General features: G+C 40.7%; 1 protein-coding gene across 6 annotated transcripts; it reads left to right on the top strand.

The window, feature by feature from the left end:
* Window positions 1–7,161: 7,161 nt before the first annotated feature.
* TMEM150C (transmembrane protein 150C) lies at window positions 7,162–98,551 on the top strand. Of its 6 annotated transcripts, XM_082463939.1 has the most exons (10): window positions 15,895–17,762; window positions 25,172–25,249; window positions 81,496–81,585; window positions 82,845–82,898; window positions 83,029–83,061; window positions 83,527–83,594; window positions 90,178–90,305; window positions 93,485–93,662; window positions 96,243–96,477; window positions 96,812–98,551. In XM_082463939.1, exons 2-9 carry the CDS (start codon window positions 25,236–25,238, stop codon window positions 96,449–96,451), a joined length of 774 nt encoding a protein of 257 aa, XP_082320065.1. In that variant the 5' UTR covers window positions 15,895–17,762; window positions 25,172–25,235; the 3' UTR covers window positions 96,452–96,477; window positions 96,812–98,551. The 6 variants fall into 6 exon arrangements, with proteins under 6 accessions (XP_082320067.1, XP_082320069.1, XP_082320066.1 ...); XM_082463943.1 differs by lacking the exons at window positions 25,172–25,249; window positions 96,812–98,551 and adding an exon at window positions 7,637–7,762 and having other exon boundaries at window positions 17,639–17,762; window positions 96,243–96,572; XM_082463944.1 differs by lacking the exons at window positions 25,172–25,249; window positions 96,812–98,551 and adding an exon at window positions 7,958–8,022 and having other exon boundaries at window positions 17,639–17,762; window positions 96,243–96,572.
* The last annotated feature ends 12,956 nt before the right edge of the window (window positions 98,552–111,507 follow it).

The following is a 111,507-nucleotide window of genomic DNA, read 5'->3' on the forward strand; positions in this document are numbered from 1 at the left end:
AAGGTTGCCCACTCTCACCACTATTATTCAACACAGTTTTGGAAGTTTTTGCCACAGCAATCAGAGAAGAAAAAGAAATAAAGGGAATCCAAATTGGAAAAGAAGAAGTAAAACTGTCACTGTTTGCAGATGACATGATACTATACATAGAGAATCCTAAAGATGCCACCAGAAAACTACTAGAGCTAATCAATGAATTTGGTAGAGTTGCAGGATAAAAAATTAATGTACAGAAATCTCTTGCATTCCTATACACTAATGATGAAAAATCTGAAAGAGAAATTAAGGAAACACTCCGATTTACCACTGCAACAAAAAGAATAAAATACATAGGAATACACCTAGCTAAGGAAACAAAAGACCTGTGTGCAGAAAACTATAAGACACTGATGAAAGAAATTAAAGATGATACCAACAGATGGAGAGATATACCATGTTCTTGGATTGGAAGAATCAACATTGTGAAAATGACTATACTACCCAAAGCAATGTATAGATTCAACGCAATCCCTATCAAACTACCAATGGCATTTTTCACAGAACTAGAACAAAAAATTTCACAATTTTGTATGGAAACACAAAAGACCCCGAATAGCCAAAGCAATCTTGAGAAAGAAAAATGGAGCTGGAGGAATCAGACTGCCTGACTTCAGACTATATTACAAAGCTACAGTAATCAAGACAGTATGGTACTAGCACAAAAACAGAAATATAGATCAATGGAACAAGATAGTAAGCCCAGAGATAAACCCACGCACCTATGGTCACCTTATTTTTGACAAAGGAGGCAAGAATATACAATGGAGAAAAGACAGCCTCTTCAATGAGTGATGCTGGGAAAACTGGACAGCTACATGTAAAAGGATGAAATTAGAACACTCCCTAACACCATACACAAAAATAAACTCAGAATGGATTAAAAACCTAAATGTAAGGCCAGACATATAAAACTCTTAGAGGAAAACATAAGCAGAACACTTTATGACATAAATCACAGCAAGATCCTTTTTGACCTACCTCCTAGAGAAATGGAAATAAAAACAAAAATAAACAATGAAAGTTAAAAGCTTTTGCACAGCAAAGGAAACCATAAACAAGATGAAAAGACAGCCCTCAGAATGGGAGAAAATATTTGCAAATGAAGCAACTGACAAAGGATTAATCTCCAAAGTATACAAGCAGCTCATGCAGCTCAATATCAGAAAAACAAACAACTCAATCCAAAAATGGGCAGAAGATCTAAATAGACATTTCTCCAAAGAAGATATACAGATAGCCAACAAACACATGAAAGAATGCGCAACATCACTAATCATTAGAGAAATGCAAATCAAAACAACAATGAGGTATCACCTCACACCAGTCAGAACGGCCATCACCAAAAAATCTACAAACAATAAATGCTGGAGAGGGTGTGGAGAAAAGGGAACCCTCTTGCACTCTTGGTGGGAATGCAAATTGATACAGCCACTATGGAGAACAGTATGGAGGTTCCTTAAAAAACTAAAAATAGAACTACCATATGACCCAGCAATCCCACTACTGGACATATACCCTGAGAAAACCATAATTCAAAAAGAGTCATGTACCACAATGTTCATTGCAGCTCTATTTACAATAACCAGGACATGGAAGCAACCTAAGTGTCCATCGACCGATGAATGGATAAAGAAGATGTGGCACATATATACAATGGAATATTACTAAGCCATAAAAAGATATGAAGTTGAACTATCTGTAGTGAGGTGGATGGACCTAGAGTCTGTCATACAGAGTGAAGTAAGTCACAAAGAAAAAAAGAAATACCATATGCTAACACATATATATGGAATCTAAAAAAAAAATGGTTATGAAGAACGTAGGGGCAGGACAGGAATAAAGACGCAGACATAGAGAATGGACTTGAGGACACGGGGAGGGGGAAAGGTAAGCTGGGAGGAAGTGAGAGTGGCATGGACTTATATATACTACCAAATGTAAAATAGATAGCTAGTGGGAAGCAGCCGCATAGCACAGGGAGATCAGCTCAGTGCTTTGTGACCACCTAGAGGGGTGGGATAGGGAGTGTGGGAGAGAGTCCCAAGAGGGAGGAGATATGGGGATATATGTATATGTATAGCTGATTCACTTTGTTATAAAGCAGAAATTAACACACTTTTGTGAAGCAATTATACTCCAATGAAGATGTTAAAAAAAAAAGTTAGCCTAGGTACCCAACTAACACACACACACACACACACACACACACACACACACACAAAAGAGAGTCTTGGGAGTGGACAGAATAAAGAATAACAACTGGTAGAGTTAGGCTTGGAAATAAAGTGAGGAACTTCATCTTTGAAGTGGGGGGAAAATTATAGAAGATAAAAAGATATTTTTTGGTGGAGAGAAGTTGAGTCTCCATCCAAGGGTGAAATATAAAATATTTAACAACCAGGGCTTGGTGGGCACCTACTGTCCAGACACCGCTATGGAGGCCTTCTCCATCCATGTTAACTCTTTAGTTGCTAGTCAAGGCGAAGTCTCAGGGTAGAGGCTGGGGCAGACAGCAGAGTGAGACAACAAAAACTCTAGGGCTGAAGCAACATCTCCTAGCAAGAGCTTTAAAAGACTGAATACAAATGATCTAAATTCCTCTAAAACAGTCACCCGTGACAAAAAGAATATCATACCATAAAATGATTAATCTTTAGCTCTCTGATTTAGGAGGGCTTTTTCTTTCTGTTTTTTTATCAAATAAATAATGGATGCCTTTCATAAACACAGTGCATATTGGCAAAAGGTCCAAAGAGGTGATTAATTGAAATAAAAATTGTTCACACTCTTTTGGCTTGTTCTCTTGTAGTAAAGGACAGTGTTGTAATTCAAAGGGGGATAATGGGGTTACAGTGAATTTCAGAACACTGAATCTGGTATTTATTTGAGGTTCTTCCTCTGAGCACCAGCCACAGATCTCTTTCAGACTCTGCTTTCTCACTGGAGGAGGAGAGCGAGATGATAATACCTAGCACTCAGGAGAACACAGTGAAGGGCTCGGGGTTTCCCAGACCACAACTGCCAAGTGCATAATACGGAAACTGTCAGCAAGGAAATCATATCAACCTCAACCACACGTTGGTCTCCAAAGGAAGGCACCCCTATACTTGAACGTCTGCATTTCAGAAATATTTCTCCCTTATCACTGCAAAGCACTGCAGTCCTCTAGGACCAGATATGCTGGTCTGAGTGCTGCTGGCCCGGTGGAGCAGACCCTGAAGAATTCATTGGTCCCTGATCTAGGGCAGGCTGTATATGCTGTAGCCTCTAGAAAATTCTAGAAAACCTAGAATTTTCTGACTAAAAGAGACCTTTTATCTAATCCCAGTCCCCTAGATGAGGAAACCACAGCAAAGATTAAACCAACATATAGATCCATTTGGATCTTTTAATCCAGTATTCTTACTTCTTTCTTGTTGGGAAGCTTAAGTTATAATTTATTACACATGAAGGGAGTTTCTTGACACATTTCACTTATTGGCAATTCAGGTAAGATGCCAGCTTGACACATCCCCAGAGGTTTTAAGGTATAATAGGGAATGCATTATATTTGAATATATAGCTGATATGTTGACCCGGCGGGACTCATGGTACAATCAGAAAACAGCTCTATACTCCTCTGTCATGCCTGTTCAAACCTGCTCTGCGGGGCTAGTTGTTTTCCCACCCCTTGAATAAATTAATGTGACTTTTGGGGTCACTCTGAAATAATAAAAAAGCCTCTGAGCAAGACAAATATCATATGATATCACTTATATGTGGAATCTAAAAAAATGATACGATGAACTTATTTACAAAACAGAAAGAGACTCACAGACATAGAAGACAAACTTATGGTTACCAAAGGGGAAAGGGGGAGAGGAGGGATAAATTAGGGGTTTGGGATTAACATCTGCACACTACTATATATAAAATTGTATTACTGTATAACACAGGAAACTGTATTCAATATCTTGTAATGACCTATACTGGAAAAGAATCTGAAAAAGATTCATGTATATGTGTAACTGAAACTTTACTGTACACCTGAAGCATTTTGAATCAACTATGCTTCAATTTCAAAAAGAAACACAAAACAAAACGAAAGGCCTCTGGTTATTGGTAGTCAAAAATAGTCTTATATCAGTAATTAATACGTCTAGTCTAGTGTAATAATAAAAAGCCCACACTTCAGTGGCAAAGGCGCGTAATGGTAGGCTCTCGCTGTATTTCTGCAGCCTGGCTTCTCTCCTCCTTGCACGTCAGGAGGCTGTCTAACTCCTCCAGGACTGAAGTGGGAAAGAGAGAGAGCTAAGGAGGCAGAAAGCTGGCTCTAGGTGGGCCTGGCTTCCTGCGGCCATGGAGCTGACACTTCCTCTCACTGGTGCTCTCGTGGCTTTGCTGGAGCCACCAGCAACCTGCTGGGCAATCTCTCACCACCCGTCGCCTTGGCCCACACAAGTTCATTTTGCCTCTGATGGTTGCCTTAGAGTCTTCCGCCCCCGGGGCATCCGGAGGCAAACCTCTGGCTTCTATCTGCTGAGGTCTCTTTGCCCTTCCAAGCAGTCCTCTTGGGTAGATCAAAGTCAAGCCCACACTGTCTGTCTCACTACCTTAGACTTGTCTTCCGTGGGAGTAAATTACTTCCCCTCCTAGAGTCCTTACCCCGCTGTGTTCAGGCCACTTTTGCCAACTCTGGCCCTTTAGATTTCTCAGGCATGAGCCAGACCCTGGTCCATGGCATTTCCCAAACTACAGGGGACACATCTCAAGCTCTCCGAGAGACCGGCCTGAAGTCCCTCTCATCAGACTCAAGGTGAGAGAAGAACACCCTTCGCCCTGGCCCTGGGGGCTGCATAGGAGGGGTCTCTTAGAACACCTACAACTCCTTCCACAGAAACCCTTCTTCATCCACAGCACTTCCGGCAGCCTCCACTTCAACCCTTTTATACCTTCAAAGCAAGTGAAAGGTCAGGCAACACTCCTTTGCAAGCCCTACTTGGTGGTCCTGCAACTTGTTTGGAACGTGAGAGTGTTTGGCAACCATTATCTGGGGCCCCTGTCAAAATGGAAATAAAATAATAGCTCCCATTTAACATCCTGTTTAATGTCCACTTTCCAATTACCCCGTGAGGTTTTCTTTAATAGGTAGATGTTGGTAGAGATCAAATGCCATTTCAATGAACTTTGTATGGTTTTGCTGCTCACCAGAGATGAATCATCAGTTGGGTTGGATAATTCAACCGATAAGGCTTGGTAATGATTGGATAAGGCTGGGAATGATTTTGTTATACAAAGATTATTATTACAACGAGATGCACTGCAATTGGACCAGCAGCAGGGATTCCCAGAATCCCAGGAGTGTTATTTATGAGTCGTGCTTCTCAAGTCTGTTTTGCCAGCTGAACAAAGGAACTGACTTGAATCTTAAACAACAATAAAGTGGCCGCAGGGAGAAAGAAAATGAGAGAATATAGAATTTCTTTGTGATTCTAAATGTTCTGTAGTGGTTTCAGTTGGGTAACAAGTTCACCTATATCAGAAAAGCCACCACCCCTACTCACATGGAGGGATACCTGTGCTGTGAGTTAGGTCAGTGGACTTGGTAGAGCACCATGGTGTCAGAATCATGGCGCCTCATCGTGGTCCTGTGGAATGATTCTATCCCTGCGTACTGATCACCATCCTACCCACCAAGTTTGTGGCTGGCCTCTCTTTCCAGGTCTTAAACCCTGTTTGATCTGTACTTGGCCCTTTCCTCAAAGCCTGAAGCATTTTGGAACATTGTCAACAGATCATTTTAGAATACAGGATAGATCTTTATATACATTTTTAAAGAAGAGAACCAGCTCCAGGATAGTCTTTTGCTCTTACATCCATACATGATTTAATATATCTAAGATTGTACTGAGTACATCGTGGATGAATTTTAACGGATGGGATACCAAGACCAATAAAAGAAAAATCAAAGCATGGATAAACTTATATTTAGTTTGTCTTCAGTTCTCTTGAAGCTTCACTAGAAGTCTCATGACATTAATGGAATCCGTTTATAACAACCAACTCTCCTTCATGGCTGGGATTTTAACATAATCTTTCAGCTGTCAATATCACTGTCAGGAATGTAATTTATTCCACTCTTTGAGTTTATTTGGATGGACGTTTTAGAGATGAAGGTGGTGATGATTTAGCGCTGCTGACAGATGGCACCGAGCCTGCCACCTTCACAAATTCAAGTTTGTTTCTTAAGCACAAGTGGGCCTGGCTCTGAGTGAAAATGAAAATGTTCAAATAAATTTAACATAGTGCAAGGGTTCTCAATCCTTCCATAAAGACAAGGAAAAGTAAGGACATTTTACAAATAGGGAACCCTTCTCCCAAGAAAGGCAGTGATTTAGTCATGGGCATGTCAGAATCACCTGTGACTCTTTGTAAAAATATCCTTGTTTGGATCGCTCCTCTCTGCTCAACACTCCCTGCCCTTGGGTTCTGACTCAGGGGGTCTGAGGTAGATCCAGGCATTTGTATTTTTTAAAGCTCCCACTGGTGATTCAGATACGCAGACAGAGTTAAGAAGGACTACTAATTGTATGAATCCAGAAGTTTTAAAAGAATGAACTGGAAGCAGGTGTAGCTAGAGGGTGCCTTCAGTCATCACAGAGAGAAATGAATGGTATAGAAGGGATGGAATGGGGGAGGGGGCGGTCCTCGCCTCAGAGCTGAGGTTCATTCACCGACTGGCCTCAAGCAATTCTTAACTCTGGGGAGTCACAGATCACTGAAGATCTGATGAAAGCAGTCGTCACTCTCCTCAGAAAAAAATGGGCATAGGCTATCCTCCACAAAATTCAGCAGGGGATCTAGATTAAAGTTTTTGTTTTTGCTGTTTTAACCAGATGTTTGAACCTGAAGGGAAGGTAAACAGAAGAGGCCAGGTCCCTGGCCTCAAGAAGCTCGCAGTCTAGTAGCCAGGAGAAAGCAGTAAAAACATATCAATACACACATAATAGTGTATTATGGGGGAATAGTACATCGTGGGGGAAGGAAGGGTTCTGGAATGTTGAATTGGAGAATTTGAACCGTGTGCTTTGAGAGGCAGCAGATGAGAAGAGGCAGGTGTGGTACGGGGGGGCCCTCCTAAAAGAATGGAGGTCAGCCTAAGGCAGGTGGATAAAGGAGGTCCTCCCGTGGGAGCCCCGGAAGGCTGCGTTTGGAAGAGAAGTTAACGGTGAGCGTGAGATAAAAATAGCCTTGATCCACGCTGCTGCCAGAGGTCACTGACATGGTGCCACTGATAGGCTGCGGTCTGCGGTGGGGAAAGCTACTCAGATGCCGATGAATACAGTTTTATAACAGACTCAGACGAGACACTGGCAGGAAGAGAGCAACCTGGCGCTGCGAGGGCGGCCTTGGAGTCTCCGCTCATTGCCAGGGTCAGAAGTTGGCCCTGTGTATGCTCTTCACGATGAAAGAAAACCGCGGGAGAGCGCTGAGCGGCGGAGAACTGCATTCAGCCAGTGGGCACGAAAATGAGTTTTAGCTGCTCTGTGCAAAAATCCTAGGTGTGTGGACAGAAGGGAGCCGACCAGAAGGTTACAACAGGTCAGGAATAAATAACCACCAGGCGGAGGATCCCAGATTCAGTCCTTCCTTTTGTTGAGTGAGGAGCGAGCGCCAGGCAATCGCGTTCACAAAGGCTTTGGAAAGAAGCGGTTCCACCGTCCCCGCTCGGCTCCAGCCCCGGGTAACTATGCGGGGCCCCGAGGGGTGGTGGAAGCCGGAGACCCGGGGTGGGGGCGGTGTGGAAGGGTCACTCTCCCTGGGAGGCCTGGAAGCCGGGACCCCAGAATAAGTCGGGGGCGGGCCGCGGCGCGGCGGGCGGGCAGATCCCACCCCTTCCTGAAGGAAGCGCCCTCCTCGCCGCGACTGCCGCCGCCGCCGCCGCTGCCGCCGCCGCAGGTCACGGCCCCGCCAGGCGACCGCGGCCCCGCCGCACCGGAGCAGGTAGGCGCGGCGCCCCCTCCTCCGCGCGGGGCCGCCGGGCAGCCAGGGGGCATGGGGTTCGGCTCCGCGCCCAGCCCGGAGGCGGGGAACAGGGGACGGCGGGAGCCGCAGCGGGGCTCGGGCGGCGGGGTCCTCCCGGCCGCGGAGCCCTGCTCGGCGGCAGCCCCCGCCCCGGAGCGCCCCGGGCGCGGCGCCGCCTCCCGAGCCCCCGCGGGTGCACTCCCGGAGCGAGGCGCGGGGGCTGGCGGCGTTCCGGAGTCCCCGCCGCCGCCGCAGTGCCGTCAGCCGAACCCCTGCGCCTCCCGCCCGCTGCGGTTCGGATCCCGTCCTTTGACAGGTGTCACCCTACCCCCTCGCCGCCCCATCCGATACCCAGGCCTTTTGTTGTCGGGGGACTCGGAAACAACCCCAAGTTTGGCCTCCCGGTCTCCCTGCCGTTCGCCGTTCACCGTTCACTTTCCCGTTAGCCGAGACAGGCTGGCGGGGGCAGCAGGGGAGCCGGGAGGGAGGCACTAACTTGCCTTGCCCTGTGCGCAGCCCTCCGCTCTAAATGAACAATCTCGCTTTCCTCTCCTGGGTGCACACTTGGGAAGAAATGGGATTTTCGGTTTCTCCGGCGAGATGCCGGTGAGTGGGCGACCGACCGAGGCTGTTTGACCACCCATTGCAATAAAAGAGTGATTAGCTTTGGGTTCTGGAGAGAGCCCTTGTCGAGTGATTTTCTCCTCCTTAAACGAATCAAATGGAGAACGAGAGGGTTTTTCCCATTCTAGATTCATATTCCTTTTCTCTCTACTCACCCCTCTCCTCCGTCCACCCCTACCTCCACAGCACTTTATTATATCCCAAACACTTCCCTGATTTTTTTGGTCAGGTTTATTCCGGTCAGATCGTCTTTCACGTTTGAGCCAAGGACTGTTGACTACAAATGTGAGAACACAGCCCAGTTGGGATGGAAACCCCTCTCCTGGAGTGAACCTGGTCCCACTTCCTGTGGGAGACCAGGAGAGGTCCTGTTAGGCAACCAGATATACTAATAACATGGGTTTTTTTTTTAAAAGTTCTTGGATCTATTACAATAACACAGCCTAAACGGTAATATTAGTTTCTGCTTCTTCATTTCTCTGCTTGAATCAAAGACAGATTTTTAATAATTCAGGGTTGTAACTCCATTCCGGGCTGCAGTTCATCAAAAAGATAGGCAAATGTGGATGTGTAAACTCCATGGTAACAGTTAATAAGTTGATCTACTTAAAGTTTTCAAGGAAAAATTGTTAGGTTCATATGTGTGGTATTTGCAGATCATAGAATTTTACATTCTCAGCTCTCGTGCATTAAATAATCCCAAACTTTTTCTTCTGTGCGTCCCAGACGCACCTTGTTTCTACGATTAACTATAGCTACCATCTCTTAATGAGCTAGAAATGTGAGTTTAATCTTCAAGGCATAAGCATAAGAATTTTAATGGTGTCTTTTATTTATACAGTATTTAATAAATATTTTGCAAGCTCTCAAAGTTGGAAGTTCAAAAACTGGACATGGTAAATAAAAGGATAAAGAAGTTTTGCTAACAATAATGACAGTTGGTAGATGTTACAACATTGAACAAACACATTAAAGTGTTTGGGAAATGCATGTTTATTATAATCTGCCATTAGCTGAAGGAAATTTGTTTGTATTATTTAAATTGACCTTAAAGTGTCCTTATAGCAATTACTTAACTCATGTATTTCTCATCAAATGCCTTTTACAGGTTGCTTGCTTTTGGGGAGATAGTTTACTCTGTGGAGTAATTTTTTCTTTTTTTTTGTATGAACATAGTAATGCCTTATGTTTAGGCTTTGTTCTAGAGATACCACAGTCATGCTTACTATGACCTTGCAGGGTTTTCTTGTACTCACTTTATCTGCTTTGTGGTCATCAAGAGTGACAACACTTGACTTTGCACTCCTGTGTGTCCTCCTGCTTTGTTTCCCCTGTGACCTAGACACACCTCTGCAGTACAGTGGCCAGATTAGCAGGGCAGCCTGGAGTCATGAAGAACGAAAAGCTAGCTGGCCCCTGCAATCCTAGCCATTTGGTTTCAACGTAATCCGGCCACTTGGGATCAGTTCAGTAAACAATTAAGCAAGACAGACACTGACAAGATAATGTATTACCTCTCAATCTTCCCCTTCACAAGAAGAATCTACAGCATTCAGAATCCACACTATAACAGTGATTAGGTGCTGTGAGGCTCAAATTATATATATGCGAAATTTCTCAAAATGTGATACAAAGACCAAACGTTACAGAATCTGAGTCTAAGTTCATGAAAAAGCTAGGAAAAGACCCAGGTGTGTAATATATATTTTCTTTATCCTAAGGGCAACAACAGATGTGCATCCCTACTTATTTTAACTATAAACTTTTATTCCCAGAGCCGATGATGCCATATATCTTTATGTTGTTTTTTTCATAATTTGCTCTAAGCACTAGCTCATAAATTAGTGGAACTTAAACAAGTTATTATTATCACCAAATATCATTTCCTAGCATGTTTGGATTTTGAAAGATAACTTGTGGCAATGGAAAGACTTAATGTAAAGATATTTTACACTGGCCAACTGCAATGATATTTTGAAATAATAATGAAATCTTTGGCAGTAGCCTTCAAATTCAACCCAGTGGTATTCTAAGTCAAACCAGCTCTGCTAGGTAGCACTTGGAACTCTTAGATGAAGGGAGAAATGAACAATTTTCTTTTTAGCATCTGTGAATGGCCTTTCTCTAGATCAGCGCTGTCCAATGAAACTTCGCACAGTGATGGAAATGTTCTATAATCTGCACAACATGGTAGCCATGAGCCACATGTGGCTCTTGAATCCTTGAAATATGTCTAGCATAATTGAAGAACTGAATTTGAAATTTTATTTAATTTTAATTAATTTAAATAGCCACATGGGGCTAGTGGCTACCATACTGGACTGTGCAGCTTTAAATTCTCTCCACCCATTTCCTGCAGAGATAGCACTTAATGGCAATTATCCTTAATTAGAAGAAAGTGGAGATTGGCATTGATAGAACTAGGAATTAAGATTTCACTTTGTAACCCTGTTGTTATGAAAAAATAGTTGCAATTACTGTGAAGAAGGTGTGTTATGCTGAAGTTCAACTCTATTCTAAAAATAGTTTCCCTTTTTAATTTCCATATGTCTGCTAGCCACAAAAATAAGCATCACCCAGAGTTGTTTAAATGTTTGGCCCCATGTGTCTGTGTTCTTGAACTTGTTTTATTATTTGCTCTTTTGCACATTATAGAATCATTCATTCTTAGAGTCAGTTTCTGCACTTTTCAGTATTTCAAAGGGAGGGAGATTTAGAGGGGCAGGAAGTTGATGATGAGGTACAAGCAGCCCCCCTACCTCTCCTGCACTCACAGAGACCCTATGAAAAGTCTGACAAGTGAGTGCCCCTCAAGGAGTGGCTGAAGCCTCTGCCTTCCTTGGGCCCTTCTTGTCTGGTTTCTTTCCCTTAACCTTCAACCCAGACCCTCCCACCTAGCCCAGCCCCTATGGATGAACAAATCCACTTAAAAAATAACCTACCTTTATTTTAGTAAAACCATTAGAATGGGATTTTATTTAACATCTACTATGTTGTTTCAATTTTTTAATTAAGTTGGCTTTCATTAAAGCCATCATTTTAACCATTGAGAGGGACACTTTTTTTTTAACATCTTTATTGGCGTATACTTGCTTTACAATGGTGTGTTAGTTTCTGCTTTATAACAAAGTGAATCAGCTATATATATACATATATCCCCATATCTACTCCCTCTTGGGTCTCTTTCCCACCCTCCCTATCCCATCCCTCTAGGTGGTCACAAAGCACTGAGCTGATCTCCCTGTGCTATGCGGCTGCTTCCCACTAGCTATCTATTTTACATCTGGTAGTATATGTAAGTCCATGCCACTCTCTCACTTCGTCCCAGCTTACCCTTCCCCCTCCCCGTGTCCTCAGGTCCATTCTCTACGTCTGCGTCTTTATTCCTGTCCTGCCCCTAGGTTCTTCATAACCATTTTTTTTTTGAGATTCCATATATATGTGTTAACATATGGTATTTGTTTTTCTCTTTCTGACTTACTTCACTCTGTATGACAGACTCTAACTCCATCCACCTCACTACAAATAACTCAATTTCGTTTCTTTTTATGGCTGGGTAATATTCCATTGTCTATATGTGCCACATCTTCTTTATCCATTCATCTGTCGATGGACACTTAGGTTGCTTCCATGTCCTGGCTATTGTAAATAGAGCTGCGATGAACGTTGTGGTACATGACTCTTTTTGAATTATGGTTTTCTCAGGGTATATGTCCAGTAGTGGGATTGCTGGGTGGTATGGTAGCTCTATAGTTTTTTAAGGAACCTCCATACTGTTCTCCATAGTGGCTGTATCGATTTGCATTCCCACCAACAGTGCAAGAGGGTTCCCTTTTCTCCACACCCTCTCCAGCGTTTATTGTTTGTAGATTTTTTGATGATGGCCATTTTGACTGGTGTGAGGTGATACCTCATTGTAGTTTTGATTTGCATTTCTCTAATGATTAGTGATGTTGAGCATTCTTTCATGTGTTTGTTGGCTATCTGTATATCTTCTTTGGAGAAATGTCTATTTAGGTCTTCTGCCCATTTTTGGATTGGGTTGTTTGTTTTTTTGATATTGAGCTGCATGAGCTGCTTGTAAGAGGGACACATTTTTAATTAGACTTTTTCTCAAGACACTGTCTCTCATATTTCTTGGGCGAGTGACCCTCCTTCACCTACGTATCCCAGCCTAGGTACCTGGGATACCTCTCCCCAAGCCAGAGCTCACGGTCCTGGGCGTTCACCTTCTCCAGGAAGGAGTCTCCCTAAATCAGTTATTTGGAAATTTGTCAAAGGTGTTTGTGCATACTAAAATATAAATTAAATTAACCCCCAAATTGTCTCTGCCCTTAAGGTGTTAACACTATAGGATAACATTTCCCAAATTAGTGTCCATTCCACGAGGGGATGGAGATGCTTGAGTAAATTTAGGAACTATTCCGTTTAGCCACCCACCCCCCCCGCCTTCTTTTTTGAGATTTATGATGCACTATAGCATAGTAAAGTCTCTAAGATGAGATACATATACTTATTTTGCTTTTTTATTGTTGACGTTTTTCAAAAAATTTTTCATACAACACTTATCATAATATTTTTCAAACCATGTGTCCTGAGTTATGAAATCAATTTAACAGGTTAGCATCAGCATTTTTTTTTAATGAGATGGGATATATAATAGAATAGGAATTATCACTGTGAATCCCTCTTAGTGAGGGTTACTAGTGTTTGATGAAACGTTTGGTTCCCCCACGCATGCAAGTGCAAGGCCACGAGGCAGTGGCGAGTGGTGGTCAAGAGCACTGCAGAAACAGGACCCCTGGGTTCCAATTCTAACTCTCCATATACAATAAGCACTATATAAACTTGGTCATTATTCGTTTTTTGTTTTTTTGCTTTTTTGTTTTTTTTTATGGCTGCGCTGGGTCTTCGTTTCTGTGCGAGGGCTTTCTCCAGCTGCGGCAAGTGGGGGCCACTCTTCATCGCAGTGCGCGGGCCTCTCACTATCGCGGCCCCTCTTGTTGCGGAGCACAGGCTCCAGACGCGCAGGCTCAGTAGTTGTGGCTCACGGGCCTAGTTGCTCCGCGGCATGTGGAATCTTCCCAGACCAGGGCTCGAACCCGCGTCCCCTGCATTGGCAGGCAGACTCTCAACCACTGCACCACCAGGGAAGCCCCCGTTTTTTTATTATATAAATGTGTGTGTATACTGGAGCATGATGTAAAATACTACCTCTGCAACTAGGCTTGAGAATCACTTTGGGAAACACCGATCTAAGACAGGACTCCATGCTAAATGCTGAACCTGGGCAATCTGCTGACCGAGCCCACAAGTTCAACAATTTCAGCTCCCGTATTGCAATGCAATAGTGATACATAGATGGACATCTGCAGACCCGTGAGACTCAAACATTGTACAGCATTGCAGAAGTGTGGAAATGAGCTGATGACAGTTGTTTTCTGTGTAAGATGAGGCCTGATGAGTGAGAGGGGAGTCATTGCACATTTAGGCTGGAAGAGACCTCACTGCTGCCAGCCTGTGGCCTCTGAAGGTTAATGCCCTTGGACAGGCAGCCTGGGGCCCAAAGAAACCCAAATGTCCCAGAGGCTAAGAGCTCAGTCTTCTTCCCTCCTGACCACTTCCTAACTTCTGCATACTGGTTTGTAGCAAATAGTCACAAAAGTCTAAATAGATATGCCCGTCCCATAAATCCCCCACTTTTTACTTCATTCTAAATTATTTGTTTTTCAAAATCACTTTCTGCCTGTTAGTGCTTCATGATCTATTTTCAATATGATAAGTGGAAAACAATGTTGCTTCGAGAATTTCATATAAAAGGAGATGTCTTAAAATTGAGGCTGGGAGTCTCCCTGCCCCGACCCAGTGCAATCTGGAAAGTAAAACTAATTTCATTTTGGAAGTAGAGTTCAGTTTTTCTTAAAGGTCAAACTAAATGTGAGCAACCACTTGTCCATAGACTTTGTCAGTTAGAATAAAAAAGGCAACAGCTTGGCTTCCCTGGTGGCGCAGTGGTTGAGAATCTGCCTGCCAATGCAGGGCACACGGGTTCGAGCCCTGGTCTGGGAAGATCCCACACGCCGCGGAGCAACTGGGCCCGTGAGCCACGATTGCTGAGCCTGTGCTCCGCAACAAGAGAGGCCGCGACGGTGAGAGGCCCGCGCACCGCGATGAAGAGTGGTCCCCGCTTGCCTCAACTAGAGAAAGCCCTCGCACAGAAACGAAGACCCAACACAGCCAAAAATAAATAAATAAATAAAATTAAAAAACAAAAACAAAAACCCGGCATTCGCTTTAAAAAAAAAAAAAACAGGCAATAGCTTGTCATCATGGTTACAGAGGCTGTGTCTAACATACTAAAAATTCGTACGATATGCAGATTTTGTTCAAGGCTTCAGAATCATCCATATCCGAGGGCAGTGATACAGACTCTATCTGTGGAATGCAAAGGAGTGAGATGAAGTGTCTTTGACAAAACATTGAAAGTCATGTAATACTTTTAGGCTAATGTAGACAAAGCTTAAAAAGTAAAAAAAAAGAAGAAGAAGAAGTAATTGTGATTAACTATGGCAGTAGAGGAAATTAGCCTGTAGTTTAAATGGTGTTATTTAACAATGAAGTAATTATAATGAATTATAATGGTTTGCAACTGAATGTAAACATAAATGTCTCCAAAAATAGCATAGCCTTATTATTCATCAAATATTTCATTTATTAACAAAGTAGATATCTTCCTGGGTTTTTTTACACTTATGATGACTTAGCTGCCCAAGAAATATTTTAAATGGTAATAATTGGAAGTTTTAAAGCATAAATTAAAACTGACTCTACATAGCTAAAATAGGTGATGTATTTTTTTAACTGGGCTGGTTAATAAAATAGTCTTCAAATTATTTTTTATTCTATTGATTTGTGAGTGAAAAGGTGTTAATTAAGAGATATTGATACCATTGTAAAGCAATCCAAATAGAAATATAATTTTTTACTTAACTTGGAGTGTTTGTGAATTATAATTAGAATTCTGTAATTTAACTGTCCTGGAGTTTCAATGGGAATATATCTCCTGGAATTTCTAAGTTCTACTTTTCACTAAAACTTAAAGTGTATTTACATAGAAACACTAGTAACTAAAATATATCTCCATGCAGTAGCAGGAATATTAACTTACGGGTGACAGTTTTTCTTCCTTGTGGTATTATGTTCCCATGTAGCCTAGACTTCAAAAGTATGTCGTTTTGAAAAATTTGCCAGTCTTGTCAATGACAGCACAGTGTTTACAAGAACCATATTTATCTCCCTGTAATTTTAGCAGCTAATAGAATTGTTCTTGAGAAAGCTATCTTTTCTATGACATTTTGATTGGCATTTTTCCATTTTAATTTGAGCTTATATGTGACATAAAAATTGATTATATGAAAAAGAGTGGGTTGCCATTTGTATACCAAAATTTTGATTGTATAAATAAGAAAAATCTTAAGTAAACAACCTAACGTACCACCTAAAAGAATTAGAAAAAGAAGAATAAACAAAATTTTGATTGTATATGTATGCATGTAAAAATAAAGACAAAAATTTTCCAGTGACTGATTTGGGGGAAGGATACCGTTGTGGTCAGATAGTGGCACATCGTGTTTTTTTTTAAGATCAGGCCACTGACCCAAGTGAGTGTTCACTTACAGAGCCATAAATTTGGCAATTCAGAAATGGTATTCTTTATTAGCTATTGGGCAATATTTGTGAAATCCCTAGAATGGTCCCTGGCCCAGGGTAACATTTTTTTCACTGTTACGTCCCCCTTATTCATAACATAGGTTTTAACTCATGTCATCACATGGAAAATTAAAGAGGATTGTTTTGGATAACTGGTCCCCTACTGAGCATCTACGAGCTAGAAAAAGCCTTTGGAAGTCACATTATTTCTTAGAGTCTTGGCATGACCCCAGTCATCACAGAAAGGTGATGAGTGGACTCCATTCTACTTTTAGTCCATGAATATTTTACATTAGTTCTTGACATACTGTTTATCCAGGCTGACTTAACAGGACTCCGACATAGAACCTAGGCTCGCTTCAGTTTCATATAGCTCCTGGTTTGCTTGCTTGTTGCCTATTTACCTTGTTTTTCCAATTAAATCATTGGGTTTTCTGTGTGTAGAAATTACTATGCCATTTTTTTTTTTTGGTATCCCACTGGGCTATCTGAGAACAGGAGTTAGCAAACTATTTTGAAAATAAAGTTTTATTGGAACACAGCCATGCCCACTGGTTATGAATTACCTGTGACTGTTTCTGCACTCCCACCACAGAGCTGAGCAGCAATTAAAACAGAATCCATGTGGCCCATAAAGCTGAAAATCTCTACTCTTTGGCCCTTTATAGAAAAAGCTTGTCAACCCCTGTTCATTTGATACTCTTCCTATGGAATTCTTGAAGAAAATGTGAAAAAAAATGGTCTATTACAAATTATATATGGCTAATTGCTTTCTGTAGGGACAAATTTCATACCTGAATGACTAAATGAATGACAGCTCTCTTCTCTCTTCCTATTTCACTGTCCATTGGCTATGAAAGAAGGTGGTATCAGCCTAGGCTTAGGTGTCATGTAGACCTGGGTCACTAGCTGTGTAACCTTAAATAAGTTACTTAATCCTCTTTAAGTCATTGTTTCCTCGTGTACAAAATGGGGATAAGTATGGCACCTACTGTTGGGGGACAGTTCTCCATGCGCCCCATGCATTTCAACAGGTTTTTCAAAGAGGCACTGACTACCCTTTCAGTCTAAACTGTCTTTTTAAGGATGTTTGTGTAGTAAATGGTCTTGGATGATAGATATAGTGTCGCCCTCAGAAGCCCAGAGCAGGCATGCTTATATCCAATATAATAGATTTAAGTTCTTGCAGCTGAGTTCCTCTCCAGTAATGCTACTCACTGCATGTGCAGGTGTTACATGGCCCTCTTTTGATGCCCTACAGGACTTGGAGTTGGGGAACTAGTGCAAGGAAATGCTGATACTCTGGCTACTGCTGTTGCTGTGATAAAATCCTTTGTCTCCGACCCAGAAGTCTTGCGTCTTCTGCCAGCAGCCAGGAAACTGTGGTAGGCTAACTTGTGCAAGTAAAATCTCAGCCCTTTCATAGTTCTTGGACAACTATTTTATGGAGTTACTATGAGAACTGAATAAGGCAGTGAATATAAAACATTTAACACAATGCCTGGCATATAGTAAGTGCCCAATAAATGTTAGCTATTAATTATTATCTAGCTGGCTATTAACTTTACAGTGTGAAATTGAGTCTCAGTTTTGTGTGGGCAACTTCTATCTTAAGGTAGTGGTTTTTTCAGGCTATAGGCCACCAGAGCTATGAGAACAGTTAAGTAGGTTTATTTTTCTTTAATGAAACAGAAAATAGAATATAATAGAATTATAAAATATCCAAGTGCAAAACATGTAGTAAGGATAAATATTGATGTGTAAAACTTGTAATTTCTGTATATACATGTATATCTGTATACAAGGTTGTGATAGAAAATATATTTTTTACTGTCACACACAGTCAAAAAAGTCGGGAAGCCACTGCTGCCCTAATACATAGATGGGACTTTTCAGAAAAACTTTTGTTCATGATAACATAGAATTCCTTTCTTTGTTCTTTTTCCCAAAAAGGGGTAAAGAGTCACCATCAGTCATCTGAGAAAAAATGACCAGAGATTCAGTGTGTTCGCCCTCTGCATACCATGTGGCTCATTTTGCCCATGATTAGCAGAAAATGAATATAAGCACCCAGATTATTTTCAGAAGAAAAGGATATTTTTATATTAGCAGTGTCCAACGGAACTTTCTATGGTGATGGAAATGTTCTATGTCTGAACTGTTCAGTTCAGCAGCAACTAGCTACTGAGCACTTGAATGTGCAGCTGGGGAAGTGGACTTCTAATTAAAACAATTTCAAATTTGGATTAGTTTAAGTTTAAATAGCCACGTGTGGTTATTGGACAGCGTGGCTTTTGCTTGAACACCCAGCTATGGTTTTCTCACAGCTAACTACATGATTTGCCTTTCATTAAGTCCTAAGGGATAGCACCCTCCCCTTGGGGTGTTCAAACAACCGCTGACCTTTGCCCATGGAGGGCTTGGGCAGACATTGGGGTGAAGAAGTGCTTAATGAGCTGCTACCTTGGACAGCGCCACAAGTCAGGGGAAAATGGCAAAGAGCCAGAGGGCAGAGGTTCTCAACCCTAGCTGTGCAATAGAATCATCTGAAAATCTGTAAAAATCCAGGCTGCACCCCAGATCAGTTAAATCAGACATTTTCACAAAGCTCACCGGGTATTCTATCATATTCTGGCAGCTGGGCAGCACCATAGGTGGGCAAGGCAACCCATGCACTTTGATGATGCACTACCAGAGTATCACAGGCATGCCCAGGATCAGATGGACAGGGGAATGGGCACGTGAAAGACAGTGGACCCCTCTTATTTAAACAGAAAGACTCCAATTTACCTTTGGTTTTGGAAGCTGAGCTTTTTTCCCACCTGATTGCCGTGGCAACAGCGGCCCCCTTGTTCAGTGGTGCCAAAGTACAAATTTGTGTATGGCAGGGTTGAGCTTCAGAGAAGGAAAAGTACAGGCTTTTATTGACCAACTCACACGTCCAGTGTTTTCCATTTGTATATTCGGCACACGTGTATGGAGTCCCTACTGGGTGTTGGAGATACGCTGTTCTTGCTCAGTCCAATTGGGGAGACCAACATGTAAACAGTCATCATACAGTAGGGTGTAAGCATAGTAATAGAAGAATCATAGGGTGCCTTGAGACCACCGCAGAGGAGACATTGGGGGGGCTTCCCAGAGGTGGTGACACCCAAGCTGAGTCTTGGAGAATCGGAAGGAGTAGTCACGGGAAGAGGGGGAAATGAAAAAAAAGAGCAGATACAGCTTGGGAGGAGGCCCTGACCGACATTTTCCATCCCTTCAGGACTGACCACTGTAAGATATTTGCCTCCTGGCGAAGACCCTCCCTGCCGTTTTAGCAAACCTCATGGGATATCCTTATCCTAACAGGCCTTTATCATTTATTCATTCACTCATTCATGCATTCATTCAACAAGTGTGATTTATTGAGCCATTGCTATGTGCAGACATGATGTAGGTGCTGGTGATAGAGCAGTGAACAAACAGACAACATTCCTGCCCTCAGGGAGCTTTATATTCTAGTGGAGAAGACCGACCAAAAATATACAAGGAAATAGTATAGTGTATGGCTAATGTGCTAGGGAGGAAAATAAGTTACGGTAAGGAATTTGGAGATACTGGAAAATGTACTCTGTGAACCAGAAGTCTCACTGTGTCCCTCTGCAAACTTAGTAGCAGTTCCTGACACTTTTCTAAGACTGGACTTGGGTTCCGCAGTCATTTTCCCTCCTTTGTTCAAGCCTGGCCATCCACCTATGTCCATAACCCCATGTCCTTCTGCCTCCTGTAGGACCATAACTTGTGCCGACACGACTTCCCATACCCACCTCCCCACCCACGTGTGTCATATCTTGTATTTTCACTCCCTCTTAGCGTTTTCACTTCCAGTCCTCTGTTGATTTTCCCCCACTCTTTTCCTCTTCACCCCAGGGGATCCATGGTTAATAAAGTTCTCGACCTTTTGGCTGATTGCTCTGTCACCCTCCTCTATGGGTGACTGCACGAAAAGGCTTGTCATCCTCAACTTTGAGGCTAAATGTGGTAAACCACCTCTCACCCTTTCTCATCACTACTCTCCATCGAGCTCCCAGTCACTTTCATTTGTTTCTTGAAGAACTGAAGACCTGGTCTTCCCGTACCTCCCTTTCCTGACTCTTGTCATCATAACCCTTAGTCAGATCATCTAGGTGGCATCCTAGATGATCTGACCATGAATCTGGCCTCAAAATCATTAGATACCTTCTCAGTGAGTTCTCTGGCACTAAACCACAGCTACTCACTCTCAACCCTCCACCCAGACCCTCGTCCAGCTGGTACTTTTTCACCTCAGAAATTTTAACCTCAGTGTCTTATTCTCTGAACATAGCTATGTATCCTTCCAACTCTTTCATACCCTACTTCTCTACCACTTTATCTTCATTAAGATGTCATCTCTTGACTTCTTCAATTTCCCAAAGTCTTCTTTACACATGCAAATCTATTCATACCCATCTTCATTTCCTTTCCTCAGAGGATGTGGTATCCATTTTTCCCCGTGTTTCAGGTTAGCCCATTACTTGAACCCCGAATGCCATCTCCTCATGCCTTCTTTGGAACCTTTGCTCTATTAATTTCCCTCTCTCTTCTGTGGTCTTGCATCTCTCTCTGCTCTTTGCTGGCTCCATGCCATCAGCCAAGTGTCACTGGGTCCTTCCTATCAGCCAAGTGTTTGCAGGTTTCTTCCATCCTAAAAAGTAATTCTCCTTGGTTAAATAAATTAAGGTAGATCTCTGCAATAGAATACTATGCAGTTATCTGAAATATTGATGGCCGAGTATGTATCTCGCATGGAAAGGTGATCACAAAAATAAGTGGAAAAGGTATTAAAATAGCTTTATCAAGTGAATTTCTTTTTAATATTTTATTTACTTATATATTTTATTTTAAGTGTGGTAAAAAAAAACACATAACATAAAATTTACCATCTTAGCTATTTTTTTTTAAAACATCTTTATTGGAGTATAATTGCTTTACAATGGTGTGTTAGTTTCTGCTTTATAACAAAGTGAATCAGTTATACATATACATATGTTCCCATATCTCTTCCCTCTTGCATCTCCCTCCCTCCCACCCTCCCTACCCCACCCCTCTAGGTGGTCACAAAGCACTGAGCTGATCTCCCTGTGCTATGCGGCTGCTTCCGACTAGCTATCTATTTTACATTTGGTAGTGTATATATGTCCATGCCACTCTCTCACCCTGTCACATCTTACCCCTCCCCCTCCCCATATCCTCAAGTCCATTCTCTAGTAGGTCTGTGTCTTTATTCCCGTCTTGCCACTAGGTTCTTCATTACCTTTTTTTTTTTCCTTAGATTCCATATATATGTGTTAGCATACTGTATTTGTTTTTCTCTTTCTGACTTACTTCATTCTGTATGACAGACTCTAACTCCATCCACCTCATTACAAATACCTCCATTTCATTTCTTTTTATGGCTGAGTAATATTCCATTGTATATATGTGCCACATCTTCTTTATCCATTCATCCGATGATGGACACTTAGGTTGCTTCCATGTCCTGGCTATTGTAAATAGAGCTGCGATGAACGTTGTGGTACATGACTCTTTTTGAATTATGGTTTTCTCAGGGTATATGCCCAGTAGTGGGATTGCTGGGTCGTATGGTAGTTCTATTTTTAGTTTTTTAAGGAACCTCCATACTGTTCTCCATAGTGGCTGTATCAATTTACATTCCCACCAACAGTGCAAGAGTGTTCCCTTTTCTCCACACCCTCTCCAGCATTTATTGTTTCTAGATTTTTTTGATGATGGCCATTCTGACCGGTGTGAGATGATATCTCATTGTAGTTTTGATTTGCATTTCTCTAATGATTAATGATGTTGAGCATTCTTTCATGTGTCTGTTGGCCATCTGTATATCTTCTTTGGAGAAATATCTATTTAGGTCTTCTGCCCATTTTTGGATTGGGTTGTTTGTTTTTTTGTTATTGAGCTGCATGAGCTGCTTGTAAATCTTGGAGATTAATCCTTTGTCAGTTGCTTCATTTGCAAATATTTTCTCCCATTCTGAGGGTTGTCTTTTGGTCTTGTTTATGGTTTCCTTTGCTGTGCAAAAGCTTTTAAGTTTCATTAGGTCCCATTTGTTTATTTGTGTTTTTATTTCCATTTCTCTAGGAGCTGGGTCAAAAAGCTTAGCTATTTTTAAGCATACAGTTCAGGGGTGTTAAGTATATTCACATTGTTGTACAGCCAATCTCCAAAATCTCATCATCTTACAAAACTGAAACTCTGTACCCATTAAACAATAGCTCCCTGTTTCCCCCTCCTCCCCCAGCCCTTGGCCACTGCCATTGACATATGTCTCTATGAATTTGGCTACTCTAGGTACCTCATATAAGTGGACTCATACAGTATTTGTCTTTTTATGATTGGCTGATTTCACTTAGCACAATGTCCTGATGGTTTATCCATGTTGTAGCATGTCAGAATTTTCTCTTTAAGGCTAAATAATATTCCATTGTGGGTATACATCACATTTTAAATGATTTCATTTTTGAAGAAAAATATATTTGTTAGCATAGGTACGTATACATAATATATAAACACACATACATATATATAAAAGATTGTACATGAAAATGTTAACAGTGGTTATCTCTAAACTGTGGGACTTTGCATACTTTTCATCTTCTTTTTCCTGACGTGTACCTTCTACGGTATTTGCAATGAGCACACTTCCCTGGTGTAAATGCCAAACAAGGAACCAGACATTCAGCGGCGCTGCATCAGCTACGGTGCAGCCATCCCTGTGCCAGGCACCTGCCCTCCCCCTCAGCCCATCACTCACCACTCACTGCCTTACCCATTGTGCTCTGAGCACCACAAAACTCTGGTTCCTGCACGCACAGGGGCTGGGTGCCTTGCTTGCTTGCCCCGCGCATGCCACCACAGCCGCATGGGAAACCTCCACGTCCCTGAAGACTCAGCCCAGGGTCATTTCCTCCTCGCTTGCCCTCCCCCTGCCCTCCGTGCTGGGTTACCTTCCTCCCTTCAAAGCTCCCTAATCCCTGTACCAATCTGGTGCTGCGCTTGTTTCCTGATTGTCTGTGAGCTGCCTGGGGGCAGGGGACTGTGTAGTCATCCTTGTATTTGCAGCCCTTAGCGCAGAGCCTGGGTAACAGAGCTGGGCAGCTTGGGGAGCCACTGGTTGTTCAGAGGGGCTGGCTCACTGGATGCTCAGAAATGAGGCTGGAAGAGGATGTGGAAGACCTCCCCCAAGGCCCTTCATTCCACTACACCCTGCTGCCCCTTGAGTGAGCAGTGTGAAGATGTGAAAATACTTTACATTTTACTAAAAATAAATTAGATATTAAAATTATTTAAAGCACTGCGTTTCTATCTTAATGATACTGGTGAACTCTGGCCCCTATCCTTGGTCACATGGGCCATGCCTGGTCTCCTGTTGTGTTGGGCTCATAACACACATTTGGTAAATACCTGTTAACCTCCTTAATGACGCTAGTAGCTCCCTGTGATCAAACCTCTCTTCCGTAAATTTAGCTACTTTGACAGGCTGGGATAGGGGTTATTTAGGGGCATGGGAGGCCTTTATTGTCACCCTCCAAGTCGTGTGATAGTGACTAGCTACCTACACTACATGTATGGTTGATCCCAATCAGGACCCTTTTGAGAAATAAAAAAGAAGCAAAAAGATCTACTACTGGCATGGCTTGAGTGCTGTGTTTAAGCATCCTGTGGGTAAAAGCAACTAACGAATCCTTGCTGCACTTGATGTTGCCAGTTGAGCCTGGACCAAGAGGGGCTTAAAGTCATACGATGAGTGATAGTAGTTCACTCTGAAAGCTGTAATGGGCCAAGTGTGGTAAAACAAGTTTTGCAGGCCAGTACAGTTAGGTAGTTTGGGACAATTCTCTTACATATAAAAAAAGGATTCTAGGCCTCCTTTAGGGAGCATTAAAAGAGCAGAAGGAAAAATGAAAAATAGTTTTAATTACTGTGGAACTGAATCATTTGGGGTCATCTTCAACATCTCAGACCACAAGGATTTATCTTGGTTTTCCTTGAGAAGAGTGGACCAATGTAAGTGATTCACCCAAAGTATCTGAAATATTTTTAGCAAAAATTATTGATGACAGGACATTTAATGTTTGAAATGATAGGTTTTTCAGCTGTTGAAACGATATGTAGTTTATTGGCATAGGTGGTCTGTGCTGTTTGCATCAGAATCACAATAGCTTAGTTTAATGTTTCCCACTTACCGAGATCAGACTCTTTTTGTAGAAGTTTGGTTAGACTAGATAGTCCTGGTTATGATACTGTTGTTTTGTTTTCTTTCTTTTTTTTTTTAAATATTCATTTATTTATTTGGTTGCCCTGAGTCTTAGTTGCAGCAGGCAGGCTCCCTAGTTGCGGCTCACAGACTCCTTAGTTGTGGCTCTCGGGCTCCTTAGTTGTGGCATGCTAACTCTTAGTTGCAGCATGAGGGATCTAGTTCCCTGACCAGGGATCGAAACTGGGCCCCCTGCATTGGGAGTGCGGAGTCTTAACCACTGCGCCACCAGGGAAGTCCCTGTTTTGTTTTCTTTTGTTTTTCCCAGTAGGCCAGAAAAGGAAGTAGCAACATTACTCAGAATAAGTATTAGACTTGGAGATGTAAATGTCAGCATTTAAGCCCTGGCCTGACCACCCTCTAGCTGGCTGTGTGCTTGAATAAGTTATTTAATTTATGGACGCCTAGAGTTTCTGTTGTTCATCAGTAAAATGTGGGTTTGTCTGTCTTGCTCACTAGACTGTCAGCTTCTTCAGAGTAGGGGTGGTGTGGCTCATCCATCATTGGAAACTCGATACGTGGGATGCGGCCTGGCAGGTTAAGAACTCTATAAATATTTGTCAGGTAAAGCAGATTCATCTTACTTACTTTATAGGTTGTTTGAAAGAGCAGGTAGGATGAACAGCAGTAGAGTATAGTGCTCAGAGCTCAGCCCCTGGGTCCCAATCCCGGCTCCAGCAAGTGACGGTGGGTGAGTAATTATTCTCTGGGCATCTGTGAAAGTGGATGGTGGTACCTACCTCCTAGGGTTGTATTAGATGCGCCTGTGCACAGTAATTGCTATACACATAACAGATTTTTTTTTTTTTTAATTCTGCTGCCTTCAGTAACATAATCGTCTGTTTACTTTTTACTTTATTTTTTATTGATTTTTTTTAAATTAATTAATTAATTAATTTATTTTTGGCTCTGTTGGGTCTTCGTTTCTGTGCGAGGGCTTTCTCTAGTTGTGGCAAGAGGGGGCCACTCTTCATCGCAGTGCGCGGGCCTCTCACTATCGCGGCCTCTCTTGTTGCGGAGCACAGGCTCCAGACGCGCAGGCTCAGTAATTGTGGCTTACGGGCCTAGTTGCTCCGCGGCATGTGGGATCTTCCCAGACCAGGGCTCGAACCCGTGTCCCCTGCATTAGCAGGCAGATTCTCAACCACTGCGCCACCAGGGAAGCCCCATACCAGCTATTGATGTAACGTGTGAATGGGTTTTAAAAAGTGCTATTCACATCAAGGTAGTACTTTTCAATGATGTCTTACCAAGTGTTGGACGCACTGTGAAATACTTCCAGTACTGGGTCTTTTCTTATCTTAACTAATGGTAATTCAGTTCCGTTTCACATTTTCTAAAGCCCTCTTACAGTGTCTTTCACCTGGGCCCTTTTAGTGACACCCATGACCACCTGAATGCAAAGTATAAGTTCAGAGAAGGCCTGACCTTGGCTGCCCTGGTCTGGCACTGCTGCCTGCTCTCTTTTTCCACTGTTTGCTATGTAGAAATAACTCTGGTCAATTCCCAGGCAGTAAAGATTGTTAAGATTATGCTAAATAATTCTGACTTCATATGTGCAGACACTGTAGTAGTTTCCACTCTGGTGTCCCTGCCTCCTGCCTCTTGGCCACTAGAGCCTCATGTGCGCAGTGCTGTCTGCCTCATCTTGCCGTTATTTCACTCTTGTAAGGTCTCCCCAGCCCAGGAACCCTCTTGAGATAGTATCTTATTATAGGACCAAATCCAAGCTACCGGTGTTGCCTTTCAAGGCCATGCATAATCTGAGCCCTTTTAAAAAAATTTTTCTTTATTTTCTTTATTTATTTTTGGCTGTGTTGGGTCTTCGTTGCTGTGCCTGGGCTTCCTCTAGTTGAGGCGAGCGGGGGCTACTCTTTGCTGTGGTGCACGGGATTATTGCTGTGGCTTCTCTTGTTGTGGAGCATGGGCCCTAGGCGCGTGGGCTCAGTAGTTGTGGCTCGTGGGCTCTAGAGCGCAGGCTCAGTAGTTGTGGCGCACGGGCTTAGTTGCTCCGCGGCATGTGGGATCTTCCCGGACCAGGGCTCAAACCCGTGTCCCTTGCTTTGGCAGGCGGATTCTTAACCACTGCACCACCAGGGAGGTCCCCTCTGAGCCCATTTTATCTTTCCATGTTTTACTTCCAATTCCTCTCTAATGTAGACTTTTACTGCCCACTTACTGGGGTGTAGTCTTGTCTTTCTTTCATTTTCATGATTCCCCACACTGAAATGACCTCCCTGCCCATTCTATTTATTTACATTTGCCCATGGATTTAAGGCCCCCCTTTTTCATAAACCCTATCTCTTCCTGAACATTAATTGGGTTCTCCTGTATTTTTACATTTGGTTATATTTAATATAGAGCTTTCTTAGGTGCCATTTTGAAAATTAGTATCTTCTCATTAATGACTCAGATGTTAACTTGATAGTATTAAAATTATTATAAGCTTACCAGTTACACATTCAGGAAAATTGTACTAGTTTCTTAGTAGTGTAAGTTTTAAAAAATTTAACTTTTTCCTCTTGGCAGCTGTAATTACACCGCACTGCCTATAAATAAAGCCCTGGAGTCCAGACCATATGCAGTAAAACAAAATAATATAATTGAGCAAGGCAGGGCTACTATTCCTAGTATGGGACTCATAAGTCTCTATTTCTTGACTTTTATAATACATGAGACTTTGGTTGTTTCCATATATCAACACTTCTTCACTATTAAACCATGGATAGGCGATAGAATTAAGAGCCAGAACCCTGATATCATTTAAGTACATAGTAAGAATTCAATAACTGTTGTAGACAGATTAGTTTGTGGTTTATTTTTGGCTCCTCAATGATTTAGTCTGATTTGTACACGTCAATTCACTTTTCTGTACTAATTTAGTAGATCCTCTAAAATATTACAATTTTATTAAACTTAAGATATAATGGACTTCCCTGGTGGTGCAGTGGTTAAGAATCCACGTGCCAATGCAGGGGACATGGATTCGAGCCCTGGTCTGGGAAGACCCCACATGCCGTGGAGCAAGTAAGCCCGTACGCCACAGCTACTGAGCCTGCGCTCTAGAGCCCGCGAGCCAGAGCTACTGAAGCCCGCGTGCCTACAGCCCGTGCTCCACAACAAGAGAAGCCACCGCAATGAGAAGCCTGCGCACCGCAACAAAGAGTAGCCCCCACGTCGTTGCAACTAGCGAAAGCCTGCGTGCAGCAACGAAGACCCAACGCAGCCAAAAATAAATAAATAAATAATAAAATAAAAGATATAATGAAATAAAATTTTATTGCTAGAGTACAAACATACTACATATGTCATGAGAATCAGCTTCATCTTCCTTCCTTTCTTCCTCCCTCTCTTCCTTCTTTTTCTTCTTTTCTTTCACATCAATGGGCATCTGAAATGCAGAGAGCATTGGGCTACAAGGAGCTGTGTGAACAAGTGGACGAGTAAAACATTGCCTTCTCCCACTAAGAAGTCACAGCCTAACACTGGAGACACATGTGAATAACTATGGTCTAACGATAACATGAGATTGAATTAAATAAGCATAAATAACTGCATACTCATACTGGGTAAATACAGAGAAAGAAGGCGAAGCTTAGAAAGTACAATGTATAAACACAGTAAATCACGCTTACTAAGTTTCCAGTATGAGCTAAGCTCTGTGCTAGGTCATAATGATGTTACTGTATCCTCACAACAAATATTTGAGGTAGGTATTTTAATCTACTTTTCGGAAATAAATAAATGGGAGCACACTGTGCGAGAGACAGAGCTGTGGTTCAAATCTAGCGCACTATTTTCCTATACCAGCCTGTCTTCATGCCAGTATAAAAATAAAGTTTACTGTGTAAATAAGAAGGTTTTGATGGGTACTTCAAAATAACCACAAAGCTTTGCAGAGGTTGGCATTTCCCCAGAGGAAATTAGCCAGGACAAAAGGGAATAAAGTACATAACATATGATGCACAAGGGAAAAAAAAAAACCCTTTAAAGAAAATACCCTTCAGTTTTGAAGCCTCCCAAGTAATGAATGGTAATCTCTTCTTTATTAGTTTGACCACTAAAAGAACAGGTAGAGATACTGAATGATTATTTTGTGAATCTTCAAATAAAACTAACTTTCTTTAGGGTTATTACGTAGATTGCAAAGGGGTCTTAGGCGCAATTTTTATATGTAGTTATGTATTACAGCAGTTATTCCAGATGAACGTTAAAAACACTGTCAAATTCCAAATTAATCCCCTTGAGTTTTTTCTGTTGAATTCTTTGATATCTCTAAATTAATTTGGCAAGAGTGGCTTTCTTCACAGCATTCTAATTAACCCTCCAGGAGCATTTATTCAAGTTTTTTTGTGTCTCTCAGAGTTTTGTGGGTTTTTTCATGTACATTTTTCATTACAGATAGTCCTAGATATTTCATGGGTTTTGTTGCTATTGTAAATCTATTATGTTTCTATTTTTTTCCTGTATAATTAAAAGCTGTTTGAATTTTCATCTTTTATCCAACCCTTTATATGAACACTCATTAATTCCAATAATATTTTAATCATCTCTGGTCTTACTGTTGCAGATAATAATTCCATTTCTGTATTTCTTATAACTAGACCCCTAATTTCTGTTTCTTTTTTATTGAATTGGTAAAACCTGCCCGAACAGTGCTAATGGTTGTTAAAAAAAAAAAATTCAACTGAGTAAAATTTAAAGATCTTACTGGCTTTATTTAACAACTCGTGAATCGGGCAGCATCCCATCTAGCAGATAGAAAGGAGTTCCGAGAAGCTGTAGAAAATGGAAGATTTTATAGGCAGAAGGAGACGGGGCAAGGAATTTATTCTAGCAAAGAGTGGATTTTTTTCAGGCAGTATCCCCTTCCTTTAGGGGAAGACAGGGGTCTCTCAAGCAGATTACCTCATTAGTGCTGACCAAGTAATTTCAGACCAACTGGTTACATCCTGGGAGAGGCTAAAACAGCAGTTAGGTTAGGTATTAACTCTTGGTTTGGTGATATGGGCTTAGTACAAGTGACTCCATTTGGGGACTGTTGTCTCATTTAACATCATCATGGTAATCTATTCATTCATCTTAGTTTCGTTTAATCAGAAAGCTCTCTTTTTACACCAAAAAAATGATATTGGCTGATGGTAATAATGAGAGATACTTATTATAAAACCCTTCTATTCCTAGTTTCCCAGGTATTTTGCAAGGAATGAGTACTGAATTTGGTCAAATGCCTTTTCAACATCCTCGTAGGGTTTCTTTTATTTGACTTATTATTGCGTTATCTTCATAATAATAATTATATATTTCCTGTGATAAACTCTCCTATGCCATGGTTTATTTTTCTTTTAGTATACTGATGACTTTATGTGCTGTTTTCTATTTAGGACTTTTTACTCATGTTATTCGTCAGCATTATTCATACTCATAAGTATGCATATTATATACAGTTGCATTTGGGGATCACATTGTACATATGCTTTTGTATCCTGAATTTTATACTTATATACCATAGCATTTTCCTATGGCATTAGAAATTCTTCAAAACATATTTCAATGGCTGTACAATATATTATGGGTTATCTTAACTTCCTTAATCTTCCTGTTTTTTTATTTGCTTTAAGTTTTTCTAATTTTTTACTGCTATAAATAATGCAGGGATGAACATCTTTATATATAAAAGTTTGTTCATATTGCTGATTGTTTCTGTAGTGTATTAGTTTCCAAGGGCTACCACAACAGATTACACAAACTTAGTAGCTTAACACAGCAGAAGTTTATTCTCTCATAGTTCTGGAGACCAGAAGTTCAAAATCAAGATGTTGGCAGGGCCATTCTCCCTTTGAAGGCTCTATAGGGAGAGGGAGAATGATTCCTTGCTTCTTCCATCTTCTGGTGGCTCCTGGCATTCCTTGGATTGTGGCAACATCACTCCAATCTCTGCCTGTCTTCACATGGCCTTCTTCTCTATGTGTGGTCTCTCTGTGTCCTCTCCTTTTCTTATAAGGACACCAGTCCTTGAATTTAGGGCCTACCTTAAACCCATGATTATTTGTTTTGAGATACTTTGTTAATTATATCTGCATAGGCCCTGTTTTCAAATATGGTTACGTTCACAGGTAACGAGGGGTCGGACTTGGACATATCTTACTTGAGAGGGACAATATTTAACCCACTACACTTTCTGTGAGTAGAAATACAAAGGGAAAGGATAGGAACCTTCTTAGCCTCTTGATACTTATTACCAGATTGTTTTCCGAAATGTGTAAAAGGCCCTGGTTCATCAGCCGTGTAAAGAGCACTCGTTTATCTACATTTTCACCTGTATTAAGTATTTTTTTTAAACAAATGTTTATTGAGTTCTCACTTTGTGCCCACACTGTTTATCTAAAAATCTCCACGTGCGTCTTCTTTTTTTTTTGGCCACTCCACGGCATGTGGGACCTAGTTCCCCAACCAGGGATTGAACCCGCACCCCCTGCATTGGAAGTGCAGAGTCTTAACCACTGGACCGCCAGAGAAGTCCCTAAGTATTACCATTAAAAAAAAAAAACCTTTGTCTTTTGGATAGAGTAAAAATGGAAACTGATTTTTAAAATTTCATTTCATCAATTGCTCGTAAAGTTGACAAAATTCTGTGTACTTAATATGAACATTTGTTTTTCTGTAAAATCTTTATTCCTGTCTTTTGCCCATTTTTCTTCTGATGCATTTGTTGTTTTCTTATTGATACAGTCATTATAGATGAAGAATATTATCCCTTTGTTGTATTGCTTATAAATGTTTTCCCAGTTTGTCATTTACCTTTTAATTTTACAGAAGTTTAGCCTTATGTGGTCAAGGATATCAATATTTTCTTTGTGGTTTCTTCCTTTGTTTCTAAACTTCAGAAAATGCTTCCCTATCCAGACATTAGCTGAATATTAGCTAATGTTTAATTAATATTAGCTAAGATTTCTAGCCATGTTATAGTTTCAAGTTTTATATTTTACTCTTTATTTCACCTGGATTACGAGTACGATATGAGATAAGGATCTAAATAGATGGAGTTTTTTCCCCCATTTTAAAGTTGATTTTCCCAGCACAAGTATTAAATAATTTGTGTATTCCCTGTTAATTCCTTAAAAGCTGTGGTTCTCAGCCAGAGGTGATTTTTGCCTCCCAGGGACATTTGACAATGTTGGGAAACCTTTTTGGTTGTCATAGCAGGAATGAGAGTGCTACAGCCATCTAATGGGTGGAGGTAGGGATCATGCTAAACCTCTTAGGATGCATAGGGCAGCCCCCTCACAACGAAGATTTATCCAGCTCAAAATGTCAGTGGTGCCACTGTTGAAAAGCTTTAACGTTTATCTTAGACTAGTAGACCTTCCCCATATTAGATATTCGATGTTGTTAAATATACAACTATGCTGCTACTCACTCCAGAACCTACTACACAGAGTTGCCCATGTGAGAAATAGCTCAGTCTCAGGTTGGTACCTACATTTCCTGGGGCTTTACCTTTTTTTTTTCCAACTCAGAGGCCCTTTCTGATTTTTTTACATGTTTTTACATATGGAACGCATCACCTGACTGGGAATTACATAGCCTCTCCCTGTTCTGGTTTCCTGGCACCTCTGAGGTGTACTGTATTTTAAATTTTTAAAACTTCCTATTTTCCTGATGCCTCAACATCCCCACAAACAGGCTGTGGACACCCTGCCCAGATGACCCTGTCAGTGTGATAGGCTGGTCCTGCCACAAGTTCCCCTCTGGACCTCCCCTGATTGTGATCTCATGACGTTCAAACATGCCAGTGAAATCCCCTGGCACATTTTGCATGTGCACCTTCCCCTGACCCCCGATAAAGGCACTGCCCCGGGCCCCTCACTTTCTCTGCTCCCACCTGCTTGGTTGAGCCGCTCCCAGGCGCTCCTCCCACGTGGTCCCCTGCGCGTCCCGCAGCGCCTCCCTCTTCTAGGGCCCGTGCATATAATCAAGCTCTTTCACTTTCATACCCCTCTCCCCGGCGTTATTTCCGTGTCTGCTTCAGACCGATCATCCATAAACAAAAACCACCCCGAACAACATTTTAAGTAACATAATTACTCCTTGCAACACAACTGGCGAGGAGGATGGGATGATCTAAGTCACGGACTGCGCGTGGCTGGTGAGTGGGCTGTGGCGCCTGGGCTTCAGCATTTGGGAGGCTCTGTGTCTTGGCGTTCAAGCGCGCTGCCTTGTGTCGCCCCTCCGAGTGCCGCCAAGACTCCCCACCCTAAAGGGCGGACCTTGCCTCAAGCCCAGTAGAACTTCCCAGGACCCCATTTCCCAGCCGTGAGCCTCGCAGGAGGGGTCAGGTCGTCCCGGGGCTGCCCGGACACAGAGCCGCTGGGCAGCTTGCCTGTCACTTCGTCTGCGGTCCCGGAGCTTGGACTAACTAGGGAAGAACCCCTGTCTGTGTCTTGGTTAGGGCACCGCAGAGTGGCGCCAAGCGCTGCGTGTTAGCGCCCAAAACGGAGGGGTCCACACCGCCCTTGTGACTTTGAGTGACACTCAAAGGTGTGACCCGGTCCACACCGCCCTTGTGACTTTGAGTGACACCGTGGAGGAGGAGTACTGATCCCTTCCCATTCAGTGTCGGGAGATCCCCGCCTCGGAGTGTCGGCCGTGGGGTCCTGTAAGGGTCAGTGCTGCTGGGGTTGGCGACCCCTTGTCTGCTACGTCCCTCTTGCGAATCCCAAGCCCCTGGGTTATCAGGGATCCCATCTATGCAGATGGGTGGCTCAATTAAAAAAAAAAAAAGATGGGGGGGGTGGTGAAGGGGCGGAGCACATTAATCCTGCTCCCGCAAAACACCTCCCCCAAAACACCTGAGGCAGTTTCTCGGTTTGCATGAGGTGACAAATCTCCTGGTCAATTTTAGCGCTACTGACACGCTAATAGTCTCCTTAGAATTAAATTGTCACAAAACAAAGAATTTAGAAGACAAAGTTGAGGCCCTGTTGATCTCCTACTTGGAGACCCCAGCCCCTCTAGAGGGAGGTTGAAGGGGACCCTCTAGAGAGGGAGTCTCCTGCCCCCTCCCTCACAGCAGCCGTCACTGGGGACCACCAGGAATTTGTCCAAAGAAAGGAAAAAAATTTAGCTGCCTAGAGATACCAAACACTCAAACAGATTTTTAACAAAACAGAGAAAAGGAAGGGTTGGTGGGGGGCTGTCCCAGAGAGAGGCGTCTGCCTAGAGTTATGGTGGTCCTTCCTCTTTGCCCTTCCCTTTTCTTAAAACTAAAGACCACTGCTTTCAGGTGGCTAAATGAATAAAGCCGTTGGGTAGAGAAACTGCCACTTTTGGTGGCTACAAGCCCAAGGATAAAGAAAGGAAGGAAGGGAGGGAGGGAGGAAGGAAGGAAGGAACTGTAAACCTTATGAACCCAGCAAAGACCAGGTGTAGCAAACATAATCCTAGTCCTGGATTACTTGCTGATTAAACCAACAATGACAACAAAAAAAACCCTAAATAGAGGACAAATAATAAATAACAGGTAATTAAATAAATTATATATGTATATGTGTATATATAACTAAGTTAAAACAAGGGTCCATATTTGATCCAATTGGAAATCCAAAATTTATGTACAATTTTTGTATACTGAAGAATATCTGTAACAAAAAGATGAAAAGGGTGCTGATTGGCATTTGTGCCTCGGCAACCTAGAGGTTTAACATTTGCTAAAATGCACCAGCTGACAAAACTTCCTGAACCTAATGATAATACTGGGGCTCAAATTAGAGTTATACCTGGGCATCCCAGTAAATTTAAACATTGTGCCACCTATAACCTTAAAAAGGTAACTAAATATCAATATAAAAGAGAGGAAAATATAGGTATATGCCACACTTTAACTGTAGCCTTTAACTGTAACCCATTGCACTTTAACTCAATTTAACTGTAATCCCTTGCCCTAAAATATTCCATATTAGCCATAGATGCTCTAATATCATGAATAATACATTAAAATCAATGTAAGTTTTGGGCACTTACAAATTGGCTTGATAAATAGAACCCTACGTATCCCAGTTAAAACAGTTAATATGGCCCAAAATAAATTAAGACCTTCAAAGATGAAAACTTATTGTATAGAACCCAGTAAATAAAGGAATGATTATCCCCCCTGCTTCTCTATTTGACAGCCCAATTTTGTCTGTTCTTAAATCTGAAGAATAAATAAGCGAAGGTGCCTTGTGATAGAGTACTACAACCTTGATGCTGTGGTCCCATCCATCAAGGCCCCGATACCCAGTACCCAATGTTATTGAAATGACCGATTCTATTCAATTAATAACAAGTAAAAACTTTGCTCTTATAGATTGGCTGTCATGTCCCACTCAGTGCCTATTTCAGCAGCCTCTCAGCTGCAGTTTGCCCCCACCTCCAAAGGGACACGATACACCTGTACCGTGGGGTACCTCAGCTGTGCCATCACACACAGTCTTTGCAGATCTTGATTACCTTTGCCTTTCTCCAGGAGCACAGGTATGACAGTACATTGATAACCACCTCCTCCAAGGACATTCATAGGACACACATTAGTGTGTGTTAATAACTAAACATCATTTAGTCCTTTTTGGATTCTGGTGACAGCATGTTTCTCATTTATGAATTTTACTTACAAATTGAAATCTACAGGCACTCCTGTTAGTGTCTTCAAAAACTTCACTATAGAGGCTTTGGCAACCTCTTCTCATGCCTCCTGGAGTCTCTGGACCACTTATAATAGCCACTGTTTGCCCCAGGGCTTCTGATGCAAGAAACTGCCCCTTGGTCTCGTGCTATACACCATTAAAACAAGTGACTGGCTACTTACTGAGCTTTCCTGGAAATAGAGGTTCTCACACACCCTGAGCCTGTGACCCTCCACACCCAGCTGTCCCTTATGCTTTGGATCATGAAAATGACACCTCACAAGCTCAGCATGGCTCTACCAAGTCCTCCTTAAGACAAGATGGAGCCAAACCTGGACCCTCTGGTGTATTCCACCTGCAGGAAGGGGTGGCTTCCCTTGCCCTCAGTCCCTTGCAAGTTGCCAAGGTGCTGGAGGAGGTCACCTGTCCCCCAGAACACTTGGCTACCTGGGTAGCATCTTTGGATTAACTGAGTGAAGAGCAGTGGGAGTTCCTGTACTGTGCAGACAGCACTGCTAACCATCATGCGTGATGGAGCTCCGTGGAATGTCGCTACTTTCCATCCCTGAGCCACATTGTCCCTGGTAAAGGATGGGATCCCAGAAACAACATACTCAGCCAAATTCCAGGCAGTCATCTCAGTGTCTGGAAGCCCTGGCCAACAGTGACCCCATTTCATATTGATTATAAACTGTTGGGCCATTGCCTAAAAGTGATCCCCTTCAGGGTAAAATATTTTAGAACTCTCTTGCCTCACAGGTACCCAAAATATAAATCACAATTGCACGTGCCTCTGCATATACTAAGGCCAGGTCACTCCTTATTCCCTTCAGACATTACTGGCAGTAACTAAGACACACATTTTCACTTTTCAAAATACACAAGTCTGGACTCTAGGAAGCGGTAGCAAACAGAACTTTTATGTCCCTGATAGGTCCCAAATAACCAACTGAATTGAGAGACGTATGGTCTCTCAAACAACCCCTTTTCAAATTCTAGTACAACAAATAGTAAAGTCTAAAGTTCTCTATCTTGCCCCAAGCCTTAACTTATTTTTATAAATTTTCAATCTTACCTCTCATCCCTTAGGGCTGGGGATCAGGTCAAGGGCACATACTTTCCTAGGACTCATTAACCACAGATTGTTCCACAGGCCGGGCAGCTGCTCATCTGATACAGGACCCATCTGAACCAAAACTTCCACCAAAACTAAAACAAAAGCCTGTCAGGTACAGCTGTACACCATTCTGTTGACTGTTGGTCTTATTACTACTGGTCTGGGTGTTTTCATTGGTTTACAATCTGGAAGCCCACAACAACTCGAGTGGGTACCAGTTTGGAAAGGATCCCCCAATCCCGCATCCCAGACCACATTGCCCTGGCCCAGAATCTCACGGCTAGAGATGACATCGCTCCAACCCCAAGACCTTGCCATTGGAGATGGCTTCACCCCCTGTGCCTGAGGTGTCTTCACCTCTCACACTAAAACCTCCACCCAGGGACACTCATGGCCCACCTCTCCTATGGCACAAAGTGGGCACGGGACATTCTTGCTTTTCTTCCTGAGCCTGTAGTCCGCTTAGCCCACAATTCTAGTATACTCCTTGCTCTCTGCCAAAACATACACCCTATGCTTCCTTGCCTAAAGGGAAATCAGATAGAGGTTGCTAAAATTAATGGAGATTATTGCTTTCTCCAGGAGGCACCCGTCTTATGTCAGCCAACCCTTTGACTTCCTGGGGAGAGGACCACCCACTCCCTGATGCCTTTTCCTGTACTGCCCACCACCCTCACCCAGTTTGCCACCACAGTCTCTTGCCTTTTGTCTCTGACCATGACCATCATAACCACTCTTCCCCCTTGGTTAAACACAACACCACATTCTCACCAGTACATTGTGCTCTCAATAATGGCACCTTCAGGTACTATTGTGGCCCGGACTCATAGGCACAGCACCTTATATATTTTTTCTTGTTGGCTCCCCCATCTTTTCCCTAATGAAACCATACCCCAGGGTGCAACGGTTACACTAGGGTTTCCCAGTTCTTTATCTGCCAGGTGCTTCCCGCTTCCGTCAACCCAAGGACAATATTTATTCCTGTCCCAATAAGACTTGCCATAGACCTCAGGAGCAGCCAGCATTGGCACCAGTATAGCCTTTCTCAAACAAAATCAAATCATAACTGCCAACCAGCGCCTCTCCGTGGCCCTTTCAGATCAATCAGAGGCTGGACAAAATATTGTCCCTTACGCAACAAGCCCATGAGTCTCTAACCCACATGGTGATGTATAACAGGCTGGCTCTTGACTACTTACTAGCCAGGGAGGGAGGGGTTTGTGCCATTCAGGGTGTGTTCCCCCAAACCCTGGAGCTGGTGCATTACATTAAGAATATGCAGATCATGACCAGCTGAAAGAGGAGGCAGAGCCATCCACACTGGGTCGGCAGGTGGTTCCCTCAGCATCCGAGCTCCCACTTTGGGGAAGTGAAAACCTAGGTCCTTTTGTTTGAAGGCACAGTTTTAATACAATCACACAAAGAAAGTTAAGTTACAAGATTTATCACTTACAGATCCCAGAAATGGGGGTGCGCAGTGAGCCGGGGGAAGGGCAGCCCTCCATCAGGGGGGAGCAGAAGATAGAGAGCAGGGTAGCAAGCACCTATGACCTATAAGGCAGTTGGGTCTGAGGTCACTAACTTTTCTGGGGCTCAACTCTAAATGGTTATTTTTAAAGGTGCCCCAGGAAAATCAAAGCAGGCACTTGAGGCAGGAATCCTAAGTTCAGGTCCTTGTCTGAATGTCCAGACTCTGGGTGTGAGCAGGGTTATACTGTAAAATGCCTAGTATATAAAATATACTATAAAATGCCTAGGCAGCAACTCAGAATAGCTGTTTTCTCATCACACAGGGTACTTCCTGCTGTACAACATTATTAACTCTGCACAGGTACAGGCCAAACTACAAGGAATGGGCCAAGAGGTAAAGATCTCTCATACCAGCCAACATCTTCCAACAGATTCACTTAAAATCAGAGATGCTTGGCCTGTTCTCTTCTTGCCTATTGCCCACAAAGTGGGGTGCCTAGCTGTGCGACTGGGTTCCAAACTCTTGTCAGATGCTTAATAGGACTCTTCCTAATTGTCACCTGTATCAAAGTTTCCCTTCCGTGGCTAAATAAGTCAAGCGGTCCCACTCACCTTTAACATCTCCACAGCCCAGGGAGCAAGTGTCATCCAACCCACTTGGTATTGTCAGTGATGTGGAGGCATCACAGGGCCAATTGTATTATAAATTTTTAAAACTTCATATTTTCCTATTGCCTCAACATCCCCACAAACAGGCTGTGTGCACCCTGCCCAGGTGATCCAGTTAGTGTGATAAGCTAGTTCCTACCACAAGTTTCCCTTCTTGACCTCCCCTGATTGTGACCTAGTGACATTCAAAAGCACCAATGAAATCCCCTCCTGTCTTTTGCTTGTGTGCACACCCGACCCCCGTGAAGGCACCTGACTGTGGATTCTTTCTCTCTTTCCCTCTCTCTGCTCCCCATGCTGCTTGATTGAACCCACTCACTGACTGCTGGTCCCTCCTTCCATGTGGTCCCCTGCCATGCCTCTCCCTTCTAGGACCTGTGAGTCTAATCCATCTCTTTCCCTTTCATACACCTCCCCATGGTGTTAAACCAGGTCTGCACCAGACTGATCATCAACAAAAACCCATTTTAAGTGACATAATTATTCCTTACAACACACGTACCTGTGGCGTCCCCAGCCAAATTACTTCTGGTGCACGTAGCCTCAGATCATTCCAAACAAAGCCTCCAAAGTGGGTGAAAAAAGATGCAGCAGTTTTCTGGTGATGTAATAATTAACACAGAGAAACAATTATACTTCTGTAACTTAATGTAGGAATTTCTCTTGGGACTACTGTTCAGTTGATTTGTTTGCTGTTATTTTGCAAAAGACCACATTATGTTTATTACTGAAGTTTTTGATGTTCCTTATGTGTATACTTTAAGTTTATAATATACTTTAACATATGTTAGGGCAGCCCCCTTCTTGGTTCTCATTCCAGATGAAGTTGGAATCTTATTGAAGTTGTATGAAACCTACATAAAACTGTGGTTGGTAAACTGTAATGTGTATTAGAATCACTTGGGGAACTTGGTAAGAAGACAATTTCCTTCAAAACCTACCTTCCCCCTCTTGTGGTTCTGTGAAGTCTGGGCTCAGCCCAGGAATATGGATTTTAATAAGCATCTGAGGGGTTTTTAAGGCAGTAATCCCTAGACCCTATTTAGAGATACGTTGCTGTGAGTAATTTGCACAGAACTGACAACTTCTTACTGTCTCTCCATTTATTTAGGTCTTCTTTTTATCTTTTAGCAAAGTTTTCCCTCCACATATTACATCTTGCTCATTGTGAATGGAGTTTTTTTTCCTGTTATATCTTGTAATTGCTATTGCTAGTACACAGGAAAGCTATTGATTTTTAGATGTTTGTTTTGTATCCAGCCACTTTGCTGAGTTCTCTTGTTAAGTCTAATAGTTTTTCAGTTAAACCTTTTATGAGGATGAGGGGAAGGCAAGATTGGTAAACCAGCCCGGCACCTGGGCACACTTGATTTTTACTTCCTCCCTTACAACAGTATATTTATTATAGCCCATTATATCTAGTTTATGTGTCACTGCATTGTCCAGAGCTTCCAGAACACTGCTAAATAAACACTCATAGGAGTCACCCTGAATTTATTCCTATTTTAAGGGGAATGCCTCTATTATGGTGTCATGGTTTAGGATAGTCATGGTTCTGACTATTGCTTTTCCATAAACCTTTTACAAATTATGTTAAGGAAATAGCGTTCTATTCCTACTCTTCTTTTTTTAGAAATTCACGTTCTTTTATTTATTTATTTATTTATTTTTGGCTGTGTTGGGTCTTCGTTTCTGTGCGAGGGCTTTCTCTAGTTGTGGCAAGTGGGGGCCACTCTTCATCGCGGTGCGCGGGCCTCTCACCATCGCGGCCTCTCTTGTTGCGGAGCACAGGCTCCAGACACGCAGGCTCAGCAGTTGTGGCTCACGGGCCCAGTCGCTCCGTGGCATGTGGGATCTTCCCAGACCAGGGCTCGAACCTGTGTCCCCTGCATTGGCAGGCAGACTCTCAACCACTGCGCCACCAGGGAAGCCCCTACTCTTCTTAAAGCTGCCTTAAAAAAGAAAATAAGGAATGGGTGTAGAATATGTAGGAAGGAAAAATTCTTTTTCCTTCTACCCTCCTAGGCCTCCAGCTGGGGCCTTATAAATTGGACTGACAAAAGACAGATGAACAAGAGAAAACAAACAAGTTTATTAGCATGTGCATCCCGCTTACACCTGGGAGCCCCCAGAGATGAGTAACTCAAAAGGGTGGTTAGGGACTTCCCTGGTGGTGCAGTGGTTGAGAATCCATCTGCCAATGCAGGGGACACGGGTTCGAGTCCTGGTCCGGGATGATCCCACATGCCGCGGAGCAACTAAGCTCCTGAGCCACAACTACTGAGCCTGCACTCTAGAGCCTGCGAGCCACAACTACTGAAGCCCGCACGCCTAGAGACCGTGCTCCGCAACAAGAGAAGCCGCCGCAATGAGAAGCCTGCACACCGCAACGAAGACCCAACACAGCCAAAAATAAATAAATAAAATAAAATAAATATTTTTTAAAAAAGGTGGTTAGGATTTGGGGCCTAATATATTGTTGTATGTCAATTATACCTCAAATAATAAAAAGAATTTGGGATATATACATAACTTCCTAGGGGAGGGGGAGAAGGGGAACTTAGGGAAAAGCAAATGATTTTTCCTAAGGAAAAATCCTTAGGGAATGGGGCCTTCCTTGGGAGAACAGACGGTGTGACAATATCTGACTTTTCTTCTGTGCAAAGAGATTAGAGTTGCTCCTGAAGGGATTTAGAACAACTGAGTTCCTTTGGAGAAGCTCTTCTTTTAGGCAGATGAGGGATTTCAGGAACTACAACACCTTTACTTCAAAATAGTTCCGTATCAAAGGGGCATGTTTTGGGGTAGCATATCCTGATCCCCTCAGATCTCACACAGTGCCTTTTCAGTGTCTATTTAAGTGATAATTTTTTTCCTTTTTTTAAAAATGTATGTTAATAAAATTCCCAACCCATCTTCACGCTTCTGAAATAATTCATATACCTAGTTGTAGCTTATTCTTTTCGTGCACTCTGAATTTTATTCCTTACAAAAACAATCTCTCCAATTGTGAGAATTTTAGTTCTAAAAAGTAGCTTTGCCTGGCAAAACTACAGTTGTCAAAACCAAGGTTTTAAAGGAGACTGAGGTAAGGAACCAACTTCAGTTTTGAATATGGAACTGAATTCAGTAAAGGGAAAGTTCTAGGTGGTGACCTCTTCCAACACAAACCAAATTTGTTGATACTAAAACCTGTGTTGATAGGTAACTTTTTTCCTGATTCACATTCTTTAGTTGATCAGAAAACATTTCTGTGGTTTTCTGATTCATTGAGAGACTGAATATGCTTTGGACTTGAAGTCTCCCTTTTTTGTTTTTACAAATTTGGCTAAATACTCCTTAAACTATGGTCATTTGAGGGGATTATTAGAGTACTTACTGGAATGTTCAGGGAGGTTCCCTAATGGTCAATCCATCAGGGAGTCAAAGAGATCTTTCTGATCCACTCAGGAGACTCACCCACAAGATCCAGGGACAGAAATGATTGCTGTCCTTTTTTTTTTTTTTTTTGTATAAGGACATAAACTGTGGATATGTGAAAAAAAATTCAAAATTTATAATTTTTGATAAAGAATTATAAAATTTCATCACATCAAAACTGAGAGTTGATGTCTTTTGTTTCTAATCAGAAATGAAATTGGTCTATAGTTTTTTTTTGGAGATAATGCTTTTCAGTTTTTGGTATCAGAAATATCCTATTTTCAAAAAACTTTGGGTAGCTTCCCATCTTTTTCATGTTCTAATATATTTAGCTTTAAAATTAGCTTTTCCTTAAAATTTTGAAACTGTTAAAAAATAACATTCAGAAAAAGGAATATTCATGACTCTCACACAGATATAAAAATGAACATGTGTTATAGACTTTATGGTACTCAGTAGTCAGTGAGGGAACCAGGCAGATGTTATAACAAGTTCAAAGAGAATTTTTTTAAATGGACACACTTACAGATCAACAATACTGAATTATAGATAAGCAATATTGAAATGAATGAATAAATGTGCAAATGAAAGCAAAAGCTTTCACAGGGAAGAGGAGAATCAGTTGAACTTCTACCAGACAGAACAGAATTTGCATGTCTATTGATAAGAATTATTTTGCACTACTCTCAGTTACCTATAATTTACAATTGTAAAATAGCTTTCATAGAATCAGATAACCTGGAAAGTCGTCCTCTAGATGATACAGTTTTCCACTGCACACAACTTTTTTCCTACAAAAAATGACACATTAGTAAAGCTAAAGAAATCATACATTTATTCAACAAAAGTTTGAATTTCTATCCAGTGTCAATTTCTTCCTGAATTTGATCCATTTGGATTGCCTACGTTTAGATTCAGTTTTGGAAATTCAAATATTTCCAGAATATAGTCTATTTCATTGCGATTTTCAAATGTATTAGCATTCAATTGCTTATAATATTCTCTTATGATTAAAAAAATCTGTATTTTCTAGAACTTTCTTTTAAATTATTTTTGAATTCCTATGATTCAAATATCAAAAATTATTAAGTTATATGGTGAAGTATATCTTTCCTATCTTTTCCCCTATCTGCCTAATTCCCACTCCTCCCAACAAGTAACTACTATTTGTTTTATATGTGTGTGTGTATATAAAACCGTACACATATGTGCATATATATATATTTAAAAAACCCCACACAACATGAGAGCTGTGAGTTCAGTTTTACTGGGGGCTGACTGAGGACTGTGCCCGGGATACAGCCCCCTTAATAGCTCCAAGCAACTGCTCTGAAGAGGTGCAGGTGGGGGGAGATCAGTATGCATGTGATTTTGGTGAAGGGGGCACGTGCGTCAAGCACACGTTTTGGCAGAGGCTTGCTGCTAGTCACGAGGAACAGATGTCTCCGTTAATGATTTTAGTGCTTTTCTACGTGTGAGAAGGTGAAAGAATTTGTGTTCATAAAATTTCCTCCTGAAAATATCTAACTATCAGAAGGCCCATTCTGCCACTTTTTCCCAGAACACAGAGTGCCTCATTCCTCATCTCTGCCCTGAATTCCTTTCAGGGTGTGTTGGAGGTCAGAGCCTGCAGTGGTAAATGACCTAATCCTTGTAGAGCCAGATGGGAAGCACCGCTCTTTAGCTGGCAGCACCAATCAATGTAAATACACGTTGTAGATATTTTCTAACAGTATTTTTGCATATTTTAATTTTTAAGATATTTGATTTATGAAATTTTCTGTGGTGGAGGTAGCTGGTTTAAGAACCAGCTCTTGGATTTTTCTTTATGTTAATTTGCTCTTTTTTATAATTCGTCGAGTGTTGCTCTTAACTTTATTATATTCTCCCTCTTAGTTTCCTTACATTTGTCGTTTTTTTCCCCTAAATTCATGAAGAGAATTCTTCTTTTATTCTTCCTTCCTTTTTTTATTAGAATGAAAATATTTAAGGTCACCCATTTATTCGTGAGTATAACCTGGGCTGCATCTTCCTACATACAATATTTGACAAATTCAGAAAGATTATGCCGATATGCGTTATCACCAGCACTAATTCTTGTCATTTTTATTAAAATTTTGCTGACTTCATAAGCAAACATGTTATCTCATTGTCTTATTCATACTCTTTTATAGGTTCTCCACTGGCTTCTTATTCTCAGCCTATATAAACCATTGTGCTCAGTCTTGCCATATTTCCCATCCCCAAAGATCTTTGATCCTGGCTCTTCTTTGAACTGTTGCTCCATCTGTCTGTTTATAGCGAAAGCCCTTGAAAGAGTAGCCGCTGCCTCACCGCTTTCTCAGCCCAGTTGTACTCTAGCTTCTGAGCCATACTCTATGAATACCATTCATGCCAGTGTCACCAACGGTTTCTGAATTGTCAGATCCAATGATTCCATGTTGTTTCTGGTCTTTGCTGAGCTCTCAAAACATTTGATGTTGTTGACCATCTCTTTTCTAACAATATATTCTCTCCTCCTTTTGCTCAACCTCCATGACCACTTTTTCAGCCTCCCTTCCTCCATTGCCCTCTAAACATGAGTGTTCTGCATCCTTTCTTCTGTAAAATAAAATTCATATTTTATGGCAAGACAAGAAAAAAATTTTTTTTATATAAATTTATTTATTTATTTATTTTTGGCTGCGTTGGGTCTTTGTTGCACGCAGGCTTTCTCTAGTTGGGGTGAGCGGGGGCTGCTCTTCTTTGCGGTACACAGGCTTCTCATTGGGTGGCTTCTCTTGTTGCAGAGCATGGGCTCTAGGCGCGCGAGCTTCAGTAGTTGTGGCTTGCGGGCTCTGGAACGCAGGCTCAGTAGTTGTTGCGCATGGGCTTAGTTGCTCGGCAGCATGTGGGATCTTCCCGGACCAGGGCTCAAACCCCTGTCCCCTGCATTGACAGGCAGATTCTTAACCACTGCACCACCAGGGAAATCCCCAAGACAAGAAAAATAAAAAATTTTCTCTGCTGTTTGGCCTCCTCTCTTTCCTCTACCATGCATTGTGTATCTGCATTATGCATGCACCAAACCTCCCACATCAGCAGAAATACCTGCCCAACCATAAACAGCAACATTCTCCCAGCATCAACAAGACAACTCCTTAAAAGATAACATTCCTCCTTGATCTTGTAAGGGACCACAATGACGGTTAGGTCTGGATTGTGTAAAATATCAATAATATGTCATCTAATGTACAGCCCTTGGTCTCAGAAAACTTATATAATTGTGTGTTGACTTCCAAGGGGCAGAACAGTTCTTGGAGCTTTCTGAGATGCTGTCCCCGGGTTATAATCCTCAAATAAAAATTTTCATTTCTTTCTTAGATTTCTTTCTTAATTTTCCGTCAACTCTTCTCATCCTACACAGTATGTCTGAGTTATTGCAATGGCTTCCTTGGCTTGAATTTTGAATCTTGGCTTGACCCTCTATGCAGCTGACTCCCAAACCTCTGTCTTTAACTTCACCCTCACTTCTGAGATATGTACTTCTTTTCTGAATATCCCAAAGGCATCTCAAATGCAGCTTGTCCAGACTATCAAATTTGTTTGCTTCCTTGAGCATCTTGATTCTCCCTTTGCTACTCCTATCTTAGTTAATAAAACCTTACTTGTCACTAAGTCTTTGCCTTTGCTCCCTTGGGTTCTGCTGCAGCTGCCCTGCCTTGGATCCATCAGCTAGCCGGCTTTTATGCTTTTATATATTGGCTGTTGATCACTGATGAAGAAAACTCTAAGGCAGCTGTCTCCAACCTTTTTGGAACCAGGGACCGCTTTCGTGGAAGACTGGACGGGGGTAGGGGATGGTTCAGGCAGTAATGCGAGCGACTGTGCAGGCGGTAATGCACGCGAGCGATGGGGAGTGGCAGGTGAAGCTTCATTAGCTCACCCACCGCTTACCTCCTGCTGTGCAGCGAGACAAATTCAGGATCTCCAGCCTAATTTAGGCCTTCAGGTGTGGAGCTGGATGGTTTTCATAAGTCTGCTCACTCTCCCCAAACCTCAAAGTGATTACCCTCTCCAGGCCCCTTATATCCCACTGCCTTTTATTTTTTTTAAGTCTTTATTGAATTTGTTACAATATTGCTTCTGTTTTATGTTTTGGGTTTTTGTGGGGGTTTTTTGGCCGTGAGGCATGTGGGTTCTTAGTTCCCCAACCAGGGATCGAACTGCACCCCCTGCGCTGGAAGGTGAAGTCTTAACCACTGGACCGCCAGGGAAGTCCCGCCCACTGCCTTCTCTTTCTGTCTCTCTCAACAGAGGTACTTTGCTTTGGCTTTTTACTTTCACAGGAAAAATAGTGGAAATTATCAGGCGTGAACTAACGGAGATGTTCACGCTCCTGTATTTCACCGCCTCCCTCCTGTGGCAGATCATCCTCACCGCACTCTTGAGCCAATCCCGCCCCTGCAGGATCTGGAGCGACTGTGTACTGCGCCTCTACCTCCGAGCGTTTTCAACCTTCTGCTTTTATTCCCCATTGGCCATAAAATATGCTTGAATCTCTGTTTTTTGAAAAACAAGCTTCTCTCTTGACCTTTATCTCCATCTCCTTTACTTATGGTCGCATACCTTTCCTTTCCTAGCCAAGCTTCTCTGGAAGGTAGTCCACATCACTTTATCTACTTCTACACTTTCCTTTCATTCTACACTGTTGCAATGAGACTTCTCCCTCCACAATTCTGCTGAAACTGCTCAGATAAAGACCATCACTGATCTACTAATTGGCAAATCCCTCGGCCTTTCTTCATCCCGCGACTTGACCTCCTTGCCTTTGAGAGAGTTGACCATTCCCTTCATTCTCAAAACCTTTCCCTGGCTTCCATAACAAAACTCACTCTTGTTCTTCTGTCTGGCTGATTATTCCCACTCACTCTCCTTTGTCCTCCCACTCGTGGTGTGCCTGGGCCCTCCGTCCTTGGCCCTGCTGAGCTCTGCTCTGCTCTCTTCCCCTTCCCTCCCCACTTGCTCATCTCCTGCCCTTTGCACACTCTCCTTGAGTGATATCTCCCCTGCACTTCATGGCTCCCCCCATCACCAGGACGTTTAACTTCCGAATCAATATGTCCAGCCTGACTGCTTTCCTGAACTCCAGCCCTGGATCATCTCTTGCCGTCATGCCTCAAAGACACCGTAAAACTTGACTCATCCAGAATAGTGGGCCAAGAGGACAAAGAAAGTATTATAGAAATAGTAAGAGAGAAGGGAGAACAAGAAGGAGGGTCATGGGAAGGGGAAATAAATTGTCAATGAATTTTTATGTTTCTCCCGCTGTGTCAAGGATGCTCGCCACCCCATCCCTGCTTTTCCACACTAGAGCCGTAGTTTTCAGAGTGTGGTCCCCAGGCCAGTAGTGGCAGCATCACTTGGAAACTTGTTAGAAATAGATTCTCAGGCCCCTCCCCAGGCCTACTGAATCAGACACTCAGAGGTGAGGCCCAGAAATCTGTGTTTTAATGAGCTCTCCAGGTGATTCTTATGCCTGCACTAGTGAATTCCCTATTCATTCTTCATGGCCCAGCGTCAGTGTTACCTCATCTGCAGAGCCCTCACCAATCCTCTCAGACAAAATTAATGATTTCCTCCTCTGTTTTCCATTGTACTTTATCCATGCCAATTATATAGCACTTATTCTATTGTAGTTAGCTCTTTAAGAGTCCTTCCTCCCCAACAAATTATAAGGTCCAGGCTTATTATTGATCTTTATATTTCTAGCACCAGGCATGGTGCCTGGTATGAAGTAGACATGTTACATTATCACAAATTACTTTTATTTGTTCTGCTCCCATGACCCCTTGTCACTCCCTTCTTACCTGTTCTTTTTCTTCCTTTCCTTGGACCTGGCTTCTGGGTATGAATAAATCATCACAGTGAGATCTTACCATTTAAAGGCAATGTTTCCATTGGATTCAAGCACTCAACCCTTTCATATCTATCAGGCAGGGTTCAAAGAGAGAAGCAGAACCACAAGTAGAGATATTTAGGGGTGTGTGTGTATGTGATTGGATGATTGGTTACAGGGATTTGAACTTACACGATTATATGCTAGTTAAACTGTTTGTGCTTCTAAGTTGGAGCTTGAGTCCACTTGGTTAGACATTTGGGAAGGGAAAGATAGATGAAAAAGGGGCGTGCGGGGAGAGCAAAGGAAAACTGGATCCCACAGCACCTAGTGGAGCTCATGAGCATGAACTAGAACCCAAGGACAGACTGGAACCAGTCAGTTCTGTCTCCAACCTTGGTGACATGGGTGTCCCACCAGTGTAGCGAGTGCCTGTGTCACGGAGCTAAACACGCTCCCCACCCAGCAGTTGGAGGTGCTGACGGAGAATCTGGGAAAGGGGAGCGGCTGCAGGCCCAGCGGCTGCCCCTCACTGCAGAGGGAGCCAGCAGATAAACAACTGCGTGTGGGAGCCACAAAAGCGCCTGCCCCAACCTTCTGAGTGTGAAAACAAATGCTTCCATGCACCTAAAAGTACTCCAAAATAGACTTTTTAAATAAATGGCTGCTGCTTCACTTTCACCTCCAAATCTCATGTGAAAATATCCCTGTGCCCCATTCTCACCAGGAACATATCGGGAAGGAAATTCTGGAAAACTTAGTTCAGGCTAGCAAGTTGACACCTTACATAGCCACCACAATATCCATGAGTCTGATTCTGAAATACCTGAGATTTACTCTCTGAACTGAAAAATCTGAGATATGGGCAATATTTTGCAAGAAAACCCAACCATGGGCTGGGTGGTGGAGGAAAACTCTTCTTAGATTGGCTGGCAGTGGAATAGGTTCCAGAAAGATCGATAAGAATTACATGGGGGAAGACTAGGACATCCCAGGGAAGACAAATCATGATTCTCAACAGAAGACCCTCAGTCACCACTGAAAGGCATAATTATGCTGAGGACATTATCTTTACTGAGGTAAGATAGATTTTAGAAAGATTATCAGTAAGAATTAAAAGCAAAGCCATCTAAATTTAATTAATTAGAATATCCTTCATGCATTATAGTTTATTGAGGTCTTTTGTATTAGTGAGTGTAATAAAGGATAATAGAGTTTAGTAGAATGTAGTGGGCGAGAGCCTGGACTCCCCACTTACTAGCTCTGTGACCCAGAGCAATATATTATACAATACTTCTGCAAGCCTTTGTATTCTCATTTGTAAATGGGCACTAATAATAGTCTCTACCTCATAAGTTACTGTGAGGACTTAATGAGAGAATCCATGTAAAGTACTTGGCAGAATACTAGGGACACAGTATGTTAACTGCTGCCAGTGTCTCATCATCAGTGCTGTTGATGTTCTTACTGATGATGCTATTATTTCTCTAGGAAATACTTCCCAGGCAGGTTGGTTCCAAAGGTTCAGTCATACCTTTACCACTCTAACTATGAAGCCCATTTAGCAGACAGGATCCAGCATTGTTATCAGAAGAAATTTGCTCTCCTTCTATTTATCTTTTCTTTGGATTCAAATATAGTTGCCCTTATCTCCTCAGCCTCAACTTCAAAATGTATCCCTCCACTTTCCTGTAAAAGTTCTCTTTCCTTTGCCTAAGTAATGGGCTTTGCAGCTTTTCTCCACTACCTGTGCTACCAGGCCTTGGGCAAGGATGGTTTGAGAACTCAGGGTACAATGGCTGGAGTCCCAGCCTGCCTGCCTGTTCACGAGGGGTGTGGCTGTGTGCACACCACCCATGGTTGGTCACCTGACCCACCCTCAGGTGCTAGCAGGAAAGAATGGGATGTGGTTAAAGCAATTTTATGGTCTTCCTGTAGCAGAGTACAGAGACTTGTTTTGTGGGGACAGGGAGAAACAGACTGAGTCCGCCCACAGCCATGGGTATCAATTTATAACCATAATCAGAAGCTGTTAAGCCTCTTTCTGCCTAAGGGAAAGTCCTGCATATCTCTTTATCTTTGTTAAACAATAAAAAACAATGAATGGAATGTTATCCTTTAATTAAAGAGCTATCCTAACCTCTTTTTTTATCTTGATCATTTTTGGGTTTTCATAAATCTCTATCTCTATCTGTAAATCTTCAATCTCATCCTCTCCCCCCACCCCTCCCCATCTTTAATTAGATTTTCTGGTTTTTGGCCACTTTAACTGGAGAAAAATCATTGAAGTACAATTTGAAAATAATACAGTCCCTTCTGGTTTTATTACTCATTTTCAGTATTGGTTGGATCCCCAGAATGTACTTTCATTTACATACTTCTCTTTTAAAACAAAATCTATGGATCCTATCAAAGCAATACTTTTTTTCTTCTTTACTAAGCCCAAACTGACTTTACTCCAATTACAAAAATTCCCTCAGTAGAATAAATTAAAGGGTTCCTAGTCATTGAAATGTGTATTTTGCAGGCCCTGTCTCAGCTATGTTTCCAAGAATGAAATGCCTCAAGCATTCTTTCTGCTCTCACATCCCACCTTCAAAGTATTTCTTGAATTCATCTCTTTCATGATGTCTCAACTGCTACTGCTTTGGTTCAGGATATCAGTGTCTCTGCAGGACAGTGCAAGAACTCCCCCAGTACCTTAGCCATACTGAAATCCTCTTCATTGGTAAAACAGGTTCATAATCAAATCGTGTTTCCATGGCTTTGTTCAAGCTGTCCCTCTGCCCACCATGCCCTTTTAGCTTTGTCTGCCTGGTGAATTCCTTCAAGACCATCTGAAATGTCACCTCCTCTATTCATCTCTCCCCAGCTTCCTCAGTCGGATTATGCATGCCTTACTTTGGGCTTGGTAGAGCTTCTTTGTATTACGAAAGTCATTACATTTGCGTTTGTAATTATTTGTGTCCATCTCCTCCTCTAGACACCTTGAGGGCAGAATCCTTGCCTTCTTCATAATTGAAACTTCCCCACTACCTAATATAATAAATACCTGATCCAGGGAAGGCACTTGGTAAATAGTTGCTGAGAGAATGAAAATGCAGTCTCCTTTTTTAAGGTTGGTATATAAAGAAGAAGAAAAAACATAATAAAGAAGACAATTATTTAGATATTTTTCTGAAGAAACTAGAGAAATCCACAAGTAATTTGTTTGTAGTTTAAAAGAAATGGGCTATTCCTTCACAGCCAGAGGATAAAAGGCAGGGTTCCCAAGATACTCTTCTCTCTTTTTAGAAATGTATAGTATCTACCTAAATGTACAATGAATGTCTGTAGAAAGAAAAAAACAGATTTTTTAAAAAATTTTTTAATTAATTAATTAATTTATTTATTTATGGCTGTGTTGGGTCTTCATTTCTGTGCTAGGGCTTTCTCTAGTTGCGGCAAGCGGGGGCCACTCTTCATCGCGGTGCGCGGGCCTCTCACTATCGCAGCCTCTCTTGTTGCGGAGCACAGGCTCCAGACGCGCAGGCTCAGCAGTTGTGGCTCACGGGCCCAGTTGCTCCGCAGCATGTGGGATCCTCCCAGACCAGGGCTCGAACCCGTGTCCGCTGCATTGGCAGGCAGACTCTCAACCACTGCGCCACCAGGGAAGCCCAAAACAGATTTTTTTATTCAAAAAAGATCAAAGAATAAAATGGTACATCTGAGATAATTTAGTCTCTGCAACCCAATTTTGTTTTTGTTTTTTTAATTAATTTATTTTTATTTTCGGCTGCATTGGGTCTTCGTTGCTGCATGCAGGTTTTCTCTAGTTGCGGCGAGCAGGGGCTGCTCTTCGTTGCAGTGCACAGGCTTCTCATTGTGGTGGCCTCTCTTGTTGCAGAGCAGGGGCTCTAGGCTCACAGGCTTCAGTAGTTGTGGCTCACGGACTTCAGTAGTTGTGGCTCGCGGGCTCTAGAGCGCAGGTTCAGTAGTTGTGGCGCACTGGCTTAGTTGCTCCGCAGCATGTGGGATCTTCCCGGACCAGGGCTCAAACCCGTGTCCCCTGCATTGGCAGGCAGATTCTTAACCACTGTGCCACCAGGGAGGTCCCCCAGTTTTGAAGTATGGTAATGTTTTTAGTTGTTGTGTTTTAATGAAGTAGGTTATTTTGACCCTACCTCATCTTTCTTCTCACTTTTTTATTATCATATAGAGTGCTTCAGGACCCTACAGTTGGCTATCTGATGCCTCTCAGAGCAGTACACTTTTTGATTTCATGCATTAAGGTGCCAAATTTTCTTTGCACCCCAAATAAACCTAGAAGCATCTCTTTATCTTTGTAAATCCACCATTTAACTCAACAGGAAATAAAATTTTGCATGCTACTGACCCCTAACTGATTTTCAGATTATGTTCTGTGATGTTTTGTTGGAGCTTACTTCCATCATGTCAAAACCATTTCAAGAATAGTCAATGTTTTGGTTTCTCCACATTGTTTCATTTGGTCAGTTGTGGATTTTGGTAACAAGGACGGGGCATGCCCAGGCTAGCTCACCATTCTTAACCAGAGAACTCCCAAGGCAGAGACGTGTGATTAGAACATGGAAATGGCAGGCAAAAAAAAAAAAAAAATCCATATCCTCATGGAGCTTACATGTAGCCAAAGAAGAAAGACTGCTAATAAAATGGATAAAATACAGTGCTGGGTACTGTGGAGGAAAATAGAGCAAGGTGGTTCAGGGAATTCTGGAGGTGAGGAGTGAGGGTGATTTAAATTGGGTTTTTAGGGAGGGCCTCCCGAGGGAGGTCCCATTTGGGTGAAGATTTGCAGGGGTGAGGGGGCAGTCATGTGCATTTCTGGGGGGCAGCGCAGGGAGGTGCTGGGGGTATCCAAGGTCCGCCTGGAGGCCAGAGTGGCCGGAGCCAGGGGAAAGACATGGACAAAGTCAGAGAGGAGTTAGCCTTCGGAGGTAGGGATTGGTGTTTACCCTTAGCAGGAGTTGAGCTAAAGAGTGATCTGATCTGACCTGTGTTTTAAAATGATCAGACCACTGTGGTGAGAAGTGGCTAGGCTTAGGATCTCTTTTGGAACGGGATTTCCTGGCACACTGAATGTAGGGTGTGTGAGAAATTGAGCCATTTAAGGCGACCCTAAGGATTTCAGCTTGAGAAACAGGAAGGATGGATCCACCATTAATGAGGAGTGGAGACTCCAGGTTTGGGGCAACAAGGTCAAGAGGACATCTGTGTCTAGTGATGTATAAAGCTGCCCATGGTGTGTTAAGTAAAAAATTTCACACTTATACGTATGGTGGGGAAAGCCTGGGAAGATGTATGTTTAAGTGCTAGCAGTTAACTGTTTAGGGCATGGCATTACTGGAGACTTCACCTTCTATTTTTCATGTGTATACAATGCACAAGTCCAGGTGATATGAGGGGTACAAAAATGCATAAGACATGGGCCTGACTGCAGTGCATGTGAGAAGGCAAAGAGCAGAACTGGATAAGGTAGGGCGATCAGACCCGGTGAGTCTACCCAGGTCCAAGCTCTAAGCTCTCAGCTTTGCAGGTTTCCTTCATCATTCTCCAGAAGGTGCTCAAACTCTGAAGGCCAACTCACACCAACAAATTCATAAGACATTTCTAAATCAGAATAGAAATGTATTCACAATGGGTTTAAAGTAATATTAATTGTTTGCTTAGGAAAATCCTTTCTTGTGAGTAACTCCATTCAGAAAACCATATTATAAGCCAAAATGTGACTTGGTAAATATAGATTTAGAACAATAGAAGTGAGGATATTTCTGCCAAGCAAGACTACTTTGGCAAATTGCTATTCTTTTCTGTCGAGTTGTTTCTTTCCAGAAAACTAATCATCCTCAGAATCAAAGAAACTTTTCCGCAATCCAACACTATTCAGACACACTAAAAATTCTAATGGATCAACTTGCTCAGTTCACGAATCTGCCCTTAATTCACACCAGGCAAGGTACAATTCAAGATATTAAGGGGAGTGTAGCTGATTTGAGAATCTGAATAATATGCTAGAAATTAGTTATCTACAGAGAGAGAACAGGTTATCTATATGCTGATGAGCTTTTTCTAAAAGAAAACTATCTTCTCAATCTGTTTTTTGTAAGGGGACCAATTACTGCAGAGCCATTAAAGGAGAATTTTGCAGATACCATAGCTGGAAGGAAAAGTAACACGGGCAGGTGGCAAGTCTTGAAAAGTAGAACAGTACTAGTCCAGAAACTGGGCAGCCAAATCACAGTCAGAAAGAGACTTGGTCTAGGTATGGTAGAGGGAACTGTCAAAAGTTTAGGAAAAAACAACAGAAGTAAAACCAGTGAATCACTGAAGTAATCATACTAGTTTAAGTTTATTGTGAACACACCAAAAAGATAATTTGCAAGACAGGAACACTCAAACCAAAACATGGTATGAGGCTCAGAGGTATATTGCTCTAAAGCAGCTGATATAGTACGGAGGCATTGGTTGTTTATTCTTCACAGTGATTGGTTACAATATTAGAATTTTCTTAAATGAAAGGAATTGGTTCGTGATGACCTCATATCAATTTGAGAGAACAATTTTAGTTTTGCTTATGATTTTCAGAGGCATAAGCAAGAAGTGACCCAGGTCACGTTAGCATCGTTTGGCTTGCAAAATAAGCTAAATTAAGCTTTGCTTTTATAACTAAACTGGTTTTGTCTGCTCAAGGAATTTTCAAGTCTAGTCTCCATTTGTGTTTGATTTTAACAGTCCCCCCCTTTGGTCATTCTCTTAGCAAGCTCAGAGTGTGAACAACTTGTATAGCATTACTCTTGGTTACCGTTGTTGCTGTAGCCAGGCTGAAGAATCACATATTCGCTGTATCCAATATTTGTCAGGACAGAGGGTCATGCAATTGCTGTTGCCAACAGTTGCATCATCATCATAGACCTGGGAGGTCAGATCATTGAGTTCCTCAGGTTGTCTAATCCTGATGGATATCACTGATGTGTGTGTGGCTGCCGAAAGGTATTTAAAACCTTTAAGAGGAAACAGCACGCTGAAAAGGTTAATATGATGACTATAAGGAAACTAATAGCCAAGGACTGAAAAATTCCCCCAAGCAGAGATTTCTTTTTTTTTTTTTTTTTTTTTTCCGAGCAGAGATTTCCAGAGGCCAAGATTTAACCAACCAAACAACTCAAATGGATTATAATCAGATTCAGACTTTACCTTTCTAAGTCAATCTACATTTCTATTTTGAGTGATTTATGTAGCACAACATGATGTATTAACAATCACATATTCTCATGATTACTTAGGACAGGATGAATGTGAGGACGTTTTATTTCAGGAGGTGGTGCTGCAGGTGAGTTTTCACCTAAGTTAGGCCTCTATATGATGTGGGCAATCGGGTTATTTAATAAGAGACATTTCTATGGAAAGAAGAGGAAAACAAAGGGTAATAGTTTCAGCAGATTATACATTCAGTTTCTGAATTTGGAGAACAGCTAGTTGAGAAAATTTCTAGTTTTGAGTTCGGAGCATCTCTAGCAGATGGAATGAGGACGGCAGCCTCAGTCTGATGGATTTCCCTGGTTTGCAGTTTGACTGTCTTTGATGAAGTCATCAGGTGTTCTATTGAACTTTCTTGAGTGGCCCATATAGCAACAGGCATGAAGTTTCCATATGTGATTTACTGTAGTAATTTCTCTGAAGTTTAAAGTAGATAACAAAACCTCAAAGATAATGAACTGGACCAGAATCTGAGAATAGGTATGCTACAGTTTTGTATTGAGATACAATTTTTATAGTAACCCATTTTTATCAAAAATATTTACGGTGAAACTAATTTGTTTGTAAAACAAAATAATAAGTCTAGTCTTATTATTTACATAAATGTAGTAACAATAGTAATTCTATGCATATTCTCAAATATGACATTTCAGCCAAAGCTTTGGTAATATTCAAGGGGCTTTATTGATAAAGTCAACCTTAGGTCTTTAATGTTGTCTGGTAATAAGCAATCTCAGATTAGACCTTTAAAGTCTATTTAAGATAAGAAGCCAAGCTAAGGACTTGTCTAGTTGTGTCCTGTTACAAGGAGAACAGATTCTTATTGAGCTTCTACAAATACATATATTGTCATGAAAAATAAAAATATTTAATAAGGGTTTCTGAATTCTGGGGGGATTGAATAGGGAGAAAAAGAGAAATGTTTCAACTTTTGTTTACAAAAGTATACTTTATCAAATTGCTGTAGCTTTTTTAAAAGAGAGGAGGAAAGAGGCTCTTTAAATCTGGAAAACAAAACATTAAAGAAGCAGCAGTGTTTTCAATGAAGTCATAAAAATTGTAGTCATCTTCATCAGTTCATTCAGTCTCCTGTAATTAATTTTTGTTTTGCTTCATCTTGGGTTTGAAGCTTTATGAATCTATCAGTTTTCCATTAGCATTTAGAAATTCTTACTCAGTTCAGTAGTATGATGTTAAAGTTATCAGAAACCTGTACTTGTCAGCGTCTTGGCCTTGAATCTCTCTGAAGATGAAGAGATTTTTTCCTGTAGTTGATTGTAAATGCTTTCAGAGAAGAATGGAGAGTAAAACAATAACTAACTGAGAGTGACAGAAGACTTAAATAGCCATCGTTAAAGACCTGGTGAGAGAAAGTTCACCTAAAATGATGCAATTGAAAAGCAAATTATTTTTGTGATACACAGGATTGTAAAATAATAACTGGAATTATGACTGATAGCATTATACCAGGACACATCAGATTTTTAGGAATTTTGTATAATTTCTGGAGCACTTATATAACCATGTAAATATAATCTAAGAAGGTTAAACATTACTTTTTATTTGACCTTGTTTCCCATGTAATTTAACATATCAAATAAGCCTAAATAAATTAACATTTTTCTTTTATAAGGAGAGAGAGCAAATCTTTTGAGATCTTCCCTCGGCCCTCTGGAAAATCCCAAATTTAGTTTGAGGTCAAAAAGACTTCATTCAGAATTTGATTTGGGGAAGTTTGTCCAAAATGTCAAACAGTTTAAAACACTTGATCAAACAGGATCACAGGTCACTGTGAAACAATACCTAGTTATCCATTCAACCAAAGTGACAAAAGATTTCAAAGGCTAATAGAGAAAGTTATATAGTTGTAAAAATCCTTAGCTCTTTTAATACGGAAAACTCAGTTTTCTTAATCAAAGACATGATGAAGACAACGTGAAGCCCCAGAAATTATTTTGATAAAACACAGAGTCTTTGTTTTCTAGGCAGCTTACTTTAAGGGTAAAGAAAAAGCTTGCAGAAGCTTATCAAGAGCAGACCAATGGGGCTTCCCTGGTGGCGCAGTGGTTGAGAATCTGCCTGCCAATGCAGGGGACACGGGTTCGAGCCCTGGTCTGGGAAGATCCCACATGCTGCGGAGCAACTAGGCCCGTGAGCCACAACTACTGAGCCTGTGCATCTGGAGCCTGTGCTGCGCAACGAGAGAGGCCACGATAGTGAGAGGCCCACGCACTGCAATGAAGAATGGCCCCCGCTCGCCGCAACTAGAGAAAGCCCTCTCACAGAAACGAAGACCCAGCACAGCCAAAATAAATAAATAAATAATTTTTTAAAAAAAAAAGAGCAGACCAATGGTCCAATAAGTTTTAGTTTTACATAAGGACACTACTTATTAAAGCTTATTTTTTTTAAATCCTTATCACAAAACCATTCAATTTTAGCCAGCTTTGACTTCACAACATAAAATTTCTTTTCCACAAACATGTAACTTTCTATATCCATTTAGGTTTTGTCTTATTCTTTTCCTTTCTTAATCTAGAACAACTAGTTATTTTATTTTAGACAGCATTACTCTCTTTTTCCCTGACAAACTCATTCTATATTCCTTGCATACTCTGCATATAAAAATACATCCCATTTTCTTCCCATATTTTGTATGCAAAGTTGTTTCCCTTCACTCGTATTGTTTCTTATAGTTTTGTTTTTATGTATTGATTATAAACTTTAACCATTAGTAAATTTTACCTTCCAGTGAAAACTGGGAAGCAGGCAATTGTGAACTGTCTATCACATATTAGCATCCAGTAGTAGATTAGCAAATTTATAAATATATAATTATGAAAACATTCTTTTTAGAGACATGTTTTTCATAGTATAATTTTTAATGTGGTAAAAGATATTTATCAATAAACCTAAATATATTTTGTCTCTCTGTAAAAATTAAAAAACCAAAAGTAGATAAACTTATGTTTAGCAATCAGTCTCAGTATATTATCTTATTTGAATATCTAGATATCAGTGAATATCCATTATTTAGTTTAACTTAGTATAAACTTTTATCTCGTTTGTTTATTTAAATTACTTTTTAAATTTACCTTTAACAATCATGCTTAGATTATACATCAAGCAGCTAAACATTATCTTAAGTTATTTTTCTTGTTGACGAATTTTGTAACATAGAGATAGCATGAGCTTATGTGACAAGCAAACCCAGGTAGGAAAAGTTGTGTTTGTATTACATTTAATGTTGACAATTCTGAAGACATGTCTGTTTTTATTAAACCAACAAACTTAAACTAGTTTTTTTTCCAAATTAGTTGTTCTTTTATTTAAAATTTTTTTTAAGTTTTTATACAATTTTTCAAAGTTACTTTCCATTTACAGTTATTACAAAATATTGACTATAGTCCTCAAGTTGTACAATACATCCTTGAATCCATCTTACACCTAATAGTTTGTACCTCCCACTTCCCCACCCCTGTGTTGCTCCTCCCCTGCCCACTGGTAACCACTAGTTTGTTCTCTCTAACTGCGTCTCCTTTTTTTTTGTTATATTCACTAGTTTGTTGTGTTTTTTAGATTCCACATATAAGTGATATCATACAGTATTTGTCTTATTCTGTCTGACTTATTTCACTTAGCATAATGCCCTCCAAGTCCAGCCATGTTGCTGCAGATGGTAATATTTCATTTTTTTATAGGTGAGTAGTATTACATTGTATATGTATACCACATCTTTTTTATCCATTCGTCTGTTGACGGACACTTAGTTTGCTTCCATATCTTGGCAACTGTAAATCATGCTGCTATGAACATTGGGGTGCATGTATCTTTTCAAGTTAGTGTTTATGGATTTTTTTGGATATATACCCAGGAGTGGAAATGCTGGGTCATATGGTAGCTCTATTTTTAGTTTTTTGAGAAACCTCCATACTGTTTTCCACAGTTGCTGCAATAATTTACATTCCCACCCACAAATGTACGAGGGTTCCCTTTTTTCCACATCCTCGCCAGCATTTGTTATTTGCGTCCTTTTTGATGATAGTCATTCTGACAGGTGTGAGGTGATATCTCATTGTGGTTTTGATTTGAATTTCCCTAATAATTAGTGATGTTGAGCATCTTTTCATGTGTCTGCATTTCCTCTTTGGAAAGATGTCTATTCAGTTCTTATGCCCATTTTTTTAATCTGGTTGTTTCTTTTTTTGTTGTAGAGTTGTGTGAGCTGTTTATACATGTTGGATATTAATCCCCTATCAGTCATATCATTTGCAAATATTTTTTCCCATTCAGTAGATTGTTTTTTTTGTTTCATCAATGGCTTCCTTTGCTATGCAAAAGCTTTTAAGTTTTATTAAGTCCCATTTATTTATTTTTTCTTTTATTTCCTTTAAGAAATGGATCCAAAAACATACTGCTGTGATTTATATCAGAGTCTTCTCCCAATGTTTACCTCTAGGAGTTAAACTAGTTTTTATTTATCAAATATTATCCCAGATCATGTGAACTTGAAAAACATTTGGATTAGATTTTACATTTCTGAGAGATTTAGGAATCAATTTATATGAGCATTTATTTTTCTTTAAGTCAATTAATAGAACTCTTAAAAATATCACACATACATAATATACATACATACATACATACATACATACTCATAAACATATAGACAGACACGAAGAGAGATCTTGTAGCCTTCATTTAAAAATTTTAGCCACGTTGGGAATTCCCTGGCAGTCCAGTGTTTAGGACTCCAAGTTTTCACTGCCGAGGGCCCAGGTGCAATCCCTGGTCGGGGAACTAAGATCCCGCAAGCCACATGGAGCGGCCAAAAATAAATAAATAAAAATTTTAGCCATGTCTTAGGTACAAGACAAAGAAATAACTGGATCCAAATTGTGTTTTTGGCAGGTGGACTAAGTTAAGATAAACTGCTCAGTTGGACAAAGTTATTTACAAAAGTTTTTTTTTGCATTCTGTAAGGATTCTTTTAGAGAAAATATTTTTGGAGTCATTTTGTCTTTTAGAAGCTCCTGCACGCCAGTCAAAGGATGCATTCCATTATCTCTGAGAGGTTTGGGGATCCTCTCTTTTCCAGGGTGTCCCTTACGGTGGACTTACCTAAGTTAAAATTTCCCCGAAGTGGCCACTGCAATTCCAAATTATTCAAAAGTTCACCCATTTTTCCGTAAAGGCACAAGATCCTGGTCCATAGTGGGTATACATATAAGAAGCAGGAGTCTTTTAAGGGAGAAGGAGGAGCTTTAGATCAAGTAGACCCCCCTCTCTGCCTTTAGATTCCCCGAAACAAATAATCTATGGGGAGCCCAGTAATCCTACGGCTGCCTAAACCCCAGGGAATCACGGGTTTCTCCCCTCACAGACAGAAGGGTGACTTAGCGAGAAGCTTCAGCAAACAGAAACAGAGAGCAAGTGTGCACAATAAGGTTGGAGAACTCAGAATGCAAAGAGAGGAAAGCTCAGACCCAAGAGAGACTTAACCCCCAAACTCCAGGGTCTGCGAGAACGCAGTGAGTGCAGTGGGCTGTGGGTCCTGACTCCTGATTGCTCACCAGCCTTGGAGTCACTGGGGGAGTCTTCTTTGGATCCCACTTCTGATGCTATGAACATGCTATGAACATGCTTTTCATGCTATGAAACATGCTATGAACATGCTTTTCATGCTATGAAAAGTTCGGAAAAAAGCAAAAGTAAAACCAATGAATCACTGAAGTAATCACACTAGTTTAAGTTTATTGTGCACACACCAAAAAAGACAGTTTGCAAGACAGGAGCACTCAAACGAAAACATGGAATGAGGCTCCGAGGTGTATTGCTGTCTTGCTCTAAAGCAGCTGATATAGTACGGAGGCATTGGTTGTTTATTCTTCACAGCGATTGGTTACATTAGAATTTTCTTTGAAAGGGAATTGGTTAGTGATGGCCTCATTATCAATTTGGGGGAACGATTAAGTTTCACTTTTGACTTTCCCAGAGGCAGAAGCAAGAAGTGACCCAGGTTGGCCTTGCTTGTCTTGCAAAATAAGCCGAATTAAGTTTTGCTTGTATAACAAAACTGATTTTGCTCAGGGAATTTTCAAGTCTGGTCTCCATTTGTGTTTGATTGTAATGAAACAAAAAAAGAGACACTCGGGAGAGACGGCATGTGTGTCCTAGGGAATGATTCCTCCGCCTCCACCCTGCCCCTCCCTTCCACTCTCGGGAACTGGGTATCATGTATGATCACGTATGATCCATCTTCACAGGGAAGCAGAGATGGGCCGCAGAAGGGAGCTGGCATCTGAGCTGTGAAAGGGGCAATTGGGAGAACACTGACCTAAAGAAGTAACCCAGGACCAAGGCCAAAGCATCCTGGGTCTGGTGAAGGACACTCGAGCCTTTGGAGAACCACCGAGGGGCACAACGGCTGGGCCCAGCACACTGAGTGGTTCAGAGTTCCAGTTTCACGCCAGTCGCTACTTTCTGAGAGTTGGGAAGCATGCCAGTCTCTTAGCAAGATGCTTGTAAGTCGTTGTTCAGATGTGTTACTGCTCAAAGTGCTTAATTTCATTGCTTCACTATGGAGCCACCTTTGTTGGTGATTTTGCTGATTTTGCTCTTAATTCTGCAGGCACACCCTTATGTATACCCTGTAGCCTTCTAAGTGCTTAAAATTAACGGGCAGTGACATCATCTGTGGGAATGAGGATATGAGGAAGACAGAAGAGGTTGATGATTTATGAGGTCTATTCCAGGTTGTTTTTTGTACGAGGGAACTGTATGAAATGAGAAACTGCATTAGGTCACCTTTCACAAGGCGTGTGGAACGCCAGCTGGGTGTGGAAGACCCAGCTGTGCATCAGGCAGTAAACTACATTTTATTAATCCCTGCTTTCACTGGTTTGTATTCTGGTGATGTAGTGGTTCTGAGTGTTCGGGGGAGTTCAGGTTCTGAGTTGCTGATTAGTTCCTCTGGCCTTGAGAAAGATGCAGGATGATGTACAACCTTCTTCAGTGCACATCTGAGCTCCACAAAGCAACCTCTGGTCTCATATATTTCATGTGGTTTTTTGGTTCTTCCAAAGAAGTCATCAGCATAATTTCTAGGAGACAGTTTGAAGGATTTTTGTACAAGGTCATACCCTGCTTCACCAAGAGAACATTAAAAGCCTACCTTACTTTCTCTTTCAGGTTCCTCACTGAATTCCTAAACTAAGCAGTCACTGTTAAGCTAGAATAAATCTGCACATTTCTACTTTCTTTTTCTGGACCACAGATGGATGGGCACTAGTGATATTAAGACAGCAATTTATAATAATAGGCTTCCAATTATTGAGCTCTTGCCATATACTTATCAAAGAGCCTTACATGTTTTAACTTCCTTAATCCTCATGGCAGCCCTAGGAAGTAGGTATTATTATGATCCCATTCTATAGATGAGAAAATTGAGGCTTAGAGAGGTTAAGCGATTTGCACAGCATCAGCCAGCAACTCTGTGGCAGAGCCTGGATTTAAAACCAGAGACTCTGGATCCAGGACACATGCTCAGGGATCCAGCTCTATTCTGTGTTCCCACCCTAATGGAGAGTGGAAGAATTATCATTTTGACTCTCAGTTTTGGTATATCACATCCACTGAGCAGCTGCCAGTTTGTTGGATGAGGAGATACAAGTTCAGTGCTTGGGGCTTGATGGTCATGTGCAGTAGTAGCCTAGCATTTTTCAGCCACATAAGGTTCTACCTGAATTTCCTTCTCAGATCCCCATGTCTTGAACTTACCGAACTTACCTATCCTTTGGGGATTTCTTTTTTGCTCTTGTTTGCTTCACGTTTGTTTCAGGCCTGTGGAGTTGGTGTCAGAGCCCAGCAAGAGAGCGCCAGCATCATGAGGAGCTGTCGTTTGTTTTGGCACTTGGGGCTGTGACTGTGGGTCAGAAGGGGTTGTTGTGATGCTGTTTCAAAGCTCTGGATCAGGGACTCCCGGGCACAAGGATTTCATTTCCAGTTAGCCTGTGGTCAGATGGCTTTATAGTCTTTTTTCGTGTTTGTTTTTTGCCTTAGGGATAGGAAGGCACATGAAATAATTGCATGTGGCAAAGAGTCTAGAAAAGATTCTTTAGAACTGGTGAATCGGGAAAGTTAAAAGCAATGACTTCATTGTCATCTATAAAATAAAATTAATAATATTACCCAACTTTTTTATACCTCCCAGGATGCCCTGAGGAGTCATTTGATTCCAGATCTATAAAATACAGCTAGCTCTTTAGGAAAAACATATGTTTGTGTATTTGTAAAGTCTTTTTGAAAGTTATATGTAAAATATTGGTCACTGCTAAGTGAGGAAGATGTCCCCTGGCCTTAATTATTCCATGTACTTAGAGAAAACACCTAGTCACTTGGAATGCTTGGGTATCATCTGATTCATCAGGGCAGGATTCTCTTAAATTGTTGTCACCTAAGAATCCATGTACTTCTCCAATAGCTCGTGGACAGAGTGACTTCATCATTTTTATGGGAAATGATGGCAGGTATCAGATAAGATATTTGGCCTGCGGTGAACAGAGTATCGGAATGTATTCGCTGTGGTAAAAGGTTCAGCTGCTGTAAAAAGAAACCCTACAATAGTGTGGCTTAAAAATGAAGTTTGTTTTCTCAAGTATCAGTCCCAGGTGGGTGTCCCATATCAGTGGGAGAGGAGAGATTCATGACAGGCTGTGCTCAACGTAACTTCTTTCTTCTGGTCACCACCGTCTCAGCCCATAGGAAATGAGTGTTTGAGAGACGCGTGCGCCGGGACAGGAAGTGGCACCCCTCTCTTCTACTCACATTTCATTGGCAGGAATTCAGTCCCAGTGCTACTTCACATGCAGAGGGGGCTGGGCAGCCAAATGATGCCTAGTTATTCTTTTAACACAGTGGAAGAAGGGGAAAGTGGATTTTCATAGACAGCTAGCTAGCAATCTTTTTAAATTTTTATTGAAATATAGTTGATTTACAATGTTGTGTTAGTTTCAGGTGTACAGCAAAGTGACTCAGATATATATATAGATTCTTTTCCACTATTGGTTATTATAACATATTGAATATAGTTCCCTGAGCTATACAATAGGTTATTTATTTTATATACAGTAGTGGGTACATGTTAATCCCAAACTCCTAATTTATGCCTCCCCCACTTCCCCTTTGGTAACCATAAGTTTGTTTTCTATGTCTGTGAGTCTCTTTCTGTTTTGTAAATAAGTTCATTTGTATCATTTATTTAGATTCCACATATAAGTGATATCATATGGTATTTGTCTTCCTCTGTCTTACTTCACTTAGTATAATAATCTCTAGGTCCATTCATGTTGCTGCAAATGGCATAGTTTCATTCTTTTTTATGGATGAATTAATATTCCGTTGTATATATATACCACATCTTCTCTATCCATTCATCTGTTGATGGACACTTAGGTTGACAGCTAACAGTCATATGATATTTGTCTCTGTCTGGCTTACTTCACTTAGTATGATAATCTCTAGGTCCCTCCATGTTGCTGCAATGGCATTATTTCATTCTTTTTTATGGCTGAGTAATATTTCATTGTATATATATATACCACATCTTCTTTATCCATTCCTCTGTTGATGGACATTTAGGTTGCTTCGTGTCTTGACTATTGTAAATATTGCTGCAATGAACATTGGGGTGCATGTATCTTTTTGAATTATGGTTTTCTCTGAATATATGCCCAGGAGTGGGATTGCAAGATCATGTGGTAACTCTATTTTTAGTTTTTTAAGGAACCTCCATACTGTTTTCCATAGTGGCTGCACCAGTGTACACTCCCACCAACAGTGTAAGAGGGTTCACTTTTCTCCACACCCTCTCCAGCAGTTATTATTTGTAGACTTTTTAATGATGGCCATTTTGACAAAAGTGAGGTGATACCTCACTGTACTTTTGATTTGTATTTCTCTAATAATTAGCAATGTTAAGTATCTTTTCTTGTGTGTGCTTTTTAAAAATTTTTTTTATTTTTAATAGATCTTTATTGGAGTATAATTGCTTCACAATACTGTGTTAGTTTCTGTTGCACAACAAAGCAAATCAGCCATATGCATACACATGTCCCCATATACCCTCCCTCTTGAGCCTCCCTCCCATCCTCCCTACCCCACCCCTCTAGGTCACTGCAAAGCACTGAGCCGATCTCCCTGTGCTATGCTGCTGCTTCCCACCAGCCAACTATTTTATATTCGGTAGTACATGTCGATGCTACTCTCACTTCGCCCCAGCTTCCCCCTCCCACCCCATGTCCTCAAGTCCATTTTCTATGTCTACCTCTTTATTCCTGCCCTGCAACTAGTTCATCAGTACCTTTTTTTTTTAAGATTCCATATATATGTGTTAGCATATGGTATTTGTTTTTATTTTTTTATAACATCTTTATTGGAGTATAATTGCTTTACAATGGTGTGTTAGTTTCTGCTTTATAACAAAGTGAATCAGCTATACGTATACATATATCCCCATATCCCCTCCCTCTTGCATCTCCCTCCCACCTTCCCTATCCTACCCCTCTAGGTGGACACAAAGCACCGAGCTGATCTCCCTGTGCTATGTGGCTGCTTCCCACTAGCTATCTGTTTTACATTTGGTAGTGTATATATGTCCATGCCACTCTCTCACTTTGCCCCAGCTTACCCTTTCCCCTCCCCGTGTCCTCAAGTCCATTCTCTACATCTGTGTCTTTATTCCTGTCCTGCCCCTAGGTTCTTCAGAACCGTTTTTTTTCTTTAGGTTCCATATTTATGTATGAGCATACGGTATTTGTTTTTCTCTTTCTGACTTACTTCATTCTGTATCACAGTCTCTAGGTCGAACCACCTCACTACAAATAACTCAATTTCATTTCTTTTTATGGTTGAGTAATATTCCATTGTATATATGTACCACATCTTTTTTGTCCATTCATCGGTTGATAGACATTTAGGTTGCTTCTGTGTCCTGGCTATTGTAAATAGTGCTGCAATGAACATTGTGGTACATGTCTCTTTTTCAATTATGGTTTTCTCAGGGTATATGCCCAGTAGTGGGATTGCTGGGTCATATGGTAGTTCTATTTTTAGTTTTTTAAGGAACCTCCATACTGTTTTCCATAGTGGTTGTATCAATTTACATTCCCACCAACAATGCAGGAGGGTTCCCTTTTCACCACACCCTTTCCAGCATTTATTGTTTCTAGGCATTTTGATAATGGCCATTCTGACCGGCATGAGGTGATACCTCATTGTAGTTTTGGTTTGCATTTCTCTAATGATTAATGATGTTGAGCATCTTTTCATATGCCTCTTGGCCATCTGTATGTCTTCCTTGGTGAAATGTCTATTTAGGTCATCTGCCCATTTTTTAACTGGATTGTTTGTTTTTTTGATATTGAGCTCCATGAGCTGTTTGTATATTTTGGAGATTAATCCTTTGTCTGTTGTTTCATTTGCAAATATTTTCTCCCATTCTGAGGGTTGTCTTTTTGTCTTGTTTATGGTTTCCTTTGCTGTGCAAAAGCTTTTAAGTTTAATTAAGTCCCATTTGTTTATTTTTGTTTTTATGTCCATTACTCTAGGAGGTGGGTCAAAAAAGATCTTGCTGTGGTTTATGTCAAAGGTTTTTCCTATGTTTTCCTCTAAGAGTTTTATAGGTTCTCGTCTTACATTTAAGTCTTTAATCCGTTTGGGGTTTATTTTTGTGTATAGTGTTAGGTAGTGTTCTAATTTCATTCTTTTACATGTAGCTGTCCAGTTTTCCCAGCACCACTTATTGAAGAGGCTGTCTTTTCTCCATTGTATGTTCTTGCCTCCTTTGTCATAAATTAGGTGCCTATATGTGCATGGGTTTATCTCTGGGCATTCTATCTTGTACCATTGACTATATTTCTGTTTTTGTGCCAGTACCATACTGTCTTGATTACTGTAGCTTTGTGGTATAGTTTGAAGTTGGGGAGCCTGATTTCTCCAACTCTGTTTTTCTTTCTCAAGATTGCTTTTGCTATTCGGGGTCTTTTGTGTTTCCATACGAATTGTAAAAATTTTTGTTCTAATTCTGTGAAGAATGCCATTGGTAGTTTGATAGGGATTGCACTGAATCTGTAGATTGCTTTGGACAGTATAGTCATTTTCACAATATTGATTCTTCCAATCCAAGAACATGGTATATTTCTCCATCTGTATATGTCATCTTTGATTTCTTTCATCAGTGTTTTATAGTTTTCTGAGTACAAGTCTTTTGCCTCCTTAAGCAGGTTTATTCCAAGGTATTTTATTCTTTTTGTTGCAGTGGTAAATGGGAGTGTTTCCTTAATTTCTCTTTCTGATTTTTCGTTGTTGGTGTATAGGAATGCCAGAGATTTCTGTGCATTAATTTTGTATCCTGAAACCTTACCAAATTCATTGATTAGTTCTAGTAGTTTTCTGGTGACATCTTTAGTATTTTCTATACTATGTATAGTATCATGTCATCGGCAAACAGTGACAGTTTTACTTCTTCTTTTCCACTTTGTATTCCTTTTATTTCTTTTTCTTCTCTGATTGCTGTGGCTAGGACTTCCAAAACTATGTTGAATAAGAGTGGTGAGAATGGACATTCTTGTCTTGTTCCTGATCTTAGTGGAAATGCTTTCAGTTTTTCACCATTGAGTATGATGCGTGCTGTGGGTTTGTCATATATGGACTTTATTATGTTGAGGTAGGTTCCCTCTATGCCCATTTTCTGGAGAGTTTTTATCATAAATGGTGTTGCATTTTATCAAAAGCTTTTTCTGCATCTGTCGAGATTATCATATGGTTTTTATTACTTAATTTGTTAATGTGGTGTATCACATTGATTGATTTGCATATATTGAAGAATCCTTGCATCCCTCGGATAAATCCCACTTGATCATGGTGTACGATCCTTTTAATGTGCTGTTGGATTCTGTTTGCTCGTATTTTGTTCAGGATTTTTGCATCTATGTTCATCAGTGGTATTGGTCTATGATTTTCTTTTTTTGTGATATCTTTTTCTCGTTTTGGTATCAGGGTGATGGTGGCTTCACAGAATGAATTTGGGGGTGTTTTCCCCTCTGCAATTCTTTGGAAGAGTTTGAGAAGGATTGGTGTTAGCTCTTCTCTAAATGTCTGATAGAGTTTGCCTGTGAAGCCATCTTGTCCTGGGCTTTTGTTTGTTGGGAGATTTTTAATCATGGTTTCAATTTCATTATTTGTGATAAGTTTGTTTATATTTTCTAATTCTTCCTGGTTCAGTCTTGGAAAATTGTACCTTTCCAAGAATTTATCCATTTCTTCGTGGTTGTCCATTTTATTGGCATATAGTTATTTGTAGTAGTCTCTTACAATCCTTTGTATTTCTGCTGTGTCAGTTGTTATTTCTCCTTTTTCATTTCTAATTTTATTGATTTGTGTCCTCTCCCTTTTTTTCTTGATGAGTCTGGCTAAGGGTTTATCAATTTTGTTTATCTTCTCAAAGAACCAGCTTTTAGTTTTATTGATCTTTGCTACTGTTTTCTTTGTTTCTATTTCATTTACTTCTGCTCTGATCTTTGATTTCTTTCCTTCTACTGACTTTGGTTTTCTTTGTTCTTCTTTCTCTAGTTGTTTTAAGTGTAGGGTTAGATTGTTTATTTGAGATTTTTCTTGTTTCTTGAGGTGAGATTGTATTGCTATAAACTTTCCTCTTAGAACTGCTTTTGCTGTGTCCCATAGGTTTTGCATCGTCGTGTTTTCATTGTCATTTGTTTCTATGTATTTTTTTATTTCTTCCTTGATTTCTTCAGTGATCTCTTGGTTATTTAGTAACGCACTGTTTAGCATCCATGTATTTGTGTTTTTTACAGTTTTTTTTTTTCCTGTAATTGATTTCCAGTCTCATAGTGTTGTGGTCAGAAAAGATGCTTGATACAATTTCAATTTTCTTAATTTTTCTGAGGCTTGATTTGTGACCCAAGATGTGATCTATCCTGGAGAATGTTCCATGTGCACTTGAGAAGAAAGTGTATTCTGCCACTTTTGGGTGGAATGTTCTATAAATATCAGTTAGATCTATCTGGTCTATTGTGTCATTTAAAGCTTGTGTTTCCTTATTTACTTTCATTTTGGATGATCTGTCCATTGGGGTAAGTGGGGTGTTAAAGTCCCCTACTATTATTGTGTTACTGTTGATTTCTCCTTTCATGGTTGTTAGCATTTGCCTTATGTATTAAGTGCTCCTATGTTGGGTGCATAAACATTTATAATTGTTATATCTTCTTCTTGGATTGATCCTTTGATCATTATGTAGTGTCCTTCTTTGTCTCTTGTAACAGTCTTTATTTTAAAATCTGTTTTATCTGATACAAGTCTTGCTATTCCAGCTTTCTTTTGATTTCCATTTGCATGGAATATCTTTTTACATCCCTTCACTTTCAGTCTGTAAGTGTCCCTAGGTCTGAAGTGGATCTCTTGTAGGTAGCATATATATGGGTCTTGTTTTTGTATCCATTCAGCCAGTCTGTGTCTTTTGGTTGGGGCATTTAATCCATTTACATTCAAGGTTATTATCGTATATATGTTCCTATTACCATTTTCTTAATTATTTTGGGTTTGTTTTTGTGGGTCTTTTTCTTCTCTTGTGTTTCCCACCTAGAGAACTTTCTTTAGCATTTGTTGTAAAGCTGGTTTGGTGGTGCTGAATTTCTCTTAGCTTTTGTTTGTCTGAAAAGCTTTTGACTTCTCCATCAGATCTGAATGAGATCCTTGCTGGGTAGAGTAATCTTGGCTGTAGATTTTTTCTTTCATCACTTTAAGTATATCCTGCCACTCCCTTCTGGCCTGCAGAGTTTCTGCTGAAAAATCAGCTGATAACCTTATGGGGATTCCTTTGTATGTTCTTTTTGGTTTTTCCCTTGCTGCTTTTAATATTTTTTCTTTGAATTTAATTTTTGTTAGTTTGATTAATATGTGTTTTTTTTCCTAGGGTTTATCCTGTATGGGACTCTCTGTGCTTCCTGGACTTGGGTGACTATTTCCTTTCGCATGTTAGGAAAGTTTTCAACTATAATCTCTTCAAATGTTTTCTCAGACCCTTTCTTTTTCTCTTCTTCTTCTGGGACCCCTATAATTTGAATGTTGGTGCATTTAGTGTTATCCCAGAGGTCTCTGAGATTTTCTTAAATTCTTTTCATTCTTTTTTCTTTATCCGGTTCCTTGGCAGTTATTTCCACCATTTTGTCTTCGAGCTCACTTATTCATTCTTCTGCTTCAGTTATTCTGTTATTGATCCCTTCTAGTGTATTTTTCATTTCAGTTATTGTGTTGTTCATCTCTGTTTGTTTGTTCTTTAGTTCTTCTAGATTTTTAAGTATCTTTTCATGTGCCTTTTGGCCTGTATGTCTTATTTGTCTATTCTGTATGTCTAAACAGAAATGTCTGTTTAGATCTTCTGTGACATTTTTCTTGTGTCTGTTCTTTTTGTTTTTAATTGTGGTAAAATATCATATAAAAGTTACCATTTTAAGTGTATAATTTAGTGGCATTAAGTACATTCACATTGTTTTGCAACCATCACCTTCATCCACCTCCAGAACTCTTCTCATCTTGCAAACTCTGTAGCCATTAAACACTAACTCCCTATCCCCTTTTCCCCCCAGCCCCTAACAACCACCATTCTACTTTCCAACTCAGTAAAGTTGATTACTCTAGGTACCTCATATAAGTGGAATCACACAGTATTTGTCCTTCTGTGACTGGCTTATTTCACCTAGCATTATGTCCTCAAAATGTCCATGTTGTATAATATGTCAGAATTTCCTTCCTCCTTAGGCTGAATAATACTCCATTGTATGTTTACACCACATTTTGTTTATCCATCCATTGATGGACACTGGTTGCTTCCACCTTTTAGCTACCTTGAAAAATGGTGCTGTGAACATGGGTGTGCAAATATCTCTTGAGTCTCTGCTTTCAGTCCTTATGTGTGTGTATCCCGAAATGTGTTACTGGCCCATATGGTAATTCTATGTTTAATTTTTTGAGGAACTACCACACTGTTTTCCATAGCAGCTGCCCTATTTTACATTCCTGCCAATACTACACAAGGGTTCCAGTTTCTCTCCATCCTCACCAACATTTGTTATTTTCTGGGGTTTTTTGGTTTTGGTTTTGATTTTGATAATAGACATCCTAATCAGTGTGATGTGGTGCACCTTTTTTTGATGATGTAAGTTTTTTAAATTATTTTTCTATTATGGTAAAATATATATAACGTAAAATGTACCATTTTAACCATTTTAAGTATACAATTCAGTGGCATTGATTAGATTGACAATGTTTTATAACCGTCACCACTCTATTTCTAAAATTCTTTCATCACCCCATGGATGAAGTTTTTAAAAGTGAATTTTAGACACTGACAATTAATCCCCAAATACTTCAGTGTGCATCTCTAGAAAATAGATACCTTTTCCTATATAATACAATATTTTTATTGTAAGAGCCTTCACTCACATTCCATTGGACAGAACTTACACACAGGGCCACACTCACTTGAAAGGGAGGCTGCTAATTATAGTGTAGTTGAGCAGCCACTTGCCCAGTTATAATGGAAGAAGGGAGAGTGGATTTTGATGCTATACCAACCTACAGTAATAAAGCAATGAAGACTTAATTGGTTCACATTACAAGAAGTTTGGGAGCTGGTGATATCGGGAATTAAATACAGTGTCTAATGATATTATCAAGGAGTCAGTTCTTTCCATCTGCTACTCTGCCATCCTTAGTATTTTGGCTTTGGGTCCTTGTGTTTGTTGTCTCATGGTTACATGATGGCTGCCATAGCACTAGGTATCATACTTTCACAACAGCATCCCAAGTGGGAAAGGAGAAGAGTGGGCAGAAAAGAGGCTTTCCATTGTATCTCATTGGCCAGGTGCAAGGGAATCTGGAAAGATATTTGTCTAAGGAAAATGAGATAGCTATGATTGGCTTATACTGGCCATGACTTATACTCTTGGGCTGAACACATTGCTGTCCTGGGTAAAACTAGATTCTGTTAGCTAAGAAAAAGAGGAGAAATGATTGTTGAGTTGGCAATTATATCTGCCATATGTGGGAAATATTTTTATTATTGAAGATATAAATGGACTCTGAGGAGGATCTCAGCATAGAAATTCTAAGAGGTTATTATTGAATTGAAATACTGGAAGAAGGGACTTCCTTCTGGGATTATTCCGTGAATGGTGTGAGGACAGTATGTTCCATCTATTTCTGAGAAAAAGAATCATTTGGGCCACTAGCGTGAATGGATCCCTATAAGTCATTTGTCAACTGAATGAAAGTGATTGATTTTAGAAATCAAGAGCCCATTGAAGAAAAACCAGTCACCATTCCTTCTACATAGAAACTATCATATTCTTTTGGAGATGGCAATATTTTAAAGAATTCCGTTATTAATTAATATATTGTTTCTTTCCAGTGCTCGTGGAAATTATTTTGGCTCAAAATTGACCTCATAGCTTGAATAGTATTGTTTATATCTGTATGATTAAAGGAAGTCATATATTTTTATATGACACCAAGTCACTCAAGCTATCATGCTTTCCCAAACTTAGGATTTTGAAAGCAAAATTTTAACCATCAGCATATTGAGTTTGCTGTATTGCAGATCTCTATGCTGACTTACATCTGGGACCTTGTAAACATTTTAGGGATGAAACAAAACAAAACAAATAGTCCTTGTCATTACCATCTATAATTGTAATTGAATTACAAAATAACACACGCTCTCCACATTTGTCTATGATACACATGGAAAATAACTCGAGATTCCCAGAAGGTTAAAAAAAAATCAAGGATGCTCTTGGTCCATAGACAGTGCAACAATCCTGGTCATTAGTGGGTGACTCGTTAATCTTTCCTGCTCCATACCAGCTGGCTCTGGGAGCAGAATGAAAAATTGCTTCGGCAGAGAGCTTATTTCCTGATAAATTACAAAATTTTAAGAAAGATAACTGAAGACCCCGAAGATCACTTGCAGTGGCATATAGTTAAGACTTATTGAAAAGCCATCAAATGTTAGGCACTGTTATCAGAGCCTTAAATGTATTTTCAACCCTCATAAAAACCCGATGAGTAGGTACTATTATTGTTCCCACTTTACTGATGAAGAAACTGAGGCACAGAGAGGACTGAACAACCGAGATCACACAACCACTATAGTAAGTGGCAGAGCTGGGATTCCAAGCCCTGGTAAGCTGGCTCCTGAGCCCATGAACTCTAGCTGCCTCTCACCACTACCCTAGGTTATACAAAATCCTTCCAATTCATAACAAGCAAATCGTTTCCAGCCCCAAAAGATATTATCTTAACTTTTGAGACATTTCACTGTCATAAGTAGTTTCTTATTAATAAAGTTTTAAAATCTGTAAATCAAGATGATCCAATGGGCTTTCCTTTTCCATTTGTGGCTTGGAGGAGTTTTACCACCACCTGAAAGAACGGAAAGTTTTTCTTCAAGGATTATCATTGGTAACAGTATGCTATATTCTTTGACTTGAGTAGCTTCATTAGATTATACTATAAGAATCATCTGCTTGGAATTTGGTGATTAAAATTATGAATATGTGACCTCAACTTTATCAAGACCCGTTCATGTAGTTGGAGTCAAATCACGTTTTTCAAATCACGTTCATGTAGTTGGAGTCTTGGGTGCTGAGCAAATGTGGGCTTAAATAACACTTTGTTTCTTTCCATGAGATTGTAAATTTTCAAATGACCAAGAGTTCTCTTGAGCATTAAAGCTAGAAGACTTACAGAAGAACAAAAGTGTTGACAGCAGAGCCACTGCAAAGGTTTGACAGTTCATTTTTCTCTCTGAGGAAGAAGGAGCGCTCAGGGAAGCAGGGAGCAAGCAGATCGAGATTTTCAGCCTTTGACTCTGAGAGCTCAGCAGTCCCCACTGTGCAGTCCCACTCCTACCATAGATTCCGTGAAAGAGACTGAAGATCGCTCAAATTTTGAGAATGCTATTTACTGGAAGAAAAGAACATGCAAGAGAAATGTACAGGGGATTAGCAGTACTGGCATTCGAGGGGGATTTGACCATCTGGATAACAGCTTTGCAAATCATTTGGGTACATGACACCATTTGGAGGGGAGTCTTCCAAACTGAGTCTAAATGCCAGAACCCTTTCGAGAAGGTTTATGCAATTCTGGCTCTTTTCCTCCTTTTGTCAGAAACGCATTGGGTGACATTGTTCCAGATATAGTTTACCATTTGGGACATGGAAGCAATTATCTTAAGTTTTTTCCTATGAGGTATTATTGGAAGATTAATATCAATGGAGTAAATATTACACAAAAATTTTAAAAAGTATAATTCAGAATGCACAGATAAAACTATCTTAGGAGTATGGAGTAGTCCTTCCTTCTTCCCCTCTTTCTTTAAAAAGGCAAGGAAAAATGTATCCTCATAGCTGGTAGGTACCATGTTGATGTAGCTCAGGGAAAGAGTGGAACTTGTCCTTGCTTGGAAATATAAGTAAAGTTTGTGTGACACTTTCTACTGTGATAGGAAGCATTGGGCCAGTTTATTTGGAAGGATGGGAGAAAGAGAACCACCATTCAGTTTTAACTTTTAATTCTTAGATAACATTGAGGCAATGAAGAGAGTTGATTGAATAGATCTATTCATTTTTTTCTTTTAGAAGTACTTCCAGTCAAACATCTGAACTTGTCAAGCCAGAACACCTTATGAACCAAGCCAAATCAAACATTCGTCTCCTGGCATCTCCAGAAATCCTCCTCCAGCACAGAAAGTAGAGAGCATATCAGTGTTTTTTCTATTGCAGGTTCTTTGGTTACATTATCAGCTGGGTATGCGCTAAGGAAAGACAAATAGATTATTTTGGACAAGAAAAGTATATGTAGCAGAGTCCCTTTCTTTGGTTAACACAGTCCCACCAGGGAGGGAGAAGGAAAAAAAGCATCAAGATATGTCAGATGGGGTATTGGTAGGTTAACAAAACCAGAAGCTGGTCCTGAAAGAGCGTTTTACTTTGATTTTCTGGTCTCCATGGTAACTCAAAGGTGGGTAGGGAGGTGAAGTAAGTAAGGGAACTTCCCCCATCTCCACACATACACCTCACTGTTCTGTTCTTAACCTCATACTCATCAGTTGACAAAAGAACCTGGCATGGTAGGGTGTATTATGGCTTAAATATATGTTCTTCATTATAAGAATCTTCTTTACTACTTATTACTACGTCAGAAGACTGACTTAGCTCATCACCTATTTCCTGATCCTTGTTAAAGTGATTTATAAATGGTCTAGGGTCTAATCCAATTGAATAAGACAATAGAAATCTATTGTTTAAAAAGACATAACCAGATCACAGATTTAAATGTAAAATTATACATCTTTTAGGGAAAAAAATACAGGCTGAAATCTTCGATATTAAGGGCTAGGCAAAGAGTTCTTAGGCTTGACATCAAAATCATGATCCACAAGAGGAAAACTTGGTAAGTTAGAACTCATCAAAATTTAAAAAGACAGTCTTTTAAACAAATAGTTCTGGATACTATCAAGAAACCAGAAAATAGGGAATTCCCTGGTGGTCCAGTGGTTAGGACCCCACGCTTTCATTGCCAAAGGCCCGGGTTCAATCCCTGGTCAGGGAACAAACATTCCGCAAGCTGCACAATGTGGCCAAATAAATAAATAAATAAATAAATAAAATCTGACACAATCCCTGTTTAAAGAAAAAAGAAAAAAAGGAAACCAGAAAATAAGAAGTGTTGGTGAGGATGTAGAGAAACTGGAACCCTTGTACATCACTGGTGGGAATGTAAAATGGTGCGGCTACCATGGGGGTTCCTCAAAAAATTAAACATAAAATTACCATGTGACCACCAAGTACCAGCAATTTAATTCCTAGGTATATACCCAAAAGAACTGAAAGCAGGGACATGAATAGATATTTGTGTATGCTATATATATGTTTATAGCATATTATTCACAATAGCCAAAAGGTGGAAACAACCCAAGTGTCCATTTACAGATAAATGGGTAAACAAAATATGGCATATACATACAGTGGTATATTACCCACTACAGAAGAGAAAACCTGCAGGCCACAACTAGAGAGAAGCCCGCGCACTGCAAAGAAAGATCCCGCATGCCTCAACAAATGTCCCGCGTGCCGCAGCTAAGACCCAACACAGCCAAAAATAAATTAAATAAATACATAATAAATAAAGAAAGAAAGAAAAGAAAAGAAATGAAGTTCTGATACATGCTACATCATGGTTGAACCTCAAGAACTTTATAATAAATGAAATAAGCCAGACACAGAAAGACAAATACTATATGATTCCACTTACATGAGGTAGCTAGAGTAGGCAAAATCATAGAAATAGAGAGTAGAATGGTGGATACCAGGGGCTGGGGGAGGAGGGAATAGAGTTATTGTTTAATGGGTATAGAGTTTCAGTTTGAGAAGATGCAAAGGTTCTGGAGATGAATAGTGGTGATGGTTGCACAACAACATGAAGGTACTTAATGCCACTGAATTGTACACTTACAATGGTTAAAATGGTAAAAATTTTATGTTATGTATATTTTATCACACATACACAAAAATAATTTTTAAAAAGACCCTGTATAAGAGGATAGAGATGCTACAGACTTGAAGAAAATAATTTGCAAACTACATGTCCAAAAACAGACTAGTATCTAGAATATACGAAGAAATCTCAGACTGTTTTTTTATTCTCAACTGTAAAAAAAAAAAGCAATCCAAGTTGAAAATGGGTAAAAGACAAGAATAGACCTTTCACTGAAGAGAGCATACAGATGGTAAATAAGCACAGGAAAAGATGTTCAATATCACTAGCCACCAGGGAAATGCAAATTAAAACCACAATGAGATATCACTATATGACTATCAGAATGGCTAACATAAAAAATTGTGATAGCACCAATCAACACCGATTATTTAATGATAACACCAAATAGTGATATCGATAGTGATAATGATGTGAAGAAACTGCATCAATCATACATTGCTGGTAGGAAAATAAAATGGTACAGCTGCTCTGGAAACAGTTTGACCGAGTCTTTAAAAACTAAACATGTATTAGCTTTGCGCAGTGGCAGTATTGTAGCCAATGAGGTTTATCCAAGGCATGATTATTGCTAACTGAAAACTTTTCCCAATACCCCACCATAACGACTTGAAATATAGTCTGCAATGGCAATTTTTGACAGTCACTATGGAGATTGAATAAAAAAAGAAAAAAAACTAAACATGCATTAGCAAATGACCCAGCAATTGCAATCTTGGGTGTTTATTCCAGAGAAATAAAAACTTATGTTCTGGAACTTCCCTGGTGGCGCAGTGGCTAAGAATCCGCCTGCCAATGCAGGGGACACAGGTTCGATCCCTGGTCCAGGAAGATCCCACATGCCACGGAGAAACGAGGCCCGCGTGCCACAACTACTGAGCCTGCGCTCTAGAGCCTGCGAGCCACAACTACTGAGCCCACACGCAGCAACTATTAAAGCCCACGCGCCTAGAGCCTGTGCTCCACAACAAGAGAAGCCCCTGCTCGCCACAACTAGAGAAAGCCCACACGCAGCAGCGGAGACCCCACACAGCCTAAATAAATAAATAAATATTTTAAAAATAATAATAATCAATTTAAAAAAATTTATGTTCCCACAAAAACCTGTACACTAATGTTCATAGCTTCTTGATTTGTAATGGCCGAAATCTTGAAACAAACCAGGTATCTTGTAAGAGGTAAATCAACACACTTGGTCCGTCCATACCATGGAATACCAGCCAACAATGAAAGGTACCAAACTATTGATCAACACAAACCTTAGATGGTCTCCAGGGAGTTATGATGAGTGAAAAAAAGTCAATCCTAAAGGTTGCATACTACATGATTCCATTTGTATATCATTCTTGAAATGGTAAAATTATAGAAATGGAGAACAGATTAATGGGTGCTAGAGATCATTAAGGAGGGTGCAGGGGAGGGAAGTGGGTGTGGTTATAAAAGGGCGACATTAGGGATCTTTGAGGTGTTGGAACTGTCCTGTACCTTGACTGTAGTGGTGGCCACATGAATCTACACATGTTGTAAAATTGCATAAACTAAATACACGTGCACACACACACACACACACACACACACACACACAGAAAGGAGAGCATGTAAAGCTGGTGGAATCTGAATAAAGTGAAAGGATTATATCAATGTCAGTATCTTGGTATTGACATTGTACTGTGGTTATACAGGATGGGAAGACAGAGTGAAGGATGTACAGGATCTCTCTGTTTTCTTTCTTACAACTGCCCATGAATTTGCAGTTTTCTCTAAGGGAAAAAAAAAAAGCATAACCAATGTAAACTTCCTGAAGAAGCACCAAAGTAGTTCCATTAGAAGCTAAATAATACAATTATCCATAGACTTATTCTTACCACCTCCCAAGGCATCCTTTTGGGTTAAAAAAGGGAAATTTCATCTATCATTAGGCAAGGGATACAGTATGGTTTTCTCATAATTTGGATATAAGGTTTCCCTATGAGAATTAAACTAGTACAACTAAAATAATTTAGTAGGAGAGTAGCCATTAGCCACCTTAACTCCTTCCAAAGGAGCTTCCTCCCAGGAAGGGAGTCTGCCTTGTTCTAGAAAAGCAGGAGCCCAGAGAAGAAAGTGTTAAGCTGTCGTGGGGCCCTGCCCTTGTCCTAACGGGTGTATTGATCTGCTTGGCAGTTAGAGTAGGCAGGGACGCCACTTACAGAACATGTATTTATGTGTGAGGTACTTTACCTGCCTTGTCAGTAATCCTCAGCACAACTCTACAAAATAGAAGTTATCTCCATCATTAAACTAAGGCTTAAGAGATGAAATAACTTGCCAGAGATCACACAGCTAGTGAGTGGCAGAACTGGGCTTCAGTCCTATGCCTGGCCATACCATTGCCAGTCCTCCATACTGCCTCTCTGTAAAGGAAATTAGCACACAAAGCTATTATGCTTGATGCCTTGCTCTTAGAATTATCTCATTAACTCTCTTCACTCTAATTTCCTGCTTCAAAATTTTGATTTTCCATATAGACGTTCCTTAAAAGGGAAGCCCATGTGAATATTTAACCTTTTGGCAGTTGTGTTTTTCACTGTATATCAGTAAGTTGACACTGTGATTTACTCACCAGCCTAGTGTGAAAATGGTTCATAGGCATGAGTTCTTCTGCAGCTGATTACTCTGGGTATATGGGAGCATTCTGTTACTATAAAAATATAAGATGCTGAACTTGGGTTAACTTCCAAGGTACCACCACCCTGTGAGGCCTCAGTCTTTGATGCCCTTCTCCCTCTCTTAGAATTCAGTCTTCATGCGGCAAGATGGGGAAATGGTGTTGCTGATTTAAGTAACTGGCTCAGGCTTACGGAGTCAGTTACAGGCAAAGTGAAAGTTGAGAACTAGGTCCCCTAACTCTTACTCCAATGGAACCCTTTTGGCTGTACTCATCTTGTCAGAGTGCCCTATTTCAGGGGCAGATCCAGAAAAATTGGTTTACATGCTCAGTGAACATCCCTATTTTCTGTACTCCCTCTGCATCTTGGCTACTGGTGGAATTATTTTTGTTAGCATTATTGATAGCTCTATTATAAGCCCACAATTTTCTGGACATAAATAAATGAATAGACACTGAAAAGTCATATTGTATATGTTTAAAATGTTCATCATTTTCGACATCATATAAACTGGGCAGCCATGCACCACTGGCTCAGATAATAGCTTTTATATATTGCATAGACTATTACATATAAAGAGTTATACTCATTAGACCTCAGTATTTCCACCGCCCGGTATAGTACCTGGCACAAGTAGATTGTCAATACCTGTGAACTGGATCAGATTGGATTAGACTGAATTAAATTGATTGAAAGTGGTTCTAATGTGTTTCGACTCCTAGATCCTGTAATTTATTTAACACCCCTACCCAAGTCGGTGTTTACACTACAGCATGTCTGTTCAAGGACACATTATTAGGTCCAGTTGTCTGTCCCCTGATCTGAAAGATCTACCTAATCAGGTAGGTCAGTTCTGGGAACTAAGACCTTCCTGAGAACTCGCAGATTACCAGCCTGGAAGGGAAGGCTGTGTTCTCTCCCTGTTCTCCACACTCGGAAGGGCCAGGGAGTCTCAGCACATGAAAGCAGATATCGCAGAGGTGCTCAGAAATGTGGCAGCGCTGGTTCAAACCCAGTAAGCGACTTTTTTTGCAGTTAATTGTAAAACCCCAAATAATGAGCAGTGATATTTCCTTAGAGGTGCCATTTAATCACTTTACCCTTCTCTTTCAGGTCACCTGCGGAAGTCACTAGGGCACTTTATTTTCTTGAAACAGGTTTTTTCTTTTGCCTTAAAGATTGTTGGCATCCAGAGTCTCAAATAGATTTTGTCTGTTGGCTTTGGGCAAAGAAGGAAAGTGATGATTAGTTGTTTCTTTCTGTTCTGTACCAATAACTTTCCACAGACACTTCTGAAGCTTCTGGTTTTCACTTCATTTTTGTGGAGAACTTTTAATTCATATGTTTTCCTTTTAAAATATAGTATACAAAATGCCTGACATCTGTATCCTTTTTGATTGTGTTGGTTGGAGCGAATTTAAAGTTATACACAGTACATTGTTTTCTAGAGCATTCGTCTTTAGAGTCTTCTGAGATTGTTGCTCGATAACATGTCATGAGGAAAGTTCAGATTTCCAAAGCATTTGTCATTTCTTCCTGCGCTGCTAATTTGTTTAGTAACCATTTGTTTCTCACACTCTTGTCTGCCAAGCTGTAGACATAGGTACATGCCAGATCCGTAGATCCATAATCCGTAAATGTTAATAATAGCACTAAAAGTAGGTTGGAGTATGCCTTTGATATCTAGCTTTTCTCCTGAAAGTCCTAAACCAAACTCTCTGGTCTTTTCTTGAATACACTGATGCTTGTATAATGATACACGTCTTTAGGAGAAATTTTCCATCAGTTCTCAACTAAAACTCTGGAATATTTAAACTAATGATAGAAAACAGTCTTCCATGTTGCTTCCTCAAGGGATTTCCTACCTGTGTAGGTAACAGTAATGACACTGATTTGAAACACGGATTCATAAAATACACTGTTTTAGATTAAAGTAAACTTCCATTCCATCTTGAAAGAGTGAGGTCAATTTTTGCCTTGGTTATTAACACCTGTTCACTTTATTTCAGGGGTACAGGCATGGATGGGAAGAAATGCAGCATATGGATGTTTTTACCCCTTGTATTTACCTTGTTTACATCAGCTGGATTGTGGATAGTGTGAGTATTCTCTTATTTAAGGACTCAGGTGCAATGTAGATAAAAATGTCAAGTGTTGATAGTATGGTTGCCCCTTTGTGTCTGCAGACTGCACATCCTTGCAGTCAACCAACTGCAGATCAAAATTATTCGGGAAAAAAAAAAATTCCAGGAAGTTCCAAAAGGCAAAACTTGAATTTGCTGCTCACTGGCAACTATTTACATAGCATTTACATTGTATTTACAACTATTTATATTTTATTAGGTATCATAAATAACTTAGAGATGAAAGTATACAGGAGGATGTGCGTAGGTTACAGTTGACCCTTGAACAACAGGAGTTTGAACTGCGAGGGCCCACTTATATGTGGATTTTTTTTCAATAAATACTACAGTACTATATGGTCCATGGTTGGTTGAGTTTGAGGTTATGGACCCTTGGATGTGGAGCTGACTATGGGACTTGATTATCCACAGAATCTGGTGTCCACTGCTGGTCCTGGGACCAATCCCCCACAGATACAGAGGGACAACTGTTCATATTCATATGAATGTATTTGTAAATACTTTAACATAACGTTTACTAGTTCAATCATGCTAAATTCCCCATTTCTCTTCCCTTCTTGTTTCACCCTAAGTAAATAATAAGAGCAAGAAATAAATTATGCAAAGCAGATGGTGAAGAATACTGGTGGTGTGGACTCATTATTTTCAAGATTTGCTAATTTGACACTAACATGCTATAAAGATTCCATTCACAGCCCCGTTCATAGTCCAGTTTTTTGGTGTGTGTGACTGGGTCTGGTACGTTTATAAAATGGGTATCGTTACATTAGAAGTTTTGCTTATCACAAAACATTCCCACACTTGCTTATTTCAAGTACTGTTTACTTCTAGAAAATTATTTTATTTCCTTGCAGTTCATTAAGAAAGGTGGACACGTATTCCTGAGAAATTAAAAACTTTGAATCCTAATTTTAGTTTGCCCAAAGTTGTATAGTCTTATTTCTTTGTTTCCCAGTTTCCAGATTATAATGATTACCATTAATTAATTGCCATTAATTTTCTTTTGAAAATTAAAGAAATACTATTAATGACATTTACGGTTCAGAGGGCTAGGTGAGCTATAGGTAAAGCATTGTAGTAAAACAACATTTTCCCAGTTAGAAAAAAATGAATATGATTTAATGTGGTTAGTCCAATAAAACTGGGAAACAAATGATTCTTGGGTTTTTTTCACATTACTTTGTTTTATACATTTTTTTGTTTTTTCTTCATAGATACTTTATAGCTGTGGAAGATGACAAAATTTTCCCATTAAACTCAGCTGAAAGGTAAAATTTATCTCTGGGTAATTCTTTGTTCATCAGTAGATTTAACAAAAACTTTGCCACTGATGAAGTTAAACTATGCACAAGTGACCATGCTTTAACCTGAGCTTCTGGGTTTTCTTTTGTTATCCAGGAAACCTGGTGTGAAGCATGCACCATATATAAGGTAACTTGATAATTCTCTTCTGATCTGTTGGATCTTAGGAAAATTTAGGGTGTATTAGTTCTGGCTACTAGGACAAAGTAGCATAGACTGGGTGGCTTCTAAACGTGAGAAACTTATTTCTCACATCTCTAGAGGCTGGAAGTCCAAGATCAGGGTGCCAGCATGGTCAGGTTCTGATGAGAGCCTTCTTCCAGGTTGCAGACTGCCATCCTCTCATTGTGTCCTCACATGGCAGAAAGAGGGCAAGAGAGCTCTCTAGGGTCCCTTTTATAAGGGCACTAATCCCATTCACCAGGGCTCCACCCTCATGATCTAATCACCTCCCAAAAGCCCCACCTCCTAATGCCATCACATTGGGGGTTAGGATTTCAGCATATGAATTTTTAGGGGACACAGACATTCAGTCAATGGCAGAGAGTTATCGATTTTACTATAGTAATAATAAAACACTTTCTGTTTTTCAAGTATTGCAGGTGATGAACCTCCTGCAAGCTGTGTGTTTAGTCAAGTTATGAACATGGCAGCATTCCTAGGTAAGAAGAGCATAAAGAATGCTTTATGTGCTTTGGTATGTTTCTTTTTTATTTTAAATTCTTCCAAACCCATATCAAAAGCATGGTGGGCTTAGTTGATAATTCGGTATCATATCATGTCAATATGCTGAAGAGGGCTTTTTGTTTTGAAGGTCTTTTTTTCTCATAAATCCTTTTACATTCACCTGCTTACCTTATGTTTTCTTTTCCCTTTACCATCTTTAATCATTTCAGCCAATTCTTGACTTTATTTCTTTTGCTGCATGAAATAATATATTTCATGGGCCATAAAATCCTGCATGAGAATGTAATATTGTGCTTTAAAAAGAATGCCTTATTTTTCCCTTCACTGGCAAGGACGAAAAAATGCTTAGGCTCTGTGATAAATATTGATGTGTGTAGATACTGTCTTTAAATCTGAAGGTCAACCTTAACATTAGGGTGATGCTCTCCCCTGCGCCTATACACATATCAAGCTGGCAAATGGAAACATAGGTTAAAAAAAGAAAGAAAGAAACCTTTTGTACTCATGTCTGGCCCCAATTCCCCACTTTTCCTTTAGGGACCAAGGCCCTCATTTAATATTCTGTCCCCTTTGTACTGTTCCCTGGGGATCGTGGGAACCAGCCATGCTCTCTGTCTTCCTCCAAATTGACCTTATAGCCCATCTCCTCCAGGCCAGGACTCCTTGGTGTCTTTCAAAGGGTCAACCAGCTACCACCACTGGCATATTGTTGGGTCGGCCAGTGACAGCTAAATTTTTCAACGGTGGTTTTCTAGAAGTGGTTCTTTTGCATGGTGAGACTTTCACTCCAAGTAAGAGAGAATGATGATATTATTACCGAGGGAGTATTGGCACCTGTCCCCCAGAGAGGTGCCCTGTTATTTCATCTATTTATAAACGCCCCACAAAGAAATTTCTATTCACTCTTACATGTTCCTTTTTAATGTTTGCTGTAGGAAAAGGGAAGACCTGTAGAAATCCCTGGAAAATCAAGGGAGACAGTTGGTCCAACATGCAACACAGGCAGAATCTTAGTTGGTTCAGAAGGCTGATAATGTGAGAAACATGGAGAATGTTCCCTGTGAGGCACCAGGGGAAGTGCTAGTGGGTCCGGTTTTGTCCTCACTGCCTTTAGCCTCAAAGTTGCCAGGAGCTGTAGACTCACTCTTTTTTCCTAGTCTTGACACTACTCTTCTGAAGAGCTCTAATAAACATATTCATGCTAAGGCATAAATGACCTCTAAGGAGATATTTGCATTTAATAGAACACAAAGTCCCAAGGGTGAATCTGTACTTGCAGGGTCAGGGACCCTTCCCAGCCCCTCTGCAATCACACCACATAGGCCTGCAGGTTGGTACAGACTCATATGATCATCCCCACGGAGCACAATAATAACAATAATTAATGACAGTCACTTAATATTCCAGGCATAATGCTAAGTGCTTTGCAAATACTACCTCTTCTAATCATGATACACAGGAGACTGCCTTTATGAGGAAGCTGTCACAGGCTGTCTGTCTTCCACTGGGCTTTAAAGAAACCAATGAACATGTTGGAAACAATATATTATCCTTTATATTCTTAAGACAAATTGATATGTCCCAATAGTCTTTAGTGTAAAATCTAAAATATGCCAGTTTGCACAGCTCACAAATTTATCCAGTTATAAAGTTGATGATTAACTCATTATAAAAGCATTTCCAAAAACACAGTCATGAAAACAAGTTCCCCTCTTGCAGATGACATTCGTCATCATCTGACTCTCCAGTCCTCCCCTGCTCCACCAAGAAGCAATTAAGTTTTTACTAGCTTTTGCTCTAAGGTATTACAGCATCCAATATTTATACTTTATTATCTTTCATCATTTTTAGTGCCATCTGGTAGACACAGAACTGATTAAGATTAGTGCTCAGTGGGAGTGAACCAACAATTATTTATCTGGGAATGAAAAAGAATCAGTTTACTAATGATTCTTGCTCTAAACTGTGGTTGCTTTTGTCTCCCCAGGCCTACCCCTCTTAGACCTCAGGCTGTTACCTTAGGCGACATCACTGACTATAAGCAACAACATAGACCACCTATAAATCACTGCTTGTTGGCAGCTGTATAGATTATAATTTACAACCTACAAATGAGTTGGTGTAACATTTATTAAAATCAGTTAGCAAAGATCTTATATCTTTTTGATGGACTAATCAAAGATCAAATGCTCAGTGATTTCCGTATAGAATTAGTTATGCTTTTTGTCCTGAATCCACACTTTCGTTTCTCCTGGGGGGTGGGGTGTAAAGACCTAAGACAAAATTCTTTTTTTTTTTAGATAAGAAGTGGATTTATTTAGAGAGGAACACCCTCCACAGACAGTGTGGGCCAGCTCAGAAGTCAAAAGGCCCCAGGTTACAGGGTGGTTAGTTTTTATGGGCTGGGTAATTTCTTTTTTTTTTTACTTCCTAAATTTTATTTATTTATTTGTTTTATTTCTTTTTATACAGCAGGTTCTTATTAGTCATCCATTTTATACACATCAGTGTATACATGTCAACCCCAATCTCCCAATTCATCACACCACCACCACCCCTCCCCCACCATCCCCCCTTGGTGTCCATACGTTTGTTCTCTACATCTGTGTCTCTATTTCTGCCTTGCAAACTGGTTCATCTGTACCATTTTTCCAGATTCCACATGTATGCGTTAATATACGATATTTGTTTTTCTCTTTCTGACTTACTTCACTCTGTATGACAGTCTCCGGATCTATCCACATCTCTACAAATGACCCAATTTTGTTTCTTTTTATGGCTGAGTACTATTCCATTGTATACATGTACCACATCTTCTTTATCCATTCATCTGTCGATGGGCATTTAGGTTGCTTCCATGACCTGGCCATTGTAAATAGTGCTGCAATGCACATTGGGGTGCATGTGTCTTTTTGAATTATGGTTTTCTCAGGGTATATGCCCAGTAGTGGGATTGCTGGGTCATATGGTAATTCTGTCTTTAGTTTTTTAAGGAACCTCCATACTGTTCTCCATAGAGGCTGTATCAATTTACATTCCCACCAACACTGCAAGAGGATTCCCTTTTCTCCACACCCTCTCCAGCATTTGTTGTTTGTAGATTTTCTGATGATGCCCATTCTGACCGGTGTGAGGTGATACCTCATTGTAGTTTTGATTTGCACTTCTCTAATAATTAATGATGTTGAGCAGCTTTTCACGTGCCTCAGCCATCTGTATGTCTTCTTTGGAGACCAAGACAAATTCTGCCCTGGAGAGGTTGTGAGGATAAACTAATAGCTGAATAATTTTGGTTACCTAATAGCGGCGTCTTTCCCTCCTTCAGCCAAAACATATCGATTGTCATGTTCTACTGCTGTCATAAATAAGAATTATTGATGCATAAACAGTAAAACTAAACAAAATGAAAAAGAATTTGGCCAGACACCAGTCTAGAACTGCAGTGAAGAGCTGCTATTTTGAGTTTGAACTTTAAAAACTCGATCAGCTTCAAAATAGAAGAATTTAACAAAGAAAATAAGGAATTACTCTAATATTTACATTTTTTAACAGACAGATAAATAAGGGACACTTGTATAGCAAAGGACTGCTGGAAATATCAAAAGCAGCAAAAGGGTGGGTTTTAAAAATCTTTTCTAAAACTGTAAGTAAAATTTTAAATTTTTAAATGAAACAAAAATATATCTATTGAGCAGAACGTTAATGTGGTAAAAATTGGTTGACGTATATACAGATGGCTTTGAAATTGCCCTACTGCCCAAGAAAACTTTTTCAATAAGGTATAATTAAATCATTACTTGGTTGTAAATGGACTTCATAACAGATAGTCTGAATCTGTCTGTATTTAAACCTGTTAATAAAACTGTTAATGGATCGGAAGCTTTATTATTTCCACAACCGTAAAATTTCAACTAGACCCTATTTTGGAAAGAAAGTAGGCCTAGCCTCAGCTGATTAATCATGGAGTTAATAGGCTAAAAGGGCCAAGTGTGGTGTTTGGAATGCAGTTCTGGAAGTTGGGAATGTTGGGTTGGTTCCTGTCTTCAGGGGGGTTTCTGTTTCCTGCTTAATGTCATCATCTGTTCTTGATGAAGTGATTTACCATCCGTATTACAAATGAGAAGGCTAGCAATGCTGGAGCCAGGAGACTGGTACACGTCCAGAGTTCACTGGCGAGAAATGAGTAACACAGACAGTGGCACTGACTGTGTCCCTTTGGGTAGAGTGGCACAAACTACCTGATGGTCAACGTGAACAGCCATTTCGGTGTCTGCTTTGGCAGTGGGTTAGGGCTTCGGCCAGAGTTCCAGCACCATCCTAGCCCTCCAAACTGGGTGACAACCAGAAAGTTCCCAGAGTCATACTCTCCACTAGCCATTTTTAAAAGAAATTAAATGTGCTGCCTTGGTATTCTGTCATTATGTCCTAATATCCACACACAATTAATTAGCAAATGTCTCCCCTGGTGCCTTGTGGGGAAATTTCTGGTCTAAATCTAATGGCTTCTTTATCTGAAGATCACTTTGTGTCAGGGCGCTTATGTTGAATTTCTCTTCTCCCCACTTCTTCCTCCTATTCGTATCCCCAAAAGTATTAGAAATTGTGCTTATTTTTTCATCCTCTAGGATAGTTATTGTCAACATTAATAGACTTCTGATAATATGATAACTCCTAACTGGATCCCTCAAACCATTAGGTTGAAAAACTATTGTCAAAAAAATGGTTCTGAAGAACCTAGGGGCAGGACAGGAATAAAGACGCAGATGTAGGGAATGGACTTGACGACACGGTCGGGGGGGGCAGGGAAGAGTAAGCTGGGACAAAGTGAGAGAGTGGCATGGACTTATATATACTACCAAATGTAAAATAGCTAGTGGGAAGCAGCCGCATAGCACAGGGAGATCAGCTCGGTGCTTTGTGACCACCTAGAGGGGTGAGATAGGGAAGGTGGGAGGGAGATGCAAGAGGGAGGAGATATGGAGATATATGTATATGTTTAGCTGATTCACTTTGTTATAAAGAAGAAAGTAACACACCACTGTAAAGCAATTATACTCCAATAAAGATGTTAAAAAAAATAACTATTATCAACTCAAGTATAATCTATTAATTTGATGATGAATCATGGGCATTAGCTTTAACATAAATATACTGAAAGCTAAATCAGATCCAGACAACTTAAGATTTCATAGATTGCAGTTTATTTCTATTTTGTTTCCAAAATCCAACTATTAACCAAGTTGTATACCACTCTTTGACCAGAAGTACTTGGAACTGAAAGTCAACTCACCGAACTAACTTTGTAGCTTGAAACTATGAAATTCGTCATACTTGGGAAATGCAAACTTGTGAATGGGTTTCTTTGTTAACGGCTACTAATAATGGCCTGAAATCAAGGCAGACTTATAGCAAATAATTACCTACTAATTGCTGTATAAATAGGATAATTCTTGAATTCTTAATTGTCTTCCCTGCTAAACCTTAATGTCAAAATAAATTGCCTTAGGAAGTAGTAATGCATTTCTTTATACTAGATATAACATATTAATTGCAAGTGCTTTTTAAAAATCATTTGTAGACTGACCTCTCCCAGCTTTTTGTATAAATATGAAAATATCCCTGCACTAAGCAATTAATAAAAGGGGATTCTTAGATTAGTGACTTGAGTATGGACTGGCCTCAAGGTTACTATTAGAAGTCAGATTTGAAATCTAAGTAACTTCCTTTTTCTCTCTGCAGATTCTCCGATGACAATTTGATTCAAAAGAGTGGGATTTTAAAATAAGTAATTAACATCATTTGGAAGAATTGAGCTTTCTTAATATAATCCATATGATTTTCAGTACATACCAAACCCCCAAATCTGCTATGTTAAAATACAGATTCCATGATTTGATAGCTGTAACTGCTCTAATTTGAATGAGCTGCCTTTGTCCTTTGACAATGAACACCCGCAGGTAGAATCAGAAGGGAGAGGGAATAAACCAGTAATAAAGGGATTTGTACATGTGCCTTTATCTTCCTTCCTATCCCCGGGCATGATTTCTGGCACAGGGACCCGCAGGTTTGTCTAGATTGGTAACCTTGTCTTCTTCCCCGTGTTTTCTTGCCCTATCTGTTTCTAACACGGTTCTAAACTAAAGGCTGATTGAATCAGTGAATTCCCGTGCCACGGGCTGTCTCTCTGTGTCTGATCTGTTGCGTGCCAAGCCTCTGTGATGTCCTCCTAAGCCAGTCTGTCTTGTGCTGACCTTGTCTTTGAAAACTCTGAGAACAACACTAGTTGTTACCAGTCTATCGTCTTGCGTCACCCAAATAACATATAGCACGCTGCTTCAATTCCTCTCTGCTTTCCCCAGGTTAGCTAGAATAAAACATCTCAGTAATCAGAAACATCACATGGAAAACTTCTTTTAAAAATGCATCTGTCGTTAGAGAGATTTAAAGGTGTACTGTGGCAAAAAGTTTACTTCTGCACATTGTGGCTTTAGAACGCTGCTTCCTAGTCTGACTGTGTGATTTAACTTTTTCAATTATAACATTTTGTTTTATTCCCAGCTCTGGTGGTAGCTGTTCTGCGCTTCATACAACTGAAACCAAAGGTTTTAAATCCGTGGCTGAATATTAGTGGATTGGTGGCGCTCTGTCTGGCTTCCTTCGGAATGACCTTACTTGGTAATTTTCAGGTACTTCATTTGGCCTTTTTCACCTCCATCTCACACTTCACCTATATGATGATCCCAGCCACTGAGGTATAGTCACTACGTGGCCCATAGAATTCTCCATGAATCTTTAAAAAAATGCTAACAGTGGTTCCTGATATGCACAGTTTCTCCAGCAGTCAGCCCATCTGTTCTTTGAGCCTCGCCTACGTAAGTGCGAATTAAACGTAAGAAACTCCTCCCTATGCATTGGAAATACAGCACAGCTATTGGGAAACGTATCTACTAAAATAGGGCTTTCAAACCGCTGTATACTTTTTTTCATAACAAATTGTATCCTAATGTACCTTTCTAGAAAATTAATAGGATCAGTGCCTTTCTGTAATTAAACATTGAACATCCTTATTGGATGAAACTTTGCATTTTAGATGAGCAAGCTCACATGGGGGTCAGTTTGAAAACCCAGAATTTCTCTAGAACACGTGTGACTTGTATAAAGAGGTACTAACCCTAACTCTTCTTCCCAGAGATGTAGAAGCCCAAGGTCACTTAAGCATAATTTCCCTTGCCAATACCCTCACACAACTCTTGACCTAAATGACTTCATTTGTAAAATAGACATGGAGACCCTGCCCAGTTACAGTGGCTTTCTGTTTTCCCTGCCTCCATGCCCTCCCCAGCTTCCTCCGGCCTCTGCGATATACTGCTGCTAGAAACTTCCTCCTTGCAGTCAAACACCGATCCTGACACTTCTCCCCCGTCTGCTGAGTGAAATCCAAATGGTGCAGGCATTCCAGACACTCAGCATTCTAGTGAGTGTTTAGGAATGTTCTTACTGAAAATATGGTAGTGGATTTTCTAAGACTGTCTCTCGTCCTTGACCCTCAGTGCTGATAATTCATTAAATTAGGATAACTCATTCCCCAAGACGTCCCCTGGCACACAGTAGCAACTCAATAAGTATTTTTTTAAATAAATAAATAAATTTATTTATTTGTTTTTATTTTTGTGGCTGCATTGGGTCTTCGTTGCTGCGCGCGGGCTTTCTCTAGTTGCGGCGAGTAGGGGCTATTCTTTGTTGTGGTGCACGGGCTTCTCATTGCGGTGTCATCTCTTGTTGCAGAGCACGGGCTCTAGGTGCGCGGGCTTCAGTAGTTGTGGCTCGCGGGCTCAGTAGTTGTGGCACGCGGGCTTAGTTGCCCTGCAGCATGTGGGATCTTCCCAGACCAGGGCTTGAACCTGTGTCCCCTGCATTGGCAGATGGATTCTTAACCACTGCACCACCAGGGAAGCCCTCAATAAGTATTTTTTACGTAATGGGTTGTCTGACAGATAGGCAGGCAATCCCACCAATTCCTCTAACTATTCTAGATCTCATTCCATATCAACCTAGATAATGAGAAAGCTGCATTCTTAGAACATATTGGCTAGGACGATGAATTATCAGGAGAATATTTGAGAGTTTATCTGTTAAGCTCCAAAATGTTAGGGCACAGAGCATTTTTTATTGAGATTTCGGTGGTAGTCTTTCCTCCACTTATCCATCTGTGCTACAGGGGCCGGCATGTTGTAAAATGCTATCATTGCTCTCAACCAGGTCTTAGATGGAAGTTACTGAGTAGACATTTTGTTTTTCACTAAAGTTCCCCAAAGAATCCCAGTGATTGCGTTGTTTGGGTGAACCACAGATATTCAAAACTGTAAATGATGACGCTATATATGAAGAACATTTTCTGGAATATCTACAGAGATTACACAGGAAACAAATAACACATTAGTTGCCTGTGGAGAAACCAGGTGGCTAGTATATGAGATAAGAGACAGACTTTTCAATCTATACTCTTTTTACAATTTTTTAAAGTTTGACCCATGTAACTGTATCATCTATTTTTAAAATTAGAATTAAAAAATAAATGAACAGACTATGTAGGGCATGGAAAACCAGTTTCCTAGAAGTAAAATTTGATTTGGGGAATCATTACTTAAAGTGTTTCAAGAGTTCCCTGGCGGTCCAGTTGTTTAGACTCCACGCTTCCAATGCAGGGGGTGTGGGTTCGATCCCTGGTCAGGGAACTAAGATCCCACATGCTGCGCAGCCAAAAAATAAATAAATAACAATAAAATAAAATGTTTCAAAAATATGTGTTTTGAACTGTGAGGGGGGAAAATGGCTTCTTCAAAGAAGAAAAAAGTCCTACAGCCAAAACAATAGAAAAAAATTGTAAAGGGAAAGTAATATTGATTTGATACAACCATTATTCATAGCAACGCTAAACAATAAAACACCTGAAGGCAATGGCGATTCAAAAGGATATTTTCACCATGTTTTTAAAGCCATCTCTTCAACAGTAGATTTTATTTCCTGTATGTTTCCTATATATGTGGGGTACTATATGTGTAGTTAAAAATATATGCAATTAATAAAGGTGTTTTAAGTGACAGATATATTTTTTAAATCAGTGGGTAATGATTTGGGCAGTTTACATCTCTAACCCCCAATTGAAATAACCCAGATGGGTCTCCTTTAACCTATTAACTGTATAAAAGCCTTGACCAGGAATCTTCAAACACTGTTGCCCTTTAATGGGTCTCCAGATATGGCAAAAGCTCATAAGTGCAGTTTTCTTATTATAATAGGAAAACAAAACAAAAGCCCATTAACAATGAATTGGCTGCATTACATACACTGGCCAGTTTTGTAAGAGTAAAGAACAGCTCAAGTGTTATTAGTTGTCCAGGCCAGTGAAATCTTGACCTGCTTAGAATTGGCCATCCTCAATCAGTAAATACACAGCCGGATTCTGGTCTCATTTCTTAGTCTAGAAAACAGAGTTTGGCATTTATGTCTGTAGAAACTTTGACATTTCTCTTTTTAGTGTAACTCTCCTGCTTTTTTCTTTTACTTTTCTACAAAACTTTTCTGGAAAATAAATTCAAAGAATAAATTACCACTGCCTGTATGGTTCTTCCAAACGTTTTGAGGTGTGGGCATACTATTCATTTCTCTACTTCCCCTCAGAGTTGGAACCAATAGAGAATAGACACAAAGAGCCAGTGGAGATGAAGGATTCTACTCTTTCTACAACCTATCATCCCATTATTGGGACATCTCTTTACCTATTTTTTTCTCCTTCACGTATTCCATTGGCTTGTATGTATTTTCTAAATGGACCTCCACAGGTCATTATCTGTTCATCCCTTAGCTCACAAATGATGAAGAAATCCATAATGTTGGAACTTCCTTGACTTTTGGATTTGGTACGTTGGCCTGCTGGATCCAGGCTGCATTGACACTCAAAGTAAACATCAAGAATGAAGGACGGAAAGTTGGAATTCCACGAGTTATTCTCTCAGCATCTGTCACTCTCTGCGTGGTCCTCTGTATCCTTTGAATGTGAAAACGTTCTTTTCCAGTGAGATTAAAACACAGATAAGTTGTCCATGTAGAAGATGAGAAGATTGCCATTCTCACTTGGTTAGGATATACTGTCGTATCAACTCAGAATATTAGACAAAAAAGAAAAATACATGGGTATAAAAACGAAAACTTTCAGACCTATTTTTCATGCCAAAGAGGAGATGGAGAACTAAAGATAAAACAAGCTCTGCCTTCTCAAAACTGTTTCAATCTGTAGGAATGGTGCCATGCATTCTCCTTTTGATGTAAAGTTTCCTTTTGTGAAAAACACAGAATGCATAACCAAAAGAGAATTGTGGGGTTTTTTTCCTTCCATCTTGAAAAATTCTTTTCATTTGCGACTTTATTAGTGGCTCTGTTATTTTATTTAATCTATTAACTCTAAAATGAATTTCTAGGGACAAAAATACATTTATATCTTTCAGGAAAGCAAGTAAGCTTTTCTGGAAAAGAAATTCAAGAACTAGATTACCACTGCATGTACTGTTGTCCTAAACAAATAATTTTGAGGTGCTATTTATTTCCCTTCCTCCCTCGGAGTTTGAACCAATGGAGAACAGTCACAAGGAGCCAGATGGGGGTGGAGAAATCAGCCTTCATTCCTAGTAAACTTGGAAAGGAAAATCGTGCAGGCCTCCTATCTCACAGCCTGGAATTCAATCTATCCACCCAGTAAGAAGCAGAGAAATCAGGGAAAGGCGGAGGAGAGCATTACACTCAGCTGAAGCCCAAACAGATCGCAGAGGGCCTGGTCTAGGGTAGAGCACAGTGACCCCACCTAGTGTAGCAGGGCCCAGTGGAAGTCAGCCAGGAACGAGCCCACCAATCAGATCAGTCACTCAGTCCTAAGTGTTCACTCCATTAGGTCTTCTGGAAACTGGAGAAGGGAGTTCCTAGACGGCAAATGGTATAACTAACACAGTTACAATCATCAATGTAATAGCCAATATTTATTGGGTCCTGATGATGTGCTAGGCAGTATTCTAAGCACTTTAAATGTGTCAACCCTTTGAATCCTCACTTAACAAGTAAGAATAGTGAAAAACGGAGGTTATTTACCCAAGATCACACATGGTATGTGTCGATTTGTTCTAAACTCAGGCTCAGTTCTTATACTCTTAACCACTATGCCATCCCTCCTTAGAGTGGCTTTAAAATACGAAAACATTTAGCGCTCAGAGACGTTCGTTAGTGGACTATTTGGAGCCATTTATTTCTTCTTCCCTCACAAACTGCCATTCAGTCATTTTAGCGGTTTTCTTAAGTCACATTAGATTGAGAACATTTAAGGACTTGAAATTCAAGCCAAAAAACTTGCTTATTACTAGCAACCTGATAAAATATTTTATGAGTAAACGGGTCAGAATTCTGCCAGTGCGAGATTTGAAGATGTATCCCTCCCCTATAAGTTAATATTGCTTTGGCAACATTTTGAAGCCTCAGTCAGAAGAGTATGTACAGATTTTAAATCATTCTGAGTTTTGAGCTTATACCAAACAATTCTGATCCATGATATTTCCGAAGACTTGGAACCATTTCGTGGTTCCCAGGTGAATGAATCCAGGCCTAGTCAGGAGAGCGAAGTTTGGCTGAAGTAGTTGTCACGGACTTTTTCACTCTCTGAAAATTTCCCTTTAAGGCTAAGTTCTGAAGGTAGAACTAATTCTAAGGGAGCATTTCTGATTTTTCTAAATAACTTTATTCAGTCCTTGGCCTCTTAGCTTTTCACTATAGAACGTTATGAAGCTTTCTCCTCCCCAGCTCCTACCTTCATATATACTGATGTGTGTGTGTGTGTGTGTGTCTGTGTACACATACATACACTCTGTGTATATTCAGGCATAGACGTCTCGTCTGTTCTTTGGTTTTTTAATTGCCTGCTTTCATTTGGGCACAAGTTTAAACGCAACACCGGGAATGAAACCAGCCTATAGAATATTGTCTGAAAGGCAATAGTGAAAACTAGAGAGAAGAAGAGGGGCCACTTAGATCTTATTAGTAGCACTGCAGAGACAAACACAGCTTATATGGAGGTAGTTAGATATTTGATACGTTCGCATTGTTCCATCGTCATTTGCAGTGTCTTTTAAAAATACAGCGTTATTTTCCTGGCCAACTAGTTACTTTGGAATTGTAATTCTTTAGCTAGTCTCACAGTTTATTAGGCAGCCGTAGAGTACAGCGGTCGAATGCATGGCCAGGGAGTCAGAGTGCTTGTGTTTGAATCCCACTTCCACCAGTTAATACCCGTGTTACCCATTTGGCCTCCGTTTCCCTATTTTAAACGAACTGCTGATAACAGGATGTTGTGATGAGTAAGTTAGGTTTTCCATGAAAGCACCTAGAAGCATGTCCGGCACAAAGTAAGGGCTCAGTAATGTTACCTTGTGTTATTTATGTAGATGGTGTTCAGCTGACTCCGTGACGCTCTTCCGCTGGTCAGGGGGGGGAGCCAGGCTTTTCCTGTAACCTGTCTCTGCCCAGAAAACAGCCCCGTCTTAATGTGGCCGATGGAGGAACTTGCCTTGACTACTTCCCCCCAGACTTCATCCTCATGGCCCAGGGCATCCACCTCTACGCAGCCAGGGTCCAGTGGGGCCTGGTCATGTGCTTCCTGTCTTATTTTGGCACCTTTGCTGTGGAGTTCCGGCATTATCGTTACGAGATCGTCTGTTCCGAACACCAGGAGACTTTCCTAAGCTTCTCAGAAAGCCTGTCTGAAGCTTCTGAATATCAAACCGACCAGGTGTAACCCATCAGTTTTTCCTTGCTGGTGAGGTGGGTGTAGCAGCAGGGGAGGGGCTGAGGCACACCCAAGGACTTGACACACAGCATCATGACACATCGTAAACACAGGCACGTGCACACGCACACACACACACACACACACACACACACACACACACACACACACATTCATGGCCACGTTTGCCAAGCGAGCGTTTCAGGGCGAGTTATTTAACGAAAAAGCACAAGCCCTATGTGTCGAAATACACGCTGTTAACACTGAAAATATAATGCACGACAGAGCAAGAAGCTTGGGCATGATCACCTCTCTTTTCCCCTCTCTCCCAACACCCCCTGCTCTTCTTGTCGTCTTCACATATTCCAGACATCCTGATCACCCTACCTTGGGCAGGCCAACTGTAACATGGGAATAACGCCAACTCCCAAAGTTGCCTTCAGATCCAGAGGGCTTGGAACTAGCACATGAGGACATTGTGAATCTGGCACTAGGGCTCTTGAATGGACAGAGTATCATTTGGTTGGATGGAAACTGTACAGAGATGTGACCCCGTGTAACCTGTGGATGATGTTGGATCAAGGATAGAACTTTCCCACAAAAACTCCCTTCATCATCGTTCAGTGGTTGGCTGAGCAGGTTCGACAAAAGGAATACGCTACGAGCTGTGTGGGGGAAGCCCATCACCACGATGTGGACTTTACTGTGACTGAGAAAATATTTCCAAATGTGAATATTTGTAGGGCCATGGTCTGCCAGGCATGGAGAGATGGGGGCAGCGAGGGTGTGGTTTCAGTTTTGCTTCCATAGTATGCTATGTTCAGTTTTTATTTTCTATTTCATAGTTTGCTTTGTTTTCTTTGTTCTTTTTTTTTAAGTAACTACCATGGTTCTCTTGAGGCCTCGTGGACAGAGAAGATGTAGGCCAAACGCAAGAACTGAGCTTGTTTGGGGTTCAACATGATAAAAGAAAAAAAAAAGAAAGGTCACCTGCAGGCTTAATTTGCTGCTTTTATGTTTGAAGCTAAGAAAATGTTCACAGAAAAGCACAAAGAAATATGTGTGGAGGTAATAAAAAGAGCTCCTGCTGGACATTTGTAAAAGAGAGGAGTTTCAGAGGATCGTGTTGTAAATCCAAATCAGGGAGGAGTTTCTTAATATGTATCTATTGCTCAAATTTAGTATTTTGGGGGGCGGGGGGTTAAGGGCTTTTCATACTCAGAATTTGTAGAAGCCAATTAAAAGGTTACCCTCCCCCAAAAACAAATTGGTTCAGTTCGTCCCCTACAACCCATCATGTAGTTCCCACCTGCGAAGAGTTTAGAACTCAAACTCTATTCCTGGGCTTTAGAGGCTGTGCTTCATAAAAAAGGGCAGAATTCTAAATCAAAATGCATTGGAGTGGGCCAAGCTGATAGACCCTCCGTGAGTGCACTTTGTTTCAAGAAATCCCCAAACTTACTTCATAGGGGCTTGGAATTTCATGGAATATAATGTGAAAAATGTTTTTTTAATCCAACCCAAACTCTGAGCTTCTTGAGGAGGGAGTTCAATGACTTTTCATCTCTGTATTTATCCCCACCTCTTAGCACAGTGCCTGGCACATATTAGGTGCTCAACAAACATCTGTTGAATAGAATTACTGGTAATTTACAGTAGGAAAAAGGAGTATCAGAGAAAGACTCAAAGTTGTGTGAGAGAATAGAAGATGACCGTTTCATGCAAGACGGGAATGGAAGAAGTCACGAGTAAGGGTTAGATGGAGGAGGCAGAACACCTCTAAGGGACAAGTAAAATGTGAGAAAAAGAGACAAGCAGAGAGTGTTCTATTAGAAAGTCATCTTACTGTAAATAGTCCAAGATGACATTTATTATTTTTGAATACTGCTTTTGGGGATTTTTTTTCATTTTTGTATTTTAAAAATTTTATCAGAGAACAAAGATTTATGAAGTTTTCTTTTACTCTACACAATCCAAATTCAATAGCTTTCGGTGATGCACCGTACACTTTCTTAAGAGTATATCTAAAAGCGCATTTTAACAGAATCAAGCAATGACTGGCATTATTCATCAGGATCTGACCACTAAATAAAATTCTTTTGTGCAGAATTGTGATTTTTCTTTTGTCTCTTACAAGAACATTTCTTCTCTAATATTAAAGCATGTGTAAACTGACTCAGACATTATGTTGAAAACTTCAGTGTTACATTGGCAGCATATTTCTAGGGTATTTTCCAACACTAACAACCAATTCTCTGATTCTCTGGACACCATCTGGGTGTCCTACAATTCAGTTCAATTCTGACACTACCCAAAGTTATCCTCAGACCCCATGGGTTTAAAGGCTTGGTCCCGCAAGACCTCCTTCGTTTCAAATGCCGGTCGCAAGTATCATGTCCCCAGATTACCCACACTTCGGTCCAACCTGGTCATAAAATTGGAGGGTTCCCACAATTCCCTTCCCTTCTGGGTTCAATAATTTCCTAGAACAGGTCGCAGAACTTGGGAAAACACTTTACTTCCATTTGCTGGTTTATTATAAAAGATATAACTTGAGAGCAGCCAAATGGAAGAGATGCATGGGGCAAGGAAGGGGAGGGATGCAGGGGCACAGCATCTTCCCGGGGTTCAATGTGCTCCAACCCAGGAGCTCTCTGAATCTCACTGTTGCTGAGTTTATAGACCCCTCTCCAGCCCCCTCTGCCACCCATGCCTGGAGGTCAGTCAGGAGGTCTAGTCACTTGGTCTTTCTGGTGACCAGCTCCATCCTGAGGCCATCTAGTGGCCTCACCCTTAGTGATCTCATTAGCATAAACTCAAGTGTGATCAAAGGGGCTCATTACAAAAAAAAAAAAGCCATTCCTATCACTGAGAAAATTCCAAGAGTTTTAGCAGCTCTTGGCAGGAACCGGAAGACAAAGACCAAATAAATTTTTGTATTAGGCCACACAGACACATAAAGATCAAGATTACAGAACCTCTTAGGAGTTAAGGACCACAGCATTCATCTAGGAGGACAGGACCAGGGAATCTGCATTTGGAGTGAGCATTCCTGGAGGAGCAAACGCAGACGACCCAGAGAACAAAATAGTAAATATACTACACTATGTTTCTGGTAGTCTAGCTAAGTCTCTTGAAGAAAAGTTGCCTTCCTGGTTAGGAGAGAAATATTTTAAGAACAATGTTAACATTTTCAAGGTTCAATAGTTTTTGATTTAATGGAGAACTGACAGTGAGGTCAAGTTTTATTACCTGTGTTATTTATTGGGTTTTCTTTGCCCCTGGTATGGGAAAGTAAAACTTGCGTACCCTGAAATTTGCAATCTGCTGGTTATTGTGGAGACTGGTACATCACTGTTTATTTTGGTCCTTAGGCATTGTGTCAGGATGGATTGGGTTTTGCTATCCCAAAATAAAACTAACGAAACTAAAGTTTATTACTCATACTAGGTGTCTATCCCGGCTTAGCAAAGGGGCTCTGCTCATCACTATGGCTCAGACCCTGGCTGGTAGATGCTTCATCTTAACACTGCTTCCACAGTTGCTGTCAGCCAAGGCAATGTGGGAGACTGCTCACTGGTCTTAAAGCTGCTATGAAGTGACAAACAAAACCACACGGTGTGGCTCTCCTGCCATGTGCCCAGAATGGGAGTAACATTTGTGAACAGCCTAGTAACTTACTGGCCACAGTTAAGTGGACTCCTGGCCACATGTGTTATGTCCCCCAAAGTAGTGGGAAGTTGGGGAAAGAGAATTCCACATGTGAAATAAGTTGATTTTCACAATCCTCAGTTCCATATCAGTTCAGATTCCCTATTAACATTCCTCAAAGTGAGGGTTCCAAGAAACAGCAAATATCCAAATCTGAAGTCCAAGGAAGAGAGGGTGGGTGAGAAAGCTAGGTTCCTCACTGGAAAAGCAAAGATCTTTCCATTAGCATAACTATTCTTTTATTTCTCCTATCTTAAAAAAAAAAAAAAGTCCATATTTGCTCTCTCCAGCCCCTCTCTCCCAATTCTTTCTTCTTTTTTATTTTTAAAAAAATTTATTTATTATTTATTTTTTTGGTTGCATTGGATCTTTGTTGCTGCGCCCGGGCTTTCTCTAGTTGCGCCGAGCAGGGGCTACTCTTTGTTGCGGTGCGTGGGCTTCTCATTGCGGTGGCTTCTCTTGTTGTGGAGCACGGGCTCTAGGTGCACGGACTTCAGTAATTGTGGCACGTGGGCTCAGTAGTTGTGGCTCACGGGCTCCAGAGCACAGCTCAGCAGTCGTGGCGCACGGGCTTAATTGCTCCGCGGCATGTGGGATCTTCCCGGACCAGGGCTCGAACCTGTATCCCCTGCATTGGCAGGTGGGTTCTCAACCACTGCGTCACCAGGGAAGCCCCCAATTCTTTCTTTTTTTAAAAATTTTGTTGAAGTATAGTTGATTTACAATGTTGTGTTAATTTCTGCTGTACAGCAAAGTGACTCAGTTACACATATATATTTTTTTCATATTCTTTTCCATTATGGTTTATCACAGGATATTGAATATGTCCTTGTGCTATACAATAGGATCAATTCTTTCTTGAACCCACTCCAGTCTTACTGTACCACTTCACTCGACCTGCTCTACTCAAGTTCTCCAAAGACCTTATCATGGTATACACACAGTTCATTCTTTTCATACCTTACCTAGCAACACTTCACAACTGGATCACCTACCTGCTTAAACATTTTCTTCACGTGGCTTCCAGAACACCATGCTCTTTAGTTTTCCTCCTGCTTCTGTCCCCTCCTCAGTCTCCTTTGCTGGGCCTTCTTCTCCCTGACATCTTTGAATGTTGAAGTCCCCCATGGCCCAGGCCTTGGAACTCTTCCTTCCCATCTACACTCACTCTCTTGGTGACCTCATACAGTCTTCTAGTTTGAACAATTGCCACATGCTGACCTCTCCCAACTTCTCCAGCCCAGACCTCTATCCTAAATGCCAGACCTGTATATTCAACTACCATTGTGACATCTCCCCTTGAAGGGCACCTAAAGTTTAACAGTCCTGATCTGATCTCTTTAAACTCACTCCTCCAGGAGTCTTCCCATCTAAGTTAAGGGCAACTCATCTTTCAGTTACCAGACAGAAACCTTGAAGTAATCCTTATCTCCTCTTTCTCTCACACCTCACCCACATCTGTCAGCAAATTTGGTTTGCTCTATCTTCAAATTATAATAGAATTCGTCCACTGCTACCATCTAATCCAAGCCACTTCCATCTCTCCTGGACTTTTATAATAGCCTACAAAAACTAGTTTCTCTGCCTTTTCATTTGCTCCCTTCAGACTGTCCTCAACACAGCAGTCACAATGATCTCAGATCATCACTCCTCTGCTTAAAATCTTCCAATGGCTTCTCTTGTACTCCTACTAAAAAACCCCATTCACTAAAATGCCCTACAAGCCCCAACAGGACCTGCCTCACCACCTCTCATTTCGCCTGGTCCACTCCCTCTGCCTCCTTGTGTTCCTCCAACAGCCAGCCATGCTCTGACCTCAGGACTCTTGCACTTGTTAAAACCTCTGGCTTGGACAATCTTCCCCCGGATATTTAAATCTCTCACCTTCTTCACCTACTCAAGTGTTACCTTCTCACTAAGGACTCCTTGGCCTCTAAAATTTACCCCCCTCAAGCCCATCCCAACACTGTCACTCTTTCCAGCTTTATTTTGCTCCATAGCATTTTTAAAAACATGGTCCTGGGCTTCCCTGGTGGCACAGTGGTTAAGAATCCACCTGCCAATGCAGGGGACATGGGTTCGAGCCCTGGTCTGGGAAGATCCCACGCAGAGCAACTAAGCCCATGCGCCACAACTACTGAGCCTGCACTGTAGAGCCCACGAGCCACAACTACTGAGCCCACCTGCCACAACTCCTGAAGCCCGTGCACCTAGAGCCCGTGCTCTGCAACAAGAGAAACCACTGCAGTGAGAAGCCCGAGCACCGCAACAAAGAGTAGCCCCCGCTCGCCACAACTAGAGAGTCTGCACACAGCAACAAAGACCCAACACAGCCAAAAATAAATTAATTAATTAAAAAAAAAAAAAAACATGGTCCTGTGATTACTTAAAAGTCTGACGTGCGTAACACTCTCTAACATCTTTTACTTATTTTATTATCTCATCCTCTCTACCCCTAAAATGCAAGCTCCACGAGGGCAGGGATTTTTGTCTGCCATATACCTGGCACCTAAAACAGTGCCCAGCACATAGTTAAGTGCTTAGTAAATTTTTTTTTAAACATCTTTACTGGCGTATAATTGCTTTACAATGGTGTGTTAGTTTCTGCTGTATAACAAAGTGAATCAGCTCTACATATACATATATCCCCATATCTCCTCCCTCTTGCATCTCCCTCCCTCCCACCCTCCCTATCCCACCCCTCTAGGTGGTCACAAAGCACCGAGCTGATCTCCCTGTGCTATGTGGCTGCTTCCCACTAGCTATCTGTTTTACATTTGGTAGTATATATAAGTCCATGCCACTCTCTCACTTTGCCCCAGCTTACCCTTCCCCCTCCCCGTGTCCTCAAGTCCATTCTCTACATCTGTGTCTTTATTCCTGTCCTGCCCCTAGGTTCTTCAGAACCATTTTTTTTTTTTTTTTTTTTTTTTAGATTCCATATATATGTGTTAGCATACAGTATTTTTCTGACTTTGGTAAATATTTTTTAAAATAAATGAATGACTGGTAGCTACTATCCCCCTCTTTTTCTTTTTCTTTTCTTTTCTTTTTTAAAATTTAGTCTCTTAAATATGAGCTGCTCAGTGTTCAAGGCACTTAGGAAACAATGGTTGACAGGGTCAGATTTCAGAGGATGCAACTGTCCCCCTGCTTCTCATAGCAAACAGCTTTCTGGGTCTTAAAGAGGAAATTCTAGATTATAAAAAGGGTTTTTTCTTATGATGTCTGCAGCAACTACTACACGTTAAATACCCAAGTTCTAAATAGGACCTGAAATAATCCTTATGCAAACTCTGTGTCAGTAACTGATTTTCTCTCATGGAGCTTCAAAAATAAAATCATTATTTTTGGATAACTGGGTCCTCACCTGAGGAAAATTGCATCTATTTTATAGTTTTAAGACAGGAAGCTGAGATGACGCTGCAGGTCATACTCAGATTTTTTAAATTTAACTCGTCAAAAACTCTCCTTACAAATACTGTTTGGATTAGGATAAAGAAAATGGTGTAAGTTATTGAATGAATATTTTTGTAGAAAGTAGAACTAAGGGATTTATTTAACAGTCAATATTGGAATAACATCTAACACCTCTAGATTTTTGTAAACCAAGTTTAGATTTGTAGCCCGGGATCGTTCAGAGGGGCTGGAGCAAAAGAGCTTTGACTAAACACAGGAACAAAGTGGATCCAAGGATTAGAAGCACTCCAGGGAATTCCCTGGCGGTCCAGTGGTTAGGACACCGCGCTTCCACTGCAGGGGTTTGGGTTTGATCCCTGGTCAGGAAGCCAAAATCCCACAAGCCATGCAGTGCAGCCAAAAAAAATAAAAATAAATTTTTAAGAAAACAACAAAAAAAATAAAATAAAAAATAAAGAAGTACTCCAGAGACTACCCAGTGATTTGCTTCTTGAATGGCCCTGGAGGCGCCTTCTCAAAATACAGCAGACTTCCATATCATATCTATAAGCATTATCATTTCTTGCCCTTGGAAAGCTTTAAATGCTTCCTTTTGCTAGTATGAAACCTGAGAGCATAATGCCTATTATTACTGGCAGTCTTTTTCTACCCCATTGCATTGTATTCTGTAAGTAATAATGAACTCCTAGAATTTCAAGTACAGGCTGTTAGGAATGGGAAGTAAAGAACAAATTTGTGAGGCTGTGAAAAAGACAGTGGGTGTCACTTGCTACCCACGTGAGGAGGGTGAAGGGGAAGGAAAAAGCAGAGACATTCTGAGGTTTCAAGCCTGGATGGTTGGGAAGGTGGAGACACTCACAAAATCTAGGAAGACAAGAGAAGCCACTGTTTGGAGGGAGGAAAAGGGAGCACATGAGACAATCTTGATGCTCCTCACGTGCACTCTCCAGCACGGGCCCTTTAAATCCATCTGTGCTGAAAGGGATGAGAAGTCTGTCCACTGCTTGGTACCATATGACACACTTGGTGACTTTCCAGTTACTGTGGCTGCCTAGCAAATTACCACAAAATATAGCAGCATAAAAACAACTGTGCAATATGCTCACAGATCCTGTGAGTCAGGAATTCAGACAGGGCACAGCAGGGACAACTTATTTCTGCTGCACGATGTCTGAGGTCTCAGCTGGAAGACTTGAGGGGTGGAGACTGGAAGCATCTGAAGGCTAGTTTATTCACATGTCTGCAGATGGAGGCCGGCGTCAGCTTGGGGCCTCCTTTCCTCTCCCCAGGGGCCTCTCCACCTGGTCTCTCCACATGGGCTAATTTGGGCCCTCACAGCATGGTAGCTGGCTTCCCCAGGGCAAGTGTCCGAGGCCTAGCTCCTGAAAAAAAAGGATATAGAAGCTGTATCCTTTTCACAACCTACCCTGGAAAGTCACAGAGCATCACTTCTGTGGGCCTCTTTTGGTCGGAGCAGTCATAAGCTCCCACCTAGATTCAAGGGACGGGAACAAAGTCCCCCGCCTCTTAGTGGGAGGAGTGTCAGTGTCACAATGTTAAAAGAGCACGTGGGGTGACATCAGTGAAAGTGGAGGACTAAGGAACATCAAAAGTCCTTCCCTCCAAAAAAGCAACAAAGAGACTGGCAAAAACTGTCAGAATCAACTTTTTCAAAATTCTGGAAAATAAGTAAAAGCTTACAGCAGCCCGGGGGAATGCTTAATCAAGGCAAAAACAGCTGAATCTCGGTAAAGACAGAGAGCTTGGTGGTGTTTTAACTCATCTTGGTCCCATCCCTGCTCCCCAGCTCAGGGGTAGCCTAGACAATAACAGCCTGTATTTCTGGAACGGGTAAGAGCGCCAGAGGGAGCAGAACAATGGACCTCATTTGCCAAGAACTGTGATTGTTTGTTTTGAGCTGTGTGTTAGCTCAAGCTGCAGTCACAAAATACCACAGGCTGGTTGTTTGAAACAGCAGAAGTTTACTTTCTCACAGTTCTGGAGGCTGGGAAGTCCAAGATCAAGGTTCTGGTCGATTCAGTTTTTGGTGAGGGCTCTCTGGTGTCTCTTCCTCCTCCTGTGAGGACCTCAATCCCATCAGATTAGGGCCCCACCCTGATGACTTGCTTTAACCTTAACTGTCTCCTGAAGGTCCTACCTCCAAGTAGAGTCACACTGGAGGTCAGGAGTTCAACATATGAATCTGAGAGGGGCCGGGGTTGGGGGGCGAGGCCTAGAAACACAATTCAGTCCATAACCATCTGCCTGGCGGCTCCTTGGAGGACTGGCTCAAAGCGTTTACCTTTATCTTGCCGAACTAAGAATTCTGCCAGTGTTGAGGCAGCTGCCCAGGGGCATTTGTCAAAAAACGTTTAAAGGCAGTGTATTAGTCACAGCTACCGGGAGCACTGGATAACAAATGGGACAAATGACAGACTAACCAAAAAGCTTGAGAGGAAAGAGGGGAGAATGAGATGCTTCGGCAAATAAGGGCTTTGAAAAGCTCTGACATATTCCTGGTGTTACGGGTTGAATTGTGTCTCCCCAAAAAGATTTGTTGAAGTCCTAATCTCCAATAGCTCAGAATGTGACCTTATCTGGGAATAGAATTGTTGCAGATGCAGTTGGTTAAGATGAGGTCATGCTGGAGTAAGGTAGGCCCCTAATCCAATACTACTGGTGTGCTTGTAAGACAGCCTGTGAAGACACAGACACACAGGGAGAATGCCATGTGAGATGGAGATGGAGATCAGAGTAATACATCTGCATGCCAAGCACTGCTAAGGGTTGTCAGCTGTCATGAGAAGCTAGGAGGCAAGGGACAGATTCTCCTTCGGTGCTTCCAGAAGGAACCAGCTCTGCTGACACCTTCATTTCAGATTTTTGGCATCCAGAACTGCGAGAGAATAAATTTCTATTGCTTTAAGCCACCCAATTTGTGGTACTTTGCAGCCCTAGGAAGCTAATACAACAGGTAAATATTAAAAGAAAATATAAATATGTTTGTTGTTTGTCACTCCTTTTTTTTCTCCTATCTATCTGGTTTAGAAGACAACTGCATAAAGAAATAATTATAAATCTATGTTGATAGGCACACAATAAAGATGTAATTTGTGACAACAACATAAGTGTGGGGGGGGATGGAGTTACATATAAGCCAAGTTTTATATCCTATTAAAATTAAGGTAGTAATAATTAGAACTGGATTGGCATAAACTAAGATGTTAATTATAACCCCCAGAGAAACCACTAGGAAAATAACTCAAGAATACAGTGTAAAAGAAACAACAAGCAAACTAAAATGGCGTACTAGAAAATACCTCTTTAACACAAAAGAAGTCAGTAATGGAAGACTGAGGAACAAAAAAGATATAAGAAATATAGAAATCAATTTTGAAGTATATAATGCAGTATTGTTGACTATAATCACAATGTTGCATTAGATCTCCAGAACTTATTCATCTTCTAGTTACAAGTTTGTACCCAATAGCAAAATGACAGAAGTAGGTCCTTATCAGAAATTATGTGAAATGTGGTGGATTAATCTTCAATTAAAAGGCAGAGGGGCTTCCCTGGTGGCACAGTGGTTGAGAATCTGCCTGCCAATGCAGGGGACACGGGTTCGAGCCCTGGTCTGGGAAGATCCCACATGCCGCGGAGCAACTAGGCCCGTGAGCCACAACTACTGAGCCTGCGCGTCAGGAGCCTGTGCTCTGCAACAAGAGAGGCCGCGATAGTGAGAGGCCCGCGCACCGCGATGAAGAGTGGCCCCCGCTTGCCGCAACTAGAGAAAGCCCTCGCACAGAAACGAAGACCCAACACAGCCAAAAATAAATAAATAATTAATTAATTAATTTAAAAAATAATAATAATAAAAAATAAAAGGCAGAGACTGACAGAATGGATTTTTAAAACATAATCTGCTATACACTGTCTCCATGAAACACATTTTCAATTTAAAGGTAAAAATAGGTTGAAAATAAAAAAATGAAAAAAGATATGCCACGTAAACAGTAACCAAAACAGGGCTGGGGTGGTCATATTAACATTAGGCAAAATAGACTTTTAAGACAGAAACTGTTACAAGACACAAAAAGTTTATTCATGAAAATGTTAAAGGGCCAATCCATCAAGAAGATATGACAATTATAGACATATATACACCTAAAACAAAGCACCAAAGTAAATGAAGCAAAAGCAGACAAGAATTAAAGGGAGAAATAGTTCAACAATAATGGATTGAGAATTCAGTACTCCACATTTAACAATGGAAAAAACAACTAGACAGAAGACTCAATACTATAAACCAACTACACCTAATGAACATCTACAGAGCACTCCACCTAACAGCAGAATACAATGTTCTTCTCCACGGCATAGAGGACATTCTCCAGGACAGACCATATGTTAGGCCACAAAACAGGTCTCAAAACATTTTTAAAGATCAAAATCATACAAAGTATGTTCTCCAAGTACAATGGAATGAAATTAGAAACCAATAACAGAAGGAAATTTAGAAAATTCACAAATATGTGGAAACTCAACAACACGCTCTTAAACAACCAATTGGTCAAAGAAGAAATCACAAAGAAACTAGAAAATACTTCAAGATGAATGAAAATGAAAACACAAGATACCAAAATCTACAGGATGCAGTGAAAGCAGTACTCAGAGGGAAATTCACAGCTATAAATGACCATATTTAAAAAAATAAGAAAGATCTCAAAGCAATAACCTAACCACCCACCTTAAGGAACTAGAAAAAGAGCAAACTAAACCCAACACAAGCAGAAGGAAGGAAATAATGAAGATTAGAGACAAATAAAATAGAGAACCTTAAGGAACTAGAAAAAGAAGAGCAAACTAAACCCAACACAAGCAGAAGGAAGGAAATAATGAAGATTAGAGACAAGTAAAATAGAGAAGCAAAAAACCCAAACGTTGCTTCTTTGAAAAGATCCACAAAATTGATAAATCTTTAGTTAGACCTCATATTGTCTCAACTTAAACTAATCTTACTTTTGTTCCCACCACTCCACTGAGACTGCATTTGTCCAATCCAAGGGCCACTGCTATTCTCAAATGACTTGAATTCTTACCAGCACTTGACACATTTGAGCACCCACTTCTTCATTTGGCTCTCATGCTTCTCTCCTGATTTTCCTTCCTCCAGGCCCAATCCTTTTCCATCTCCTTTGCTGGCTTCTCTCCTTAGCTTGATCTCTAACGTTGGAGCCTAAGGGCTCTGTCTAGGCTTTCTATCAACAGTCTCTTCTTATGTGCCCACATCCCATGGCTTCTAATAGCATCTCCAGGCCAATGAACTCACAAATCTGATCTCCAGCCAGGGCAAGACCCTCAGCTCTAGACTTAAATTCAACTGCTTGTTGGTCACGTTTACACTGGCCTTTCACACTTTACGTGCTATGTCAGTGGCACCACCTATCCAACTGCTCAATCTAAAAGTCTAGAAGTTATCCTTCCAAATCCAATCAATAAACAAGTGCTATCATTGTCACCTCTAAAACATACTCTGAATGTGTCCACTTCCGTATATTTCCACTTCTGCCACCCGAAGCCAAGCCACCACCATCTTTTACTTTTATTACTGCAATAGCCTTCTATCTTCGATGTAGCAAACTGTCTCTCTGACGCACCATTTTATTCATGAACTGGAGATGTTATAAACCTAAAAACATGTCCCAGACACCCTAACATGTAGAGTTCTGGGTTAGAATCAGATACTGCCAGTTAAAAGCACTAGCACAATATCTGTAAAGAGAAGCAAGACAGAGGCAATCTTCCTATTGGTATTGCTGTTGGAGAGCGAGGTCACAGAGTACCAGGGCTTGGAGGAAGTTGTAAGGGTTAACTTGGTATTCCAGTATCTGGCCAGCTTTGTGGATACGAGGAGCAGTGTCAGGGGTGGCAGGATTCCTGAACTCTGGATTCAACTACTGTGGGAGCCCTTCAGCTCCGTAGTCCAGCAGTAGCCCCCCCACTACTACTACTCCAGTTCTTCCCATCGATTTTGTAAATGTCTCGCTTTGTTTTAAATCCCTCTCTGAATAAAATACCTAAAGCGGTTTCTGCCTTGGCATTCAACCCTGATATATCTAACTGGTTTTCCTGCATCCACTCTTGCCCACCTACAATCCATTCTCCATCCAACAGAGAATTCCCTGAAAAATGTAAATCACATCACGCCATCTTCCATTTAAACTTCTCCAGTGGCTTCCCACCACACCTAGAAAACAACCCAAACTCTTTACTGTGGTACCAAGCCCTAGTGATCTGGCTCTGCCTACCTCTCTGATGGCATCCAGCCACTGGCCTTCTCTCAATTCCTGGAATAGGCCAAGCTTTGCCCTAGATCTTTACTACATGCTGTTCCATCTTCATGGAATGCTCTTCCTTCTAGTTTCTCAAATATCTAGTCTTTCACGTTCAGATTAGATGTCACCTTCTTGGCATCCCCTTTATAAAAAGCCACTCTACCCTAGTTTCTCTGCAGAGCACTTACTGGTGTCTAATTTTCTGTTGCTGTTTATTATTGACTGCTCCCTCCAAAAATGGATGTACCATGAGAGTAGGGAGGGACTTTGTCCCCTTATAGCATACTGTAGATGCTTAATAAATATTTGCATGAATAACTTAGGTAAAATCTGCAAGCAGAGTGAATTTTACGTCTGTTAGATAGAGTTACTCCAATGTTTCAACAAAAACTACAAATTATTCTTAAATATTAAGTTGAGGATAACAGCAGTTTACCATCTAGGCTTGGGTGCTGGGAATTACAAATTCTTTTGGCACACATTACATTCAACTTTGTACTCCAATGGGTTTTTTTTCAACCCCAAAACAAGTCCATTTTAACACTGCAGCTGGAAAAACCAGCTATCCAAAAATCACTGATTTTTTTAAAATGTGACTTAGGGAACAAGGGGGGGAAAGAGAAATATTAGTGGGTAGATTTCATTCAGGATTACTGCCATTTTTTCAAAACTACTCTGACTTTTGCAATATCATGTTATGGTTTTTTTTTTTTTTTTTTTTGGCTGCATTGGGTCTTTGTTGCTGCATGCGGGCTTTCTCTAGTTGCAGCAAGTGGGGCTACTCTTCGTTGCGGTGCGTGGGCTTCTCATTGCGGTGGCTTCTCTTGTTGTGGAGCACGGGCTCTAGGCGCGCAGGCTGTGGTAGTTGTGGCATGGGGGCTCAGTAGCTGTGGCGCACGGGCTTAGTTGCTCCGCGGCATGTGGGATCTTCCTGGAGCAGGGCTTGAACCCGTGTCCCCTGCATTGGCAGGAAGATTCTTAACCACTGCGCCACCAGAGAAGCCCCATGTTATGGTTTTTAAGAATAAATATACTCATTTTCCTCTCTTAATGCTACCTCCTAGCTCCCATCTGCTGTGTCTGGGGAGGCCTCACACTTGCTAGTCTCTAGAGAAACAGCACCATCTGCTGGGCAAAGGCTGCTGTGCACCTGTCTTGGTGATAAATGCTGGGCTCTCAACTTCTTGTGCCACCATAAACTGGACACCAGTTAGGCTTAGCAACTCAAGCCAGCCTTGCAGAAAGCCAAACAGGAAGCCCTGCTACCCCAGAAGTGCTGATAAGATTAGAGACGCCTGAGGCTTCTCTTCTAAGAAACCAACTTGGGTTTTGACACAACATTGGAAATCAGTGCCCCTGAGGGAAAGAGCACAAGTAAGGCAGATCTGGATTAACAAATAGGAAAAAAAAGAGCCACAACTTTAAGGGGCCTTTGTCCCCTGCATTCTCTGCAGACAAGATGCTGAGAAAATTTAGTAACTTTGTTTCTGGAAATTGCAGAGGTGGGAATTTCTTCCCCTTTCCCTTACTAAGGCTCATGATTTGATCTGGACTCACCTCCTAGCTCACTACCCACTCTCTAGGCACTTTTCCCTTCCT

This window comes from Balaenoptera physalus (assembly GCF_965194825.1).
Source record: "Balaenoptera physalus genome assembly, chromosome: 5".
NCBI classification, from domain to species: Eukaryota; Metazoa; Chordata; class Mammalia; order Artiodactyla; family Balaenopteridae; genus Balaenoptera; species Balaenoptera physalus.

Coding starts and splice junctions, on each gene's coding strand:
- TMEM150C (XM_082463939.1), top strand. Junction 81,586..82,844: donor TCAGCTGGATTGTGGATAGT/GTGAGTATTCTC, acceptor TTTTCTTCATAG/ATACTTTATAGCTGTGGAAG. Junction 83,062..83,526: donor AAGCATGCACCATATATAAG/GTAACTTGATAA, acceptor CTGTTTTTCAAG/TATTGCAGGTGATGAACCTC.